This window comes from Chanos chanos, chromosome 13 (assembly GCF_902362185.1).
Source record: "Chanos chanos chromosome 13, fChaCha1.1, whole genome shotgun sequence".
Classification (NCBI taxonomy): domain Eukaryota; kingdom Metazoa; phylum Chordata; class Actinopteri; order Gonorynchiformes; family Chanidae; genus Chanos; species Chanos chanos.
In genome coordinates this window covers 16681194-16821448 of record NC_044507.1, presented here as the reverse complement: position 1 = coordinate 16821448, position 140255 = coordinate 16681194, and the positions used below count along the sequence as shown (strand labels likewise).

General features: G+C 40.1%; 15 protein-coding genes across 20 annotated transcripts; 8 read left to right on the top strand and 7 right to left on the bottom strand.

The window, feature by feature from the left end:
• Positions 1 to 8090: 8090 nt before the first annotated feature.
• LOC115826045 (CD97 antigen-like) lies at positions 8091 to 13096 on the bottom strand. The gene is made up of 12 exons (XM_030789724.1): positions 12974 to 13096; positions 12495 to 12648; positions 11939 to 12055; positions 11627 to 11823; positions 11130 to 11294; positions 10506 to 10700; positions 10156 to 10373; positions 9952 to 10018; positions 9745 to 9836; positions 9203 to 9371; positions 8917 to 9009; positions 8091 to 8154 (listed from the first exon to the last, which is right to left on the bottom strand). The coding sequence occupies exons 1-12, from the start codon at positions 13094 to 13096 to the stop codon at positions 8113 to 8115; spliced, it is 1632 nt and encodes a 543-aa protein (XP_030645584.1). The 3' UTR covers positions 8091 to 8112.
• A 13915-nt stretch (positions 13097 to 27011) lies between these two features.
• Positions 27012 to 32039, bottom strand: LOC115826043 (CD97 antigen-like). The gene is made up of 12 exons (XM_030789723.1): positions 31917 to 32039; positions 31437 to 31590; positions 30888 to 31004; positions 30576 to 30772; positions 30079 to 30243; positions 29455 to 29649; positions 29105 to 29322; positions 28901 to 28967; positions 28694 to 28785; positions 28152 to 28320; positions 27869 to 27961; positions 27012 to 27075 (listed from the first exon to the last, which is right to left on the bottom strand). The coding sequence occupies exons 1-12, from the start codon at positions 32037 to 32039 to the stop codon at positions 27034 to 27036; spliced, it is 1632 nt and encodes a 543-aa protein (XP_030645583.1). The 3' UTR covers positions 27012 to 27033.
• A 13904-nt stretch (positions 32040 to 45943) lies between these two features.
• Positions 45944 to 52605, bottom strand: LOC115826042 (adhesion G protein-coupled receptor E2-like). The gene is made up of 17 exons (XM_030789722.1): positions 52495 to 52605; positions 52225 to 52411; positions 51903 to 52046; positions 51449 to 51601; positions 51037 to 51080; positions 50783 to 50908; positions 50333 to 50486; positions 49789 to 49905; positions 49477 to 49673; positions 48980 to 49144; positions 48356 to 48550; positions 48006 to 48223; positions 47802 to 47868; positions 47595 to 47686; positions 47053 to 47221; positions 46770 to 46862; positions 45944 to 46010 (listed from the first exon to the last, which is right to left on the bottom strand). Exons 1-17 carry the CDS (start codon positions 52603 to 52605, stop codon positions 45969 to 45971), a joined length of 2274 nt encoding a protein of 757 aa, XP_030645582.1. The 3' UTR covers positions 45944 to 45968.
• Positions 52606 to 62139: 9534 nt separating this feature from the next.
• On the bottom strand, positions 62140 to 66103 carry LOC115826207 (alpha-(1,3)-fucosyltransferase 9-like). Of its 2 annotated transcripts, none has more exons than XM_030789940.1 (3): positions 66050 to 66103; positions 63701 to 63769; positions 62140 to 63346 (listed from the first exon to the last, which is right to left on the bottom strand). In XM_030789940.1, the coding sequence occupies exon 3, from the start codon at positions 63339 to 63341 to the stop codon at positions 62232 to 62234; it is 1110 nt and encodes a 369-aa protein (XP_030645800.1). In that variant the 5' UTR covers positions 63342 to 63346; positions 63701 to 63769; positions 66050 to 66103; the 3' UTR covers positions 62140 to 62231. The 2 variants fall into 2 exon arrangements, with proteins under 2 accessions (XP_030645800.1, XP_030645801.1); XM_030789941.1 differs by lacking the exon at positions 66050 to 66103 and adding an exon at positions 63932 to 64012.
• Positions 66104 to 66989: 886 nt separating this feature from the next.
• arl16 (ADP-ribosylation factor-like 16) lies at positions 66990 to 68419 on the top strand. Its single transcript, XM_030789942.1, has 5 exons — positions 66990 to 67050; positions 67264 to 67322; positions 67588 to 67704; positions 67877 to 67992; positions 68151 to 68419. Exons 1-5 carry the CDS (start codon positions 66990 to 66992, stop codon positions 68314 to 68316), a joined length of 519 nt encoding a protein of 172 aa, XP_030645802.1. The 3' UTR covers positions 68317 to 68419.
• Positions 68420 to 69500: 1081 nt separating this feature from the next.
• On the bottom strand, positions 69501 to 79537 carry epn3a (epsin 3a). Of its 2 annotated transcripts, XM_030790194.1 has the most exons (11): positions 79330 to 79537; positions 76096 to 76841; positions 73918 to 74036; positions 72886 to 72963; positions 72314 to 72406; positions 71701 to 71787; positions 71292 to 71430; positions 70894 to 71061; positions 70633 to 70716; positions 70077 to 70313; positions 69501 to 69899 (listed from the first exon to the last, which is right to left on the bottom strand). In XM_030790194.1, exons 2-11 carry the CDS (start codon positions 76688 to 76690, stop codon positions 69607 to 69609), a joined length of 1893 nt encoding a protein of 630 aa, XP_030646054.1. In that variant the 5' UTR covers positions 76691 to 76841; positions 79330 to 79537; the 3' UTR covers positions 69501 to 69606. The 2 variants fall into 2 exon arrangements, with proteins under 2 accessions (XP_030646054.1, XP_030646055.1); XM_030790195.1 differs by lacking the exon at positions 72886 to 72963.
• Positions 79538 to 83367: 3830 nt separating this feature from the next.
• On the top strand, positions 83368 to 84677 carry rasd2a (RASD family member 2a). Its single transcript, XM_030789721.1, has 2 exons — positions 83368 to 84031; positions 84154 to 84677. Exons 1-2 carry the CDS (start codon positions 83368 to 83370, stop codon positions 84675 to 84677), a joined length of 1188 nt encoding a protein of 395 aa, XP_030645581.1.
• A 4029-nt stretch (positions 84678 to 88706) lies between these two features.
• rsad1 (radical S-adenosyl methionine domain containing 1) lies at positions 88707 to 91279 on the bottom strand. The gene is made up of 9 exons (XM_030789720.1): positions 91148 to 91279; positions 90877 to 91010; positions 90567 to 90771; positions 90028 to 90393; positions 89842 to 89905; positions 89596 to 89743; positions 89314 to 89368; positions 89016 to 89119; positions 88707 to 88860 (listed from the first exon to the last, which is right to left on the bottom strand). Exons 1-9 carry the CDS (start codon positions 91277 to 91279, stop codon positions 88707 to 88709), a joined length of 1362 nt encoding a protein of 453 aa, XP_030645580.1.
• A 1444-nt stretch (positions 91280 to 92723) lies between these two features.
• On the top strand, positions 92724 to 94071 carry LOC115826039 (GTPase IMAP family member 9). The gene is made up of 2 exons (XM_030789719.1): positions 92724 to 92763; positions 93041 to 94071. Exons 1-2 carry the CDS (start codon positions 92724 to 92726, stop codon positions 94069 to 94071), a joined length of 1071 nt encoding a protein of 356 aa, XP_030645579.1.
• A 2233-nt stretch (positions 94072 to 96304) lies between these two features.
• On the top strand, positions 96305 to 100117 carry btr02 (bloodthirsty-related gene family, member 2). The gene is made up of 7 exons (XM_030790888.1): positions 96305 to 96473; positions 97527 to 97817; positions 97982 to 98071; positions 98226 to 98456; positions 98571 to 98712; positions 99398 to 99424; positions 99545 to 100117. The coding sequence occupies exons 2-7, from the start codon at positions 97530 to 97532 to the stop codon at positions 100087 to 100089; spliced, it is 1323 nt and encodes a 440-aa protein (XP_030646748.1). The 5' UTR covers positions 96305 to 96473; positions 97527 to 97529; the 3' UTR covers positions 100090 to 100117.
• Positions 100118 to 102003: 1886 nt separating this feature from the next.
• On the top strand, positions 102004 to 102654 carry cldnk (claudin k). Its single transcript, XM_030789973.1, has one exon. It carries the CDS (start codon positions 102004 to 102006, stop codon positions 102652 to 102654), a length of 651 nt encoding a protein of 216 aa, XP_030645833.1.
• A 2028-nt stretch (positions 102655 to 104682) lies between these two features.
• Positions 104683 to 115839, top strand: hgs (hepatocyte growth factor-regulated tyrosine kinase substrate). Of its 3 annotated transcripts, none has more exons than XM_030790257.1 (21): positions 104683 to 104760; positions 106722 to 106806; positions 106940 to 107015; positions 107199 to 107291; positions 108278 to 108398; positions 108486 to 108538; positions 108637 to 108705; positions 108845 to 108969; positions 109433 to 109517; positions 109988 to 110086; positions 110255 to 110350; positions 111054 to 111092; positions 111189 to 111350; positions 111466 to 111679; positions 111819 to 111991; positions 112265 to 112405; positions 112608 to 112791; positions 113065 to 113198; positions 113318 to 113413; positions 113693 to 113779; positions 114230 to 115839. In XM_030790257.1, the coding sequence occupies exons 1-21, from the start codon at positions 104724 to 104726 to the stop codon at positions 114311 to 114313; spliced, it is 2253 nt and encodes a 750-aa protein (XP_030646117.1). In that variant the 5' UTR covers positions 104683 to 104723; the 3' UTR covers positions 114314 to 115839. The 3 variants fall into 3 exon arrangements, with proteins under 3 accessions (XP_030646117.1, XP_030646118.1, XP_030646116.1); XM_030790258.1 differs by having other exon boundaries at positions 108275 to 108398; positions 111469 to 111679; XM_030790256.1 differs by having other exon boundaries at positions 108275 to 108398.
• Positions 115840 to 116100: 261 nt separating this feature from the next.
• zgc:103625 (methyltransferase-like 26 B) lies at positions 116101 to 117822 on the bottom strand. The gene is made up of 6 exons (XM_030790959.1): positions 117623 to 117822; positions 117186 to 117348; positions 116915 to 116974; positions 116614 to 116681; positions 116334 to 116412; positions 116101 to 116148 (listed from the first exon to the last, which is right to left on the bottom strand). The coding sequence occupies exons 1-6, from the start codon at positions 117820 to 117822 to the stop codon at positions 116101 to 116103; spliced, it is 618 nt and encodes a 205-aa protein (XP_030646819.1).
• A 748-nt stretch (positions 117823 to 118570) lies between these two features.
• On the top strand, positions 118571 to 121217 carry mrpl12 (mitochondrial ribosomal protein L12). Of its 2 annotated transcripts, XM_030790387.1 has the most exons (6): positions 118571 to 118750; positions 118904 to 118909; positions 119629 to 119821; positions 119922 to 119999; positions 120128 to 120265; positions 120648 to 121217. In XM_030790387.1, exons 1-6 carry the CDS (start codon positions 118692 to 118694, stop codon positions 120762 to 120764), a joined length of 591 nt encoding a protein of 196 aa, XP_030646247.1. In that variant the 5' UTR covers positions 118571 to 118691; the 3' UTR covers positions 120765 to 121217. The 2 variants fall into 2 exon arrangements, with proteins under 2 accessions (XP_030646247.1, XP_030646246.1); XM_030790386.1 differs by lacking the exon at positions 118904 to 118909.
• A 3317-nt stretch (positions 121218 to 124534) lies between these two features.
• slc25a10a (solute carrier family 25 member 10a) lies at positions 124535 to 127257 on the top strand. Its single transcript, XM_030790793.1, has 11 exons — positions 124535 to 124624; positions 124914 to 125033; positions 125383 to 125497; positions 125624 to 125672; positions 126022 to 126063; positions 126168 to 126211; positions 126342 to 126412; positions 126502 to 126594; positions 126702 to 126779; positions 126985 to 127041; positions 127150 to 127257. Exons 1-11 carry the CDS (start codon positions 124535 to 124537, stop codon positions 127255 to 127257), a joined length of 867 nt encoding a protein of 288 aa, XP_030646653.1.
• The last annotated feature ends 12998 nt before the right edge of the window (positions 127258 to 140255 follow it).

The following is a 140255-nucleotide window of genomic DNA, read 5'->3' as shown; positions in this document are numbered from 1 at the left end:
AACGACCGCAAGTGTTTAAACCAGTGTGAAACACCCCCCTTTGCATGTAAGCTGTGGGCAAGTTTAGGCTACATGCTTGAACTGAAGAGTACAGCTAGAGGCAGATCTATTTGTGGGCCTGGGTGGGCCCAGGCCTGCCCAGATGAGAAGGGTCTGGCTGCAGAGCCGCAGTTTGACGCCAGCAGTTTCAGGCTAGTGGCTAATTGTCTAACCCTAACCCTAACCATAACCATACAGTCGCTAAGATAAGCCAAAAGTGTGAGTGCATGCACTGAATGTCACTGACCTGAAACTGCTGCCGTGAAACTGCGGCTTTGTGGCTCTGCAGACAGATCCTATTGGCCCACCCATTCAGATTCATGAAAATAATTTTTTTATAAGTAATAAAATTTTTTTAAAAGATTAATATTCACTAATTACCTTGAATGTGAATTGTTTTGTCTTGGGAATCATTCCAATTATGTATTAATAATAATACTATTCAGAACTTCCTCACTTTCGTTTGCTGACTGACGTTAGGCTACATTACGTTATGTTAACCTAACTTGCGGCAATAATTCTGTCTGAGTTTCGCGTAGCAGCTGCTTGGCAGTTGTTAAGTGCAACTATGGCTAAACAGCTATCATTGACCCATTTTCTTTAAAAAAACATGTCTGGAGGAAGGTCGGGCCAGTGCGGTTTCCTTTTTAGTTTTTAATCTGCTCCAGCATTGCCAGATAGGACACGTTAAAGTATCGTAACAGAAGCTTATTGTACTGAGGACAATTATCGTACACGAGTCATAACGAAGAGAACAAACAAGTGTTGCTGTGTAATTTCAGAAAACACGTATTTATTGAGACAAATGACTTTTTACAAATACGATCAACATCGTACATCTAGCAATGCTGGTGCTCTTTAGGCAGGACACCGCGACAATGGCTGTGTTATTGTTGCAGCCGTCACACTGTAAATATCTAAGCCTGCTGAAGAGGATGTCTGGTTATGAGCTTCACTCAGGCCCACTCCGATTTTTCCAAGCCCACCCATTTGCCACTTTCTGTACCCACCACTGAAATAGAGGGACACTGATCCTGTCTGCTGTGGTGTGTACTAAAGCTGCTTAACTGACATTGAAAACACATCTAGAACCTTCTTAGGGAAATGTTGAGAAGATTTTGAAGCCTACTCCTTTCATTTAGCCCAAGCCCAATTCTTCCATTTAGAGAGGAAAAGACACTGTCAGACGCTGATTCTACCTTACCTATATCTATGTATGTTGGTGTGGAAATCTGCTGAAAATTACAACTCAAAACAACTGTGTCAGTTCCCTTAAAATCAAAAATTGTGGAATCATATAGAGAAAGACTTTTTGATTTATGAACGGACTTCAAATGCTCATCCCCCTAATTGTGCGTAATAGTAAGCATTCTAATTTGGTCAAATTAGCCCATTCCAAGCATTTTCTCTGACAATGGCGAACATTAAGGCTTAATCCAAATGTTGTTTAGTATTGTTTAGTGGGCAAGTAGTGGTGTAACAAGGAATTAGTCTAATCAAGCAGCAATGCTGGTGATCACTTTGTTTAATCCATTGCTTAACCCCTATCCATGATGAATTCCAGCCCTATTGAAGAACAGAAATTATGTACTAGAAATTACAAGGGAAGAAAACTATTATCCTTTAACCATATAACTTGAACAACAGGACTGAGTTTAGTACATTCTTGCTGTTTTCTTGATAAGTGGAATCCATATGTTCCATTATTCACTGATTGGAGGCTAAAAAGTGCTCAGAGGCCACTGCAATATCTTCACATGAGAGGGCCATTTAGGATACCACTTACTCCTCCTTGTACCAGAGGTTTTATCAAAGTATTTCACTTATTTTCAATATCCAGGACACAATTCCCATCTCAAATGCCCTCTATTCTTGTGAACATACTGAAAACATGTTTATCCTTTATTTCTTACAATTTCTATGACAGAGGAATTCAATATTCATGGAGATACTGAGGCAATAAAATGTAATCCTTAAATGGACGTTTTTCTGCCATAGGTAAAATATCTCTCAAATCTGTGTCTATTTTAGTATGAAGTAAAAACAGAAGGACATTGGCACTTTGTAGCCTTAACAACCATTCATCAAACAATTTCCATGTACATTTTGATGTTTCTTCTAGTCATGCTAATTCATCTGTTCATGAGGACCTGTACCACCCGTACCAATTATTCTTCACAGCCAATAGTCACGGTGTATCAGAATCAAGAATACCTCCATACACTGTGTCACTTTAAGCAAATATTGTTACTTTAAGCAAATATTTTTCACCAGATCACAGTATGAAGTCACATCCTGGGCAGCCAGCTTTTGTGCCAACTCAACTATTCACTGAAATTAAATTACCCGATTGACTTCAAGCACTCACTCAGTGGTGTTCCATCTTTTAATTAGTAGTTGGTTAAAAGTTAACTCAACTGTGGGGGTTCGCGACTACTTTACAAAAATACTGCTGTACAGTGAATTATGCAGTTGAGCACACAACATTTCACAAATTTAGATACAGATGTAGTTTTGTATTCACAGCAGAAGGCAGTAAACTCAAGGACTATTTTGTAGCCCTGTGAATCACATATTCATAGTTTTCTTCAGTTGAGTGTGACTCACCCAAAAGCAGGAGACACATGTGTCTCATGGTAAGGGATGGAGATTGGAAGCCCCACAAAAAGAGTCAAGTTGATCCAAGTTTTCTGGTCTGATCCTGTGTCAGATAATAGAATAAATGAAAAAGAAAAAGACTGACCCTCCTAGTCTTTTAAATCATCCTTGAGCTTAAAAATGTTGTTTGTCTCAGGAAAGTACTCTAGAAATATCTGTGAGTGTATGCTGTTCTCAGTAAAAAGAGTAAGGAAGATTTCATTTGAAGAAAAAATGAACCAACGACAATGGACACTCCCTCACCTTGTTTCTCTGTCGTTCTGTCTGAGAAACACTCAGCCTTTTTCTCTCTGAAGTTCTTTTCCAAGCTCACTGATACACTGAATCGCAGTGACAGAGTTTCATTGGTTGAGTCTGTAGATGAGTCACACCCCTGTGCTGGCAGGGGAAACTGCTATAGGAGGAGGCAAAAATCTCTTTTATGACAGCTACTGTTGTACAGGGGGGAAAAAAAGAGCTAAAAATATCATTTTAATTCCATGATGACAATGACGCCCAGTGTGTGAATATTTGTTACTCTCTCTGCAGTGATAATGAACTTCTGCTCTTCGGTGTCATCAGTAAAAATTGATACTATATGCCTGAGATCACTTTAACTGTCATGTAGAAGGCTTCTGTGGTCCTATGTATTTAGAGACTTTGTGTTTGAGAGGAAGCAAGAGTGCTTTTGCGAGCAAAATGACTTAGGTATGAAATACATATATATTAAACACAGGGGAAAAACATTCCTCAACATGCCCCAAAGACTGCTTCACACTTTCACATTGAACTAGACAGTTATTGTGCGGAGTCATATTCCACTGAGAAAAGACAGTAGGGATGTACCCGAATCCGAATACGGTATTCTGGACAGCACAAATAATGCGATGGAAACAGGTATTTCTTCTACCCCAAGTTGCTCATTATTAGAGCGGGAGTCTGTACTTCATGTACTCCGTGTCGAGAACCTACAGAGACAGATAATTTTGTTGGTTGAACAGATACAGATACATATAATGACATCTCTGTACACCTCTAAAACACAGCACAAGTTCTCTTGTCTGACTGCAGTCCTCAGTGTCTCTTTATGTATATGAGGCCTGTGGTCATTTTTTCCCTCTGATGTGTTGGCATTTGGTATGTGTGGTTTTATACAGTTGGCCATATCTGTTCTCAAGTGTTCTGATGACTTGGCAGTCATAATGTGAACCAAACTTGTTGAGATACAGTTTCTGAGAGTTCAAAAGGTCAGAGTAAGTACTTGTGTGTTTCTTACTGACATTTCCTGTGTTCTCGGGAGAGTTTTAGAAAGAGAGAAGTCTAAAAAGTTCATGCTGAAAAGAGGAAATGTTTTAACCGACTTGTATGTACTATAGCATTTGCAGGCAGCACCTTACACGGTAAGAAGAAAAAAAATTAACGACCGCAAGTGTTTAAACCAGAGTGAAACACCCCCCTTTGCATGTAAGCTGTGGGCCAGTTTAGGCTACATGCTTGAACTGAAGAGTACGGCTAGAGGCAGATCTATTTGTGGGCCTGGGTGGGCCCAGGCCTGCCCAGATGAGAAGGGTCTGGCTGCAGAGCCGCAGTTTCACGCCAGCAGTTTCAGGCTAGTGGCTAATTGTCTAACCCTAACCCTAACCATAACCATACAGTCGCTAAGATAAGCCAAACGTGTGAGTGCATGCACTGAATGTCACTGACCTGAAACTGCTGCCCTGAAACTGCGGCTTTGTGGCTCTGCAGACAGATACTATTGGCCCAGGTTGACATTTGGCCCACCCATTCAGATTCATGAAAATAATTTTTTTATAAGTAATACAATTTTTTTTTAAAGATTAATATTCACTAATTACCTTGAATGTGAATTGTTTTGTCTTGGGAATCATTCCAATTATGTATTAATAATAATACTATTCAGAACTTCCTCACTTTCGTTTGCTGACTGACGTTAGGCTACATTACGTTATGTTAACCTAACTTGCGGCAATAATTCTGTCTGAGTTTCGCGTAACAGCTGCTTGGCAGTTGTTAAGTGCAAATATGGCTAAACAGCTATCATTGACCCATTTTCTTTAAAAAAACATGTCTGGAGGAAGGTCGGGCCAGTGCAGTTTCCTTTTTCATTTTTAATCTGCTCCAGCATTGCCAGATGGGACACGTTAAAGTATCGTACCAGAGGCTTATTGTACTGAGGACAACTATCATACACGAGTCATAACGAGGAGAACACGTATTTATTGAGACAAATGACTTTTTACATCGTACATCTAGCAATGCCGGTGCTCTTTAGGTAGGACACCGCGACAATGACTGTGTTATTGTTGCAGCCATCACATTGTAAATATCTAAGCCTGCTGAAGAGGATGTCCGATTATGAGCTTCACTCAGGCCCACTCCGATTTTCCAAGCCCACCCATTTGCCACTTTCTGTACCCACCACTGAAATAGAGGGACACTGATCCTGTCTGCTGTGGTGTGTACTAAAGCTGCTTAACTGACATTGAAAACACATCTAGAACCTTCTTAGGGAAATGTTGAGAAGATTTTGAAGCCTACTCCTTTCATTTAGCCCAAGCCCAATTCTTCCATTTGGAGAGGAAAAGCTGGTGTCAGACGCTGATTCTACCTTACCTATATCTATGTATGTTGGTGTGGAAATCTGCTGAAAATTACAGCTCAAAACAACTGTGTCAGTTCCCTTAAAATCAAAAATTGTGGAATCATATAGAGAAAGACTTTTTGATTTATGAACAGACTTCAAATGCTCATCCCCCTAATTGTGCGTAATAGTAAGCATTCTAATTTGGTCAAATTAGCCCATTCCAATCATTTTCTCTGACAATGGCGAACATTAAGGCTTAATCCAAATGTTGTTTAGTATTGTTTAGTGGGCAAGTAGTGGTGTAACAAGGAATTAGTCTAATCAAGCAGCAATGCTGGTGATCACTTTGTTTAATCCATTGCTTAACCCCTATCCATGATGAATTGCATCCCTATTGAAGAACAGAAATTATGTACTAGAAATTACATGGGAAAACTATTATCCTTTAACCATATAACTTGAACAACAGGACTGAGTTTAGTACATTCTTGGTGTTTTCTTGATAAGTGGAATCCATATGTTCCATTATTCACTGATTGGAGGCTAAAAAGTGCTCAGAGGCCACTGCAATATCTTCACATGAGAGGGCCATTTAGGATACCACTTACTCCTCCTTGTACTAGAGGTTTTATTAAAGTATTTCACTTATTTTCAATATCCAGGACACAATTCCCATCTCAAATGCCCTCTATTCTTGTGAACATACTGAAAACATGTTTATCCTTTATTTCTTACCATTTCTATGACAGAGGAATTCAATATTCATGGAGATACTGAGGCAATAAAATGTAATCCTTAAATGGACGTTTTTCTGCCATAGGTAAAATATCTCTCAAATCTGTGTCTATTTTAGTATGAAGTAAAAACAGAAGGACATTGGCACTTTGTAGCCTTAACAACCATTCATCAAACAATTTCCATGTACATTTTGATGTTTCTACTAGCTACCCCATGTACCATTTTGACCATTTTGATATGCTACCAGGGCTTGTTTTATTCATAATATCTTCATGTCCATTAGTGGTAGATGCCTCAAATATTGGCACAAAATTAATAAAAGATTGTATTTGCAGAAAAAAATAATGACTGAAAAAAATTTTCTTCTTCTTCTTCTTTTTTTTTATGAAAAACGCTGGGCAGAGCATTTTTCCGGGTAAAAAAGCTGGCAGCGTTTGTTCCAACAAGCAGGTTGCCATAACAACAGCAGCTAACAGTCTAGTTTTGCTAATGACTAGCAGTAGACACAAACTACCAGAAACTCCTAGGATCCGTCCAATTTGACTCCAAACGGCCGTCTTTATGATGAATGTTATGATACAGAATGTTATGTCATACGGTTCACTGTATTCGGAAACTATAACTTCTCCGCTGCTACCTTCTCCATTTTTGGTGGTTGTTATGGGAAACGACGGGTCTCACTACTCCGCTTGTGATTGTACAGCTGTCAAAAAAGCTATCGGAACTATCGGTATGGAAAATTTTTGAACGATACCCAGTGAGTGAGATACTGAATTTTAATTTGCCACAGTACTAAAAATTTCTGGAATACTGTACAAGCTTCCGAAATTACATTCTGTAAGTTGTATCCTTTGAAAAAATTTTTTTCTCTTTGCTGTGAGGCATGAGGCATCTGGTCTCTCCAGCAGATGGCACAGTACAAGCCACACGGGAAGCATTGAGAAAGGGTCATCGAATCAGTCAAATTAAAACAATTCCATAAGATACAGATATATGCAATTAAATTCAAATGCTGTAACATTGAATTTTCAACAAATTCAATCAATTTATTTGAAATATATAGAGTTAAATTATACAAAAAACAAAAAATAGCACACCCAAAAAATACAGCAGAAAATTTTCCTATAGGATAGCATACTGGTCAAACAAAATATACAAAATTGAAAGTGAGGAGAACTCATACTCATGAGGGACTGCCATTCTTTCTGAATTACTACTTGTTCTAATCTCCCACTTTCATGGGGGCAGTTAAATGGTGGGAAGATTATGTTTGTCGTTTGTTTGCAACATTTTTCTGCGCCCCCAAAATTTACATTTCACTCTTCCCAAATTACAACCACTGTTTGGTGCCATGGTTCTGAGAGGGGTGATTGTCCAAATGCTTAACTTTCAATCCCAAGCTCAGAAATGTATCAAAGGCCTGCTTTAAATTTAATTGTACAGTAATATAAATACAACCAAACAAATAAATAGATACGTACGTTGATCATATCTTTTTGTTTTCAATGGATTGCTGTTTTAGAAACGAATGCATCTGAGACTGATATGGTGCTTTAAGACTAATCTTTCATCTTAGGGTTTTGACAGCCATTTACGTTAAACCAATCGGTTTCTTTCTTTTTGTTTCTCATTTTGTCGGATACTCTCCACACGAAAACAATGTACCTTCATCTTGTGCTACCCTTATATGGTAATAAACAAAGAGAATGGCAAGATGTCTGGTGAAGTAAGGACATCCAAAACAAACAGTAACAGTAACATTTCAAACACACAAAGGCAATGGATATTACAGCAGCAGAAATCCTTATTATTTTATCCTTAATATGATCCTTAATCATCCCATATTAACACACCTTAACCTTCTTATTTTACTTGGTCTCCTTATGCAAACCTTAATTAAACACCTTAATTCCAATCCTATAAATGTCACCTACATAGTAAACTAAACAGCTCAGCAGTGATGCATTTCTGTAATATAATGTCATTAGAAAAAAATACTGCTTGGATAGAGAAGCTTATCTGAAATCCTCCTTGTCTTTGCAATGGTAATGTGCAGTAAAGTCAAGCAAGTAGAAAGGTCTTGTTGGGATCTCTCAGATTTCTGATTCCCCGGTGTGCTGAACACTCTTGGATACCTGTTAAACAGACATAGTTTCATATCAGAATTTTAAATGGCTTGAGACAGGTTGACCTCACCCTCATTCATATTTCATCATCACAGTTGAACCTTAATAGAAAGTTTTGTCGCTCTCAGATAAAATGCCCCACTGATCTTCACATCTCCAGTTGCCTCTTGGAGAACACTAACTAACTTGCCTTTCAGACAGCTTCTCACTAAGAATAGTCATTTATTGTCTCTTAGTGTGGCTTGTATACGTCTGTGACATTAACTATGCTGACCATATGTTCCTCAATCTCCTGTTTAAAAATTGGAGTAAGAACTCCGAAATGTACAAAACTAAACCTTACAAAACATTCATTTCCTAATCACAAATAGAAAGTCAATGCATGATAATAGGTTGATCTGACAAATCTACTGCTGACTACAGTATGACTGATTTAATTTACTGGTGTTTTATTAAAATAATATAAAACATATACAGGTTTCTGTTTAGGAAAGTATCAACTGTGTGTGAAGAACAGAAAAATTGAAAACATCAACCACAATCAGGCCTAGGAAAAGCAGTGTGTGTGCATTTCATCAGCAGCTGATGTTAAATAACAGATGCAGAGTGCACTAAAAGACTTTTGTAAAGAAACACACATGTAAGTTTTTGAGAAAAGATAATACTGTCAACCTAATTAAGAAATCACACAAAAAACACTTAAGTATCTGTCTCCTAACTCAAGCATTTGTCTCTGCTTTTGTGTGACTGATGTGATGAGAATACATTTACCTGTGACTTGGACTGATTTGAGCTGAACTCTGAGTATTTCTTCTTTTGTGGGGAGCAAAAGCGTGCCAGGACTTTAGCATACTCCTCTCTCACCTTTGAAAAGGAGGAGATTGTTATTATCATTATTATTATTATTATTATTATTGTTGTTTTTCTTATTATTATTGTTACTTGTAGTAGTAGTAGTGGTAATTATTCAGTATAACAACAAGCCCTTTGACAAAGTTATGCATATATAATAATTGGGTGGCTGCGTTCTGATCTTGGCTCCAGAGGAGTAACCCACTTGTTTGGAAAGAAGACAGTGCATGATGAATATGAGGACCCCTTGCAGGGTGTTGAAGATGGTGAATATGTATGCTATGGCCCGTGTGTCAGAGTCAAACTGGAGGCAGCCAAAGATCCACATGATGCCTAGCACACAAAGCTGAGCGATGGCGGTAATGGTAAAAGTCCTGTAGGGGAAGTCAGAAATTTAAAAGTTGTTAAACTGTTAATAGTCTGTGTTGGAAGTGTTACCATTTCCTTTGTAACATATTCAGATGTACGCATTTGTATTGTAACTTCAAGATTTGTTAAAATACACCAGGCTCTGTGAGAGGCATTGGTGCAAAATGTAAGTCTGTGCTATTTTGTGACATCACCAGAACAATGGGATTCATTTCTCATCTTTCCTTATAATTAGATTGCTGTGTTAAGATCTATCTTTATGTCTTCCTGATGAGTCACAGTAACTGAATCCATACAGTACAACAATCCATAATGTATTACATACATTAGCCTGTTCTTTGAAAATTATTGCATTTTCAGAGTGTTCTTTTCATTCACCTGATTTTTCGCAGTGCGTTCAAATCAGGATTAAGGCTTGAGAATTTCTGTGCTAGCTTCCAAACTGTTACAAGGAAGAAGAATGTATTCGCCTGATAGTGGAGAGGGAGAGAATTTAGAGAAAGTTTTTCAGTCATCAATTTGAATCTGACTTAAAAGCGCAAACTTTTATTTAATTTCATCGTCACTTGATTTAACGGTACTTACAGCAATTATGATGCAGACAGGTCCAAAGAAGCTCCAGATAAAACCAGCCTCCATGCTTAGCCAGCAACTGAAAGCGGGAAAATAATACAGTTTCTCTTGATTGTCTCTCTGTCTCACTCGCACATCTAACAACAGGAATTCAGCCTGTTAAACAAATGCCTGCACTCTATATAGCTGACACGGATTGAACAATCGCTCACTCACTAGTGATCAGTGCCATAACCTTTCGAATTGGAGATGGCAGAGATGATGACTATGATGGCAGGGACTCCGTAGCCGGCCAGCATCATGTAGAGAGGGCGCAGTGTGGTGTGGAAGACGAGGACAACCATTCGGAAAAGCTGCACCCCTTCTAGACACATCCAGCAGAACGCTGCCAGGAAGAAAAAGTGGAGCAGACCAGCCACAACGCTGCAGCCCACCTGAGAGAAGATACAAAAGGGAACGCTGAGAAAGATGTTTGGTTTGCACCATCTTCAAAACACTCCAAGACCTCAAAACCACAGAAGGAAAAAGAAACATCCGCTAGCCCGAAAAGGTCGACAGAAAGTTACCTTATTCCCTGTAGGGGAGATTCCTGCGAGAAAGATGAGGTCAGCGATGAAGAGGCAGATGCAGAGGTGCAGATGAATGGTGGTGCGGGTGCTTTTTATTGATCGAATGGTACTGAAGGTGATGATAGACAAGATCAGGCAAATCAAAGACAAGACCAGCCCCACCCATGTAAAGACCTGCAGCTCAAAAGGGTCCTGGAGATAGAAAATGGAAAAAGAGAGAAAGTCAGTGAGGGATATTCATGTCTCACTGGAAGGACAAATTTTCACAGCAGACATCCGTTTATCATCTAGGGCATGAGTGAAAGCTCGAGGACCCGAGTGACTGTCCCTTCTGTCTTATGCTGGTATTGGTGCCACTGTACATGAGGCCATGAGAAATGAATTTGTGTGGCACTGTCCACAAGTAGCAGTGTTTCAAGTTTTTAAAAAATAAATTTTAGTGCACATAAGGCTGTACTTGGACGTAACAGGTCTACCTCCGTCAACCTTTAAGACAAACTTTACAATTCAGATTGTGACTCCTTTAACGTGAAAACAGGAGAACGGTTCAGTGAGACAAATGGAAAAGCTACTGGTCTCCCGGTCCCTCGTAATTGTCATATGAGCTGTAGTAATCCACACCTTTCCATCAAAGGAAGCCATGAGTACAGCAAAGCTGCTGAGATGAGAACAGGAACAGACAGTGTGATTGACAGTAGATGACACTGTTTCGCAGCCACGGTCAGACCAGGCTCCGCCATCCTTATCTGGATCCCAGTACACACAAATGTGCTTATATTTCTCAGGCTGAGATGAAAAGAAAAATATTGTTATGAAAGTGAACATAGAAGAAAGTCCAGTCCATTTAACTCATGACGACTGAGCTGTAAGTTAAACCATCGCTACAAGCAAAAAGAGAATCTTGACTATCATTGAAGAGTGAAACCAACTGTAAACTGTTTTAAAAGTTCCATTATCTTTTCAACAGAAATGAGAGAGAAATATATGAAACGATACATGGAGTGGAAATTAGGATGTAAGACATGATAACTGTGTCTAAAATATCCATCTGTTATACAGGTACATTTAAGGGAAAAAAATTCATGTCAGTGCAAATTGTCTCAAAGAAAGCTGTGTACTTTCTGCTGAAGATGTTTGAAGGTGAGGATGATGTCCTCCTGTAGAACTGATGTGTCTTGGTTACTGACAGCGACAGTCAGCACTTTTGAGTTCATGTGAAATTTTTTATCTGTCTTCTCCTGTGGTTCATGAAAATATCGGGTGGGTATTGAGTTTTCCAGTCCATGGTAGCATATTAGTGCTGCAGTTGTAAAACCTGATTAAAGACACAAACACATACAGACAGGGCAAATATTACGGTAAGGAATTTTTTTCAAAGGGTTTTTTCACTCTGAAGACACTATGTGCTGGATCTGATTGTAGATGTGTACCAGGGTATATGTCACCAGTAGCAGTCTTCCAGGTTGTGTTTAGTTGTGCGTGGTGGGCAGATGCCATGAGATTTCCCTGTGGTGGTGACATCCCTTTTTCCATCCATACTTTCACCTCTAGAAATACAGACAGTGTCAAATTAACACTCATGAGAGTAAATGGATAATGAGAGCCCTAGAAACACTTCCCTCTCATAAGTAGCTGTAAGTCTGTCTGTAAATGTTCATGGATGTGAATTAATTGACATGTGTAATGTGAGAGTAACTAGTGGTATAAAGCAAATGAGGATGAATGAAATGTGAATAGCAGGGTTCTAATGGCATGCTCCATTAAGTGCCTAAATCTGATGATGGAAGATAAGCATGTGAAGTCTTTCTGTCAGAGTGACAACATCCATTTGGGAGTCACCTAAATAAGAAACCCTCCCTTTTAGGCCTTCACAAGAGTTTCTTCAGAGTTAAAGCACTGCTCGCATTTATAAGCACGGTGAAAAATAGATTCATCAGTCTTGCTTTCAAAAGACTTTCAGCAAGAGGGGTTTCTGCATTTTCTCACCAGTCTGACTGTTTGATATCCTGGTCTGGCTTCCTTTTAAGAATGGTCCAATCATTTTAACACCGTTCTCGACCAAGGTCAAGAAGGCAGTCACTTTCTTCTTATCATCCAGTGGCCCACCCGACAGAAACCTCTCTACTATGGCCATAAGTCTCTAAACAAAAGACAACAGACAGACCAGAGTAGAACTGCAACTCAGGTTACATTCCTACTTTGTGTAATATTCATGACTGTTTACAATGAAAAAAAAGGATGCTTACAGCTATATATCAGAAAAAGAGGCTTGTTTCCCCCTTCAGCTGTAGTGTTTTTTTTTGTTTTTTTTTTTTTAATAATCTCTGTGTGCATGCTTCATTTCAGTATGCAAACCGCACAGCACTGACAGTGAATTTATTTATTTATTTTTTGTTTGATTTGTGTACCTATAACAGCAAAACTGCAATGAGGACTATGTCCTGCGTATAAAAGATTTAAACTACCTCTAACAGACTTTCTCCATCCATGCCTAATCTGTGATCTGCTGTCTCCCTTGCTTCCTCCAGAGATGCAAGACCGGTCAGGTTTGAGCAGCTGTTTCTCAGGAAGGTTTGAATTTCTGTCATGGTCTTAGTTAGGAACCAGTTTGGGAAGACAGAAAACAGTAGTGGGATGAGTGATTAAAAACAAGCAGAGACAGAATTTCACCAGTTAATACTTTAAAAAAGAGTTCTGGGAACACACGTATTTTTACCTGGTCAGAATTTTTCTCATTTCTGAACTGGTCACACGTCACCTCTAGAGAAGTTGGGGAATATGTGATAAATGAATAAGAAACAGAACAGTTGGCTGAAACAGAATAAGTATCTAAAAACCAGAATGCCGAAATAAAAAGAATCAACAAATTACAGAACAGATATTTTTCTTCTTGTTTGAATGGCATTCATAGTCCTCTTGAGAGGCACATACACACAAATTATCACAGCCATATTTATGAAAATGTCTCTTTTATGTACATATATAGCCACTGACATAGTAGATCTTCAACAATGAGGACAGAAGATGTAACCATGATTAAAAACCAAGTATTTTGACTTTGTGAGTCTTGCTTAGATTTAACAAAAAAAGCAAACAAAACAAAAAAGAGCTGTATTTGACCTCTTACCGACACAAAGAAGTCCTTTACTTGGTTTAAATCTCTCATCCGTCATAACGGGGACAAAACCTGCTCTGCATGAGCAATTGTAGGATCCAATTGTATTAATGCATTTAGCATTTGGTCCACAGATATCGCTATTCTGTTGACACTCGTCGACATCTACAGAGACAGAGACAGAGAGAGGAGGATCACTCATCTCATGAGCAGAACACCTTGACACCAACACTTGTCAGTCATACAGATCTTGCTGTTCATAAGAGAAAAACAGGAATGGGTGTATTAATGGTGCCCAGTCTTTCTCCAAAAACAAATGATCAAAAATTTCTTTAATATCATCAGCATGAGATACTTAGAGCTCTGATTGTGTGGCTGAATAGGATTACATTAGGTGAACTATATTTTTATTATTATTTCTCTGATAAGTTTTATTGAAATTGCTCATTTTATGAAACCATACCTTCACAGGGTCCTTCATTTTCATAGAAATGCATTTTTCCTAATGTCTGTCTAAAATCAGCGTCACAGACACAACTATAGTTGCCAGGGAAATTAATGCATTTTGCATGTTCTCCGCACTTTTCATATTCACACTCGTCTCTGTCTGTAGATACAGCACACAGAATAACAGATTGTAAACAACAAAACACTTGATGTAAAATTTTTTTTAAAAAATCAGCATAAAAGGGGCCACTGTTTTAATCACAGAAATGAACATTTACTTACATCAGCAAAGGATTTTAATTTATTACCATGTAAGTTTTACCATGTAACTTCTTACCAGTACAATTAATTCCTTGGTTAGCTTTAAATTTTTCACTTCCATTGCTGCTAACAAAACCGGGTGAACATGTACAATCGAAGGATCCAATTGCATTCAAACATTCACTGTTTGGCCCACAGACATCTCTATCTTCCTGACACTCATTTTTATCTGTTGAGGAAGAAAGAGGAAAAGCATCAGTCATCTTCAGCATGGTGCAAAGAGAGAGGAGAGATGTTCAAAAGAATGACACCAGGAAATTCACGCTTACAATTTGGAGTTGCTTACCTCTGCATGCTTTCTCCAGTTTCTTGTGTAAAGTTGACCCTCTTTTTGTCTGTCTCATAGCCTTCATTGCACAGGCAGTAGTAGTTGCCCTCAGTGTTGAAGCATTTCGCATCATTACCACAGATTGGCGGCTCTTCCTCACACTCATTTGCATCTATCAGAACAATGTTGTTGTTTTTAGGAGAAATTGATATGTGTGTGTATATATATATATATATATATATATATATATATATATATATATATACATATATATATAAAAACACACACACACACACACACACACATATATATACATACACACACAAACACACACACATATGTATAGATATATGTAGTTATTATATTAATTTTTTTGTGAATGCTACAAATAAATCTAGGCACATTTGTGATATGTGATACGAAAGTCACTATGGAAACAGTTAAAAAAGTGGATTAGATCAGAGCATATGTGAATTTCAGTGACTGAATCAACATACCAGTGCAATTGCCATTCATACTGTTAAATCTAGGAGGGCATTTTCCATGGACTCCCTCCAGGGACAGGAGGCCTGCAGAGAAGGAACAAGACTTCAGATGTATTGATACAATTAGTCCTCCTTCTGTTCCCATTTTTCATTTAGGAATGATATTCAGAATAATGAGTTCAAAGAGCAAAGACCAGAGCAAACTTAATCCCGTGTATGTGACGTCTGAGGGAGAACACTAACCACACAGTTCTATCTATGAGCCTCTGGTCGCTTGAGGGGTCAGCTACCAAAACAGTAATCAGGAGTGGAGTGGAAACCCTGTTGTCTCATCCAGACAAGAGAAAGGTAAGGTTTTTGGCCATATGGAGTAAATGTAGAGTATCTGAGATTTGAAACCTTGAATCCTTCATGCAGGACGTAACAATAGTGTCATTTAGGAGGCTCTGATGTTTTTCTCTGTGTTTTCGCTTTTTTCCCCCTTGATTATTGATTTATTCATTATTGATTTATCCATTCATTCATTCATTTTCTAAGCCTCTTATCCTAATTAGGGTAGCAGGGGGTGCTGGAGCCTATCTCAGCATTCACTGGGCGAAAGGTGGGGAAACACCCTGGATAGGTCACCAGTCCATCACAGGGAAGACTTGCATGTCTTTGGACCATGGGAGGAAACCCATGCAGACACGGGGAGAACATGCAAGCTCCAGACAGGGAATTGAACCAAGGACTTTCTTGCTGTGAGACATCAGCACTACCCACTGCTCCACCATGCCACCTTACTGATTTATTAAAATATTAATAGTAAATGCATTCAAAACTACAATAATTTTTTCTTCTATTAAAGGCAGATGTTGTATTGACTGTTAATTTCCCGATAGGTATTTTTTAAGATCCGTCGAAATTGTATAAAACATCATAAAACAAAGGCTGCATTTTTGTCAGAGCAGGATGCTACATATGATACATATGGTCCTGTCAATACTCTCTTTTTTATCTCTCTCAAAGGAGGTGTGAAGAATGTAGGCTTTTCCTATTGGTCTTTTAGACAGCATGTAAAGCTGTATTCATTCAGATAGCCCTTGAAAGTTGCACACTGATGAACCTCCCGCATTTCAAAATGCAAAATAACAGTGGTATATATCGTTTTACTGACAGAAAGCACACAGAAAAATCACACTGAGAGCTTGATTATGCGGAGGCAGTTATCAAAATGAGCCCACTGGTCAACACAGTGAGTCCTTACTCACTGAGATCAGTTTGTGCTCCGTTGTACTTGAATATGTACCTGGGCTAAAATCATTGAAATTTCGGATTTTTAATGTTCTTTCTTTACTGACTACCTCTGGCTTGCCTAAAATCTGAATGGAAACTTAGTTTGCATAAGAACATTTCTATTTAATTTAGTCTTGATTCAACATTTTCTGTTTCTATTTCTGATACTTAATTGGGAAAAAATGAGAAAGTTATGGACAAGAGTTTGATCTACACAATTCAACAATATTTATTACATCTAAAATACAACAAGATAATTCTACTCTCCTGTTGTTGTTTTTTTTAATTAGAAAAAAAGTCCAATATCAAGTGATGGATCATACAGTGGTCCAATAGCCACCCCCTTTTTGACAGTTCTGGTTAAAGTTGGCAGGTTACTCCCCTACTGACTCGGCACCAATGTAAACCGACAACAATCTGGTGATTTGAGGACTGAACTCTGTAACTCCCAAACACCTTGATCACACTGAAAATATAGCTGGATCATTCTTTTGCCATTTATAGACTCTCTTATTCTGTCAGTTTAATAAGTAATTCTGTATGTGCCAGTTACAGTTTAGTCTTCTTTACGCAGCCAATGGCGCACTGCAATGAGCCCATGACGTTTACTATTCACATATCAGACCTACACATACTGCTTTAGTGGAATCCACACTGAACACTGAATTGAACTTTTCTGTCAGAACTACACTGGTTTTTCCAGCTGTTATCTAGCCTGTGCTGTCTTTCATCTGTTTTTTGTTTGTTTGTTTGTTGGTTTGTTTCTGCTGAACCAGCATCCTCTGCTTTGAGGTCAGAGGCACATAGGAAGGTAAAGAGACATCTTTGGTCTCCTGTACAAGGTCTGCGTTTTCTCTCTTGTTTTGCTGTTTTTCACTGCAGAGCTTTGGCTAAAGTGAAACTTAGGGCAAGACAGAATCTACACCGAAAAAGACAGTCATTCAGCAACTACTATAGATCTGCATAAAACATTTAAAAAGTTTTGTGGTATGAAATTGTTTCTAAGGGAAATAAACGTGTTCACATCACTTAGAGAAGCAGAGAAATGAGATTACAAGTAGTGATGTGTTGTTTGTGAGTGATTCGTTCATTTTCCCTGGGACGCACATGCTTGCCACTCATTTCATTCATCTGAATTGTGACAGCTACAGGCTCAGATTCAATTACGAATGGGTCTTCCGGGCCTGAGTCTTTCATTCAGTTGTCACATGACCGCTGCATATTCTCAGTGTAGGAACGACTGATTCGTTCACGAATCATAACTATGGGTCTTCAGGTTTGAGTCTCGTTCACTTGTCACATGACTGCCTCATAGTCTCAGTATAGGAACTATTGATTCATTCATGAATCATAAGTACAGGTCTGTGGCTCTGAGTCTTCTGTTCACTCTTCATGTGACAGGCTGCAGAGGCTCAGTATAGTGATTTGTTCACGTCTCATAACTTGGTCTTCGGGTCTGAGGCTTTCGTCCATTATTCACGTGACAGGCTGCAACACTGTCGTACGGGCAACTGAAGTAATCAGTTATTTCAACTGAATAACTCAATCGGCTATGGTCCAAAAGGTTGCTTAAGAAAAGTAATACTTGTGTGTGTCAGAAAACCAAAACTACAGCAGGACGCAAGTGCGCAACACAGGATTTTATTAACACAAAAGGCAGAGGAAAACAAGGAACTGGGGAATACGACAAGGTCTGTCTCACAAAGTTCATACAAACGGGGTTCGTCTCAAGTTACGTCAAACTGGATTCGTCTCACAAGTTGGTTGAAACTGGGCAAAGGTATGTGGTGCTCAACCAAGAGTAGACTTTGAAAAGAATGTGCACAACAAAGGGGTTTAAATAAGGAGGAAATTTAATGAAATTAGAGAGCAAACAGGTGAAGGTGGTGAGTGGTGATCAGACTGGCGGTCAGTAGACCGGTGACGCTGAACGCTGAGTGGCTGAAGCAGACAAGGGGGGAGGCGAGGTTGTTACAGTGTGTTATACTTTACCAAGAGAAACAAACTATATTGCTCTTAGCGTTTGAGAACCGTGCTCTTTCTGTCATCACTCAGATGACAGCTACATCGCCACACTAGTCCCAATGAACGAAATGAATGAATGATTTGAAAAAAGATGCGTTCATTTTACTAAACGAGATTCAAAGTTCCGAGTGAGTAAAAAGATCTGAACTTCCCATCACAAGTGACAAATGTGATAATGGTGTGGCCTAACTGAGTGTGGATTAATCCATCAGAATAAAAGACAGAATTTGCATAATTTGTTTTGTCTTTTTCTCCAGAATATTAGACCACATGGTACATGAGTACAGACAAAATCCCCTCAGGCTGAACAGAATGACATCAGTTTTTCCTGTGACTTGTCATTTCCATTGAAACAGTGTCACTTTGTCCTCTGATCTTTGAATTGGCCAGTAACTTCACACATGTTGGCAGAGAAACCAGTAGCTCCTCAGTCTTCTGAAAGACACGCAGTGGCTCCATGCAGTAATGTGAAGACACTGTTTTACAACAGATTAGCTCCAGGGCACAAATCTTCATTCAGGCTGTAACTGTACCATCACATCTTAAATGACGTATGTTGTCATGCTAATGGTACTGGGGAATTGTGGTTAATGGTCCTCTATTAATACTAGAGTTGGTACTGATATCACTTAGCTGTGACCACAACCTCACTTCAGAACCTGAACCCAATGAAATTAAAGTTATTTTGAAAAACTCTATTTATAGCTCAATTCAATTCAAAAATCTTTATTTATCCCCAAGGGCCAATCTCTGAGGCAGGCATAGTAAAAGGACACAGAACAGGACATAAGACAATACAAAATAGACAAACAGTGGCCACGTTGTAGAGACAGTACAATACACAGCGGCATTCAAAGGTCAAATGTCCAGCAGTAATAATGATAGTAGGAATGATACTAAGAATAGAAATAATAATATTAATAATAATAATAATAATAATAACATAATAAATAAAATAAAATATAATGATAAAATATAAGAGTCTTAAAGTGTGAGAGAGTGGTGGCTGGCACAATGGGTGTCTGTGTGTGTGTGTGTGTGTGTGTGTGTGTGTGTGTGTGTGTAGGGGGGGGGTGCTGAGACTGTGGCAGACCTGTAGGTGTGGGGGATAGTCCCAGGTGAGAGAGGAGGAGGGGGCTGGGAGCTGACTAGAGTTAAGTAGGTGAACAGTTACATATATGAAGGTTGCCCTCCTCTGGTTAGTCCTAGCTGCAGGGCAGCACGGGCACCTGCCTGGGGGGCAGCCATTCAAAGGTGCCCTGAACACTGAACCTAGAAGGCGTTCTGAACACTGAACCTAGAAATTATTCAAAATAACTCTTCATCAGCCTTAACATATATTAAATAATAGCATTAAAGTAAAAAGCACAATAATACTCTTCAATTCTCCTAGGTAATTAAGTTCCCGGATCACCACATCCAGGGACTAGGAAATAACATGTCAGATAGTCAGGGAAAAGGCTTGCGAAAAGGCATAAACGTTTATTACAACCATCAAACAGACAGAACTTGTGTCAAACAGACAGTTTCAGATGAAACTTTAACACCTTCATTACATGTACACAAGAAACTTTATGTAAACAAACTAATGACTACCAATAGACAACCATTTCTAAACTACGTAAAAGTGGGCAAACTAGACAATAATAAGAAGGATTCAACCTCATCACTTTTAGTCCAATATATATAATTTTACGTAACTTTTTCCGCTAAGGAATAACAACATGTCACAGCCTGCACCTCCATTTCGGACTTTTAGTTTGTCATGTCTTTGTGCGCCTGTTCTGTGTCTGTCTCCGCCCCTCACCTGTTCCTGTTTGTCTCATTATTAACCTCGTTCCCCCCTTGTTAATTTTATCCAATCATGTTTGCCCCGTTTAGTTTTCCTCTTGTACTTAAGCCCTTGTGCTTCCCCTGTCCGTCGTCTATCGTTGTTTGTGTTTTACAGCACACTGTTATGCTGCACGGTTTTGTTATCGGTTTGCACTTGTATTTTAATCTTCATTTTGTCAGTAAAGTCCTCAGTTTTGTCACTTCCATCATCGTGTCTTTGCACTTGGGTCCTGCACCACTCTACCAGCGTGCCACAGCATTATATTAGCTTACTCGTATCTGCGGCATTTTATGTTTCCGAACAAGACCAAATACAATTACAATTCGAGAGGCATAATTATTTAATAATATCGCATGATTAGTTCATTTGTCTTTTGTTCTAGATAGTTTGTGCCCGATTGGGGTAATGCCGATAAGGCCCGTGGCTTGGTCTGAATTCTGTTCTCACAGGAAACTGACCTCACAAGGTGACCTGGTCTCTTTCGAAACTGATCGTAATCACTTTGTGGTTGAGTAATACGGATGTTGCTGCAATAAATGCTGGGTTTGGTGTTTGTTAGATATTAGGTGAGTGACATTTTTGCAATGATGTGCATTGGTATTAAACACAGTGTGGCATGGGCCATAAAAGAGAGAACTAGGATCAAGAAAACAGGGACAGAGAGGGTGAACGAAGGGGATAGAAAGGGTCAAGGAAGGGTGAAAAGTGTCAGAAAGTTTACACAACTGCAACTTTAATTAAAAAGGAACACTAAAGGGTTAGCAAATGTCCTTTTTTTTCTTGAAGACCGCGTAGTGATCGCTCTACCATGTCATGCAAATTCATCTGTTCATGAGGACCTGTACCACCCGTACCAATTATTCTTCACAGCCAATAGTCACGGTGTATCAGAATCAAGAATACCTCCATACACTGTGTCACTTTAAGCAAATATTGTTACTTTAAGCAAATATTTTTCACCAGATCACAGTATGAAGTCACATCCTGGGCAGCCAGCTTTTGTGCCAACTCAACTATTCACTGAAATTAAATTACCTGATTGACTTCAAGCACTCACTCAGTGGTGTTCCATCTTTTAATTAGTAGTTGGTTAAAAGTTAACTCAACTGTGGGGGTTCGCGACTACTTTACAAAAATACTGCTGTACAGTGAATTATGCAGTTGAGCACACAACATTTCACAAATTTAGATACAGATGTAGTTTTGTATTCACAGCAGAAGGCAGTAAACTCAAGGACTATTTTGTAGCCCTGCGAATCACATATTCATAGTTTTCTTCAGTTGAGTGTGACTCACCCAAAAGCAGGAGACACATGTGTCTCATGGTAAGGGATGGAGATTGGAAGCCCCACAAAAAGAGTCAAGTTGATCCAAGTTTTCTGGTCTGATCCTGTGTCAGATAATAGAATAAATGAAAAAGAAAAAGACTGACCCTCCGAGTCTTTTAAATCATCCTTGAGCTTAAAAATGTTGTTTGTCTCAGGAAAATACTCCAGAAATACCTGTGAGTGTATGCTGTTCTCAGTAAAAAGAGTAAGGAAGATTTCATTTGAAGAAAAAATGAACCAACGACAATGGACACTCCCTCACCTTGTTTCTCTGTCGTTCTGTCTGAGAAACACTCAGCCTTTTTCTCTCTGAAGTTCTTTTCCAAGCTCACTGATACACTGAATCGCAGTGACAGAGTTTCATTGGTTGAGTCTGTAGATGAGTCACACCCCTGTGCTGGCAGGGGAAACTGCTATAGGAGGAGGCAAAAATCTCTTTTATGACAGCTACTGTTGTACAGGGGGGAAAAAAAGAGCTAAAAATATCATTTTAATTCCATGATGACAATGACGCCCAGTGTGTGAATATTTGTTACTCTCTCTGCAGTGATAATGAACTTCTGCTCTTCGGTGTCATCAGTAAAAATTGATACTATATGCCTGAGATCACTTTAACTGTCATGTAGAAGGCTTCTGTGGTCCTCTGTATTTAGAGACTTTGTGTTTGAGAGGAAGCAAGAGTGCTTTTGCGAGCAAAATGACTTAGGTATGAAATACATATATATTAAACACAGGGGAAAAACATTCCTCAACATGCCCCAAAGACTACTTCACACTTTCACATTGAACTAGACAGTTATTGTGCGGAGTCATATTCCACTGAGAAAAGACAGTAGGGATGTACCCGAATCCGAATACGGTATTCTGGACAGCACAAATAATGCGATGGAAACAGGTATTTCTTCTACCCCAAGTTGCTCATTATTAGAGCGGGAGTCTGTACTTCATGTACTCCGTGTCGAGAACCTACAGAGACAGATAATTTTGTTGGTTGAACAGATACAGATACAGATAATGACATCTCTGTACACCTCTAAAACACAGCACAAGTTCTCTTGTCTGACTGCAGTCCTCAGTGTCTCTTTATGTATATGAGGCCTGTGGTCATTTTTTCCCTCTGATGTGTTGGCATTTGGTATGTGTGGTTTTATACAGTTGGCCATATCTGTTCTCAAGTGTTCTGATGACTTGGCAGTCATAATGTGAACCAAACTTGTTGAGATACAGTTTCTGAGAGTTCAAAAGGTCAGAGTAAGTACTTGTGTGTTTCTTACTGACATTTCCTGTGTTCTCGGGGGAGTTTTAGAAAGAGAGAAGTCTAAAAAGTTCATGCTGAAAAGAGGAAATGTTTTAACCGACTTGTATGTACTATAGCATTTGCAGGCAGCACCTTACACGGTAAGAAGAAAAAAAATTAACGACCGCAAGTGTTTAAACCAGTGTGAAACACCCCCCTTTGCATGTAAGCTGTGGGCCAGTTTAGGCTACATGCTTGAACTGAAGAGTACGGCTAGAGGCAGATCTATTTGTGGGCCTGGGTGGGCCCAGGCCTGCCCAGATGAGAAGGGTCTGGCTGCAGAGCCGCAGTTTCACGCCAGCAGTTTCAGGCTAGTGGCCGATTGTCTAACCCTAACCCTAACCATAACCATACAGTTGCTAAGATAAGCCAAACGTGTGAGTGCATGCACTGAATGTCACTGACCTGAAACTGCTGCCGTGAAACTGTGGCTTTGTGGCTCTGCAGACAGATACTATTGGCCCAGGTTGACATTTGGCCCACCCATTCAGATTCATGAAAATAATTTTTTTTTAAAAGTAATACAATTTTTTTTTAAAGATTAATATTCACTAATTACCTTGAATGTGAATTGTTTTGTCTTGGGAATCATTCCAATTATGTATTAAAAATAATACTATTCAGAACTTCCTCACTTTCATTTGCTGACTGACGTTAGGCTACATTACGTTATGTTAACCTAACTTGCGCCAATAATTCTGTCTGAGTTTCGCGTAGCAGCTGCTTGGCAGTTGTTAAGTGCAAATATGGCTAAACAGCTATCATTGACCCATTTTCTTTAAAAAAACATGTCTGGAGGAAGGTCGGGCCAGTGCAGTTTCCTTTTTAATTTTTAATCTGCTCCAGCATTGCCAGATGGGACACGTTAAAGTATCGTACCAGAGGCTTATTGTACTGAGGACAACTATCATACACGAGTCATAACGAAGAGAACACGTATTTATTGAGACAAATGACTTTTTACATCGTACATCTAGCAATGCCGGTGCTCTTTAGGTAGGACACCGCGACAATGACTGTGTTATTGTTGCAGCCATCACATTGTAAATATCTAAGCCTGCTGAAGAGGATGTCCGATTATGAGCTTCACTCAGGCCCACTCCGATTTTCCAAGCCCACCCATTTGCCACTTTCTGTACCCACCACTGAAATAGAGGGACACTGATCCTGTCTGCTGTGGTGTGTACTAAAGCTGCTTAACTGACATTGAAAACACATCTAGAACCTTCTTAGGGAAATGTTGAGAAGATTTTGAAGCCTACTCCTTTCATTTAGCCCAAGCCCAATTCTTCCATTTAGAGAGGAAAAGACACTGTCAGACGCTGATTCTACCTTACCTATATCTATGTATGTTGGTGTGGAAATCTGCTGAAAATTACAACTCAAAACAACTGTGTCAGTTCCCTTAAAATCAAAAATTGTGGAATCATATAGAGAAAGACTTTTTGATTTATGAACGGACTTCAAATGCTCATCCCCCTAATTGTGCGTAATAGTAAGCATTCTAATTTGGTCAAATTAGCCTATTCCAATCATTTTCTCTGACAATGGCGAACATTAAGGCTTAATCCAAATGTTGTTTAGTATTGTTTAGTGGGCAAGTAGTGGTGTAACAAGGAATTAGTCTAATCAAGCAGCAATGCTGGTGATCACTTTGTTTAATCCATTGCTTAACCCCTATCCATGATGAATTGCATCCCTATTGCAGAACAGAAATTATGTACTAGAAATTACAAGGGAAGAAAACTATTATCCTTTAACCATATAACTTGAACAACAGGACTGAGTTTAGTACATTCTTGGTGTTTTCTTGATAAGTGGAATCCATATGTTCCATTATTCACTGATTGGAGGCTAAAAAGTGCTCAGAGGCCACTGCAATATCTTCACATGAGAGGGCCATTTAGGATACCACTTACTCCTCCTTGTACTAGAGGTTTTATTAAAGTATTTCACTTATTTTCAATATCCAGGACACAATTCCCATCTCAAATGCCCTCTATTCTTGTGAACATACTGAAAACATGTTTATCCTTTATTTCTTACAATTTCTATGACAGAGGAATTCAATATTCATGGAGATACTGAGGCAATAAAATGTAATCCTTAAATGGACGTTTTTCTGCCATAGGTAAAATATCTCTCAAATCTGTGTCTATTTTAGTATGAAGTAAAAACAGAAGGACATTGGCACTTTGTACCCTTAACAACCATTCATCAAACAATTTCCATGTACATTTTGATGTTTCTACTAGCTACCCCATGTACCATTTTGACCATTTTGATATGCTACCAGGGCTTGTTTTATTCATAATATCTTCATGTCCATTAGTGGTAGATGACTCAAATATTGGCACAAAATTAATAAAAGATTGTATTTGCAGAAAAAAATAATGACTGAAAAAAATCTTTTTTTTTTTTTTTTTTATTAAAAACGCTGGGCAGAGCATTTTTCCGGGTAAAAAAGCTGGCAGCGTTTGTTCCAAAAAGCAGGTTGCCATAACAACAGCAGCTAACAGTCTAGTTTTGCTAATGACGAGCAGTAGACACAAACACCAGAAACTCCTAGGATCCGTCCAATTTGACTCCAAACGGCGTCTTTATGATGAATGTTATGATACAGAATGTTATGTCATACGGTTCACTGTATTCGGAAACTATAACTTCTCCGCTGCTACTTCTCCATTTTTGGTGGTTGTTATGGGAAACGACGGGTCTCACTACTCCGCTTGTGATTGTACAGCTGTCAAAAAAGCTATCGGAACTATCGGTATGGAAAATTTTTGAACAATACCCAGTGAGTGAGATACTGAATTTTAATTTGCCACAGTACTAAAAATTTCTGGAATACTGTACAAGCTTCCGAAATTACATTCTGTAAGTTGTATCCTTTGAAAAAAAAAATTTTCTCTTTGCTGTGAGGCATGAGGCATCTGGTCTCTCCAGCAGATGGCACAGTACAAGCCACACGGGAAGCATTGAGAAAGGGTCATCGAATCAGTCAAATTAAAACAATTCCATAAGATACAGATATATGCAATTAAATTCAAATGCTGTAACATTGAATTTTCAACAAATTCAATCAATTTATTTGAAATATATAGAGTTAAATTATACAAAAAACAAAAAATAGCACACCCAAAAAATACAGCAGAAAATTTTCCTATAGGATAGCATACTGGTCAAACAAAATATACACAATTGAAAGTGAGGAGAACTCATACTCATGAGGGACTGCCATTCTTTCTGAATTACTACTTGTTCTAATCTCCCACTTTCATGGGGGCAGTTAAATGGTGGGAAGATTATGTTTGTCGTTTGTTTGCAACATTTTTCTGCGCCCCCAAAATTTACATTTGCTCTTCCCAAATTACAACCACTGTTTGGTGCCATGGTTCTGAGAGGGGTGATTGTCCAAATGCTTAACTTTCAATCCCAAGCTCAGAAATGTATCAAAGGCCTGCTTTAAATTTAATTGTACAGTAATATAAATACAACCAAACAAATAAATAGATACGTACGTTGATCATATCTTTTGTTTTCAATGGATTGCTGTTTTAGAAACGAATGCATCTGAGACTGATATGGTGCTTTAAGACTAATCTTTCATCTTAGGGTTTTGACAGCCATTTACGTTAAAACAATCGTTTTCTTTCTTTTTGTTTCTCATTTTGTCGGATACTCTCCACGCAAAAACAATGTACCTTCATCTTGTGCTACCCTTATATGGTAATAAACAAAGAGAATGGCAAGATGTCTGGTGAAGTAAGGACATCCAAAACAAACATAACAGTAACATTCCAAACACACAAAGGCAATGGATATTACAGCAGCAGAAATCCTTATTATTTTATCCTTAAATATGATCCTTAATCATCCCATATTAACACACCTTAACCTTCTTATTTTACTTGGTCTCCTTATGCAAACCTTAATTAAACATCTTATTCCAATCTGTAAATGTCACCTACATAGTAAACTAAACAGCTCAGCAGAGATGCATTTCTGTAATATAATGTCATTAGAAAAAAATACTGCTTGGATAGAGAAGCTTATCTGAAATCCTCCTTGTCTTTGCAATGGTAATGTGCAGTAAAGTCAAGCAAGTAGAAAGGTCTTGTTGGGATCTCTCAGATTTCTGATTCCCCGGTGTGCTGAACACTCTTGGATACCTGTTAAACAGACATAGTTTCATATCAGAATTTTAAATGGCTTGAGACGGTTGACCTCACCCTCATTCATATTCATCATCACAGTCGAACCTTAATAGAAAGTTTTGTCGCTCTCAGATAAAATGCCCCACTGATCTTCACATCTCCAGTTGCCTCTTGCAGAACACTAACTAACTTGCCTTTCAGACAGCTTCTCACTAAGAATAGTAATTTATTTTCTCTTAGTGTGGCTTGTATATGTCTGTGACATTAACTATGCTGACCATATGTTCCTCAGTCTCCTGTTTAAAAATTGGAGCAATTTTTTTTATAAAAAAAAAAAAAAATTTGAGCAAGAACTCCGAAGTGTACAAAACTAAACCTTACAAAACATTCATTTCCTAATCACAAATAGAAAGTCAATGCATGATAATAGGTTGATCTGACATGTCTACTGCTGACTACAGTATGACTGATTTAATTTACTGGTGTTTTATTAAAATAATATAAAACATATACAGGTTTCTGTTTAGGAAAGTATCAACAGTGTGTGAAGAACAGAAAAATTGAAAACATCAACCACAATCAGGCCTAGGAAAAGCAGTGTGTGTGCATTTCATCAGCAGCTGATGTTAAATAACAGATGCAGAGTGCACTAAAAGACTTTTGTAAAGAAACACACATGTAAGTTTTTGAGAAAAGATAATACTGTCAACCTAATTAAGAAATCACACAAAAAACACTTAAAAATCTGTCTCCAACTCAAGTATTTATCTCTGCTTTTGTGTGACTGATGTGATGAGAATACATTTACCTGTGACTTGGACTGATTTGAGCTGAACTCTGAGTATTTCTTCTTTTGTGGGGAGCAAAAGCGTGCCAGGACTTTAGCATACTCCTCTCTCACCTTTGAAAAGGAGGAGATTATTATTATTATCATTATTATTATTATTATTGTTGTTTTTCTTATTATTATTGTTACTTGTAGTAGTAGTAGTGGTAATTATTCAGTATAACAACAAGCTCTTTGATAAAGTTATGCATATATAATAATTGGGTGGCTACGTTCTGATCTTGGCTCCAGAGGAGTAACCCACTTGTTTGGAAAGAAGACAGTGCATGATGAATATGAGGACCCCTTGCAGGGTGTTGAAGATGGTGAATATGTATGCTATGGCCCGTGTGTCAGAGTCAAACTGGAGGCAGCCAAAGATCCACATGATGCCCAGCACACAAAGCTGAGCGATGGCGGTAATGGTAAAAGTCCTGTAGGGGAAGTCAGAAATTTAAAAGTTGTTAAACTGTTAATAGTCTGTGTTGGAAGTGTTACCATTTCCTTTGTAACATATTCAGATGTACGCATTTGTATTGTAACTTCAAGATTTGTTAAAATACACCAGGCTCTGTGAGAGGCATTGGTGCAAAATGTAAGTCTGTGCTATTTTGTGACATCACAAGAACAATGGGATTCATTTCTCATCTTTCCTTATAATTAGATTGCTGTGTTAAGATCTATCTTTATGTCTTCCTGATGAGTCACAGTAACTGAATCCATACAGTATAACAATCCATAATGTATTACATACATTAGCCTGTTCTTTGAAAATTATTGCATTTTCAGAGTGTTCTTTTCATTCACCTGATTTTTCGCAGTGCGTTCAAATCAGGATTAAGGCTTGAGAATTTCTGTGCTAGCTTCCAAACTGTTACAAGGAAGAAGAATGTATTCGCCTGATAGTGGAGAGGGAGAGAATTTAGAGAAAGTTTTTCAGTCATCAATTTGAATCTGACTTAAAAGCGCAAAATTTTATTTAATTTCATCGTCACTTGATTTAACGGTACTTACAGCAATTATGATGCAGACAGGTCCAAAGAAGCTCCAGATAAAACCAGCCTCCATGCTTAGCCAGCAACTGAAAGCGAGAAAATAATACAGTTTCTCTTGATTGTCTCTCTGTCTCACTCGCACATCTAACAACAGGAATTCAGCCTGTTAAACAAATGCCTAAACTCTATATAGCTGACACGGATTGAACAATTGCTCACTCACTGGTGATCAGTGCCATAACCTTTCGAATTGGAGATGGCAGAGATGATGACTATGATGGCAGGGACTCCGTAGCCGGCCAGCATCATGTAGAGAGGGCGCATTGTGGTGTGGAAGACGAGGACAACCATTCGGAAAAGCTGCACCCCTTCTAGACACATCCAGCAGAACGCTGCCAGGAAGAAAAAGTGGAGCAGACCAGCCACAACGCTGCAGCCCACCTGAGAGAAGATACAAAAGGGAACGCTGAGAAAGATGTTTGGTTTGCACCATCTTCAAAACGCTCCAAGACCTCAAAACCACAGAAGGAAAAAGAAACATCCGCTAGCCCGAAAAGGTCGACAGAAAGTTACCTTATTCCCTGTAGGGGAGATTCCTGCGAGAAAGATGAGGTCAGCGATGAAGAGGCAGATGCAGAGGTGCAGATGAATGGTGGTGCGGGTGCTTTTTATTGATCGAATGGTACTGAAGGTGATGATAGACAAGATCAGGCAAATCAAAGACAAGACCAGCCCCACCCATGTAAAGACCTGCAGCTCAAAAGGGTCCTGGAGATGGAGAATGGAAAAAGAGAGAAAGTCAGTGAGGGATATTCATGTCTCACTGGAAGGACAGATTTTCACAGCAGACATCCGTTTATCATCTAGGGCATGAGTGAAAGCTCGAGGACCCGAGTGACTGTCCCTTCTGTCTTATGCTGGTATTGGTGCCACTGTACATGAGGCCATGAGAAATGAATTTGTGTGGCACTGTCCACAAGTAGCAGTGTTTCAAGTTTTTAAAAAATAAATTTTAGTGCACATAAGGCTGTACTTGGACGTAACAGGTCTACCTCCGTCAACCTTTAAGACAAACTTTACAATTCAGATTGTGACTCTTTTAACGTGAAAACAGGAGAACGGTTCAGTGAGACAAATGGAAAAGCTACTGGTCTCCTGGTCCCTCGTAATTGTCATATGAGCTGTAGTAATCCACACCTTTCCATCAAAGGAAGCCATGAGTACAGCAAAGCTGCTGAGATGAGAACAGGAACAGACAGTGTGATTGACAGTAGATGACACTGTTTCGCAGCCACGGTCAGACCAGGCTCCGCCATCCTTATCTGGATCCCAGTACACACAAATGTGCTTATATTTCTCAGGCTGAGATGAAAAGAAAAATATTGTTATGAAAGTGAACATAGAAGAAAGTCCAGTCCATTTAACTCATGACGACTGAGCTGTAAGTTAAACCATCGCTACAAGCAAAAAGAGAATCTTGACTATCATTGAAGAGTGAAACCAACTGTAAACTGTTTTAAAAGTTCCATTATCTTTTCAACAGAAATGAGAGAGAAATATATGAAACGATACATGGAGTGGAAATTAGGATGTAAGACATGATAACTGTGTCTAAAATATCCATCTGTTATACAGGTACATTTAAGGGAAAAAAATTCATGTCAGTGCAAATTGTCTCAAAGAAAGCTGTGTACTTTCTGCTGAAGATGTTTGAAGGTGAGGATGATGTCCTCCTGTAGAACTGATGTGTCTTGGTTACTGACAGCGACAGTCAGCACTTTTGAGTTCATGTGAAATTTTTTATCTGTCTTCTCCTGTGGTTCATGAAAATATCGGGTGGGTATTGAGTTTTCCAGTCCATGGTAGCATATTAGTGCTGCAGTTGTAAAACCTGATTAAAGACACAAACACATACAGACAGGGCAAATATTACGGTAAGGAATTTTTTTCAAAGGGTTTTTTCACTCTGAAGACACTATGTGCTGGATCTGATTGTAGATGTGTACCAGGGTATATGTCACCAGTGGCAGTCTTCCAGGTTGTGTTTAGTTGTGCGTGGTGGGCAGATGCCACGAGATTTCCCTGTGGTGGTGACATCCCTTTTTCCATCCATACTTTCACCTCTAGAAATACAGACAGGGTCAAATTAACACTCATGAGAGTAAATGGATAATGAGAGCCCTAGAAACACTTCCCTCTCATAAGTAGCTGTAAGTCTGTCTGTAAATGTTCATGGATGTGAATTAATTGACATGTGTAATGTGAGAGTGGTATAAAGCAAATGAGGATGAATGAAATGTGAATAGCAGGGTTCTAATGGCATGCTCCATTAAGTGCCTAAATCTGATGATGGAAGACAAGCATGTAAAGTCTTTCTGTCAGAGTGACAACATCCATTTGGGAGTCACCTAAATAAGAAACCCTCCCTTTTAGGCCTTCACAAGAGTTTCTTTAGAGTTAAAGCACAGCTCGCATTTATAAGCACGGTGAAAAATAGATTCATCAGTCTTGCTTTCAAAAGACTTTCAGCAAGAGGGGTTTCTGCATTTTCTCACCAGTCTGACTGTTTGATATCCTGGTCTGGCTTCCTTTTAAGAATGGTCCAATCATTTTAACACCGTTCTCGACCAAGGTCAAGAAGGCAGTCACTTTCTTCTTATCATCCAGTGGCCCACCCGACAGAAACCTCTCTACTATGGCCATAAGTCTCTAAACAAAAGACAACAGACAGACCAGAGTAGAACTGCAACTCAGATTACATTCCTACTTTGTGTATTATTCATGACTGTTTACAATGAAAAAAAAGGATGCTTACAGCTATATATCAGAAAAAGAGGCTTGTTTCCCCCTTCAGCTGTAGTGTTTTTTTTTTGTTTTTTTTTTTTTAATAATCTCTGTGTGCATGCTTCATTTCAGTATGCAAACCGCACAGCACTGACAGTGAATTTATTTATTTATTTTTTGTTTGATTTGTGTACCTATAACAGCAAAACTGCAATGAGGACTATGTCCTGCGTATAAAAGATTTAAACTACCTCTAACAGACTTTCTCCATCCATGCCTAATCTGTGATCTGCTGTCTCCCTTGCTTCCTCCAGAGATGCAAGACCGGTCAGGTTTGAGCAGCTGTTTCTCAGGAAGGTTTGAATTTCTGTCATGGTCTTAGTTAGGAACCAGTTTGGGAAGACAGAAAACAGTAGTGGGATGAGTGATTAAAAACAAGCAGAGACAGAATTTCACCAGTTAATACTTTAAAAAAGAGTTCTGGGAACACACGCATTTTTACCTGGTCAGAATTTTTCTCATTTCTGAACTGGTCACACTTCACCTCTAGAGAAGTTGGGGAATATGTGATAAATGAATAAGAAACAGAACAGTTGGCTGAAACAGAATAAGTATCTAAAAACCAGAATGCCGAAATAAAAAGAATCAACAAATTACAGAACAGATATTTTTCTTCTTGTTTGAATGGCATTCATAGTCCTCTTGAGAGGCACATACACACAAATTATCACAGCCATATTTATGAAAATGTCTCTTTTATGTACATATATAGCCACTGACATAGTAGATCTTCAACTATGAGGACAGAAGATGTAACCATGATTAAAAACCGAGTATTTTGACTTTGTGAGTCTTGCTTAGATTTAACAAAAAAGCAAACAAAACAAAAAAGAGCTGTATTTGACCTCTTACCGACACAAAGAAGTCCTTTACTTGGTTTAAATCTCTCATCCGTCATAACGGGGACAAAACCTGCTCTGCATGAGCAATTGTAGGATCCAATTGTATTAATGCATTCAGCATTTGGTCCACAGATATCGCTATTCTGTTGACACTCGTCGACATCTACAGAGACAGAGACAGAGAGAGGAAGATCACTCATCTCATTAGCAGAATACCTTGACACCAACACTTGTCAGTCATACAGATCTTGCTGTTCATAAGAGAAAAACAGGAATGGGTGTATTAATGGTGCCCAGTCTTTCTCCAAAAACAAATGATCAAAAATTTCTTTAATATCATCAGCATGAGATACTTAGAGCTCTGATTGTGTGGCTGAATAGGATTACATTAGGTGAACTATATTTTTATTATTATTTCTCTGATAAGTTTTATTGAAATTGCTCATTTTATGAAACCATACCTTCACAGGGTCCTTCATTTTCATAGAAATGCATTTTTCCTAATGTCTGTCTAAAATCAGCGTCACAGACACAACTATAGTTGCCAGGGAAATTAATGCATTTTGCATGTTCTCCGCACTTTTCATATTCACACTCGTCTCTGTCTGTAGATACAGCACACAGAATAACAGATTGTAAACAACAAAACACTTGATGTAAAAAATTTTTTAAAAAAATCAGCATAAAAGGGGCCACTGTTTTAATCACAGAAATGAACATTTACTTACATCAGCAAAGGGTTTTAATTTATTACAATGTAAGTTTTACCATGTGACTTCTTACCAGTACAATTAATTCCTTGGTTAGCTTTAAATTTTTCACTTCCATTGCTGCTAACAAAACCGGGTGAACATGTACAATCGAAGGATCCAATTGCATTCAAACATTCACTGTTTGGCCCACAGACATCTCTATCTTCCTGACACTCATTTTTATCTGTTGAGGAAGAAAGAGGAGAAGCATCAGTCATCTTCAGCATGGTGCAAAGAGAGAGGAGAGATGTTCAAAAGAATGACACCAGGAAATTCACGCTTGCAATTTGGAGTTGCTTACCTCTGCATGTTTCTCCAGTTTCTTGTGTAAAGTTGACCCTCTTTTTGTCTGTCTCATAGCCTTCATTGCACAGGCAGTAGTGAGCGCCCTCAGTGTTGAAGCATTTCGCATTATCACCACAGATTGACGGCTCTTCCTCACACTCATTTGCATCTATCAGAACAATGTTGTTGTTTTTAGGAGAAATTGATATGTGTGTTTATATATATATATATATATATATATATATATATAAATACACACACACACACACACACACACACACATATATATACATACACACACAAACACACACACATATGTATAGATATATGTAGTTATTATATTAATTTTTTTGTGAATGCTACAAATAAATCTAGGCACATTTGTGATATGTGATACGAAAGTCACTATGGAAACAGTTAAAAAATGGATTAGATCAGAGCATATGTGAATTTAAGTGACTGAATCAACATACCAGTGCAATTGCCATTCATACTGTTAAATCTAGGAGGGCATTTTCCATGGACTCCCTCCAGGGACAGGAGGCCTGCAGAGAAGGAACAAGACTTCAGATGTATTGATACAATTAGTCCTCCTTCTGTTCCCATTTTTCATTTAGGAATGATATTCAGAATAATGAGTTCAAAGAGCAAAGACCAGAGCAAACTTAATCCCATGTATGTGACGCCTGAGGGAGAACACTAACCACACAGTTCTATCTATGAGCCTCTGGTCGCTTGAGGGGTCAGCTACCAAAACAGTAATCAGGAGCGGAGTGGAAACCCTGTTGTCTCATCCAGACAAGAGAAAGGTAAGGTTTTTGGCCATATGGAGTAAATGTAGAGTATCTGAGATTTGAAACCTTGAATCCTTCATGCAGGACGTAACAATAGTGTCATTTAGGAGGCTCTGATGTTTTTCTCTGTGTTTTCGCTTTTTTCCCCCTTGATTATTGATTTATTCATTATTGATTTATCCATTCATTCATTCATTTTCTAAGCCTCTTATCCTAATTAGGGTAGCAGGGGGTGCTGGAGCCTAGCTCAGCATTCACTGGGCGAAAGGTGGGGAAACACCCTGGATAGGTCACCAGTCCATCACAGGGAAGACTTGCATGTCTTTGGACCATGGGAGGAAACCCATGCAGACACGGGGAGAACATGCAAGCTCCAGACAGGGAATTGAACCAAGGACCTTCTTGCTGTGAGGCAACAGCGCAAACCACTGCTCCACCATGCCACCTTACTGATTTATTTAAAAAAATTCATAGTAAATGCCTTCAAAACTACAATAATTTTTTCTTCTATTAAAGGCAGATGTTGTATTGACTGTTAATTTCCCAATAGGTATTTTTTAAGATCCGTCGAAATTGTATAAAACATCATAAAACAAAGGCTGTATTTTTGTCAGAGCAGGATGCTACATATGATACATATGGTCCTGTCAATACTCTCTTTTTTATCTCTCTCAAAGGAGGTGTGAAGAATGTAGGCTTTTCCTATTGGTCTTTTAGACAGCATGTAAAGCTGTATTCATTCAGATAGCCCTTGAAAGTTGCACACTGATGAACCTCCCGCATTTCAAAATGCAAAATAACAGTGGTATATATCGTTTTACTGACAGAAGGCACAGAAAAATCACACTGAGAGTTTGATTATGCGGAGGCAGTTATCAAAATGAGCCCACTGGTCAACACAGTGGGTCCTTACTCACTGAGATCAGTTTGTGCTCCGTTGTACTTGTATATGTACCTGGGCTAAAATCATTGAAATTTCGGATTTTTAATGTTCTTTCTTTACTGACTACCTCTGGCTTGCCTAAAATCTGAATGGAAACTTAGTTTGCACAGGAACATTTCTATTTAATGTAGTCTTGATTCAACATTTTCTGTTTCTATTTCTGATACTTAATTGAGAAAAAATGAGAAAGTTATGGACAAGAGTTTGATCTACACAATTCAACAATATTTATTACATCTAAAATACAACAAGATAATTCTACTCTCCTGTTGTTGTTTTTTTTAATTAGAAAAAAAGTCCAATATCAAGTGATGGATCATACAGTGGTCCAAGAGCCACCCCCTTTTTGACAGTTCTGGTTAAAGTTGGCAGGTTACTCCCCTACTGACTCGGCACCAATGTAAACCGACAACAATCTGGTGATTTGAGGACTGAACTCTGTAACTCCCAAACACCTTGATCACACTGAAAATATAGCTGGATCATTCTTTTGCCATTTATAGACTCTCTTATTCTGTCAGTTTAACAAGTAATTCTGTATGTGCCAGTTACAGTTTAGTCTTCTTTACGCAGCCAATGGCGCACTGCAATGAGCCCATGACGTTTACTATTCACATATCAGACCTACACATACTGCTTTAGTGGGATCCACACTGAACACTGAATTGAACTTTTCTGTCAGAACTACACTGGTTTTTCCAGCTGTTATCTAGCCTGTGCTGTCTTTCATCTGTTTTTTGTTTGTTTGTTTGTTGGTTTGTTTCTGCTGAACCAGCATCCTCTGCTTTGAGGTCAGAGGCACATAGGAAGGTAAAGAGACATCTTTGGTCTCCTGTACAAGGTCTGCATTTTCTCTCTTGTTTTGCTGTTTTTCACTGCAGAGCTTTGGCTAAAGTGAAACTTAGGGCAAGACAGAATCTACACCGAAAAAGACAGTCATTCAGCAACTACTATAGATCTGCATAAAACATTTAAAAAGTTTTGTGGTATGAAATTGTTTCTAAGGGAAATAAACGTGTTCACATCACTTAGAGAAGCAGAGAAATGAGATTACAAGTAGTGATGTGTTGTTTGTGAGTGATTCGTTCATTTTCCCTGGGACGCACATGCTTGCCACTCATTTCATTCATCTGAATTGTGACAGCTACAGGCTCAGATTCAATTACGAATGGGTCTTCCGGGCCAGAGTCTTTCATTCAGTTGTCACATGACCACTGCATATTCTCAGTGTAGGAACGACTGATTCGTTCACGAATCATAACTATGGGTCTTCAGGTTTGAGTCTCGTTCACTTGTCACATGACTGCCTCATAGTCTCAGTATAGGAACTATTGATTCATTCATGAATCATAAGTACAGGTCTGTGGCTCTGAGTCTTCTGTTCACTCTTCATGTGACAGGCTGCAGAGGCTCAGTATAGTGATTTGTTCACGTCTCATAACTTGGTCTTCGGGTCTGAGGCTTTCGTCCATTATTCACGTGACAGGCTGCAACACTGTCGTACGGGCAACTGAAGTAATCAGTTATTTCAACTGAATAACTCAATCGGCTATGGTCCAAAAGGTTGCTTAAGAAAAGTAATGCTTGTGTGTGTCAGAAAACCAAAACTATAGCAGGACGCAAGTGCGCAACACAGGATTTTATTAACACAAAAGGCAGAGGAAAACAAGGAACTGGGGAATACGACAAGGTCTGTCTCACAAAGTTCATACAAACGGGGTTCGTCTCAAGTTACGTCAAACTGGATTCGTCTCACAAGTTGGTTGAAACTGGGCAAAGGTATGTGGTGCTCAACCAAGAGTAGACTTTGCAAAGAATGTGCACAACAAAGGGGTTTAAATAAGGAGGAAATTTAATGAAATTAAAGAGCAAACAGGTGAAGGTGGTGAGTGGTGATCAGACCGGCGATCAGTAGACCGGTGACGCTGAACGCTGAGTGGCTGAAGCAGACAAGGGGGGAGGCGAGGTTGTTACAGTGTGTTATACTTTACCAAGAGAAACAAACTATATTGCTCTTAGCGTTTGAGAACCGTGCTCTTTCTGTCACTCAGATGACAGCTACATCGCCACACTAGTCCCAATGAACGAAATGAATGAATGATTTGAAAAAAGATGCGTTCATTTTACTAAACGAGATTCAAAGTTCCGAGTGAGTAAAAAGATCTGAACTTCCCATCACAAGTGACAAATGTGATAATGGTGTGGCCTAACTGAGTGTGGATTAATCCATCAGAATAAAAGACAGAATTTGCATAATTTGTTTTGTCTTTTTCTCCAGAATATTAGACCACATGGTACATGAGTACAGACAAAATCCCCTCAGGCTGAACAGAACGACATCAGTTTTTCCTGTGACTTGTCATTTCCATTGAAACAGTGTCACTTTGTCCTCTGATCTTTGAATTGGCCAGTAACTTCACACATGTTGGCAGAGAAACCAATAGCTCCTCAGTTTTCTGAAAGACACGCAGTGGCTCCATGCAGTAATGTGAAGACACTGTTTTACAACAGATTAGCTCCAGGGCACAAATCTTCATTCAGGCTGTAACTGTACCATCACATCTTAAATGACGTATGTTGTCATGCTAATGGTACTGGGGAATTGTGGTTAATGGTCCTCTATTAATACTAGAGTTGGTACTGATATCACTTAGCTGTGACCACAACCTCACTTCAGAACCTGAACCCAATGAAATTAAAGTTATTTTGAAAAACTCTATTTATAGCTCAATTCAATTCAAAAATCTTTATTTATCCCCAAGGGCCAATCTCTGAGGCAGGCATAGTAAAAGGACACAGAACAGGACATAAGACAATACAAAATAGACAAACAGTGGCCACGTTGTAGAGACAGTGCAATACACAGCGGCATTCAAAGGTCAAATGTCCAGCAGTAATAATGATAGTAGGAATGATACTAAGAATAGAAATAATAATATTAATAATAATAATAATAATAATAACATAATAAATAAAATAAAATATAATGATAAAATATAAGAGTCTTAAAGTGTGAGAGAGTGGTGGCTGGCACAATGGGTGTCTGTGTGTGTGTGTGTGTCTGTGTGTGTGTGTGTGTGTAGGGGGGGGGTGCTGAGACTGTGGCAGACCTGTAGGTGTGAGGGATAGTCCCAGGTGAGAGAGGAGGAGGGGGCTGGGAGCTGACTAGAGTTAAGTAGGTGAACAGTTACATATATGAAAGTTGCTCTCCTCTGGTTAGTCCTAGCTGCAGGGCAGCACGGGCACCTGCCTGGGGGCAGCCATTCAAAGGTGCCCTGAACACTGAACCTAGAAGGCGTTCTGAACACTGAACCTAGAAATTATTCAAAATAACTCTTCATCAGCCTTAACATATATTAAATAATAGCATTAAAGTAAAAAGCACAATAATACTCTTCAATTCTCCTAGGTAATTAAGTTCCCGGATCACCACATCCAGGGACTAGGAAATAACATGTCAGATAGTCAGGGAAAAGGCTTGCGAAAAGGCATAAACGTTTATTACAACCATCAAACAGACAGAACTTGTGTCAAACAGACAGTTTCAGATGGAACTTTAACACCTTCATTACATGTACACAAGAAACTTTATGTAAACAAACTAATGACTACCAATAGACAACCATTTCTAAACTACGTAAAAGTGGGCAAACTAGACAATAATGATTCAACCTCATCACTTTTAGTCCAATATATATAATTTTACGTAACTTTTTCCGCTAAGGAATAACAACATGTCACAGCCTGCACCTCCATTTCGGACTTTTAGTTTGTCATGTCTTTGTGCGCCTGTTCTGTGTCTGTCTCCGCCCCTCACCTGTTCCTGTTTGTCTCATTATTAACCTCGTTCCCCCCTTGTTAGTTTTATCCAATCATGTTTGCCCTGTTTAGTTTTCCTCTTGTACTTAAGCCCTTGTGCTTCCCCTGTCCGTTGTCTATCGTTGTTTGTGTTTTAGAGCACACTGTTATGCCGCATGGTTTTGTTATCGGTTTGCACTTGTATTTTAATCTTCATTTTGTCAGTACAGTCCTCAGTTTTGTCACTTCCATCATCGTGTCTTTGCACTTGGGTCCTGCACCACTCTACCAGCGTGCCACAGCATTATATTAGCTTACTCGTATCTGCGGCATTTTATGTTTCCGAACAAGACCAATTACAATTCGAGAGGCATAATTATTTAATAATATCGCATGATTAGTTCATTTGTCTTTTGTTCTAGATAGTTTGTGCCCGATTGGGGTAATGCCGATAAGGCCCGTGGCTTGGTCTGAAGTCTGTTCTCACAGGAAACTGACCTCACAAGGTGACCTAGTCTCTTTCGAAACTGATCGTAATCACTTTGTGGTTGAGTAATACGGATGTTGCTGCAATAAATGCTGGGTTTGGTGTTTGTTAGATATTAGGTGAGTGACATTTTTGCAATGATGTGCATTGGTATTAAACACAGTGTGGCATGGGCCATAAAAGAGAGAACTAGGATCAAGAAAACAGGGACAGAGAGGGTGAACGAAGGGGACAGAAAGGGTCAAGGAAGGGTGAAAAGTGTCAGAAAGTTTACACAACTGCAACTTTAATTAAAAAGGAACACTAAAGGGTTAGCAAATGTCCTTTTTTTCTTGAAGACCGCGTAGTGATCGCTCTACCATGTCATGCAAATTCATCTGTTCATGAGGACCTGTACCACCCGTACCAATTATTCTTCACAGCCAATAGTCACGGTGTATCAGAATCAAGAATACCTCCATACACTGTGTCACTTTAAGCAAATATTGTTACTTTAAGCAAATATTTTTCACCAGATCACAGTATGAAGTCACATCCTGGCCAGCCAGCTTTTGTGCCAACTCAACTATTCACTGAAATTAAATTACCTGATTGACTTCAAGCACTCACTCAGTGGTGTTCCATCTTTTAATTAGTAGTTGGTTAAAAGTTAACTCAACTGTGGGGGTTCGCGACTACTTTACAAAAATACTGCTGTACAGTGAATTATGCAGTTGAGCACACAACATTTCACAAATTTAGATACAGATGTAGTTTTGTATTCACAGCAGAAGGCAGTAAACTCAAGGACTATTTTGTAGCCCTGTGAATCACATATTCATAGTTTTCTTCAGTTGAGTGTGACTCACCCAAAAGCAGGAGACACATGTGTCTCATGGTAAGGGATGGAGATTGGAAGCCCCACAAAAAGAGTCAAGTTGATCCAAGTTTTCTGGTCTGATCCTGTGTCAGATAATAGAATAAATGAAAAAGAAAAAGACTGACCCTCCGAGTCTTTTAAATCATCCTTGAGCTTAAAAATGTTGTTTGTCTCAGGAAAGTACTCTAGAAATATCTGTGAGTGTATGCTGTTCTCAGTAAAAAGAGTAAGGAAGATTTCATTTGAAGAAAAAATGAACCAACGACAATGGACACTCCCTCACCTTGTTTCTCTGTCGTTCTGTCTGAGAAACACTCAGCCTTTTTCTCTCTGAAGTTCTTTTCCAAGCTCACTGATACACTGAATCGCAGTGACAGAGTTTCATTGGTTGAGTCTGTAGATGAGTCACACCCCTGTGCTGGCAGGGGAAACTGCTATAGGAGGAGGCAAAAATCTCTTTTATGACAGCTACTGTTGTACAGGGGGGAAAAAAAGAGCTAAAAATATCATTTTAATTCCATGATGACAATGACGCCCAGTGTGTGAATATTTGTTACTCTCTCTGCAGTGATAATGAACTTCTGCTCTTCGGTGTCTTGAAGACATCAGTAAAAATTGATACTATATGCCTGAGATCACTTTAACTGTCATGTAGAAGGCTTCTGTGGTCCTATGTATTTAGAGACTTTGTGTTTGAGAGGAAGCAAGAGTGCTTTTGCGAGCAAAATGACTTAGGTATGAAATACATATATATTAAACACAGGGGAAAAACATTCCTCAACATGCCCCAAAGACTGCTTCACACTTTCACATTGAACTAGACAGTTATTGTGCGGAGTCATATTCCACTGAGAAAAGACAGTAGGGATGTACCCGAATCCGAATACGGTATTCTGGACAGCACAAATAATGCGATGGAAACAGGTATTTCTTCTACCCCAAGTTGCTCATTATTAGAGCGGGAGTCTGTACTTCATGTACTCCGTGTCGAGAACCTACAGAGACAGATAATTTTGTTGGTTGAACAGATACAGATACATATAATGACATCTCTGTACACCTCTAAAACACAGCACAAGTTCTCTTGTCTGACTGCAGTCCTCAGTGTCTCTTTATGTATATGAGGCCTGTGGTCATTTTTTCCCTCTGATGTGTTGGCATTTGGTATGTGTGGTTTTATACAGTTGGCCATATCTGTTCTCAAGTGTTCTGATGACTTGGCAGTCATAATGTGAACCAAACTTGTTGAGATACAGTTTCTGAGAGTTCAAAAGGTCAGAGTAAGTACTTGTGTGTTTCTTACTGACATTTCCTGTGTTCTCGGGAGAGTTTTAGAAAGAGAGAAGTCTAAAAAGTTCATGCTGAAAAGAGGAAATGTTTTAACCGACTTGTATGTACTATAGCATTTGCAGACAGCACCTTACACGGTAAGAAGAAAAAAAATTAACGACCGCAAGTGTTTAAACCAGAGTGAAACACCCCCCTTTGCATGTAAGCTGTGGGCCAGTTTAGGCTACATGCTTGAACTGAAGAGTACGGCTAGAGGCAGATCTATTTGTGGGCCTGGGTGGGCCCAGGCCTGCCCAGATGAGAAGGGTCTGGCTGCAGAGCCGCAGTTTCACGCCAGCAGTTTCAGGCTAGTGGCTAATTGTCTAACCCTAACCCTAACCATAACCATACAGTCGCTAAGATAAGCCAAACGTGTGAGTGCATGCACTGAATGTCACTGACCTGAAACTGCTGCCCTGAAACTGCGGCTTTGTGGCTCTGCAGACAGATACTATTGGCCCAGGTTGACATTTGGCCCACCCATTCAGATTCATGAAAATAATTTTTTTATAAGTAATACAATTTTTTTTTAAAGATTAATATTCACTAATTACCTTGAATGTGAATTGTTTTGTCTTGGGAATCATTCCAATTATGTATTAATAATAATACTATTCAGAACTTCCTCACTTTCGTTTGCTGACTGACGTTAGGCTACATTACATTATGTTAACCTAACTTGCGCCAATAATTCTGTCTGAGTTTCGCGTAGCAGCTGCTTGGCAGTTGTTAAGTGCAAATATGGCTAAACAGCTATCATTGACCCATTTTCTTTAAAAAAACATGTCTGGAGGAAGGTCGGGCCAGTGCAGTTTCCTTTTTCATTTTTAATCTGCTCCAGCATTGCCAGATGGGACACGTTAAAGTATCGTACCAGAGGCTTATTGTACTGAGGACAACTATCATACACGAGTCATAGCGAAGAGAACACGTATTTATTGAGACAAATGACTTTTTACATCGTACATCTAGCAATGCCGGTGCTCTTTAGGTAGGACACCGCGACAATGACTGTGTTATTGTTGCAGCCATCACATTGTAAATATCTAAGCCTGCTGAAGAGGATGTCCGATTATGAGCTTCACTCAGGCCCACTCCGATTTTCCAAGCCCACCCATTTGCCACTTTCTGTACCCACCACTGAAATAGAGGGACACTGATCCTGTCTGCTGTGGTGTGTACTAAAGCTGCTTAACTGACATTGAAAACACATCTAGAACCTTCTTAGGGAAATGTTGAGAAGATTTTGAAGCCTACTCCTTTCATTTAGCCCAAGCCCAATTCTTCCATTTAGAGAGGAAAGGCTGGTGTCAGACGCTGATTCTACCTTACCTATATCTATATATGTTGGTGTGGAAATCTGCTGAAAATTACAACTCAAAACAACTGTGTCAGTTCCCTTAAAATCAAAAATTGTGGAATCATATAGAGAAAGACTTTTTGATTTATGAACAGACTTCAAATGCTCATCCCCCTAATTGTGCGTAATAGTAAGCATTCTAATTTGGTCAAATTAGCCTATTCCAATCATTTTCTCTGACAATGGCGAACATTAAGGCTTAATCCAAATGTTGTTTAGTATTGTTTAGTGGGCAAGTAGTGGTGTAACAAGGAATTAGTCTAATCAAGCAGCAATGCTGGTGATCACTTTGTTTAATCCATTGCTTAACCCCTATCCATGATGAATTCCAGCCCTATTGCAGAACAGAAATTATGTACTAGAAATTACATGGGAAGAAAACTATTATCCTTTAACCATATAACTTGAACAACAGGACTGAGTTTAGTACATTCTTGGTGTTTTCTTGATAAGTGGAATCCATATGTTCCATTATTCACTGATTGGAGGCTAAAAAGTGCTCAGAGGCCACTGCAATATCTTCACATGAGAGGGCCATTTAGGATACCACTTACTCCTCCTTGTACTAGAGGTTTTATTAAAGTATTTCACTTATTTTCAATATCCAGGACACAATTCCCATCTCAAATGCCCTCTATTCTTGTGAACATACTGAAAACATGTTTATCCTTTATTTCTTACCATTTCTATGACAGAGGAATTCAATATTCATGGAGATACTGAGGCAATAATATGTAATCCTTAAATGGACGTTTTTCTGCCATAGGTAAAATATCTCTCAAATCTGTGTCTATTTTAGTATGAAGTAAAAACAGAAGGACATTGGCACTTTGTACCCTTAACAACCATTCATCAAACAATTTCCATGTACATTTTGATGTTTCTACTAGCTACCCCATGTACCATTTTGACCATTTTGATATGCTACCAGGGCTTGTTTTATTCATAATATCTTCATGTCCATTAGTGGTAGATGCCTCAAATATTGGCACAAAATTAATAAAAGATTGTATTTGCAGAAAAAAATAATGACTGAAAAAAATTTTCTTCTTCTTCTTCTTCTTTTTTTTTTTTTTTTTATTAAAAACGCTGGGCAGAGCATTTTTCCGGGTAAAAAAGCTGGCAGCGTTTGTTCCAACAAGCAGGTTGCCATAACAACAGCAGCTAACAGTCTAGTTTTGCTAATGACGAGCAGTAGACACAAACACCAGAAACTCCTAGGATCCGTCCAATTTGACTTCAAACGGCGTCTTTATGATGAATGTTATGATACAGAATGTTATGTCATACGGTTCACTGTATTCGGAAACTATAACTTCTCCGCTGCTACCTTCTCCATTTTTGGTGGTTGTTATGGGAAACGACGGGTCTCACTACTCCGCTTGTGATTGTACAGCTGTCAAAAAAGCTATCGGAACTAGCGGTATGGAAAATTTTTGAACGATACCCAGTGAGTGAGATACTGAATTTTAATTTGCCACAGTACTAAAAATTTCTGGAATACTGTACAAGCTTCCGAAATTACATTCTGTAAGTTGTATCCTTTGAAAAAAAAATTTTTTCTCTTTGCTGTGAGGCATGAGGCATCTGGTCTCTCCAGCAGATGGCACAGTACAAGCCACACGGGAAGCATTGAGAAAGGGTCATCGAATCAGTCAAATTAAAACAATTCCATAAGATACAGATATATGCATTTAAATTCAAATGCTGTAACATTGAATTTTCAACAAATTCAATCAATTTATTTGAAATATATAGAGTTAAATTATACAAAAAAAAACAAAAACAAAAAATAGCACACCCAAAAAATACAGCAGAAAATTTTCCTATAGGATAGCATACTGGTCAAACAAAATATACAAAATTGAAAGTGAGGAGAACTCATACTCATGAGGGACTGCCATTCTTTCTGAATTACTACTTGTTCTAATCTCCCACTTTCATGGGGGCAGTTAAATGGTGGGAAGATTATGTTTGTCGTTTGTTTGCAACATTTTTCTGCGCCCCCAAAATTTACATTTGCTCTTCCCAAATTACAACCACTGTTTGGTGCCATGGTTCTGAGAGGGGTGATTGTCCAAATGGTTAACTTTCAATCCCAAGCTCAGAAATGTATAAAAGGCCTGCTTTAAATTTAATTGTACAGTAATATAAATACAACCAAACAAATAAATAGATACGTACGTTGATCATATCTTTTGTTTTCAATGGATTGCTGTTTTAGAAACGAATGCATCTGAGACTGATATGGTGCTTTTAGACTAATCTTTCATCTTAGGGTTTTGACAGCCATTTACGTTAAACCAATCGGTTTCTTTCTTTTTGTTTCTCATTTTGTCGGCTACTCTCCAAACGAAAACAATGTACCTTCATCTTGTGCTACCCTTATATGGTAATAAACAAAGAGAATGGCAAGATGTCTGGTGAAGTAAGGACATCCAAAACAAACAGTAACAGTAACATTTCAAACACATAAAGGCAATGGATATTACAGCAGCAGAAATCCTTATTATTTTATCCTTAAATATGATCCTTAATCATCCCATAATAACACACCTTAACCTTCTTATTTTACTTGGTCTCCTTATGCAAACCTTAATTAAACACCTTATTCCAATCCGTAAATGTCACCTACATAGTAAACTAAACAGCTCAGCAGTGATGCATTTCTGTAATATAATGTCATTAGAAAAAAATACTGCTTGGATAGAGAAGCTTATCTGAAATCCTCCTTGTCTTTGCAATGGTAATGTGCAGTAAAGTCAAGCAAGTAGAAAGGTCTCGTTGGGATCTCTCAGATTTCTGATTCCCCGGTGTGCTGAACACTCTTGGATACCTGTTAAACAGACATAGTTTCATATCAGAATTTTAAATGGCTTGAGACAGTTGACCTCACCCTCATTCATATTCATCATCACAGTTGAACCTTAATAGAAAGTTTTGTCGCTCTCAGATAAAATGCCCCACTGATCTTCACATCTCCAGTTGCCTCTTGGAGAACACTAACTAACTTGCCTTTCAGACAGCTTCTCACTAAGAATAGTCATTTGTTTTCTCTTAGTGTGGCTTGTATACGTCTGTGACATTAACTATGCTGACCATATGTTCCTCAATCTCCTGTTTAAAAATTGGAGTAAGAACTCCGAAGTGTACAAAACTAAACCTTACAAAACATTCATTTCCCAATCACAAATAGAAAGTCAATGCATGATAATAGGTTGATCTGACATGTCTACTGCTGACTACAGTATGACTGATTTAATTTATTGGTGTTTTATTAAAATAATATAAAACATATACAGGTTTCTGTTTAGGAAAGTATCAACTGTGTGTGAAGAACAGAAAAATTGAAAACATCAACCACAATCATGCCTAGGAAAAGCAGTGTGTGTGCATTTCATCAGCAGCTGATGTTAAATAACAGATGCAGAGTGCACTAAAAGACTTTTGTAAAGAAACACACATGTAAGTTTTTGAGAAAAGATAATACTGTCAACCTAATTAAGAAATCACACAAAAAACACTTAAAAATCTGTCTCCAACTCAAGTATTTATCTCTGCTTTTGTGTGACTGATGTGATGAGAATACATTTACCTGTGACTTGGACTGATTTGAGCTGAACTCTGAGTATTTCTTCTTTTGTGGGGAGCAAAAGCGTGCCAGGACTTTAGCATACTCCTCTCTCACCTTTGAAAAGGAGGAGATTATTATTATTATCATTATTATTATTATTATTGTTGTTTTTCTTATTATTATTGTTACTTGTAGTAGTAGTAGTGGTAATTATTCAGTATAACAACAAGCCCTTTGACAAAGTTATGCATATATAATAATTAGGTGGCTACGTTCTGATCTTGGCTCCAGAGGAGTAACCCACTTGTTTGGAAAGAAGACAGTGCATGATGAATATGAGGACCCCTTGCAGGGTGTTGAAGATGGTGAATATGTATGCTATGGCCCGTGTGTCAGAGTCAAACTGGAGGCAGCCAAAGATCCACATGATGCCCAGCACACAAAGCTGAGCGATGGCGGTAATGGTAAAAGTCCTGTAGGGGAAGTCAGAAATTTAAAAGTTATTAAACTGTTAATAGTCTGTGTTGGAAGTGTTACCATTTCCTTTGTAACATATTCAGATGTACGCATTTGTATTGTAACTTCAAGATTTGTTAAAATACACCAGGCTCTGTGAGAGGCATTGGTGCAAAATGTAAGTCTGTGCTATTTTGTGACATCACAAGAACAATGGGATTCATTTCTCATCTTTCCTTATAATTAGATTGCTGTGTTAAGATCTATCTTTATGTCTTCCTGATGAGTCACAGTAACTGAATCCATACAGTATAACAATCCATAATGTATTACATACATTAGCCTGTTCTTTGAAAATTATTGCATTTTCAGAGTGTTCTTTTCATTCACCTGATTTTTCGCAGTGCGTTCAAATCAGGATTAAGGCTTGAGAATTTCTGTGCTAGCTTCCAAACTGTTACAAGGAAGAAGAATGTATTCGCCTGATAGTGGAGAGGGAGAGAATTTAGAGAAAGTTTTTCAGTCATCAATTTGAATCTGACTTAAAAGCGCAAAATTTTATTTAATTTCATCGTCACTTGATTTAACTGTACTTACAGCAATTATGATGCAGACAGGTCCAAAGAAGCTCCAGATAAAACCAGCCTCCATGCTTAGCCAGCAACTGAAAGCGAGAAAATAATACAGTTTCTCTTGATTGTCTCTCTGTCTCACTCGCACATCTAACAACAGGAATTCAGCCTGTTAAACAAATGCCTAAACTCTATATAGCTGACACGGATTGAACAATTGCTCACTCACTGGTGATCAGTGCCATAACCTTTCGAATTGGAGATGGCAGAGATGATGACTATGATGGCAGGGACTCCGTAGCCGGCCAGCATCATGTAGAGAGGGCGCAGTGTGGTGTGGAAGACGAGGACAACCATTCGGAAAAGCTGCACCCCTTCTAGACACATCCAGCAGAACGCTGCCAGGAAGAAAAAGTGGAGCAGACCAGCCACAACGCTGCAGCCCACCTGAGAGAAGATACAAAAGGGAACGCTGAGAAAGATGTTTGGTTTGCACCGTCTTCAAAACGCTCCAAGACCGCAAAACCACAGAAGGAAAAAGAAACATCCGCTAGCCCGAAAAGGTCGACAGAAAGTTACCTTATTCCCTGTAGGGGAGATTCCTGCGAGAAAGATGAGGTCAGCGATGAAGAGGCAGATGCAGAGGTGCAGATGAATGGTGGTGCGGGTGCTTTTTATTGATCGAATGGTACTGAAGGTGATGATAGACAAGATCAGGCAAATCAAAGACAAGACCAGCCCCACCCATGTAAAGACCTGCAGCTCAAAAGGGTCCTGGAGATGGAAAATGGTAAAAGAGAGAAAGTCAGTGAGGGATATTCATGTCTCACTGGAAGGACAAATTTTCACAGCAGACATCCGTTTATCATCTAGGGCATGAGTGAAAGCTCGAGGACCCGAGTGACTGTCCCTTCTGTCTTATGCTGGTATTGGTGCCACTGTACATGAGGCCATGAGAAATGAATTTGTGTGGCACTGTCCACAAGTAGCAGCGTTTCAAGTTTTTAAAATATAAATTTTAATGCACATAAGGCTGTACTTGGACGTAACAGGTCTACCTCCGTCAACCTTTAAGACAAACTTTACAATTCAGATTGTGACTCCTTTAACGTGATAACAGGAGAACGGTTCAGTGAGACAAATGGAAAAGCTACTGGTCTCCCGGTCCCTCTTAATTGTCACATGAGCTGTAGTAATCCACACCTTTCCATCAAAGGAAGCCATGAGTACAGCAAAGCTGCTGAGATGAGAACAGGAACAGACAGTGTGATTGACAGTAGATGACACTGTTTCGCAGCCACGGTCAGACCAGGCTCCGCCATCCTTATCTGGATCCCAGTACACACAAATGTGCTCATATTTCTCAGGCTGAGATGAAAAGAAAAATATTGTTATGAAAGTGAACATAGAAGAAAGTCCAGTCCATTTAACTCATGACGACTGAGCTGTAAGTTAAACCATCGCTACAAGCAAAAAGAGAATCTTGACTATCATTTAAGAGTGAAACCAACTGTAAACTGTTTTAAAAGTTCAATTATCTTTTCAACAGAAATGAGAGAGAAATATATGAAATGATACATGGAGTGGAAATTAGGATGTAAGACATGATAACTGTGTCTAAAATACCCGTCTGTTATACAGGTATATTTAAGGGAAAAAAATTCATGTCAGTGCAAATTGTCTCAAAGAAAGCTGTGTACTTTCTGCTGAAGATGTTTGAAGGTCAGGATGATGTCCTCCTGTAGATGTGATGTGTCTTGGTTACTGACAGCGACAGTCACCACTTTTGAGTTCATGTGAAATTTTTTATCTGTCTTCTCCTGTAGTTCATGAAAATATCTGGTGGGTATTGAGTTTTCCAGTCCATGGTAGCATATTAGTGCTGCAGTTGTAAAACCTGATTAAAGACACAAACACATACAGACAGGGCAAATATTACGGTAAGGAATTTTTTTCAAAGAGTTTTTTCACTCTGAAGACACTATGTGCTGGATCTGATTGTAGATGTGTACCAGGGTATATGTCACCAGTGGCAGTCTTCCAGGTTGTGTTTAGTTGTGCGTGGTGAGCAGATGCCACGAGATTTCCCTGTGGTGGTGACATCCCTTTTTCCATCCATACTTTCACCTCTAGAAATACAGACAGTGTCAAATTAACACTCATGAGAGTAAATGGATAATGAGAGCCCTAGAAACACTTCCCTCTCATGAGTGGCTGTAAATGTTCATGGATGTGAATTAATTGACATGTGTAATGTGAGAGTAACTAGTGGTATAAAGCAAATGAGGATGAATGAAATGTGAATAGCAGGGTTCTAATGGCATGCTCCATTAAGTGACTAAATCTGATGATGGAAGACAAGCATGTGAAGTCTTTCTGTCAGAGTGACAACATCCATTTGGGAGTCACCTAAATAAGAAACCCTCCCTTTTAGGCCTTCACAAGAGTTTCTTCAGAGTTAAAGCACAGCTCGCATTTATAAGCACGGTGAAAAATAGATTCATCAGTCTTGCTTTCAAAAGACTTTCAGCAAGAGGGGTTTTTGCATTTTCTCACCAGTCTGACTGTTTGATATCCTGGTCTGGCGTCCTTTCAAGAATGGTCCAATCATTTTAACACTGTTCTCGACCAAGGTCAAGAAGGCAGTCACTTTCTTCTTATCATCCAGTGGCCCACCCGACAGAAACCTCTCTACTATGGCCATAAGTCTCTAAACAAAAGACAACAGACAGACCAGAGTAGAACTGCAACTCAGATTACATTCCTACTTTGTGTATTATTCATGACTGTTTACAATGAAAAAAAAGGATGTTTACAGCTATATATCAGCTGTAGTGTTTTTTTTTTTGTTTTTTTTAATAATCTCTGTGTGCATGCTTCATTTCAGTATGTAAACCGCACAGTACTGACAGTGAAGTTATTTATTTATTTTTTGTTTGATTTGTGTACCTATAACAGCAAAACTGCAATGAGGACTATGTCCTGCGTATAAAAGATTTAAACTACCTCTAACAGACTTTCTCCATCCATGCCTAATCTGTGATCTGCTGTCTCCCTTGCTTCCTCCAGAGATGCAAGACCGGTCAGGTTTGAGCAGCTGTTTCTCAGGAAGGTTTGAATTTCTGTCATGGTCTTAGTTAGGAACCAGTTTGGGAAGACAGAAAACAGTAGTGGAATGAGTGATTAAAAACAAGCAGAGACCAGTTAATTTCACCAGTTAATACTTTAAAAAAGAGTTCTGGGAACACACGCATTTTTACCTGGTCAGAATTTTTCTCATTTCTGAACTGGTCACACGTCACCTCTAGAGAAGTTGGGGAATATGTGATAAATGAATAAGAAACAGAACAGTTTGCTGAAACAGAATAAGTATCTAAAAACCAGCATGCCAAAATAAAAAGAATCAACAAATTACAGAACAGATATTTTTCTTCTTGTCTGAATGGCATTCATAGTCATCTTGAGAGGCACATACACACAAATTATCACAGCCATATTTATGAAAATGTCTCTTTTATGTACATGTATAGCCACTGACATAGTAGATCTTCAACAATGAGGACAGAAGATGTAACCATGATTAAAAACCGAGTATTTTGACTTTGTGAGTCTTGCTTAGATCTAAAAAAAGCAAACAAACCAAACAAAAAAGAGCTGTATTTGACCTCTTACCGACACAAAGAAGTCCTTTACTTGGTTTAAATCTCTCATCTGTCATAATGGGGACAAAACCTGCTCTGCATGAGCAATTGTAGGATCCAATTGTATTAATGCATTTAGCATTTGGTCCACAGATATCGCTATTCCGTTGACACTCGTCGACATCTACAGAGACAGAGAGAGAGAGAGGAGGAGGATCACTCATCTCATTAGCAGAATACCTTGACACCAACACTTGTCAGTCATACAGATCTTGCTGTTCATAAGAGAAAAACAGGAATGGGTGTATTAATGCTGCCCAGTCTTTCTCCAAAAACAAATGATCAAAAATTTCTTTAATATCGTCAGCATGAGATACTTAGAGCTCTGATTGTGTGGCTGAATAGGATTACATTAGGTGAACTATATTTTTATTATTATTTCTCTGATAAGTTTTATTGAAATTGCTCATTTTATGAAACCATACCTTCACAGGGTCCTTCATTTTCATAGAAATGCATTTTTCCTAATGTCTGTCTAAAACCAGGGTCACAGACACAACTGTAGTTGCCAGGGAAATTAATGCATTTTGCATGTTCTCCACACTTTTCATATTCACACTCGTCTCTGTCTATAGATACAGCACACAGAATAACAGATTGTAAACAACAAAACACTTGATGTAAAAAAAAAAAAAAAAAATTCAGCATAAAAGGGGCCACTGTTTTAATCACAGAAATGAACATTTACTTACATCAGCAAAGGATTTTAATTTATTACCATGTAAGTTTTACCATGTAACTTCTTACCAGTACAATTAATTCCTTGGTTAGCTTTAAACATTTCACTTCCACTGCTGCTAACAAAACCGGGTGAACATGTACAGTCGAAAGATCCAATTGTATTTCTGCATTCAGTGTTTGGCCCACAGACACCTCTGTCTTCCTTACACTCATTTTTATCTGTTGAGGAAGAAAGAGGAAAAGCATCAGTCATCTTCAGCATGGTGCAAAGAGAGAGGAGAGATGTTCAAAAGAATGACACCAGGAAATTCATGCTTACAATTTGGAGTTGCTTACCTCTGCATGCTTCTCCAGTTTCTTGTGTAAAGTTGACCCTCTTTTCGTCTGTCTCATATCCTTCATTGCACAGGCAGTAGTAATTGCCCTCAGTGTTGAAGCATTTCGCATTATCACCACAGAGTGATGGCTCTTCCTCACACTCATTTGCATCTATCAGAACAATATACACACACACACACACACACACACACACACACATATATATATACATACACACACAAACACACACATATATAGATATATATAGTTATTATATTAATTTTTTTGTGAATGCTACAAATAAATCTAGGCACATTTGTGATATGTGATACGAAAGTCACTATGGAAACAGTTAAAAAAGTGGATTAGATCAGAGCATATGTGAATTTAAGTGACTGAATCAACATACCAATGCAAGTGCCCCTCCTACTTTCAAATCCAACAGGGCATTTTCCATGGACTCCCTCCAGGGACAGGAGGCCTGCAGAGAAGGAACAAGACTTCAGATGCATTGATACAATTAGTCCTCTTTCTGTTCCCATTTTTTCATTTTGGAATGATATTCAGAATAATGAGTTCAAAGAGCAAAGACCAGAGCAAACTTAATCCCGTGTATGTGACGTCTGAGGGAGAACACTAACCACACAGTTCTATCTATGAGCCTCTGGTCGTTTGAGGGGTCAGCTACCAAAACAGTAATCAGGAGTGGAGTGGAAACCCTGTTGTCTCATCCAGACAAGAGAAAGGTAAGATTTTTGGCCATGTGGAGTAAATGCAGAGTATCTGAGATTTGAAACCTTGAATCCTTCATGCAGGACATAACAATAGTGTCATTTAAGAAGCTCTGATGTTCATCACTTAATCTTTAGGCATATACAAAGAGAATACTGATCATAGAATTATGCTGCTTGAAATGCAATGTGAATGTGGACATTTCTATGTGCTTTTGCTTTTGTTCCCCTTGATTATTGATTTATTCATTATTGATTTATCCATTCATTCATTCATTTTCTAAGCCTCTTATCCTAATTAGCCTATCTCAGCATTCACTGGGCGAAAGGTGGGGAAACACCCTGGATAGGTCACCAGTCCATCACAGGGCAGACACACTGACATTCACATTCCTAGGGGCAATTTAGTGTCTCCAATTCGTCTGACTCGCATGTCTTTGGACCATGGGAGAAACCCATGCAGACACGGGGAGAACATGCAAGCTCCAGACAGGGAATTGAACCAAGGACCTTAAGCTGTGAGGCAACAGCGCAAACCACTGCTCCACCATGCCACCTTACTGATTTATTAAAAAAAATTCACAATAAATGCATCCAAAACTACAATAATTTTTTCTTCTATGAAAGGCAGATGTTGTATTGACTGTTAATTTCCCAGTAAGTATTTTTTAAGATCCATCAAAATGGCATAAAACATCATAAAACAAAGGCTGTATTTTTGTCAGAGCAGGATGCTACATATGACACATACAGTCCTGTCAACACTCTCTTTTTTTTCTCTCTCAAAGGAGGTGTGAAGAATGTAGGCTTTTCCTATTGGTCTTTTAGACAGCATGTAAAGCTGTATTCATTCAGATAGCCCTTGAAAGTTGCACACTGATGAACCTCCCGCATTTCAAAATGCAAAATAACTGTGGTATATATCGTTTTACTGACAGAAAGCACACAGAAAAATCACACTGAGAGCTTGATTATGCGGAGGCAGTTGTCAAAATGAGCCCACTGGTCAACACAGTGAGTCCTTACTCACTGAGATCAGTTTGTGCTCCGTTGTACTTGAATATGTACCTGGGCTAAAATCATTGAAATTTCGGATTTTTAATGTTCTTTCTTTACTGACTACCTCTGGCTTGCCCAAAATCTGAATGGAAACTTAGTTTGCATAAGAACATATCTATTTAATTTAGTCTTGATTCAACATTTTCTGTTTCTATTTCTGATACTTAACTGGGAAAAAATGAGAAAGTTATGGACAAGAGTTTGATCTACACAATTCAACAATATTTATTACATCTAAAATACAACAAGACAATTCTACTCTCCTGTTGTTGTTTTTTTTTAATTAGAAAAAAGTCCAATATCAAGTGATGGATCATACAGTGGTCCAATAGCCACCCCCTTTTTGACAGTTCTGGTTAAAGTTGGCAGGTTACTCCCCTACTGACTCGGCACCAATGTAAACCGACAACAATCTGGTGATTTGAGGACTGAACTCTGTAACTCCCAAACACCTTGATCACACTGAAAATATAGCTGGATCATTCTTTTGCCATTTATAGACTCTCTTATTCTGTCAGTTTAATAAGTAATTCTGTATGTGCCAGTTACAGTTTAGTCTTCTTTACCCAGCCAATGGCGCACTGCAATGAGCCCATGACGTTTACTATTCACATATCAGACCTACACATACTGCTTTAGTGGAATCCACACTGAACACTGAATTGAACTTTTCTGTCAGAACTACACTGGTTTTTTCCAGCTGTTATCTAGCCTGTACTGTCTTTCATCTGTTTTTTGTTTGTTTGTTTGTTTGTTTGTTGGTTTTTTTGTTTCTGCTGAACCAGCATCCTCTGCTTTGAGGTCAGAGGCACATAGGAAGGTAAGCACATCTTTGGTTTCCTGTACAAGGTCTGCGTTTTCTCTCTTGCTTTGCTGTTTTTCACTGCAGAGCTTTGGCTAAAGTGAAACTCAGGGCAAGACAGAATCTAAACCGAAAAAGACAGTCATTCAGCAACTACTGTAGATCTCGCCATTCTCACTTACAGCAGTCCTTTTATTTTCGGATTGCTACGTGTAGTTATAACCAACCATAAAGGAGCACTTGAGGCTTTTGGTAAGTAATTTCAAGAAGTTTTGTGGTGTGAAATTCTCTCTAAGGAAATAAATCTGCATGCACCACTTGGAGAAGCAGAGCAATGAGGTTACAAGTGTGATAATCGTGTTGCCTCACAGAGTATCAATTAATCCTCCAGAATACAAATCAGAGTCTGCATACTTCATTTTCTTTTTCTCCAGATTGAACTAAACAGACTTAACACAACGACGCCAGTTTTTCCTGTGACTTTCCATTGAAACAGTGTCACTTTGTCCTCTGATCTTTGAATTGGCCAGTAACTTCACACATTAGTAGAGAAACCAATAGCTCCTCAGTCTTCTGAAAGACACGCAGTGGCTCCATGCAGTAATGTGAAGACACTGTTTTACAACAGATTAGCTCCAGGGCACAAATTTTCATTCAGGCTATAACTGTACCATCACATCTGAAAGACGTGCGTTGTGCTAATTCATCTGTTTATGAGGACCAGTACCATGACCAGTTATTCTTCACAGCCAATAGCCACGGTGTATCAGAATCAAGAATAACTCCATACACTGTGTCACTTTAAGCAAATATTGTTACTTTAAGCAAATATTTTTCACCACATCACAGTATGAAGTCACATCCTGGGCAGCCAGCTTTTGTGCCAACTCAACAGTTCACTGAAATTAAATTACCTGATTGACTTGAAGCACTCACTCAGTGGTGTTCCATCGTTTAATTAGTAGTTAGAAGTTTAAAGTTAACTCAACTGTGGAGGTTCGCAACTACTTTACAAAAACACTGCTGTACAGTGAATTATGCAGTTGAGCACACAACATTTCACAATTTAGATACAGATGTAGTTTTGTATTCACAGCAGAGGGCAGTAAACTCGAGGCCTATTTCATAGCCCTGTGAATCATATATTCATAGTTTTCTTCAGTTGAGTGTGACTCACCCAAAAGCAGGAGACACATGTGTCTCATGGTAAGGGATGGAGATTGGAAGCCCCACAAAAAGAGCCAAGTTGATCCAAGTTTTCTGGTCTGATCCTGTATCAGATAACAGAATAAATGAAAAAGAAAAAGACTGACCCTCCGTGTCTTTTAAATCATCCTTGAGCTTAAAAATGTTGTTTGTCTCAGGAAAGTACTCCAGAAATATCTGTGAGTGTATGCTGTTCTCAGTAAAAAGAGTAGGGAAGATTTCATTTGAAGAAAAAATGAACCAACGACAATGGACACTCCCTCACCTTGTTTCTCTGTCGTTCTGTCTGAGAAACACTCAGCCTTTTTCTCTCTGAAGTTCTTTTCCAAGCTCACTGATACACTGAATCGCAGTGACAGAGTTTCATTGGTTGAGTCTGTAGATGAGTCACGCCCCTGTGCTGGCAGGGGAAACTGCTATAGGAGGAGGCGAAAAATCTCTTTCATAACAGCTACTGTTGTAAAGGGGGGAAAAAAGAGCTAAAAATATCATTTTAATTCCATGATGACAATGACGCCCAGTGTGTGAATATTTGTTCCTCTCTCTCTTTCTCACTCTCTTTCTCTTTCTCTTTCTCCCTTTTTTCGCTCCTTTCGCTGAGATATCCTACATCTCTTTGGCTCCACACTTTTCCTGCCACACAAACTGCTTCAAATGAGGCTTGGAAGAGATGACGTTTCAGCCCATTGTATCCTTCCTCACAGCTGTGCTGAAGGGTCATTATTGACTTGATGAGAAATATATGAGTCCCTGGACCTGTATTTCAACTGAATTTTCTTTTTTATGGGTGGTTACCCATTTTCATTATCCCTAAGGATACCCTAACAGAAACAAAAGAAAAGCCTCAAATGACAACACAACAATTGCATGTATATTTATCATTTTTGTGTGTGTGTGTGTGTGTGTGTGTGTGTGTGTGTGTGCCAAGAACACAGTGAAATTTTGTGAGGCGTCTCCTTTTTAAGTATACTGTGTTTTTAAGTCAGAGGTATAACTGAAACACGTGTTCAGATGCTAGGCCATGTTGGAAAAACACAGTGTGAAAATTAGAGTACGGGCCTACGAGAAAAGGAGAAGATCACACAATCAGTTTTGGTACTTTCTGAAGATCTTCTTTAAGGTTTTAGAAAACATGTGATTACACATGTTGTGTAGGATGTCGGGTAGAAAAGTAACCAGTGTAGTGTTTCCTGATCTCTCTTTCTTAGAGGCCTATCGCACTGCATATCTCTCCCTACGTTAACACACCCTGTCAGTTGAATCATGCATTTTACTTTCTGACCCCCACTGTCAGTGAATTCCAGATATTGTGTGATAGCAGTGATAATGAACATCTGTTCTTCAGCGTCTTTAACCTCAGTATGACTCAGGTTTGGTAGTCGATGAAATTAGGAGACTCTCTTATTTAAGTCATCAGTGAAAAACCATACCATACGCCCGAGATCACTTTTGGTATTATGTGAAAGGCTTCTGTGGTCCTCTATATTTAAAGACTTTGTGTTTGAGAGGAAGCAAGGGCGCTTTTGCGAGCAAAATGACTTAGATGTGAAATACACATATTAAAAACATGGGCACATCGTTCTTCAACATGCCCCCAAAGACTACTGCCCACTTTCACGCTGAAATAAACAGTTATTGTGTGGAGTCGTACTCCACTGAGAGAAGACAGCAGTTCTCTTGTCTGACTGCAGTCCTCGGTGTCTTTTAATGTGTGGTCAGTTATTTCCCTCTGATTTGTTGGCATTTGGTATGTGTGGTTTGATATAGTTGGCCACATCTGTTCTCAAGTGTTCTCACTACTCAGTGAACAGTTATAATACAGTCTCCCTCAAACAAAGATGTTGAGATACAGTTTCTGAGAGTTCAGAATGTCAGGGTAAGTACTTGTGTGTTTCATACTGACATTTCCTGTGTTCAGGGGAAAGTTTTAGAAAGAGAGAAGTCATGTTGAAAAGGGGAAATGTTTTGACTGAGCTGTACGTGCCATACCATGCACACAGCACCTTGCATGGTAAGAAAAAAAATAAAGAATAACAACAGCAAGTGCTCAAACCAGTGTGAAAAACTCCCTTTTGGACTTTGTGAGTAAACTGTGGGCAATTTTAGGCTACGTGCTTGAACTGAAGAGTAAGGCTGAGACATATAGATGGAGGGACACTGATCCTGTCTGCTGTGGTGTGTACTAAAGCTGCTTAGCTGACATTGAAAACACATCTAGAACCTTCTTAGGGAAATGTCGAGAAGGTTTTGAAGCCTACTCCTTTCATTTAGCCCAAGCCCAATTCTTCCATTTAGAGAGGAAAAGACACTGTCAGACGCTGATTCTATCTTATGTATATATGTTGATGTGGAAATTTGCTGTAAATTTCAATTTCAAACAGTTGTGTCAGTTCCCCTAAAATCCAAAATTGTGGAATCATACATTGTAGAATGTTTGATTTTGATGCTCTGTTGCAAAGGAACATTTTTCGTGGTCTGCGTTCAGCTGTCACATTTCACCTGGATGGCTGCCAAATCAACCCTATTCTCCTCTTTCCCCTCCTCTATACACAGTCTTGTACATGTGGTGTTTGGTAAACTCTATGTAGTTCATTTTATTTAGTCTCTTTCCGAGGACCAGAACAATAGAGAAAAGCTTCACTGACATCCAAAAGAACAGAGGTCAACCCGTCAATTCCCTGAACTCACAGAAATGCAACTCTTCTGTCCGCCTTTTTTCCTTTTTTTTAAGTAATTACATGTGAATTAAAATGTCAAATTTAAAATAATAATAAATGAATATAATCTAGCTATTAATTATTGGAGTGAGTTTGCTTCCACGTGTTCACCAACACTCTTTGCCGTCTCTGTCGTTTGAACATCACTCCTTATATACGGTTTAATTTTAACCAAACTGAGGCCACAACCACTTCCTCCTCACAGCTACCGCAGCGACCTACAGCTCAGTGTTTCGTAGAGGCCAACAAAACTGTTGTCATAGCACCATTGCAATGTTTTTCCCCCACAAGGAAGATCTTTGGATGCCATCATAACATAGTATCAGTTCTTTTCAAAATTAGAGTATGTATCACATTCTAACAAAGGGTAAAGAGTTTTAAAAATACTGATTGGAGCAGTTTGGAGAAGGAACCACCAATGATAAATGTCCTTTTTTGGGATGTAGGTGAAGCCACTTAGAGCTTGGCCAAGCCAAATGTGATGGCATTCTACCTTCTAACTGAAGCAGCGGTCCCTAATTTTAATTTTTTGTGTTTACCTTTCTTTTGAAAATAATATCATCTACTAGGTACGGTAATGGTTTGTGTCTCTCTGGTTCACTTGGCTAGCTTGTGTAAAGTTTTGAGGGTCATGAGAGACTGAAATGCAGAGCACAAAACTGAGAAGGGCCTCACATGCATGATTACATACATACATAACTTTATCAGTTTTTCTTATCTTGATTGACATGTTGTTGGAAAAGAGGTGAGAAATCACATCGTACTTAGTGTTGTGTAAGTGTTGAGCTCAGTATTTTATTACTCCATTTCCACTAAATTTAGACAGCTCATCAGGACTAAAAGAGGAAGGAACATGTTGTTCAGATTAAAATCTCTTCAGTTTACATGGCAGAGTCTGTCATGCTTTTAGTGACTATGCATGTGCACTGAAAAACCATAGGACATGCAATAACACAGAAGTGCGCACACACACACACACACACACATATATACACACACACACACACATTCAGAGCCACAAACACTTGAAAAAAATTGTTATGTCTTCATTTTACCCTCTTTACAATGGTCTCGTGTTTACTTCTTTCCTGTTGGCGCCCATTATTTACATTCACTAACTTGTAGGCCTCTAGTCGAACCTTCAATACCACATTGAAGGACCATCAAAAGACAGAGATACACATTTGCTGTTGACCAAACCCAGTCACCATATTAAGCCTTTTTTTTTTTAAGTGTTTACAGTTTCCGCGATAAAGAAGATATAACTTTGATGCTATATTTTGAAGTATATTATTGAGAATGTCTTTCTGTTTTGTTTTGTTTTTTTTCTTAGCGCATAAACACAGCTACATACCGAAGCAGAAGCAAGAGAGGCATACTGATAAATGGTGAACCACATTAATACAGCAACAGTCCTATTGTTTAATATGTCTTTCATTTATGCAGGTCACATTGTCTTGGGTGTGGAACACTCACACGGTTTAGCAGAATAAGTGTGAAGAAATACTTCCGACTCTTTCCCTGTGAAAATATCGTAATTACACGATTTCACAATGACTTCACAGAAAGAGTTAATTCTGGCTCTGTAGTCTTTAGAGCAGAGAACAACTCCACAAGAATAACTGTTGATTGGGAGGGAGGAGAAATATGTGAAAACATGCAAGTGATTGTAGAGGTGTATAGCAAGCTTGAAGTGTCCAGCTGAACTGGTGAGAACTCGCCGGAAAACTATTTACAATGTGCTGACAGTGAAATGAAATGGTCATGCCCCAGAGAATAAGAAGAATGATCAACATTTCTGAATGGCTTGGTAAAGAACTTTTTTTTTTGTTGTTGCTGTTAGTGCGATTTGTGTATTGTGGTTAGCGTGATTGAGGTTAGTGTGATACATCTAATTAGAGTTTACCAGCTCATAGAAGAAATACAAGTGCAAATTCAACTTCGTAACAAAGATTCTCACTGAGTACAGTCATTTCAGCTGTGGTTTGTCTACCTCTTATGTTCTTTTCTGGTACTGCAACCTTGAGAGCATACAAAACAACTAAATGGATTTGAGAAAAAATAGTCAAATGAAAGTTATCAAATGCAATTTAAATGTGATTCCATCTCTTACCATGATAAATCTTACAAAACTGTAACAATGTTTCCAGAACTAAAACAAACATGTAAAACAACAGAAACAAATCATTACTTTTTAAATTTAAAAATTAATTGAGCAGCTAAACTGTTTTAACAACACAAATAATTTGTTCATTATCAGTGTTTAAGAGAGGGCACAATTTACAAAATGAACTTTGGCTCATGTGCAAATGGGATCTTTCAAACTGAAAAACTATATGAGTATGCAAATGAGGTCACACAACGATCATCAGGTTATTTCCCCCCAAATAACATTTCACATCTGTTGTTTCTTTTCTTTTTATTTAACAAAATCATATCAAATTTTACAAAGTTATGCACTATAGAGTCCACTGGTTTAGTTTCAAACAGAGATTTAAAACATGGTGTTTATGAAATGGCAATCAGTCACATAGTGGAAAGGCAAACGACTCTATGGCAGAGAGAGAACAAAACAGAATGAGAGAGAGCTGTATTTTGAGTTACTAACAGTTAAGTGCTAGTTTAGGAGAAAAGAGAAGAATTACTTCAACCTGCTCTTTGTTTGTCATGACTCTGTAATTGCTTCCACCCTGCTTGGTGACATTCACCATGGCCTGGGCATCCAATTTCTTTACATGTTTCTGTCTCTGTGTTCTGTTGCTTTGCTGTCATCAGGAGTTAGGAATTGCTTGTGGCCTTTTTCAGGTTAACATTTTTGAAGTTTGATTTTAGTTGTTTCAGCCCCACAAGAGTTTTCTCAATAAAACCTTCACTTGAGCACTGAGGTATGCAATAGCTGTTTTTTTGAAAACCATGGACATAAGCAACTATGTTACTTATGGATCTCTGCGGAAATGGTTAATATTTGTGACACCTGATGGTTTTGGTTGCATTTTCAGTGTGTAAACAGCAGTGGAAGAAAATGCAAATTCTGAACACTCACAACTAACATTTAAACTGACACATTCACAGTAGTTTCTTCTCCAAGCAGATCAACAGAGAAATGCAAAATGTTGTCATATTAGAACAAAAACAAACAGAGGTAAAACAAACAAACAAACAAACAAAAGTCCATCTGAATAATGGATGAAAATTGAAATTGTTTTCAGATGTTAATTAACACAACTACATTTTCCAGTTTTAGACTTCCTCCCAGTACCATTTGTTGAGATTTTTAAAAACCTGATAATTGTTTCTCTCTCTAATATACTTGCAAGCTAAGCATGCATGTTCTTTAGGAAAATCAACATGTTTAACCTCGTACGTTTGTTGCCACCGAAAAAATTCCTTATATTTTTCCTCATTCTTGCCCAGCAGCAGTAGATACTCAGCCAGCGCTTTAGGGGATTCAAAATCGTCAACATGAATGAAGGAGAACCCTGGGACAAACTGCTCATACGTGTATCTTGGTGGCCCAAGAACCACCGGAACTGTACCCAGAGTGAGAGGATTAAATAGCTTTTCAGTGATGTAGTCTGGATAATTTTTCGTATTTTCAAAGGACAAATAAAACTTACATTCACGAATGATTTTGTTGTATTCAGTTTGATTGATTACTTTGTGAAATGCACGTCCATAAGTATCAACTTTGATAAACTTTTTAAATTCCTCATAATATTTTACTCGATCATGATTACTGTTCCAGTTGCTCACAATCCAGCAAACCAGTTTATCCTTTTCCTTCAGAGGAACACTGAAGAAACTCTCCGTGGAGGGGGAGTTTCCGAAATCGCCTCGGGGTCTCAAAACCATCTGCTCGCGCACTGTAATGTCCGCATCCCGTCTGTAATTCATTGTCACGTTGAACAAGTTCTCTAATCCTGGAATTTTCTTTGTATTACGTGGGGACTCAAAGTGCATCCATATCCATTTCTGGAAGACGGGGCGAGGCTGTTTTGGTAAATTGGACATATTTGACGCAATATCTCTGTGATGAATAAGGACAGCATGTGCCTTACTGTAGAGTTTTCTGTCACCAGTTAAGGAACAGCCCTGTATGTTGAACACAGTGCTGCAGGACGTCAGGTCAAATTGTCTTCCAAACGGCCAGAACCACAGAAGAATGATAGTGTCCTTTTCCTCAAGTGGAGAGGTTGGTTTGACAGGGTCATCTATAACTTTCTGTTCTCTGCAATTTAGTTTCCATGAGTACATGCTATACAGCAAAAATAGATTTACTGTCACAGAAATGAAAAGGAGAACAAGATTTCTGGATCTCGTTGGTTTGTCCTGATCTGCTGATGACAACATTTGACCTGTTGTGATATAACCATGCACGGAATGAGGGACAACTTATGTTGGTATTGATGTTACAATGATATAAACGCTAGTAATTTAATAACATCACCACATTATCATTATTATATCATTATTGCTGTTGTTATTATTATTGTTATTGTTATTATTATCATTGACAACAACAGCAACAAAAACAGAATATTACCAAAATCAGTTACTACTGGATAAGGAACAGAAAACTGTTTCTTCTTCTTTGTATTACAAACACTGGTACGTTAAAACAACTTAAAACACATTAAAATGACTATATGTTTCTTGTGTTGGTGTTTTCCAGTTTTAGGTTTAAGTCGTGCCTTGTAGGACTGTACCACCTGTATAGGGGAGTCAACGGAAGTCCAACGTAGTAAACTTGGTGAACGGAGGAACTGTGCAACCTGTTTCTGCAAATGAAAACCTCAGTCAGTTGAGTTAAAAAAAAGCAGAATCATGCTGAGCTCAGTTAATGATCATTTGGTCTTTTCTACAGTTCAACGGCAGAGGACTTCACGTCACGTGTTTTTTTTTTTGTTATTACAGTTGGACTGGACGTCATGATAACGTACCGTGGTAACGTTGATTTCACATTCGCATATCCGCTAGTTAGTCTGCTGCCTTGTAAGGGACCGTCTGCGAGTTACACATTTCATGGATGTTTGCTTTTTCACATGCTCGTTGGTATTAAAAGAATATGCACTGAAAATGAATAAAATCAGCTTTACACCTCTTCAACGATGATTCTTCAGTGACTCCAAATTGAAGTAACTGACTTCCGACGACGCATATTTAGAAGAAAGTCCCTGTTTCAGGAGCTTTCTTAGAGAAATATTCACTAAAAATACATAAAATGACCTTTCTCATTCTAATGGGTGTAGTAGTACGACATTAGAGCCTATCACTTACCACAGGTAAGAATTTGTCGAAAAGTGAAATTACATGGAACTACAGAGGCTTTATTTCTGAAAAATATTCACTAAAAATCAATGACATGACATTTTCTCATTCTGATTGCTGTAGTAGTTCCCAGTTACAATGCATAACTAACTACACCTGAAATTTTTGTGAAAGGTCAACTTACATGGAAACAGGAGTCAATTATTTCTGAAAATTATTCACTAAAAAACAAATAAATTACCTTTTCTCATTGTGATTGCTATAGTAGATCCACTTTAGAGTGTCTTGCTTACTGCATGTGAGGTTTTTGTGAAATGAGAGATGAGCAGGGAGATGAAGTCAAGGACTTGAGTTTTTTTTTGCACAGGCAGCCACCTCAAGCATAGGATCGAGAAGTGATTGTCTATTTCCTAGAATACGGCAAAGCACTTCTATTTCACAGGTGGCCTAGACAGGAAAACAGCAGTACTTCAGTTCCATCAGTGGGAACAGGAGTGAATTATTTCTTTTAAACACATTCAAAAAATCAAGCAAATGACATTATTGCATTCTAAAGGCCGTAGTAGTCCCTAGTTAGAGTGTGTTCCTTACTGCAGGTGAGTTCAATTATACGTAAAACAGGAGTGAATTTATTCTGTTTTTTATGTTTTATATACAAATATATGTGTGTGTGTGTGTTTGTTTTTTAAATCCCACCTGTAAGTTCTGCATTGTAACTGGGAACTACTACTGCCATCAGAATGAGAAAATGTTGACCTTTCTCAGAAAGCTCACCTTTAGTAGGTTACACACTGTCATTGGGAAGTACTACAGCCATCAGAATGAGAAAAAGTCATGTTGTTGATTTTTAGTGAATATTTTTCAGAAATAAATGACTCCTGCTTCCATATAAATTGACCTTTCTCAAAAGCCTCACCTGTAGTAAGTTACGCACTGTAAGTGGGAACTAGTACAGCCATCAGAATGAGAAAAAGTCATGTTGTCGATTTTTAGTGAATATTTTTCATAAATAAATGAATCCTGCTTCCACATTAGTTGACCTTTCTCAAAAATTTCTCAAAAATTACTACTACTACAGCCATCAGAATGAGAAAAAGTCTATTAGTCATTTAGTTGATTTTAGTGAATATTTTTCTAGGAGGAAAAGAATCCCTCTGAGTTCCATGTGATTTGACTTTTCAGGAAATTCTCACCTAAGTGACATACTCTAATGCTACTACACCCATCATATTGACATATTTATCATTTCAGGTCATTTTATGAATTTTTTGGTGAATATTTCTCTAAGAAAGCTTCTAAAACTGGGAGTTTCTTCTAAGTATGCGTTGTGGGAAGTAAGTTATTTCGTTTTTGAAGTAGAACGCTGGAGGTGCAAAGGTGATTTTATTCACTTGTAGTGAATATTTTAAATATCGACTGTCATGTCAGAAGGCGAACATCCATGAAATGTGTAACTTGCAGACGGTTCCTTAAACTGACTTAGCGACTGAAGGTATAATGAAAGTGTCGTGAAGCTGTTAAAAATTTGGATGAAAATCGACAGCGGCAACAAATATCGTTATTTTCTTCTGACATACCATATTATAGTGTACTTTCCATGCCCTCGAACATGTAATTAAGCAGAAGTGCTTTGTCGTGTCGGAGTTTAGGAAAGTCTAAAACCGAATATCCAGCGAATATCCCAATCTAAAACCAACTTCGCCACACTTGAAAACGCGGAACTATACCGTATACTTGACTCTACATAGATTCCTTTTAGATATTTGGTGCAGAAGTGCAAGTAGACCTACCTGTTATCCTGGCTGCCTTTAATATACACAAATAAAAAACGAGAAATTCAGTAATCATTCACATTAAGGTCATTTCTGAGCACTAACACCGCTGGAGTACTTAAGTAAAATTGCCTTGGTGTAGACTGTCAGAAAACGGGCGTGCCTTCTTCGCTTTCCGTTACTTTACGTCTGTTACGCAGTCCAGGAACGCACCGGAGAAACACCCTTTAGTGAAACGTCATTTATACGAGAAACAGCAGATTTACTGTCGTTTTCAAATTATTAACTACAGGGACACAATTATATTTACTATCCCAGTAAAACGCCGCAGTTAAAACGCCGAGCAGTCTAGCCCCTGTATGCTCTGATAAAGACTTATGTTTATATCAACGCAACAACAGCAACAATGGTAGTGGTGGTAGTAGTAGTAGTAGTAATAATAATAATAACAATAACAATATCATCATCGTCACCGTCATCATCATCATCATCAAGACTAATCATTATTACAGTCACGATCATATTCATACCAACAGAAGACCACCCAAAATTTCTTAAAATCCGTTACTTCTGCCTCAGGTAAAACCAGTCTAACCAGTCTATTTCTAGTATTCTAATTCTCGAAGGCTTGAGTCCGTCGCTTTATATATATATCTGTGTGTGTGTGTGTGTGTGTGTGTGTGTGTGTGTGTGTGTCTTTCGATAATATTTCTACTTCTGACACGTGTGTACATTCAGTTGAGTTTTCCATCTGTGGTCCAGGTATCAAATGTAGAGAGACAGGGCAAGCGATAGCGAGCTAGTAGAGACTTTTACTTTGACAAATGAATCAGATTGTCGCCGAAGCAACAGGGGATGTTGCTATCCGCAAAGCTAATTAAATGGCAGCGGGTGATGGTCGAAATAGCTGTCTACCTTCTTGAATGTACTTTTCTGTTACCTCAAGTTGACATCAGTTATGTGTTTATTACTGGGTACAACCGGTGTTGGAAAGACGCTGTTACTGAAACGCTTACAGAATATCCTTTAACTACGACGTTAAATCCGACAAAGGCTAACGTTTAACTACTAACTTTTCAAACTGGAAGAAAATCCTTCTGTCCTTAATTCACCTTAATATTTTGCGTTGTTAATGAACCAGACCGTGCCAAAATATTCTACCTATATTTGATCATGATAACTGGGACAGACAGAAGATGTGAATTCAGTGTATCTGCTTTAACAGCCATTACAGCTCTGTCAGAGAGATGTGCCGACGGAGTTGGGTGAACCGCCAGTCACATTGCCCACAGTAAGGACGCGCGGAGGTTTGAGTTCGCATGACTAATTTAACATTAAGTTTTTATTTCAGCTCGGCAATATATATGACTGTAGAAACAAGAGTATAATGGTGTTTAAATGCTAGTATATTTTGGGAAAGTATCTTGAAAAGTAATCATGTAACTCAAGCCCCAAGCTTATATAACCTGACGCAAGGTTAACTGTGTATGGACTCTAAATACGCATCTTTCTCTACTGAAAATTGATATAAATGATTGTGTACAATGCCTCTTTAGGTTGGCACCAACCTCACAGACCTTACTCTGAAGAAGAAGAAGATGACAGTTAGAGAGTTGGGAGGTTGTATGGGCCCCATATGGCACAGTTACTACAAAGACTGTTCCTCTGTCATTGTGAGTCTTAAATCTCCTCTGTAAAAATGTATCCTTCTAGAGACAGAGTACCAGGAAAACCATACAGTGTAATTAAGATAGTGAGAAACAGACATTAAATTCAGCGTCAACTAAGGGAATTATATGCTGTATTGATACAGATTTTGGAAATGTGCTATGGTTATGTTCTCAGTTCGTGGTGGATTCTGCAAACATCATGCAAATATCATCTTCCTGTATTCAACTTTTATCTGTTCTTTCTGCTGAGCCTCTTCAAAATGCTTCTGTCCTTGTGCTCTTCAATAAAAGGTGAGATATTTTATTTAAATTTATCTCAGAACAGTTTCAGAAGTTGTCATATAAATAATTACAGTCACCCTGTAAAATGCAAATCTATGAAAAGCGTTAGTGGTAAACTCTTTTCCTTTATTAATTGATGCTGTTACCGTTATCTGTTCTGTCTTTAGGGATCTTCCTTGCACTATGTCTCTTGTGGAGATGAAAGCAGTGTTCAGGATTGATGACATAATAGCATCTGCCCCTCAAAAGATTACCACATTTGAGGTTAGTGCACGCTCTGGACATGGACTCCAGCATGTGTTAAACTGGCTTGATTCAATTCAAACGGACTGACATGACTTTGCCTATCATGATATAACAGATGTGTGCGTCAAGTGCACCACCCAAAGGAACCAGCTTGTAGTCACTGAAAGGAAGGGTGGGGGCATTGTCCGTATCACTGAGATCAGGTTTATGATTTACTACACTGGAACATGTTTATTATAATTTCCTGTTATCTTTCCTCTCGTACTACAAATGTTCTTTAATGAAAAAGGTTCAAGAAGTGGCTATGACATTAACTTGTGATTTTCGGTGGAAGTCACATACTCTACATCTTACCTTGTTTGTTCTACTTTTACATGGCGATATAAAATGTGTGTTGTTTTACACCAATAAATAAATGGAAAAAAAGCAGTAAAGAAATGCAGAAACTCAAGAGAATGACCAGAAATAACGAAGTTCACATCACCGTGGGGAAAATCAAGGGAAAAAAAAATCAATCACATGCTGTTAATTTTTCCCTTTCAACTGACCATAAATGTTTAATGTGTAATATACAGTCTGTTATAGTGTTGATTTGATCATAATGAAAGCCACTGCAGTTCCATTCCTTGGATGTTGGTTTATTCAATAATCTGTCACACCCAGTTCCTACAATAATAAAAACCAATGAAGAGTTCCCCTTTAAATGGTCCATCTTCAATCATGCTACCCTGGTCTCACAGAACTGGTGAAAACAAGTTGTGGGTCTCAAGTGCATGAGTTTGCGAGCTGGTCTCCTTAAGTGCTGTACATAGTCAGTCAGTCAGTCAATCAGTCAGTCCCTGGGGCATAAGGGGAGAGTGGTCCAGGTGATCCAGGATATTATACAGTAATGGAGGAATGTTCAAGCAGAAATAAAGCACAATCAATACTGCACTGGATCAAAAGAACATAGCGGTCTTTCAAGTAGATCCCTTATACTGGATTTCAGCTGGATTTATATGTTATCTGCCATTTGTCATGTATTTCAGCAGTCTTGCAAGGATAATTGTATGAGATTTGCTTGCATGCGTGATGTGGTAAATTAACACTTAATAATAAGCATTTAAATCTCTTATTTCCACTCAGAAACTCTTACTGAACAAGTGTGTCCTCCACTAGAACATTGTAATACACTGAGACTGGTAGATCAGTACTGACAGCAGTAAGAGCAAGAGCAAAACCAATAATCTGGAAAAAAAAAAACAATCATAATAGTATGAAGCAGAGTTTAATTAAATGTACAATTCCAGTTTTGAATTTGAACCTAAGGTTAAATTGTCCCTTCAAAAGCATGATCCTTGAGCATCACGCAAACTTTAGGTATGGACTGGCCAGCCCTCAGAGGAATGGGTTCTGACTGTGTTGGTCTGCTGCCTGCTGACCAAGTGAAGATGTGGATGAGAGGGGCAGCAGTGGTTGGGGGAGATTTCCAGGAATGTCTAGAGGGCCCTGGGCAGGCTGGGTGAAGGAGTTAGGCAGAGATGATGGCTGGTTGCTAGCAGGCAGGGGAAGAGAGGCGCTGTATGGGAGTGAGGTCGGCACAGGAGACGTAGAACTGGGACGCATCTGGTTAAGAGTGGGGCGGGGCGGTTCACTTTGGAATGGATTAGTGGTTGATGGTGCACTCATCTCTGTAAAATCAATCCATTGGAAACCAGAGTGAATGGTAAGAGTGAGCGAGAGAGAGAGAGAGAGAACTATTATGTGCAAACAATTTATATAATGTAACATTACTGAATGTTAACATTATTAAATCACAACAATATCAGCAGAAGTCCTGCTGATTCACAGGACTTGTGTGTTCTAACCTGATAAAAATGGGTTCAGGGTCTTGGAAGTTGGGTTAGAAGGAATCAGAGAGTCCAAATTAACTAGTGAGGCTGCTTCAGGACCTAGGAAGGTCTCTGGAGTTCGACAGGTTCTAGGTTTTGGGTCAGGAAGATGTTCTCCAAGACGTGACAGATCAAAGGGCTCCATATTGCCTTCCCCATGACCATTCACATTCACCTGACCTCCATCCATTGCCTCATCAAAAAGGTCCCCATCTAGTACAGAGAGAAAGCATGCAATATGAAAAAACAAATGACTGGACCCCAGCAGGCATCAAGAAAGGTTAAAATTTAGGAAGTTATAAGAAAGAACGTACATATTGGATAAGAATTGATCAGGCTTTTATCAATATAAACAAGCAAATAACACAAAAAAACTGCATGACAACCAAACAGTTCTGAGGTGGTCTTACCAAACCATATTTAATTAAATCCAAATTAAATAACCTTGTGTTTGTGCATGCATTTACTGAATAGCATATACATGCTGCAAATCAAAATTCCATTTAGAGAATGAAATTTATTGTAGTGGTACCTGATGGACTCCCAGCTCGTGGTGACGGGACCTTGGTCAGGCCTGCTGCCCCTTTTTTGTCCAGTCCCGAAGACAAGAAAGGATCTACTCCAGAGGTGGCAACAAAACCAAATGAGATTTCAACAGAATATACTGAGTTTCGCATTTGTGCTCTTAGAACAAATACTACGCCACAAGACACTCTCCACCCACTGCGGATTCAGGTTCCCAATCTAAACGCACTTAGATACTAGAGATGTTTAGGACCAGGAACGCTGGTACCTGTACGTGTGGAAGAGGTCCAGACTTGATCTGTAGGGACTGGGCTAGTTGAAATCTGGGAGGATTCCCAAGGGTCTGAAGAGGGCAGCCTGCTATCCCAGGGTTGGGATTGAGCGCCCAATCCTGAGGGTGCCATCCAAGAGCTTCCAACACCTCTACTGCCTCCATCTGCATGAAGGGTTTAGACAGACATGCAGCAATAATATAAATAACTAAATAATAGTTAATTTAGTGCTCAGAACTTATTTTTTTTAATTTAGTACATCCTAGGTCTCAAACTAAAAGGAAAAGCACCATGTATACGGTCCTGTAATTTTAAATATCTCCTGGCACATTCATAGTTACTGAATGACACTGTGTTATGGAATGCTGTTAGCGGACAAGAAATGTGATATTACCCAGAGAATCCCATGGGTCAGATCTTAAAGGGCCTGCTGATTGGGGCTGGTTGTTACTACTGGATAGTTCCCATGGGCTAGCACTAGGGGGCACTGCAGAGGCTGGAGCAAAAATGTCCACAAGGTCCATCATGGCAGACTGCAAAAAGGAGAGCAGAGAATTGCACATTCAGAGATTTTTGTAAGACAGCACCTAACCCTGTGGATACTTCAGGACAGTTACATAAAAACCCTCCAACAGGGTCACTTGGTCTCTGCAATACACCATATAGATACACTTTCCTTGAACTCACAGGTTAAATATTAGTCAGTAGTGTGTCTGCAAGGCACTTTTAAAATTACAATGAGTAGGACATTTACAAGAGCTATTAAATATGCAAAGTGAGTTGTTTAAGGGGTTGCTTCATACCCCTCCTCCCCTGGATTCCATCTCTCGTTTGCTCTCTTCAAGAGCTTTCTGGAGCATCGACTCATCTCCCTGGCGACTTTGTTGCTCCTGGCAACAAGAAAAGGACACATGGACTCAGAGGGTATGTCAAGGCTGAGGAAAGGCCTACATGTACTGTCACTGTGACACACTGTATGCAAACACCAACAAATATGCAGCATCATCCTACCACACACCTCTAAGATCTAGATTCTTTCAAGATGAGAGGACATCAAGGAAGCAGAGTAATTCCTCGATTCAAGGGGGAAAGGCAAGTGCAATCAAGCATAAGTCATTTAGTGTGAGGATCCATTGTACAAATCTGGCAGAAAAATAGATGGGAGGCAGGGGCAGAGAGGACGACAAGCAGCAGTATTCAGTAAAGCACAGGAGATATGTTAGAAAAGGAAGAAGGAAGAAAAAAAAAAAAAGAAAGAAAATTTGAAATTTGGGGAAGAGGTTAGCAATTAAAAGATGGAAGTTTCAGGCAGCTCTGTGAGGTGAAGGAAAGGGTTTAAAAATTAGGATAGAGTTGGGAAAGCAAGGAAGAGTATAGGTGAATGCCATACCCATCCCATGTTCCCTGAGACACTACCTGCTGGTGCTCCTCTTTGCTGAGGCTGAGGGCTAACTGGAGCTGCGTGTCTTCATCCATGTCCAGGGCTGCAGCAGGAGGAGGAGGAGCCGGCTTAAGGGATTTAAAAGAACAAGAAATGTCAAAGTTTGAGACACACAAAATTTAAATATTCTATGGCATGCCGATCAGAGGTGAGGAATGTTCCAGCAAATTTTCGAGGCAAGGTTAACTTTTTCTTTGCCATGCCCAATTGAAGGATACAGCCCTTAGACAAGAGGTTATAGAGATTAAATGAAGGGTCTCGTCCCTCTGACAGAGAGAGGGAGAGGGCTGCAATCCAGCAGGTTAGTGAAACTGACGGAATATGTTTCATCCATCACGTGGGAGAGAGGATGCATGCTATGCTACTAGCCAAAGATGAGAATGGCCAGAGCTGAGGGGTGGGGGGGTAGAGGTTTCTGCATGCATTGTTACTTAAAGCAACAAAATAAGCATCTAACAGAGACACCTCACTGATCAGGGAACAGGACAACAGAAGGCATGGTTAGGATGGAGAAGGGAAGTGGGCACTCCTAGAGCTGCAGCAGTACCTTCTGGGCCTCCTCTTTGCTCAGACTCATAGCAATCTGGAGTTGTGTCTGCTCATCAATATCCAAAGCAGGAGGAGGCTAGAGGCAAGTGGGTAAGGGTTAGGTGGAACTGGTGCAAACCATCTGATGAGACTCATTCTCAAGTCTTACAACAAATTATATGTTTCTTCAGTGTATCAAGTCATGGACTGAGGGAGAAACTAAAAGCAGTTTTGAGGGAGAGAAAAAAATACAAGGAATGACTGTTCCTATCAGCTCAACACACTGGTGCTAAAAATTAGAGCTTGGAGAAAAGACCAGTGTGCTGTCAAATGCATCCCTGCATCACATGCACAAAAAATCATTTATTCCCAAGTCATCAATATCATGAACCGACTGGTTCAGTGGCCTCTCTGCTGAAGAGTGGATCAATACGTCAGTTCAGTAAAGCACTAGCAGCTATTATGTGTTTCACTATGACATCTGACAGACCATTATTATCAACTTAAATCACACAAACTGAGCACTTCTAATGTTCTCACTTCATGGAGGAAGAGGGGAGACAAACAAAACAGGTCGACTTTGAGGGTCTGGTATGGCATGAACTGTGAGAAACTGTCTTTGGGGCCAGGGTACACAGTCATGTGCAATACACTATCAACATATCTCTTATCAATAGTAAGACCCAAACACCAATTGGATATACTTTGCTGATCAGAGGCACTTAAGATGTACTGACCAAATCTTACTACACAAGCCACTGCCAAATCAAACGGACTGATATGAACATAATGAGGTCGTAATGAGAAAAACAGAAAAGACAATAATGAAAACACATTTCACTCATCAAACCATTAACAACAATTTACAAATTACACATAGCTAATTTGCCTGGAGGATGGATCTTGAGAAAAAGATAATCTAATTGAAATGTACATAATTACTAAGAGTTTGGCTGGTTGGTGCTTTTGTACACTGTGTTCTCTGTGTCAGTGTGTATCTGTGATTTACTGTGAGATTTTGAGGGTGTTTCGGGCCTTACATAACACTTACCTTCTCGCTCTCCTCTCGGCTCATGGCCAGAGCCAGCTGCAGCTGCAGCTCTTCCTCCCCGCTGGTCTGTGGCCGAGCCTGCTCCAGATCTGGGGCCAGTTGAGGGGAGGAAGAGGAGGCTGTGAGGAAGAAGAAAAAGGACAGTTCAATTCAACCTTTGAGCCTCGATTTTGTAGGGCAGTGTTTCAGAGCACGCTGGCACTTCTTCTGCATATTAAGTCTGGAGTAAGCACCCAAATCTCTGTTGTTCTAGCGCCGTCCCGGGACTGCTTCCCCTTCGCCTCTTTGACTCGGCACTGGGAACAATGATGTCCCTGTGTGGGACTGCCAAGGAGGGGTGGGGTGATGGGGTGGATGGACGTTATGTGTGTGCCCTCCCACCATCCCCCAAATCCCCTGGGTAGGTTCCAGGACACAGGTCCAGGTTTGAGAGGAGGGTGGCTGGCAGTGTATCTGTCTGGATGCCAGGCTATGAAAGCATAGTGGGTCAAAATCTTGCACAGTGCAGATTCAGAGCTCTGGTCAATTCCACTGCAATGCCTCTGAACATCTTTGACTGGTCTGGAATGCACACTGGCAGATTATTATGGCTAATTCTAGTCACCCTTAGATCCTGTTGTTGAAAAATCTGCGGTCAATCCATTTCTCTTTTCTAGGTCCCTCAGCGAGGAGGTCCCTCTGTAAGATGACTACGGTCTAGTTCTTAATTCCCTGGCATTCTCAAAATAATATGTGCCAGAGACAAGTGACAAAAAGACATCAGCTGCCTCACATATCCACACCCAAACTCCCACAAACACACAAACTATGGCCCATAAAAACTGGCACTTAACTGCTGTTGAGTACACAGCAGCTGAGAACCAGGAAAATAAGTACTTCCCCTGATTAAATGACATCATGGTGATTTGAAAGGGGCTCTAATAACACCACGTTATATTATTTCTGTCATTATATTATTTCATAAAAAACTACTTCTGGGTTGTGAAAAAATGATGGCCATACTCTATATTCCCACCAATAAAAATCTCAACAATTCCAGGTCTTACTATTCATCAAGCTCAATATAATTCCTGTGTTTGCTCTCTACATACCAACACATTATCATGTTTCTATTTTGAGGTTGACACGTCATGGGCGGAAGCACTAGGTGCTTTTCAAAATCCACTGAGACGTTTCCAGTTCCAGTGGTAATAAACATAAAACATTTCCTTTGGGAATCCAGTCTGGTGTTCTGCTTCATAAAGTATGAAAGGAATGAAACTGGCCAGAAATTCCAGTGAAGAAGAAAAGAAATTTTAACAGGGAATGGCTCTTACGTTAGAATTCGTGCCTCTGGCTCTCTGCTACGTATTGGGGTGTGGGAAAATCAAACAAACACCACCAAAAATGATAAGGACCTGCATAAACACACTCTTTACACTACTGAGAGGCCATTTACATGCAACACACCTAGATCTTGTCAAATTTCTGATTCCTGCCGCTAGTGAGTAAGTCACTATGCATACAGATAACAAACTATCCGTGAGCACATGAAATCACATGAGAAATGACACTGAAGGATTCGTTGTGCACTGTTTTTCTCTCCTTGTTTAAACTAAACGTGTGTTTGCAGATGAACGACAAGAATGTAAAAGTATCTCCAATGCCACACTGTGACTGAAAGTTACATGAGCACGTAGACAGGAAATGAAAGAGAGCCATTCATAACCTGATCTTAATTACAGCATGGCATGCGAGCACAAGACATAATATACCCACATAAAGGTAGGTGTAGGAAACACGAGTGTGGCTATGGTTTCATAACCGTGCTTGTATACCTTTCTATTGAAAAGGGAAGAGACAATATTCCTCGGTAACAAGTTCACACATGTGGTAAGCCATGGGCAGGTGGTGGCGATTGTGGTGTGAACAAAATAACCAGTTGGTTTCACAGTGGAGACACAGGAAATTGCCTTTAGAGTGTTCTCTATTCAATGAAAAAATGCTCCTGAGATTTAAGACTCTCACAGATACTACCAACTATTGAACATTGTGAAGAGAAATTCTTACAAAATCTTCACTGTGCGCACCGAAGGAGCTGAGAGAGCAGAGTATACAATACTGTGAACAGAGTACTGTATTACATATATGAATACTGGGTGTATTTCATAATACACTTGTGTTGATGGGGATACTCACAATAATGAGAGGAAGGCGAACCCCGAGACCGACTGTACTGTTCCCCGTATATAGCTGACATGCTGGGCTGGCTGGTACGGCGTCCTGGGTAGGGAGGTGGTAATGCTCCATAGCCCATAGCACCAGCACCTGTCATGCGTTCCCTGGTTTTGTGCGCCTGGGCACGTTCCTGTTTAAGACGTTCTTCGTCCCTGACCAGAGCCACGAGCTGCTTGGACTTCTCTCGTACGTTCATCCCTTGGTCCTGCCCGTCGCGGTCAATGTACTGGAAGTCACGCAGTGTCTGGATGGCGTAGATGTTCTCCTTGCAGTGTTGCACGACCCGCTCCGAGCCTGCTTTTAACAGGTAGTCCAGAAGCGTCAAAGCCTTGTAGACATGCCTCCAGTTCTTGCCGTGGTCGTTTAGCCGCTTCCAGATAATTCCCATGATCTCAGTGAACGCCACCACGTTAAAGGTCAAATCAGCTATCTCTAACATGAGGGAGCTGGGAGGCCCCCATGGATCGTTAGAGGTGGCCTCTCGAACCTTGATCTCTGCATCAGTGTAATTATTCACAATGTTCTTTACCGAACGCCTTAAGGATGAGGTTGTCATGGTGACGTTTAGTACGTTGTGGATGGATGTGGTTTCAAGGAGGAAAGAGAGCTGAGTTGTTTTAAAGGCTGGAAATGAACAGGTCTCAGTTCACAGGTGGATTTAGGATGAGTTGGTGTTCCCTTAACTGACTTCAACAAAGCCAACAGATCTGCAAACATGGAATAGGCATGAATCAAAGGCAAAGTAAAAAGACCCCCCCAAAACAAACAAACAAACAAAAGCAAAAAACACACACACTTTCTGTTAGCCTAAAGGGTTTGCCTGTGATAATTTATAAAGTGTAATCATTTATAAAGTATTGTATAAAGAACTCCCAATATAACCAAAGAATTTTCTTGAATCTCATTGTGCAGAAATTCCCCAACACATCCTAAACATGTGCAGTTTCCAATTCAGATAAGCATTTGTCTTTGTTCTAGAATTCCTCATGATACCACAAGATCAAACTCAGCACCTCTTTGTAATTTGAAACACAACACCGGCAGAATTTTTTTCAAGACAGCACTTACCAGCAGCACAGGAATTTAGGTATGAGGGTGTAAAGTAAAATAACTTTATTCACAGACAGAAATGTTGTTTATTTGGCAAAAGTGAGTTTGTTTATTTAAAATAGGATGGAATGAGAATTTTGACCAACGTTTAACACCATCACCTTAACAATACACATGCCAACAAAATGCAAGATGTGTGAGACACTTAACTTTCAGAGCTTCAGTTTCGAGCCATATTACCATGCCAACAGGTCACCATGGCAGCAGAGTCATTCCGAGAAGGTAGTAAGATATGCCAGCGTTTACTGGAGTGACCAGTTTTAAAACACACAAATACTATGGGACAAGTATTCTCATACATTATCATCCTAGTGTCCAAATCAGTGGGCACATTAAACACAGTCATGTGTGAAATAACTGTAACTATGTAGAAACTATAGTTAAGCAATGAGAAGCTCTTCAGTGAGGGAAGTAATGGAAGAAACTTAACTGCATAGGGTAATAAGTGAAGGTACTGAGCCGTGGAGCCTGTGAACCGCCAGACTTAACTCAAACTGAGCAGTAAAACAGACCATTTAGATTCCAGGTCTAAGATTAAGAGGATTTACAAACATGTCTAGGGGTACAAGAAGCATTCAAGTAAGTCAGTCTGGAGGAATGTGTGTCTAGGTTTAGACCTAGACACAAATTTATAGCTTCATAAAATTCCGTTTAATATCTAAATGTCACATTACTAACAATATTATAAGGTGGTACAGTTCGCAGTATTAATTAATCCCAAAATAAAGAAAAGTAATTGCTAACTAAGTGAATTCTGGCCAGGCCAAACAAAGACAAAAGTAGGTCTGAGTTTGTCATATTACAGCACTTCTGGCGTAATGACCATGGTTATGTGTAAAAATAATATAAAGCCTCATCATAAAGAGCTATAAACAACATGAAAATTTGAACTCATGTTTTGTTTGTCACAAAGCTAACTTTCCTCTAGGCAATAGGTTCAACACCCAGAGGAAACTGACACTATAGACAAAGCTATGACCTTGACATAACAATACATTCCTCTGACAGAATTAGGCATGAGCCACAATCGATATTTTGCGCATGCCCAATGATCAATATCTCAGGTGAAAAAGTAAGTAGCAGAACGGTAATGGAGTTGCTACAGAATGTCTTCAACATCAGTCACAAAAAATTAATGCAAACTAACAGGTAGAGCGTAAAATCCAAAACAAGCTATATTAACTATTGATCTCAGCTTTTCTTAATACACTTTATTTGTTGGCAAAAGAGCATTTAAGGCTTATTAAAGCCTTGGATATAATCTTTGATAGCAAACTGGGGTGCCCTTACAAAATACTAAAGTCCCCAGTAAAATGAAATACAATACAAACTTTTTCACTGCCTGTAAATGGCACTGTTCAGGCCCTTACCCACATCAAACTGAATTAAATATTAATCAAAATATACTACTATAACAGCAGTCAAATGCATAACATATTCTGAATCAGTATGCAATGACTGAATACTAAAAATACAACTAAAGAATAACTATATAAATGGACGGAATTTGAAAATAGCCTGTATTAAACCAGATGACGGCTACTTCGAGCTGATGTGTCTGTTCGTTCATTAACCTCACAAAAACAACAAAAGCTGTACTGTGTTTAGAATAAACGAAAAGTTTTGAATTGGATTCCTTAACAAGATGATGCGATAGGTAACCTTGAGGGTAAAGGCTACCTATGGGAACAGTGATAAGACTGTTTGAAAAACTGTTAAAAGAAGTCATCGGCCTACAGCACACAAGTCTGTGTACATGGTTTGTGAGTAGCCTCCACTAGCAGGATACTTTAGTTAGTCTTTACTATGATGAAGAACATTCCGATATCAGCAGGCTGTCCTGAATCCGAATCTGACCACTAGTGCAACAGCAAAGAGTGTGTATTACCTATAACTACAAATATACGACCCCATTATGCGGTATTGCGTCAAAAGACAGGAACAAGGGCAGGAGCTGAGGACCGGATTCACCACCGTGACTCAGCTGAGCGCAGAGATTTGCCCCATAAACTGTATGTATACGTCGTAATCGTTAGCCATAATAAGAAATACAGTCAGCCAGAGACTTTACCCTTTTTTACTTACCTCTAACAATTCGTCAGACGAATCCCAACTTTGGGATTCTTTCGGTAGTTGCGCACCCTCTTGGCATCTCTCGGGTTGTTACACGATTACAATATCGCTTCAAACACAGTTAAAAAAAAAAGACTTGATGAGAAGACGAATTCAGCTAGCAAAGTTTTGCCAGTATGTAAGGATTTTGCATGTTAACGCCGACCCAACGTTAACTAATGTCCCGTGCTCAAGAAGTTATCCGTTCGGACACACCGAAACGCTTGTAGGCGCCAAGCTCTCTGATAACATTCTCACCCCCCTCCCCAACCAGACATGCACAGTAAACTGAAACGAGGGAAAGGGGTGGTAAAAAGGGAGGGGTGCGCGTTGCCTGCAGAGTCAGCCTTTAACCCATTCCATTCCAGAAAGAAAATTTATTTGGGCCACAGAGACCGAAATGCAGATGGCGAGTTGTAATCTAGGCTTCGTACAAGTAGGCAAACCAACAAACTTCTATTACAATGCGAGACGACACTGATTTATTTTGAAAGAGAGTCAACATTATATTAGTTTGATGCACTGATACGTTCAAAAATGCACAACTGGTCAAAGATGGTTTCAAAACAATAAAAATTAACAATAAAAATCAAATCTTTTCAGTCAAAAAGACAACATAGGTCATTTCCTTTCAAGTCATTTATTCAATGAACCCTCATTCATTTCCTGTAATGGCGTGTTTTTGTGAAGTAATGCTCTTACACATTGCAAGAGGCAAAAGATCCTCTCCTGGGAGAGAGAGAGAGCGAGAGAGAGAGATTCATGTTGTCTCATGTGACAAGTTGAACAAGCAAGAATTTCAGGAACGACCAGCTTAACAGAGTGAACATGTCTCAAGAACCATTGCCATTCAAATTCTCCAGAGCTTGTGTAAGTCACAAACAGTATTGGATGAACAGTGGGAGTGTCCTGTCGACAAAGCCTACTCTCCCCTCTGAAGTGTCACTGTGATATGAGTGCAGCATTGCTCACCATTCTTTGAATCTAACACTAATCTGAGCAAAAGTTATTTTTCTCCCCAAATGTTAACAAATGCTCCCTATTATTTATAGTGGAAGGTAAATTAGAGCAGTTAAATTTTAAAAGTTAATCTTTAAAAAAGACCTTTCTTGCACTTGACTGTATCTAAATGTTAACATGTGACTATAAAATTGCTTAACACATACGGGGGTGTGGTGCGCGCGTGCGTGTCTGTGTGTTCAAAATAGCTAACTATTTCGAACCTGTAATTTTTCATGCACTTTCAAAATTATTTAAATCTTACGAAAAATTTCATGATTCTTGCTTAAACACAGTTGGTTCATTTGCCTTTGTTTGTTTCATGTGGCCTCTCTCTCTCTTTCTCTCTCTCTCGCTCTCTCTCTTTTTCTCTCTCTCCCTCTCTCTCTCTCTCTCCCTGTCTCCCTCTCTCTCTCTCTCTGCTCTGCCCGCCTCATTCCTTTATTTTTCCTGAAAACAGACTCCTGACCAAATTCTTTGTTACCCAACAAAGGCCTGGTGATGTCATAGCAGCCAGACATGGAGGCAGAATGGGGGAGGCTGAAGGCCTGGAACAGGCAAGAGAATGAGGCATAGCGGTGACATCACACGGCTAATCAGCTTTATCCTGCAATATTGTGAAAAACTGAGAAAAATAGCACCTGACTTTTATGTCGTCATCTTGTCCAATTTACTGAGGCTGTATAGTGTAGGTTCATATAGACTGGAAATCGTGTTTTTGTGAGTTGAAATCATGGATAATGTTTTAAACTACCCAAAAGAACTGTATTGTCATGAAGACACATGAGTTTTAAATGTCATTTTAATGATCAGAATTTTCAGCATGGAGATGTTATTTTGCTCTCTTCTGCCCCCTACTGGTTAAATATATCATTGTCGCTGCTCTTACATCTCCTTGAAGGGCACCTTTCTCCACGCACTGATAAAAAACAGTGGTTTATAGAGGTGTATATGCACAGCTATAAATATGAGATGACACTCTCATGCAGGCTCACAAAAAATGTAGAATTACGTTATCAAATGTATAAAAATAGAAAGTTACTTAGTTTTTGAGGGATTGGATAAAATTGTATAGGCCTACTTTAATTCACATGAATTGCCCAACAGTACTGCTCCACATAAAACAGACCCATTGGCTTAGGTCTATGAAAGTTCCATCAACTGAGCTATGAGATTATTCTGTCTAGAGCTCACGAGCGTACCTACAAAATGTTTGGTTTCCATGGCAATGAGCTCGTGTCTCACTATGAGTCTTAGAGAACATTCAGTGCTGTGCATTATACAGCAAGCTTTGTAGATGGAAGGCCAAAGACTGTAGCACGCTGCCTAGCTGATTCAGAGTGGCCTTGATCTGGGTGAAGAAGAGAAGGTAGAGCACAGCAAGGAGAGAGCAGGCCTGTGAGTTCTGTTAAGCAGTACTGTTGTCATACTTTGTTGTAAGGATACTGCAGTGGCAATAATGGGCATAATTCAACTAATCTCCTAAGTTTCTTACGCCCATAAGGAGCAATCAACCAAACAAACCTTTGTAAATTCAACCTCCCTTCTGTGGTCGGGGATTGCACTGGTCACATGCAAATGAAAAGAAGTGTTCGAAAAATTGGCATATTATAGGTATGAACAATTAAGTCATCCATCGTCCTCCAGGCGGCCTCTTCTAGTTAATGCCTTTCCAATGGCATGTAAATATGACTATCAGAATGTTTGCGCGAAATAGACTGCGCGCGTGAGGGAGACAAACCATATCACGTTTGTGCGCCATTCTGCTCCATCTCCATACACCCATTAACCTTTAACACGAAAAGTTAACGACTGTGAGTTTTTAAATGTAGCTTATGTGAATTTTACTGGATTCACGCACTTAAGGCAGATCGAAATTTCTCACCATGTTCAAACTAGAGGAAAAACACCGTGATCGTGATCGCGGTGCGTCCGGGGTACATGTTTATTGACGCGGTAGAGAACATTTAAAGCTTTAATTAGAAACAAGCTACGTGAGACAGATGTAATCAGGGACATAAATTAACAAAAGGTCACATAAGCAGGCGGTTAAAAGGGGTAATAATGCACACTGGGGCAATAATGCGTAACATCTATCCATATCTATGTCACTTACTCTGAAATTGTTTGAACCCAGGAAACCCATGCTTTCATGCACCCACGTAATTGATCGAACAGTCTTTTGAAAATTCACATAATTTTTGTACATTAAGCTAATGTTCCCGATCACTGAGTGCGTCCACTAAATAACGTCGTTGTTTAACAGCCAGTCGATTCCTAGCAATTCCATTCACAGGAAAACACCTTTAGCACAATGACTAATGTGTGTAACTCCTACATGTACGGTTTTGAGTCGTGGACTTGGACGCAAAATTCACATAGGAAACACCACTGGTTCACAACCCACATGCCGAGTATCTAAAAGTAACTCGCAGTCTAAATATAACATACGCATAATTCATCAGCTGAGCTCTTCGTTTACTTTATGGCGTATAGAGGTACGTACAGTTAACAAGACTTGTATTTGTGATATCACTTATCTTTTGACAGTATCATCACCGTATATAAATGCCTACAATAGAATAGAGAAAGACATATTGGTATATTGGCACATATAAAAAACGGCAGCGTAAAGCTTCCTACATTACAAATACATATAAAAGGAAAATGTTCTGTGTAATGGCAACAGTCTTCTCTGGTGAGAAAACGCATAGTTATTCAAATTATTGAGAACGATTCATACTTTACTTCTTTGATCTCCATAGATTACTTTTGCATGATGCCCAGCTCTCCCTCAACGAGTTTTATTCTCTTTCTCTTTATTTATAACCACAGTTAACGGGCGGCAACCGAAGGAGCGATGACGTGCGCATGAGGCTCCGTAGAGCAGTACAAATACCCTGGACAGAGGACGCACATCTCACTGTCCACAGCGCACGCAAGGAGTTGGGCAGACGTTTTCGGCAATCTGCTGAATAGAGCGGCAGATTCTAGATGATACAAGTAAGGAGCATGGAGGTGAACACAGCTGAGAAAATTTCACTCTCGGTTGATGGCACCAAGACGCTCTGCTCTTGCACAAATCATCCAGAAGGCAATTCGTCCAGTAGATCTCATTCGCCTTTCCCTAATAGCAAAGTTTTAAACTGTGAGTCGTCTAATGTGTTCTTGCAGTACAAAAACGCAGCCCAGTACCTGACTTCCACCGGGCACAAATTTTCCACAGTTTCAAAGCCGAGAATGGGAATTATAAAAACCGTTACATCACGCTGGCGACACCAAGAGAAGACAAGAGTAGTGAGGTCCTCGAGCGCTGGCCATCGACACTCATCGTCAGACCGGCTCCCGAGAAGATCCCTTGATCCACTTGTCGCACTCCTGCTCCACAGGCAGACGGGCTCCAGTGATACGCATTACGAAGGAAAAGACATCGATTTACCCCTCACTAAGCCTAGGCATTACCGGCGCATAGTCGTGCTTGGTGCACCAAAAGTGGGGAAAACGGCCATTCTCCGACGCTTTTTTGGTGATGGTTTCGAGGACCATTACGAACCAACAAGTGAGGACTTCCACAGCAAGCTGTATCACATTCGTGGAGAAACGTACCAGATAGACATCCTTGACGCATCGAAAGAGAGAGACTTTCCTGCGAAAAGGAGGCTGTCTATTTTGACGGGTAAGTTCAAATATTTACATTGTTCACTAAATGAAGTTTAATTCGTCTTCTTTCATAGTTTTTTTTTTAATGTAACCCACACGAAGTAAACATACTGATCAAGTTTCGTTTTCTTTGAACAGGTGACATATTTCTCCTTGTGTTCAGCGTTGAAGACAGAGGCTCGTTCAACGAGGTCTGCTCTTTGCGCAAAGAAATTGTGAGTGCAAAGACTAGGCTGGCAAAATCGAAAGAGAACGCACAAGTACCCATTATAATATGCGGTAACAAGATTGACTTAGATTCCCAGATGGCTGTCAGTCAGTCAGAGATGTACCAGATGTTAGGGGAAGAGAGTGTCATCTTCGAAGTATCTGCCAAAAACAATACAAATCTAGAAGAAATGTTCGGAGCACTTGCAGAGTTAGGTGGACTGCCCACAGAGACCCGGCCATCTCTGCACCGTGACATCTCCATCCGGTCGTATCACGCGCTGAGCAGCAGGAGACGAAGCAAGAAGGAGACCAGAGCGTTAGCTCTGGATGAACCTTGTGGAGCAGTGTGCCCCTTGGCTCGCCGCCCAAGTTTCAATAGTGATCTCCGTCGCGTTCTCGGATCATCCGCAACGAAAAAAAGTACACCTATTGAAAGGTGCCAGATTCAATAAAAGAGTAACATGTGTGACTCTGATGTTAACCCTATGAATAATAGTTATTCACATTGTAAGAATAATTTTATTCTGTGGTTTCTGGCTGGACCAGTGAACCAACTGTACAGTAACCTAATAATGTTTTTTCCAGTGTCTTCGTACACGGAGTATGTAAATGGTTATTGAATATAATATTTGTTTCATTGTAATAAAAGATACAATTCGTTGTAATAAAAGATACACCAAAATGAACAAGTTTGCTCTCTTGTGTGTGTTTCACTATTAACCCGAAGTGCCACAATACCAAATACGATCTATGACCAATTAATTGTATGAATATTTCTCGAACTATCCATCTTGATGACGGATATATGTCCTTGAGGAGCTTTTGTTGCGAAAGCGGCAATAATGTTTCCATTTTTGGTCAATCGTAAACCAAGCTGTGGGCGGCTGATGAATTGTATAATACCCCTGCTCGAGATGTTCATCATCGCAGCACATCACAGGACAATTCATACAGCTGAAAGCCACCTACGCAGATAGTCTCCTCTCTTTTGGAGAATCAGTTGTGAGCTTTCAAAGCATTGAAACCATAAAACTCATGATACAATGATCATAACCGAGAGAAAAAGTATCCACAATTATGAGAGCTCTCCTAGTTTTTGATCATATGAGTATCCACAACTGTAATCATATTACAACCAAAAATGCCACCTCACTTTACTGTGCCCCTCCATATAATCTTAGTCCCAAATGAAGGTAGTCGTATGTCTGACAACAGACAACAACTTAAAATCAGTGTAGCCTATGCTAAAGAGGAAGTAATCAGGAGATAATCATGTAAAATCTGATAAATCATCAACTCAGTTACCACTCGTCCATATAAAAACGCCACTTTAGTGTTGAGGGAGCTTCTTGTAGCCTATAACTCAAATAGGTAACACCACTACAATGCGCAAAAAAAATAGTCAGTACCATGGACAGCGATAGGTAACTATTTCTCCATGTTAAGTTAGATCATATATTTACGTAAATAGCGAGCCCTTTTTGGAAAGACAACGGACTGAGATTATTTCTCTTACTCTCACCAATATTAACCAATATTTTAGGGGTATGGCTCATGCGAACTGATATTTTACTTAAATTTTACTTAAGAGTTAGCGTAATCGTCACTGACACAATAACAAGTGCTGGATGTTGAAAGGGACCATCTGAAAACATTGGAGACTATTACTGGCGTTTACCCACACGGAGCCATAATTAAAGATCACAAGCGGCAGGTCTTTGTTACTCTCCTCCAAAAACAAGGTTGAGCCAGCCGTTCCTGTAAAACACTTGGCCAATGGTAAGGGTTTTAAGGCAACGGAGAAGAACTTTTGAAAAGTTTACTCTTTTCTCTTACTATTTATTTCAGCTAACGAGTCCTTTGATAAGTTGTCTGTTGCCTCCCCACAATGCGGGTGTTATCACTTCTTAAATCAGTACTCGTGCAGATGCTGCACACGGTTTGCGCACACGCACACACACACACACCAGTGCAATCTAGAGCGGCAATTCACAAAGAAAATTCTGTGCTGTCATTTTTTCTTAAAGACAACATTCATTTGCAGTGGGAGTACATAGCAAATATTCAAACTGTGACACTGACATAGCAAGGCTGAAGAGCTGCAGATGATATAGCCTTAAACGAGGACACGAGGGGGAAAAAAGCCAGCACTCTGAAAGCTACACAAAGACATCTTTTTAATGACGACCTTCTGTTCTGCAGTGCAGATCATCAGACAAAACACAGAATGGCTAGAGTGAAGAAAACTCATTTTGTGAGTGCAAATGCAAAAGCACGGCTCCTTCCACCCCCTCAACCATATTATTCGAGTCCTGAGCCCAACAAGGCTTTGACTGAATTATCACTTTTTCAACATGCCCAGTGAACAATGTATTTTTATGTATTTTTTTTTTATAAAATCCTCCACAAAAGGAGAACCAGTTCACAACTCACTGAGACTGAGTTATTCACCTCCCTCATGAAAAGCAAACTCTCTCTCTCTCTCTCTCCCACTCCCTATATATAATGTAGGTAGGTATGTATACATATATGTACCCCTCGACACACGGGGGCCAGGTTACTGCAGCTGTGTTGCAATCTAAAATAACAACACATTTTGATTGGATTTTTTTCTATGGCTAACACAACTCTCAAATGACCTCAGGGATTTAATATTTGGGTAGCTGCATGTATAGTTACAACCTCAAATTGTTTCTTTTATGTTGTAACCAGCTTTTTGCCATTTACCAGTTTAATATTTGCCCACTCATACTTGCAAAATTGCTCCAACTATTGAAGGTTATTCGGACATTCAAGGCGCTCCACCTTCTTCTTTCAAAGGCATCAAAGAGCAGCTTTGGCTTTGTGTTTGGGGTCAGTGTCTTGCTGACATATGAATTGCTGTCTCGGTTGCAGATTTTGTGAAGACTATACAAGGATTTGCTCCAGTATCTCTCTACATTTTTCTCCATCTGTTTTAACTTGTATTTTTTAACAATCCTACCAGCCTCTGCTGATGAAAAGCCTCCCAACAACCTAATACATCCACTACCATAATTCATACTGGGAACCGTGTTTTGTGAGTGATGAGCTATGCTCTTTTCTCAGCACACACAGTGATTGGCCAAATAACTCAATTTTAGTTTCATCAGACTACAGGACTCTTTCCCACATTCGTTCCTAGACTCTTGCTTTTCTGCAAATTGAAAATGGGATTTCGTCTGAGCTTATTTTAAATATGGCTTCGTCCTAACCACTCCATAATAGGGCAGATTGGCTGAGTGCCTGAGAAATTGTTAACTGACTCAAATTTTCTCCCATCTCACTGCAAATCCTTAAGAGCCATTTGTGGCCTCTTGCCTGTGGAACTGACCAACTTTAGGGAGGATGATCTGGTCTTTGAAGATTATGGGTAGTTTTGTGCGTCCTGATAATTGATTTAACAGTGTTCCCTGGGATTCTCAGTGCCTTTGAAATCTTTTAACATCTCTCTTCTGATCTGTGTCTGTCAACAACATTATTCCTCAGTTCTTCCAGAAGCTCTTGTGTCTTCATTGCTTTTTATGTAACAATCACCAGAGTAATCTAACACAGCCTGCTCTAATTAGCCTAACAAAGACAGGCGAATTCAGTTCAAATGCTTAAGCACACAAGGGTGTATCTACCTGTATAAGCTGTTCAAATTCTAGCAAGTTTTGAGTGTAATTGCTACAAAAGGGGTCAGATACCAAATATTTAACGTCTGAGGACTAAAGAGGTGAAAACTTCTCAAAAAAATATTTTTCCCCAGTTTTCCATTTTTTTTTTAAATGAAAGCGATCCCGGTCCATCAAAATGGTTTGTTAACCATACAATAAAAGATCTAATTCAAATGTGATGTAACTATGGTTGCAACACAACAAATTGTGGTAAGAGAGTGTGTGTGTGTTGGTGGGTGGGTAGGTGTGTGTTGGTGGGTGAATACTTGAGGGTTTATGATAGGTGAATACATGAAGGAGGTTAACCTTTGACATAAAGAATGTTAACCTATGATCAAGTTCACCTCTGGCATAGGAATAAAAATATCTATTTTTCTGTAAGAAGTACATCTGTCAGATAATGTTCTATAATTTACATACTCATTTGAAATACTCAGTAGTACAGAAAGCATCAGTGTTAGTGGAGCATCTGGGTTGAACTGTGTCATGGCCTTCATCTATGACAGATAGCAAAAAAGTCACTCATTGACAGGTGGTCTGGCTGGCCTGGATGATGCATAGAGCAAAAGTTCCCAAATGGACAACCGCCCACCCACAGAACATTCTGTGTTGCCACATTTAGCGCTGCTTGTACAACACCTTTCAACCCAGAAGAAATTACTCTAATGGAAAAGTCTCACAGTGACTCAAAGTGACATTTCAAATGTCAAAATCAACAGCAAGTTTTTGTCCACTGTTGTGTCAGGGAAACGGTGCTGAGGTAGCTTTTTCTTTATTTCTTTTGTGAAAGTAGGCAACAGTTTGTCATCTCTCCATCTGCCCATCTCTGTGCTGTGGCAGAACAGACTGCCTGCCCTCCTGGAGTCTTTGGCTGTGGAAATATGCGTCCAACTCTACTAGCAGGGTAGGTAAAATACTGTCCAATAAGGCCAAGCCACCCCAGGAGCACTGCAGTCCTCTAAAAGGAATAAGATACCACATACACAGTATTACATCTATAAATCACTGCTGAGAATGAATGCCAATGAAGTACAATACAAAGCAAAGACCACGGCAAGAAACAAAACATTTATGATCACAGCTTCAGTACTTGCATTTAAAGATCCTGCTCACCTCTCATCCAGGATTAGAGTCCCCGTCTGCTGCAGTTTCTGAACCTCTGCAGACACACCCAGTATTCTGTGGAGGTCTGCGTTGGGGCTGAATAGTTTCCAGTGCTGCAACGTGTCAAAGTCAATAAAGATGAAGAAGAAGAAGAAAAAAAACAGCCTCATAGCTTATACTTTTGTATACCGTTAAAGAGATTGCCTCAACATGTAGGTAAAAAAAAAAAAAATGATAATGATAAAATGTTTCATCTGTGTGAGCATGCAGTGTAGAGGATCAGATAAAGGTGTCAGCGATGGTGTACCTCATGAGTGATTCCCTCAGTCAAGCGCAGTCCCATCACCAAAACTTCTTCCAATCTACACACACACACACACACACACACACACACACATTTCATTATGACAGTTAACAGTCAGGTATATGTCAGTAGTGGATCAACCTAAATTAAGCATTTACCTGCACACACACAACAACACATTCACACATACACTGTTTTGCCATTTAGGAAAATCACCGCAAGGTATTTTTGTACTATTTATATATGTGTCTGTCATGCACCAGGTAACAGATACAGAGCACTCACAGGTCTACGTGGTTAAGCTTGATACACCGTCGCGTTCCATGACCCCGCTGCTGGACCTCTCTTATCCATACATCAGGTTCTAGGGTCTGGGTTCGAGCCTCCCTCTGAACCCCTCCTGCTGCAATGGGTATAAAGCGCCCATGTGCCCCTGAGGAAGACAAATTAAAAAAAATAAAAATAAAAACCAACCATAACTGTTAAAAGACAATGGTGTTTTTTGGTTCTAAAAAGGTACTATTGACCTACCTGGGCCTATACCTATATACTGCTGTGCCTTCCAATAACCCAAATTATGGCCACTGACAGCACCCTGTTAAAAAAATAATCCATTTGTACATCACAGTGTGATTTCAGACTTGAGTCATAGATATGTACAGGCACTTGAAAGCAATATGCTGCAAAATTGGAGACACTACTGCAACATAAACTTACATGTCTGGCAAAGTTTGACACCTCATACTGAACAAAGCCTTCCTTTTCGAGCATTCTCCGGGCAGTGCTGTACATGGCGGCTGTGACATCATCCCCGGGCATGCTAAGTTCATCTCTGTGGACCTGCTTAAACAGGTGAGTGCCTCTTTCCAAAGTCAGTTGATATAGAGACACATGATCGTCACAGACTGACAGCAACTTCTCCAACTCCCTCTCCCACGATTCCACACTTTGGCTCGGTCGACCAAACATAACATCCACAGACACACGTCCTGGGCAAAGTCTCTTAGCTTCTGAGAGTGTTCTGAGAGCATGCTGGGAATTGTGGTCTCTTCCCAGTACCTTCAGGTCATCATCATTTAGAGTCTATGAGTAATGCATTAGACCACACATACAACAGAAACTCCATTAGGATCACAGTACATTCTATGAATCTGTGATTGAGTCAAACAGACAACCAAATAAGGTCATAACAAATAATAATGTCAAAGACACAGACGATGTGTTAGAGTAAGTGACTGTGCTGGTCTGGCATTCACCTGAACCCCAATGGAGAATCGATTGACTCCAGCAATCACGAAATCTTTCAGTTTAGCCAGTCCAACAGGCGTGGGGTTCACCTCCAGAGTGACTTCAGCATCGCCTGACAGATGAGCATGTCTGGATATAGTCTGAAGAACAGCAGCAATAGTCGAAGGCTGAGCCAGACTGGGAGTTCCACCGCCAAAAAATACAGATGTAATGCTGGGAGGGATAAAGAAATGTAGCTGATAAACTAATGACCTCAAAAAGTTTGTCAAACATTGTCAAAAGTTGAGGTGATTTGAGAAATTCGAATAGCATTCATACCGTGACACCTGACTGAGCCGCACCAGGGTTTCTGCCTCCCTCTGTAAACACTCTGTCATGACACTATGATCCACTGAACGGGGGATGTATTTGTTGAAGTTACAGTAGGTACATCGCTTTAAACAATAGGGCCACTGTGAAGAGAGAGGAGAGACTGAACCATCACATTAAAAGGGAGATGAAAAAATAGTGAGAAATGCACTCATCTCTCTCCACTGCTGATTTATAACGGGTTGTCAAACCAGTCCGGAAGGTTAGTAAAGGTACTCACGTGGACATAGAGCGTAGCTTCGTCAGAAAAGGGGGGTAAAGAGGTGCTAGTGGTCCTACGCACCTCTCTAACGACCTTTGTAGTCGTGCACAGAGACAATTGTCGTCTGATGACTAGACACGCGCGTGTCATCTCGCGTCACTGCATGAATATATTTGCTTATCTATATATATTTTCACAAGCTAATTTATCCCTCTTAACCAGCGACTACGAGGCAGCCAATCGAAAGTTAATGCATAAACTGCGGTTAGGTTAGTTATTTAGTGTTACGGTAGTTTGAGAAAACAAGGAAGAAAACACGTCAAAAGAACCCTATATTACATATAATTGTTTAAAAGACGTAGAACGTAACTAACTGTTACAACTGCACGGCTGGAGTTAACTGAAACACAGGTAGATACGTCAGTTCTACGCAATCACACAGGAAATAGCAAAGCCACGGTTTTCAATACCAGAAATAACCACATGATGGCACTCTTAAGCAGCACAGGTTCATGTCTTTGTTTAGATCTGGCCCTGTGTACACATTTTTTCCTGAGAGAAAGAACTGCACCGTAATCTATCTCTGGATTTCCTTTAGATTTTTTGGAGGAAAACCTGCAGTATTACACATAATACTGCACCTATTTCTGGGATTACAGTGTCTTAAGGGTGGGGAGATAAATGGGGGGGGGGGGGGGGGGGGGGGGGGGTGTTAAGTTTACTGACAGAAACAATAAAATAGCTAACTGCTAGACTCATATCACTAACAAAGGTACTCTCTCTGTGACCTTGACTGAAGTGATGATGAGGAGTGTGACCTTGACTGAAGTGTAGGAGTGGAATTGATCATGTTCCTACTCACTGAACCCTTCAGCATGAGTGTGTGTGTGTGTGCGCGCGCGCGTGTGTGTGTGTGTGTGTGTGTGTGTGTGTGTGTGTGTGCGTGTGCATGTGTGGGTATGTGCGCGCGCGTGTGTGTGAGATTATTGGAAGACTCTCAACACAATGTTGTATGTTCCTTAAAAAGAATGAAACATACTCTTTCTTATATTCATTTTACTGTGGCTCTATGTTTGAGACTGGGTCTGGGGACAATACAAGGAAATTCAAAAGTGTCAGAGGACAATGCTAAAATAAGTTATAGACAGAATGCTTTATGATGGGAATTTGTGGCATTTAGTTTCATTTCAGTCCCTCAGCAAAATCAGGCTGCATTAGTTTCATTTGTGTATTTAACGCATTTACTTATATTTATAAACAAAATTTCTGACATTACTGATTTTAATTGTTGTGATTATAACTGCGGTACAGTCATGTCTTTATTCAGATGTAGAGGTCAAAGAGAAATTCAATACTGTAATTATGCAGAACTGTGTGTGTTGGCACAGGAGTGGAAGTGCATGTGTACGAGAACGTGCTCCAAATTCAATGGTCCCCTGCCTACAGGACATTTTCCGTCCAGTATTAAAGCTTGTGTATAATCACAAGGGAATGAAAGTTATCATGAGACGTGATATGAGATCAGCTGTAGTCTAAGAGCAGGTTTACACAAAGTCATCTGTTTGATACGTGGAATCAGGTTTTGCTGGTGGCGATGGCAGCATGCAGACAGACAGTAAAAGCGAGGAAAGGGGGTGAGTTTAAATTTCCAGTGCGACCCTTTTTTTAATCACATATATAGTGACAGTGTACTGATACATCCTGTAGGAATTGTTTGCATTGTTCCTTTAAGAGTGGAATTTTTCATAGTAGAGGCCAGTTAGGATCTAACATTTTTATAATATTTGACCTGGTAAATATGATGAAAATATTCACAAAGTTGTTTATTACATCTGCTGAAATGGGGACGACTAAACCAGTCAACAGAGCATCGTTCAAGTAATTCATTTTGGGGTTTTTTGTGCTCCATAGTGTTTGGCGATGAGGAGCTGAGACTAGTGATCATTGGTTGTGCAGGCCCCTCTCAGTTTCTTCTCACCAATTCTATCCTGGGGAGAGAAGAATTCTCCAAAGATGTCTGCAGTATAGCAAGGAGCAGGAAGAGCCTGGGAGAAGTAGCGGGTAGAAGAGTTGCTGTCATCAACGCTCCAAACCTATACAACGAAGACCTGTCTCGGACAAAAATGACAGAAGAACTGAGAAGGTCCAAGTGTTTGTCATCCCCTGGCCCACATGCCTTTCTCATCGCATTTGATTTTGACAAAATCTCACCCAACGACATTGAAACCCCCAAACTGGTGATGAAATGGTTTGGCGAGAACTCCCTGAACTATGCCATGGTTCTTCTAGCCTACGAGGGGAAGCTGAGGGGCACAGCTCTTGATAACAGGGTTATGAGGACAGACTGGCACCTGAGGGAACTCGTGGAACAATGTGGATGCCGGTATCATGTCTTCAGTAAGAACTGGAGAGACCAAAGCCGGAACAGGGAGCTGCTTCAAAAGATTCAGAAGATGCTGGGAACCATGGGGGGATGTTACTACATCAGCAGGTCCTATCGGAGGGCAGAGGAAAGCATTAGAAAGGAGGAGAAGAAGCTGCTGAGGAAGAGGGTGTCTGAGACTGAGGGGGTATGGCAGGAGCTTAAGGAGCACTACAGAGGGGAGGAGCTACACTGGCAGATGGAAGCCTACAATGCTAGGGTGAGGGCAGAGATCAGGGCCAAAGCCGAACTGGACAACGGCTGGCTCAGAACTTCATTGACTGTTGGGTTGGGGCTTGGATTTGCAGCTGGGTTGACACTGGGAATGATCATTGGATCTGTGGAGGGTCCTGTAGGTATGGCAGTGGCAGGGGCTGTAGGAGGTGCTGTGGGAGGAACGGCAGGAGGAGCAGTTCAAGTTGCTATTGAGCACCTGGAGGATAGAGTGGGACCTCACGCCAGCCTGTTCAACTTCAACTCTGCTTTCATCGGGCGATTTTTCCGTTCTCCACGAGTTTGACTTTTGCGAATTAAATATTTTATCTTATGTAAGCTAAATACAATCTCTTCTTTCTAAACAAAGGACAGCATTTGATCTCAGACTATTATAACATGCATGATACTGACAACAAAATGAATTGTCATTTTATCAGTTGCTTTAACCCTGTTGTGACTTTTTTATGTTGGTCTGTCTGTTTTAGAATCCTGAGTGAATATATTGCTCTGTGTATACATGTGTAGTTCACTGTTAGCAGTGTTGGGGGTAACAAGTTACGTAGTAAAGTGTTACTGCAATTATATTACTTTCCTCCATAACAAAGTAAAGTAAAGCATCACTTTTTAAATCTCAGTAATCACATTACAGTTACTGGTTTATTAAAATGTCCTTTCCTGCGTTACGCACACCTTTTCAAAAGAATGTTTTTTGTGCTGAATATTTAAATTTAGCTTATAAGACGGATAGCTCCAGTCCTGGGTGCTAAGTGATCAATAAAGCATTCCAGCCATTTTAAAATACATGACTGTAGAAGCAGCTATGATGCGACATACACCTGTTCACCATAATTGTACCTCAGAAATCACCGGTAGTTAACTACTGTATCTGATGTACCATTTTTACTGAGTAGGCTATTCCAACCAGTATTGGCTACACTGTTTTCGAATTAAAGGCTGATAAGTTATGCCCTTAACTGTGTTCATACTTTGCACTAGGCTGTTGCATTGAAAATAAAGTAATGGAAGGACTATGATGTATGTCCTTGTATTTTTATGTGGTAAACTGGGGAATTTGTAGTTTTAGAGAGTAACTCAAAAGTAAAGTAATGAGTAGTGTAATTACTTTTCAAAAGGGGTAGTGAGTAAAGTAATCCCATTACAATTTAAAGAAGTGACTGGCAATTTATAACTGATTACTTTTTTTGAGTAACTACGCCAACACTGACTGTTAGTTGTTCTTAGTGAAAAATCCCTACTGTAGTATATGCCTACTGTAGTTATGTAAGGACATATGAAGCTTGAATTTTTGTGACGCATGATTTCACAAGGTTACAACGGTTGGAATAAATAATTGGCAAAATATAGTGCTAACTGTCTCAAATCCTGTTCTGGCACTTCCAAGTAAATCTAAGTTTGAATGTCACTGCATCGTATCACACACTACTTTTTTGTGGGATGCATTTCTGACAGTAACGTCAATTACACAATTACACTCACTTATATACTTTCTACAATGGCCAAAAGAAGGGGGAGGGGGAACGTGAGACAGCGAAGCTGCTAGAAAAGATAGACCAGGTAGTCGACGAGCATGGAATGTATTCCAACCTCGAGTTTGAAGATGTTGAAAAAAGAATTGAGCAAGAGGAACGATTCATTCAGAAACAAAGGCAAAAAGAAATGAGGATCATGGTACAGAACCTGAAGGAGACGCACAGCGGTGAAGATCTTAATAAAACGCTACAGGAGCATGAAGAGAAGATAAGACTTGAGAACAGAGGAAGGGCAGAAGTGGCAGTTGCTGAGAAACTTGGTTTTGCTCTAAAGCTGGTTGATTATGCCGCGGCGGTGGCTAAAGGAGCAGCCGTCGGTGCCGTCTGTGGAGCGCCATTAGGGACGGGCGGTGTGGCAGGGGGAGCAGTTATTGGTGCAGCAATGGGGTTTGTCATTGGGGGTGCAGCAGGAGCAGCTTGGGACTTTGCGGCAAATTCCATTAGACACACTAACACTTGACAAGTCACAAATTTGGAGTAAGATGTGCTGTCCAAATTTTCTCATAAACTGCTAAGCAGAAACAGGAATTGTAAAATTTTTGAACTTTTGAATTAAATGTTAAGGTATATTTGAAGCAATATCAATTTGTTCGTGGACTGTTCAGGAACAAGGAATTTCTCATGATTTTGATGTGTCTTAAGGAGAATGGAGCAACTTTTGTATGCCTCTGGACTTTCACTAAAAAATAAATGCGAATTTTTGCTTCTTTTGTGAACACTGACCTGGGATTTTATAACTCTGTAGTCTTAACATGTGAGTCAAACAAACTGTTGGGTGTAAAAGTCTTAAGCAAACATAAAAGCCAATACACAGCAAGTGACTGGTTGACTATTTGAAACAGCGAACTGAACTGATTGTTATTGCATTGCTATCACTTAGTTTTTCATTATGTTAAAGGCTCTTGACAGTATGACTGCTGGAGACTAATCGCTGAATGTCTTAATCATTCACGTTTGATTATGATATGGAATGCTGTTGAGAAAAGGGCAAAGTCTCACACAGTGACAACCTGTGTACACAGGCCCCTCCCACAGGCACGGAACATTCCCAGGTTTACCTGTGTATTTAAAGTTCCAGCTCACTGTTAAGGAATTCATTGTAAGAAACAAAGGCAGACAGAGGACAAACCACAGCATCACGCAGACAGACATTTGGGTAAGTTCAGAACCATTAAAACAATGCTGTTACCCTAGACAAAATGCTGATTATCTAGGCCTACTGTTTAACCTTTGTAATTTTAAGTAATACACTGGATACTATAAATACAATTTCCATTTTTTTCAGTGTTTTAACACTTTCCTTAATACTGTCACCTGCGTATGGAATGTTTTTAATCTCATATTTCTTAAAATGAGAGTTTCTGACGCCTAAAAATGAGATATGACTCTTTACCCGAAATGTAAGAGGTGAAACTTTTATAAGGACATGGATTGTCACTAGAGTGTAGACATTCTGATCTTCTAAAACTTAGCTACACAGGTAATTGTTTTCCTTTTGACAAAATAGGTTCCTGGTATAACCTGTTCAGTGGCATACCCAAGGCTCAGGCATACGTAGATTGCATATTTTCCTAAGTCTCCACAGATCCTCAAGCATACAAAAGACATTTTCCAATTTAACTAGCCAAAGCCACAGTGCACCAAAAATAAGAGGTTCTCATTGTACGATGATTTCAGACTTTGGTCATTGTAAACGCATCATTTAAACCTGGTCCTACAAAATTGTGAGCCGTTGCTGAATCATGAGCAAAAAAAAAAAAAATCATACCTAAAAATGAACCTTGAAACAATGCTAGCTTTGCATGGCCTCAGTACAGGCTGTTATACTGCACGAATCGCTCTCTCCCACTCAGCATATTGTACCGAGGCTTTCAGCTGTGAATTTCTGTTTCATAACTTCCCTTGTGGGTTTCATACAAAGCAGGCACAATGCAGCTCCAAGGTTACTCCTTTCTTTGACAGATCCTTGCAAGCATTTAAAAAATGAAGTCCGGTCAGAAAGCGCTCAGCCTCATTGTAATTTCACTTTTGAATGTTTTAGTCAACCGGACACAATACACATAGGCAAAAATTTGCACAGGAGTAAATCTTTTGTCTCAGTGGAAAACCAAAAAACTTTATAAAACAATTAAGATGTGGGATTTAAAAACTATGTGATTTAGCCTATGAATAACATTTTTGTATCTCGTTTCATAAAATGTTCTCTTAGGGAATGGCATCTACCATCAGTCTTCTCTCCGAGAAGCACTTCCTGTGCTCCTTGTGTGAGGACATCTTCAGCAGTCCTGTGACCACGCCTTGTGGGCACAGTTTTTGCAAAGTGTGTCTGAGAAAGTACTGGAGCCACAGGGAAACAGAATGCTGTCCACTCTGCAAAAAGACCCTCAGCCCCCGACCTCACCTCAGTGTCAACCGCATACTGGCAGATGTTACGGAGAACTACAGGAAGACACGAGAATTCTCCAAGTCCAAGGCCCATAGTGAGGATATCAGGGCACCTGTATGAAGTATCCCAACCATATTTTTCCAAGTGACATTGCAAGTTATAGATAACTGCATTGTTTGTGCTGAATCAAGATACTATATTTGTTCCATTTCCTCTGTTTGTAAGATCTTGTTAAGTTTTTTGTGTCTTTTAAGACTACCTCTCTCTCACCTCTTCAGGCAAAGCGGACTGAAGAGATGGTACAACAAATGATCCAGGAGAGACTTCAGAAGATGGAAAAGCTTCAAAATTCCTTGAAGCTCCTCAAGGTAAGTCTGTAAAAGCACCAGCCTACCAGCTTTTAGAGCTCTCCGGAACAGCAGGTTCAGGACAATGTCTGGCATTTACTATTCCGCCTTATCTTCAGATGCAGTTTTAAAAAAATGTGACATTGCGTAACAAAGGTGCCCTCTGTCCGATCAGAGCTCGTGTCTGAGAGAGGTGCGGGAAAGTCATCAAATATTCTCTGCCCTTGTGGTCTCTTTGGAGAAGAGCCACAAAGCTGTGGTGGCAGCCGTAGAGGAGAGGCAAAGAGAGGCAGAGAGACGGGTAGAAAGGTTGGTTAAGGAGCTGGAGAAAGAGATTGTGGACCTGAAAAGAGAGCAAAGTGAACTAAAGGACCAGCAGCTCAATCACATCCAGGATATCAAACGGGTACGCTTGCATCATTTGAAGTTAAAAATGAAAAGGTTTTTTAGCAATTACTAGTAACAATTTTCGAACAACGTTTTTTAACCAAGTTTGCACCGTTCATACTCAACACCCCAGAGTTTACAACACATACCAATGGAGATGAGAGATTGGTCGACAGTTACTATGGAGACAGAGCCTTGTGTTGGGTTCACTAGGAGGGCAGTGGAGGAGCTCCTGGATACACTCCAAGCGGAGGTCAATAAACTATCCAAATCTGGTGAGCCATAAACCGTTTTAAATCTGACTGACATGAACATTGAATAAATTAGCTGACCAACATGATTATACAGCAGCTGTACATTGGTTGTTTAGCAGAGGTTTATGTCCAAACAGTTTTAGGTAACTGCCAAAATAAAGGAACCACTGAGATGAAATGCCTTAACAGGGTGTTATGAACTGCCAAAACTGCTTCAGTATGCTTTGGCTGAGATTTTCATGGTATCTTTCAGAATTTCATAATAATCTTGTTGTTTGTGGGAGGTGTAAAAAGGAATTTAGGCACTGTAAACCAACCGTAGGGTTCCTCCTTGTGAAATTCTGGATCAGCTGGAGACTTTTGGTACTAGAGGCAGGCAGGCCAGAGTGCAGAACATTGTGGTAATCAAGGTGAGATGTGGCAAATGCATGAACAATGGTTTCTGCATCAGCCATACTTAGAAAGGGCCTAATTTTAGTGATATTACAGATATTACTTTTGAAGTGAAGATCTTCTCCTCTTGCCATGATATCCAAAGTAATGGCCAGCTTGACATTAACATGAAAGCCACAGCTGAGTGGAAATTTGTATCCCTGGTACACTCAAGCATTTCCTTTATTTTGGCAGGTTTCTGATATGTTTAATATATTTTTTTTATGGTTTTATTACCTGGAAATGTCCTTAAAAAGTTGTGTATTCTTTGCAGAGTTGAAGAGGCTGCAGAGATACTCAGGTATGCATGCTATCTAACTGTCTGCCCTTTACTCGCGTTCAGTTTTGAAGAGGAAAAGTTCTGTTTAGTTTTTTTTTTTTATTGTCGGAACCCTAATCATTTGCTTTTCCTCTCTCTTAGCTGACATCACGCTGAACCCCCGGACAGCTCACGCTTGCCTCTATCTTTCTGAGGACAGGAAACAGGTCAGACACTGTGACAAAAAGCAAGAAGTACCGGAGAACCCTAAAAGGTTCGATCGCGTGGCTAACGTTCTGGGCAAGGAAAGTTTCAACACTGGGAGACATTACTGGGAGGTGGAGGTTGAGCAAAAATCTGAGTGGGATTTAGGTATCGCCAGACAATCCGTTAACAGGAAAGGGAAGTTCACCCTCAGCCCAATTAATGGCTATTGGACCGTGAGCCTCAGAAATGGGTGTGAATATATCGCTAACACATCTCCCCCTACCAGTCTGCGTCCGTGTTGCAAGCCCCGGAGGGTGGCGATATATTTGGACTACGAGGAAGGCAAAGTGTCTTTTTATTGCGTGGAGACTGGTGTTCATATTTACACATTCACTGACACCTTCACAGACAGACTGCATCCCATCCTCAGCCCTGGCCGTCCACATGGCTCCAGAAACATTGCTCCTCTAGTTATCACTAGCAACTGCTGCAGCATTTAAACCAATGAGCTTTTTGGGCAACATATATGTTCAATGCTCTAATACTGTGCATTAGAATAAAACAGAACTTGCAGTTACAGTCATTGAACCATCACAGTATTCTGTAATCACTGTTTTGTTTTGTTTCGTTTTTTTTTTTCTTTTTGAAAAATTCATGTCAAACCTCATATGTAATTTATGAATCAAAATTTGCACTGAAACAAAGAAATAAAGTAAATAAAGTGATTTTCTGACTGAATATTTCATATTTAGAAACTCATGGGACAGCTGATGAGAACTAAGCAGTGGGGACAGGCAGAGGGACATGGTGGGGTTGTTGGTCTGGAGAACATACACAGGCCAACAAGAGGAGAGGCTCAAAAATGACATTACATGAACAGGAGATTAAAGAGGAACTCTTACTACCCATACTTACAAAAAACTTCAGTTGTGGTCGTAAAATACAAGCAGAATGGAGCAGAGAGGGGGATGAAACAAACGGGTTCACATTAAGGAACAAGGAGGCAAGAGATGAAAAAGAAAACAGAACGGATTGATGGATGTGGGATGGGGTGGGGGGGTGGGGGGTTGAACCGAGTTAGGGCGAGTGAACAGCAACTCATTGTATTAGAACACCAGGCACTGAGAGACACATTCACGTATTCACAGACTGACACGAACGCGCACAGAAGTTTGTGCCTCTGCCCACTGTTACACAGACCCATGCTGGCATCTAAGAGGACAGTTTCTTCCTCTCCACTCCTGTCTTTACACACCAAACCGCAAGACCAGCTGTAGCTGAGCCAGTCTGAAGCGCTCCTCTGCTCCATAGTTTGCCTATGAACTCTCCATAAGCTACACCAGAGCACCCTGTGTCGCCTCTTGATCTTCACTTCCTAATCCAAAGACTCTTGGAGGTAACAAACAGAAACTGGAAGGGGAGCTGACCTCCATCACTACCTGTTAGGTAACATGGTCTTTTTATTGACTCATTTAGAAGGAGACATATACAATAGAAATATATTGATATATTGAGAAGTAATCTTGTTATACATGAAATACTCCATGCAAATGGGTTACCGCATAATTATTTATCTCAGGCTTTCCTATTTTATGCTATGTATGTTTCCATGTTTTCCTCGGTCCTTTACCTGCTGTCAAACTCACAGTTAGACACCTATCTGTTTTGACCCGTTTTTTGTTTTATGTCTTTATAATGCGTAGCCTCTCTAATGAAATAACGAGAGAGGTGCAGTAGCGTGTAGTGGATGCTTGGAGAGGGCATAAACAGGCCGTCGACTGCCTGGCCCACTCTGCTCAGCTTCCATGAAAGCTCTTTCTGTTCAGGAGCTCCTCATGTTTTTCTGAGATAATCCACTCACCCTGCCAGGCTGAGCTCGACACCCACAGCGGTCAAAAAAGGACCCTTTCTCTGGTGTTCCTACTGGAATCCAGTCACACTTTACCATTCATTCCAGTACCTAAATATTTATTACAAACATGTCAACAAATGTGATGATTTACAACATTTTCATGGTTTGAGTTTGAATTATGAAGAGTTAGTCAAACTGAGGTTCATGTGATTTACCTGTGGATGTCTATGTGTGTGTTTGTGTGCGTGGGATGACCTAAAAGTCTGTTTAATTCACCTGCCTCTGTTTCATCTGATTTTTAGGCTCCATTATTTGCCTACGTTTTATCTGACTCTTGCTTTTGTGAGATCAAAGTGGACAAGGAAAAAGAGGAGCTTTTTTGAGGTTTTTAGCATCTGCTGACGTTGAAGGTGTGGTCCAGTCCCTGGTTTGACAGGACAACGTTTTTCTTTCTGGACTATTCCTTGGCCCACAGTGACAGAGTAAAACCCTCTTTTCTTTTGAAGACTGCTTAAAGAATAACATCAAAGAAACCTACAAAAGAGAATTCAATTGTTCTACCATGGCAACCACAGGCATGCAACTGCTAGGACTAGTCCTGGCCATTATCGGCTGGGTAGGCGGATTCCTGGTGTGTGCCCTGCCCATGTGGCGTGTCACCGCCTTCATCGGGAACAACATAGTAACAGCCCAGATCACATGGGAAGGCCTGTGGATGAACTGTGTGGTGCAGACTACAGGAGAGATCCAGTGTAAGGTGTATGACAGCTTGCTGGCGTTACCCAGTGATATGCAGGCCGCACGCGGCCTCACTGTCCTCGCGGCTCTTCTGTGCAGCCTGGCGCTCACCCTGGGCGTGCTGGGCGTTAAATGCACCAAATGCGTCGGGCACCAGAGCCTCGAGGCCCGTCTTGCCCGCATATCCGGCGTCCTCTTCGTCATCGCAGGGTTCCTCATCCTCGTACCTGTCTGCTGGACTGCCCATTCCATCATTAGGGATTTCTATGACCCATACGTGGCTGCCCCACACAAGCGTGAACTGGGTCCTGCCCTCTACTTGGGATGGTTGGCTTCGGCTCTGCTGCTGATTGGAGGGTCACTGCTTTATGCTGGGTCAAGTCCACCTGGCATCCCCTCTTCACCCACCTACAGCAGTGGAGAAAGTAGCCCCCGTAGAGCAGGGGGACCTTCACAGGTCAAAGGCTATGTTTAGTGATCAACAGGAGCAGTCCATCCCTTTAGAATCCCCTCTGTTAGTATTCCCAATTGTGATAGAATGAATTTTAATATTAATTTGTGGTATTTTTTATCATTCATATTTTTTTTTCCTTGGCTGTAGTCTGTGTGAAGAGAAATGTGAAATTGTCTTGTTAGTCCACCTGTCTTATAACCTCGCTGTCGTGTTTTGACTATGTATAAAACAATAAATCACTGGCTCCTTCAAAAGCGTCTGGTGCAAGCTCTGTTTCAGAATAAAGGACATGTCTGAGGAGGCACAGCAAACTGTCCGTATTACTACTCTGAAAGCACTGTACTACAGAAAGTCATGGCTGGTGGATGGGATAGATAACGACCACCATTTGATGATGGTTACTTGGAGGCAAGAGGTATTATATTGTAAAATCACATGACCAAAAAACCTTGCATTCATTGCGACTGGTAGAACTGACTAGGAGGAGAAAAACAGAACAATCTTGATTGGTCTGTGTGTTTGAGTGTGTGTGTGGTGGTGGTAGTGATGGGGGGTGTCTTTCTTTGTCTCCTTCCCAATGTCTCCCATTCAGTGAGAGTTGAAAAACCATTGTGATGTGAGGTAGACTTGACCCCAGATATCTGAGGGTCATGCCCATCTCTCCTGCTAAAGGACAGGGCAGCCTCAGCGCCTCAGGGCGCGGACGCCAGGCTCCCGTCTCCACTCTCCCTGATCATGACATCATCTGGTATAGAAACCAGCTCCTCCCCCCACTACTTACACATCCGATGACAATGGTCACCAATGTAAAGTTTCACTGCTGTACCCACAATGAGTTTCAATATGGCTGACTATGTTCAAATATTTACATTGTAAGATAAGGCGTGCGTTTGTGTGTGTATCCGGGAGATACTTTGGGTTTATTCAGGTTACTTACTATTTATAGTCTTATGATTTAGTCATGGATATTTAAAAAAGGTTCATTTGTTTTTGGTTTTTTTTTATCAGATGACAGATTATGGTCATTAAAGAAAAGTTACAGTTGCTAGCAATTTTGCCTGGAAAAAGTTGCGGTTGTTTCTTCTACTGAACTACTCTGTTGAATGTCTAGTTGGTAAAGACAAAGTGGCCTTTGCCATCCTGTATCCATCCTCATGCCTGAATGTAAAGATAGAAGCGGGATTTACAGACAGCACAACACAACAGTAACTGTGTGGAGTACCACCATCATAGCAAGAACAATGGCCTACAGTGTTCCCTGTGCCAGGTAATGACTCATGTATGACCTAATGGCAGTTGTGAGCAGAGAGGAAGATGTAAAATACAGCAGCACAGAACTCTGACTATCACCCTCACTGTCAGAGTAGGAGTTCAAGAAACAAAGGAACCCTGAATGCTCTGTGTGATAAGCCATATATTCTGATATTTCACACACTCTGGTATTTCTTTATGCAGACTAAGACGATTTGTGGATGAAGTGAAATTTGTTGTGCTAAAACCAGTCTTTGAATAAATAAAGAAGCTTATAAATGTATCACACTTTTCACCCACATAAACAAACAAACAAAAACAGTCAGATGTTATGTCATTTCAGTTGTTATTTATGTAATGCAAACAGCTTTGTGAACCTCTGCATGTAAATCAGATAATCAGATGCAGTCCTGGTTTTAAGTGGGGAGTCCTCCATGAGGCTTGATTAATTTGTCAGTTGACTAAATAACTAGGGCCAAAAGTCAGAACTGTCCAACTGGTGAACGAATGGGGAAGATTCCTATGTTCTACGCTCTATGTTCTATGTAGCATTGACTTTTACGTTATCTAGCCGACCAAACACACTAATTATTGGAATACACCCTTGTTTTCAATAAAGTGTGACAGAATTTGATGCGGCAAAACTTTTGAACTGGAACACCAAAATTATATTTCTACATCTATTCACGGTTTTCAAAGAGACTTTTATTTGACGATACATTGTCACCCGGAAGTAAACAGCCATCTTCTGATGTCGCTTTTCACACAGCCGAAAAAACAAGTGTTTGGTTGACCAAAATAGAGTGTCCAGTCTTCTAGTCTGAAACCGGAGAACAGTCATGGGAAAAGGTGGTGGTACTTTTGAGAGGCTACTGGGTAAGATTAACATTTGCTGTTCTATCTATCTGATGTTGACGATGCCTCAAAATGTTGTGTTAATGTTGTGCTGACGCTACGAATTGCTCTCTTGATTATACGTGGTTTTGGGGCTGTGGCCCCACCAGCTGGCTAAGTTAGCTCGCCGTCCTTCCATTGTCTGTGGAGTTCGGCAGTCGAGGCCTGATTTTCCTTTTATGTAGCTGCTGTAAAAGTCGATGACAGTCTTTGGTCTACAAGCATTAATTAATTGGGTAACTCTCTCTGGCCAGCCATGTTGGAAAATCGTCACAATTAGACTAACTAGCCACGAACTCGGCGTTAGCCGACACTAGCTAGCTAACTGTAGATTAGCGTTCTGTTCTTGAGAGAACTGGCCCACTTTATATACGCAGTGAAAGTCAGGCGTCATTAGCACAATTCATGAGCTAAGACAGACTATGTTTGTAAGATGTCTAAATAATTGACCATTTGATAACTACGTAAGTGTATTGTTATCAGTATACTTAAGTCAAAGAAGAATACGGTTCCTATCCGTTGGTAGCGTCCTAATTAGCAGGGGTACTATTCCACATAGCTAGCTAGAGAGATTTTCTTCTATCGTCATCTTGACAGTAAACTAATTCCTTGCTGCGTCGAATAAAATTATTTACTCAACAGATCATTGTAATGGATGGTCAGTAGCATGTACGTAAACCCGCCACCCATGCCCTTGTGTTTTATCGTAATTACATGCAAAATTTAATATTTATTTACGGGTGCGTTTAGACCTGTCTTGGTGTAGTCACACCACATTATGCCTTGCTGTAAATCCACAAAAATATTTTAAAAGTCTTTTGTGGCCAGAATGTGTCGGACTTTCGCGGAAAGAAACGTCAGGTCCAGCTGGGATAAAGCAGGAAAATAAATAACTCGTGTCTCAGCAAGGATAGAAAGAAAAGGACTTCCTTGTGTACTACTGTGACGAAGTTTGCATATGTAGTATCTGTCTCATCTAACTTTACCGTAAACAGAAACAAAATGTATGATCTGTGGTGCTATACATCTTCTACATAGTCCTGGCAAGATCCAGCAGTAATAGGCCATTAGTCCACCCCCTTTTGTCATTTCCTGTGGCTTTGCATTCAAATATGATGAATTTCCAGTGAATGGCTGTATTGTCCTCTCTGCCACACTCGTATTGTGGTCGTAATCTCACTGCACAGTAAACACCATGGTCAGCCATACAGGCTAGACTACATCTCAAACAAGCAAATTCAGAGATTGGGAAATATACGCTTTCATATTTGTTAATTGCAGACAAGTGGATAATATTAAACTTATAATCATAATCCTGTCTGTAGTTGATATTGTCTACTGTACTTTAGATACAATCAGATCTCTTTTAAAATACTTCCTGGTATTATAAACATTATGAACGTGAATGTGTCAAGCTCTTTTGAAGTCCTTTATTAGAAATATCAGTACATGAACCCACTATAATAATATTTTCTCATCACATGGTTTGATAGATGAAGAGGCAAACCAGTGTTGCCTTGGTCATTGACTTGGACAGTCAAAATTTCAGCTGTTTTTTTTTTCTTTTCTTTTTCTTTCTTTTTTTATTAAATAGTTGGTGCTGGGATGGATTATTTGAATCTGAGAAAGTGACCTCTTGTTGCTCGCCACAGAATCTTTAAGAATCTTTCGCCATTTAAGACAGATCCTGTAACATTTAGCACAACTAACCTATTTTCTTCCTCTGGTTAAAAAAAAAAAAAGAGAGAGAAAAAAGAAAACAATAGACTTTGTCCTCTGTCGTCACTTACTAAGCTAGCACAAGGAAATCAAACTATGAAATTTCAACTCTTGACCTTAACAGTTACAGTCCCTCCAAGGCTTTTGCTTTATTTTTATTCAGTACTTTATTTAAATTTTGCCTGATTGCATTAAAGCTCATAGACTTCTCTGACTTCTCACAGACAAAGCCACCAGTCAGCTGCTCTTGGAAACGGACTGGGAGTCCATTTTGCAAATCTGTGACCTTATTCGCCAAGGTGACACGCAGTAAGTGGACGACATAAAGCCTTATCACAGTCAACATTTGCACAACTAGGGTTTGGCTTTTTTCCCCCCACATTATAGAAGATGATTTGTCACACATTAAGATGATGTGTTAATATTGCTTGTGTCCTCCTAGGGCAAAATATGCAATTGGTGCAATCAAGAAGAAGCTTAATGACAAAAACCCACATGTGGCCCTCTACGCCCTTGAGGTAGGTTCAAACATGCTGACATACACTAAATGATTTTGGGTCTAACAAAAATTTTTGGCTCTTATGCCAGTGTCTTTAAGCTACCTTTTTTTTTTTTTTTTTGGGGAAGAATGGTAGAAATCTGATGATCTTCTGTACAATCAAGGTTCTTGAATGTCAAACATTCTGTTCTACTCTGGACAGGTTCTAGAATCTGTTGTGAAGAACTGCGGTCAGACTGTCCATGATGAAGTGGCCAGTAAGCAGACTATGGAAGAGCTGAAAGACCTGCTGAAGGTAACCCGGTGGTTGCACACTTAAAATATGATATCTAATAGGCTAGTCCTCTCATATCTTGCCTCTACCTGAAAAATATTACAAATTATCCTCAGCAAAAAAGGGCTGGCACCTCATAGAAAGCACCTCTTTATATTTTTGCTTAAAAATCTCAGGAATTTATGAAGATTTGGAGCAGCAAAAGAATTGTTGCTGTCAACATCTTAAAACCTTAGAAATCAGCAGTTTTCCAGAAGGCTTGCCTTCTTCAGAGAATCATTGTTTTCCATGTAGTTAATGTTCTAGAAAGTGGGTTGTCCTGGAGACACAGGTTAGGTTTGAAGAGGTTGGTCGTGCTGCTTTTGTTTTGATCTTGCTCTGTTTTCCAACTGGGTCAGAGTCTGGTGACTCATGCTGCAGCTGACTTCCTGGTTTTGTCATCATGTCACATGATCTCACTGTTAGGTTTGTCTAGGGGACTTCCTACTAGTTTCAGAAAAAGAATCAGAACATGGACACTGCTAGTGAAGTGAATGACTTAATGTAGAGTATATCAAGGTAATTTTCTGTCGTTGTTGTTGTTGTTTCTTGATGATGTCTCTTATGCTGAAGTTCATGGCTAAGGATGTAGATAAACAGAGTCAAAGTCAAAACCTGTTTTACCGGGAGGGAGATCTGTTGATAAATACGCTATGTAATAGTGAAGTAACATGAGTTTCTAAGGTTAGTATTGTGTGTAGGACTCTGGCTTCTTCAGTTTGTGTAGTGTGTATGTGGGTTAGGATTTGGGTTGTTGTTTGGGAACATGTGGCACGGCAGTTTTTGTTGTTTATGAAAAGTGTCTGTGGACAGGACATTTGTTGTGATTATTTTCCTGAATGGGTAAACATGAGATCTTGACACTAATTCTTTGGACTGAGAGGCCACCATTAAAATGTCATTACTTGTGAGTTGCTGTGGTAACCACAGAGCTTACCAAATTACTAACGCTCCAATGCCCGCAGAAGCAGACAGAACCGAACGTCCGAAACAAGATCCTGTATCTGATCCAGGCTTGGGCCCACGCCTTCCGCAACGAGCCCAAGTACAAGGTGGTCCAAGACACCTACCAGATCATGAAGGTGGAAGGTGAGTTCACACACTAAAGCTGTTTTAACCTTTGTGTTTGTGTGTCTGTGATGCAGCTGATTTAACCAGTGCTCTCTCTTCCGTCAGGCCATGTTTTCCCTGAGTTTAAGGAGAGCGATGCCATGTTTGCAGCTGAGAGAGTAAGTCTCAGAAAGATAAACTCATTATAATTCTAATAGATGGATCCTTTGGTGTGACATTCTGTGTGACCTTTTTGTTTTCTCGTGTGATCACGCAGGCTCCAGACTGGGTCGACGCAGAAGAATGCCACAGATGTAGGGTTCAGTTTGGTGTTATGACCCGAAAGGTAAAAAAAAAAAAAAAAAGAAAAACCGAAACACCACTAGCGGTGGACCAGTCAGCCCTAAACTTAATGCTTTTTGTGTTTGTTTGTTTGTTTGCTTTTAATCTGTGAGCTGACATCTGTTTTCTCTTCCCCGTTTCAGCACCATTGCAGAGCATGTGGACAAATATTCTGTGGGAAATGCTCATCTAAGTACTCCACCATCCCCAAGTTTGGCATCGAAAAGGAAGTCCGCGTCTGTGAGCCTTGCTTTGAGCTCCTCAACAAGTGAGTAGACAGAGGAGACAGATAGTCATGCTTCTTAAAGTAGTCTCACTCATGCTCACCCACATAAGTTGCCTGCGCTGAATATGGAAGAATAGCAGCTGAAACATGTCTGCTTTTTAAACTGTTTGTTTTTTTTGTTTTTTTTCTTCTTCGATGTTTTGACTTGCTGACAAATCCGTATGTGTTTGTTACCATGGAAAGAGATCGTTTTTCAAAAGGCTGGCTATTTTCTGTACCACAATTTCAATTTCTTGTGCATGTTAAGGCTGTTCTTCTAAAGCTCTCTCTCTCTTTGCCCTGGTTCTGGTTCTGATCTTAGAAGGTTGTTAAATCTTTGCGTTTGAGTTTTCTTTTGGGTTTCACCCTGTTTGCGGCCCTGACACTCTGCTGAGATTTACCAGGTTGTGTGTGTCCTCCTACCCCCTCTCCTCACCAGCAACCCCTCCCTCTCTCCCCCTCCTAGGAAAGCGGAAGGGAAAGCAGCCAGCTCCGGACAGGCCGAGCTCCCCCCAGAATACCTGACGAGCCCTCTTTCCCAGCAGTCTCAGGTAGTGCCTACAGAAACAGTAAGTACAAGCATCTCAAAACGGGTCACGCTCATGCCCTTCACAATTATGACACATCTGCAGAGATCCGTCAGAATCACCAACCAACGCCTCAGTGAAATCAGCTGTGTCTGATTGAATTTCGTCCATCCAGGTCTACGGATCCCAGCAAATGCTAAATAATTTTGAAGCTCATGAATGTGACAGTAGGTGGCTTTCACCCTAATCCATAATGAACTAACCCAGCCACGAGCCGTGCCGGGGTTAACCCCTTAACGAAATCATGAAGTGTGTCCAGTGGTCACCTGTCAAGCCATGGTGCTGTGATTTAAAAGCTGGTTTTAGGGGAACATCCATATGCTCTGTTTGATGGTCAAGCTTTGCTCTGCTCCTTGTGATCTGCTCTGCTCTCCCCCGTGTCCTCCTTTACCCTGCCCTGTTTGGGACTGTCTCTCACCGCTCTGTCTCCTTAGATGCCACCAAAGAGGGATGAGGCAGCGTTGCAGGAGGAAGAAGAGCTGCAACTGGCCATCGCCCTGTCTCAGAGTGAGGCAGAGGAAAAGGAGAGAATGGTGAGATCTCTCTCTCTCTCTCTCTCACTTACTCACACACCCCAGGGGTCTTATCAAGGACTGAAATAGACATGACAACATTCTACTTTAGGACATAGTGATTTGATTCTGAATTACCGTAGTGCTAGACTGATGAGGTCACTTGTTCGCACTAATATTGCTCCACAGAGGCAGAAGAACTCATATGCAGTTTACCCCAAAACGGACCCCACCCCTGTGACGTCTTCTGCTCCTCCTGTCAGCACGCTTTACTCTTCCCCTGTGGTAAGGCTAACACCATCATTTGAAATGTCATGCGTTCTAATCTGTTTGTGATAAAGGCCTTAACTAAGGGTTAACTGGTCTGTATGACTAGTCTATGTGCAGCACATTATGTTTACCCTGATTGGAGCTAGCTAGCTATTTCCAACATGTCTAAGACCAATATTTTATAAGGCGCGTAGCAGAATATTTACCTCTTGCAAATGGGGAGACCACACCACATTTCAGTTTTGTATCAACGCCTACCGCCGGTAAATTTATGTCCGCTATGTGTAGACATGAGTGACGTTAAGAGGAAGACAGGAAGTAAACTCGGCACCAAAGTTATTGCAAGCAGAAAATATTTTAATTTGTTGTAATAAATAAAAGAACGAAAAAAATAACGTTATTAACCGGTTACCATTATTTCAAATAAATGTTAAAAATGAAAAAAACATAAAATTTCTGGTTTCGTTTTTATTCCCAGCGAAATATTGATTGATTGTTTCTGGTTTTCATTTTTGTTCCTTGAACCAGTTCAAAGCCTTGGAACGGAACTTAGTGGTGGCACTTATGCAGCAGAGAGTTCCCTAATGGCTGTTTTCTTGGTTTATACTCTGCCTGTCTTTGACGTCACTTTGGACTAAAGCATCTGCTGAATGAACAGATGTCAATGTAAATGCGTAGAGACCGACAGTAACTGTTAATTTATCTCTTTTCCTCTCAGAACTCATCTGCTCCTTCAGCTGAAGATGTTGACCCAGAGGTGAGCATTTTATGTTTCTATAGTGATTTTTGGAAAGACTGTCTCATGGATACAGAGCCCTTGATGTACACCCCTAACACCCTGTCCCCTTTTTAGCTGGCACGCTACCTGAACAGAACTTACTGGGAGAAGAAACAGGAAGAAGCACGCAAAAGTCCCACCCCCTCTGCCCCAGCTCCTGTGCCATTGGCTGAGCCTTTGCCAGTCAGCCAGCCTGTGGAAAGCCATGCCCCAGTTCAGCCTGTGAACATAGTGGAGGTAAATTGAATCTTCTATAATGAAAGTTAGAGAGAACAGAACAGTCTCCCTGTCTGAAAGCATGTCTTCTTTTTCATTCCTCTGAGTGAAACTCTTTCCTTTCTTGGCCTCTCAGCAGCAATATCAGAATGGCGAGTCTGAGGAAAACCATGAGCAGTTTTTGAAGGCGCTGCAGAACGCTGTTACCACCTTCCTGAACCGCATGAAGAGTAACCACATGCGCGGGCGCAGCATCACCAATGACAGCGCCGTGCTGTCGCTCTTCCAGTCCATCAATAACATGCACCCACAGCTGCTGGACATGCTCAACCAACTGGATGAGAAGAGACGTGAGTTACTCTGGCAGACAGAACTCCTTGTACAGGCACCCCTCTGTTTTAAAACACTCTTTTGGAACTTTGTTTTGTGTGTGTGTGTGAGAGATACTGTTTTGTAATGAGCGTTTTTTTTTTTTTTCCCTCCTGGCAGTGTACTATGAGGGTCTCCAGGATAAGCTGGCACAGGTTCGAGATGCCCGGGCGGCACTGAACGCTCTGAGGGACGAACACAGAGAGAAGCTGCGACGTGCGGCAGAGGAGGCCGAGAGACAGAGGCAGATCCAGCTGGCCCAGAAACTAGAGATCATGAGACAGAAGAAACAAGTAAGAGAACCCTGAGCGTCACTGACATTAATCGTCAACCACTTGAGTCTGCGAAGTCTCTTACGGTTGATGCTGAGAGAACATGAGAGAATGTTGTTTTATCTTGATTGGTCTGTTTTATCATCATCTCATCGGAGATGCTTTGTCACGTTATGCCCTGAGAGTAAAGAAGCACTTGGCTCGAGTCACTTTTGGATGGCCTGACTTGATTTGGGACGACGTGATTGGATGGTTTAACAGAGTGCTGACTTGTGATTGGTTGCTATGGTGCAGGAGTACCTGGAGATGCAGCGACAGCTGGCCATTCAGCGTTTGCAGGAGCAGGAGAAGGAGAGACAGATGCGTCTGGAGCAGCAGAAACACACCATTCAAATGAGGGCCCAGATGCCTGCTTTCTCCCTGCCTTACGCGCAGGTACGTCATGCCAAAACACTTCTACTTTCAGCATTCACTGTCTCCTTTACATTAAATGAATGGAAAACGGACAAACAGATTGTTCAGACTATCTCTTACTGAATTCTGTGACACCTATATGAATCTGGGAGCTTACTCCTAACATGCCCCCCCCCCCCCCACCTTGTTTTTCTGCCCCTCCCTCTGTCTGTTTGTGGTGTAGATGCAGTCACTGCCCCCTAATGTGGCTGGAGGAGTGGTCTACCAACCTGCTGGTCCCCCCAGTTACCCAGGCACCTTCAGCCCGGCTGGTTCAGTGGAGGGTTCTCCAATGCATTCAGTGTACATGAACCAGACTGGGCAAACCGGCGCCGGTCCGTACCAGGCCATGCCCGTCTCAGCCACAGGTAAGACGTGAATTACCATGGCAGGGCAGAAAAAATGAGCTCTGCCACATCACTGTATCATGTCATTAAATCGTTACTGACAGCGTATCCAGTATTTTTAGTCTTACTTATTTCCTTAGATATATTTGCCAAGTTTGTGGTTCTTGTTACTCAGAAATGTATTTTAGAAGTAGTGAAATTGTGTAGAAAGTGCCTAAAGATGCTATCTAAAGTATATTTTGGGGGGATGCCAACATACCTGATTTGATCTTGATTTTAATCGCTCTCCTTTAGATCCCAATATGGTGAATGCCTACATGTACCAGACAGCAGGTACCAGTGGGCAGCCGGCCCCTCCTGGTCAGGCCCCACCCACCACAAGCCCCGCCTACTCCAATTACCAGCCCACCCCTACACAGGGCTATCAGGTCAGCTCAGAGACGCATACTTAGTCTTAATCCTCTTTTAAAAAAATGAAATGTGTGGTATGTTTTAGAAAATCACTCTGAATCTTGTTAAATTTGCTTTCTCCCCCCTCTTTCTTTAGAACGTGGCATCTCAAGCCCAGAGCATGCCTCCAATGTCACAGGCTCCTCCCACCAATGGCATGGCCTATATGGGCTATCAGCCATACAACATGCAGGTTTGTGTTTTAGCATCAGTCCCGAACTGTGTTCACCTCTTTCATGTGGTGTGCTATTAAGACTCATCTTGAAATGGTCACGTAGCGAATATGTACAATTTTTTGCTTTTATTGTCTGCACAAATTCAGATCAAATCCCTCATCTTTTGCTTGACGCTGACTACGAATATTCCATGTCTGGTGTTATCTCAAGTCAAAATGAGAGTCCATTCTGTATCATGTTGACAGAAGCATTGTTTTAAATATTTTATGGCTCTGCTCCCCAATTATCTCTCTCAGAACATGATGACAGCGCTTCCAGGACAGGACCCAAACATGCCCCCCCAGCAGCCTTACATGCCTGGACAGCAGTCTATGTATCAGCAGGTGAAGCCTCCATCTCTCATGTACAGTAGATTCAGTGCTGGGTAGAGGAGGCCCAATAAATGAAGACTTCATACCAGAAGCCTGAAATCTGGTTCAGGGCTGGCTTGGATTTGTATTGTATACTTAGTATCAGAGGACTGCACTGGTGTCCCATAACACTTAAAAAAGCTAGCATGCTCAGTTTCCCTGCTATGGTTGAGTAAAGGAAATTTTTAAAATGAAATACATGATTGTAAGCCGTCATTGTTAACCTTTTAACAGTTTAGGGCATAAGTGTGTTTGTTTTACTCTTGCTTCTGGGGTAATGTGAGTGCCATCTTATGTGGCTGAAGGATAAGCTATGATTTTGTACAGATTTAAGTCAATCAATCAAACAGTGATTTTAGACAGAGATTAATCTTGTATCTGTTAACTTGTGTTCCTGACGTGATTCGGTGTTGTTTTGTGTAGATGGCTCCCCCTGGTGGTCCTCAACAGCAAGCGCAACAAGGTCCCCCTGGCAGTGCAGAGGCCCAGCTCATCTCCTTTGACTGACAGGCATGCCCTGTGCCCCTGTCCCACAGGGTCCAGCACACTACAATATCCTCACCCTTCCCTTTTTCTCAATTAGGCCTCACCCAGTGAGCACACACTACTCTCATAACATTCCTGTGACTTCAGATGTGTCTGTAAGATCTAAACATTGCAGAAACGTTACAGAAGTGTTTTGAGAGTGTTGTGCTGCTACGGCCCACTCCCCTCTTCCTTACACACTCTTGATAACTGAGGGAGGGGGTGAGACAGGCTGCAAGCGGAGGGTGTTACCCTACTATCTACCACCCCCCGACCCCACCCCCCACCCCACTTCAATCTTGGTCTACTCTCCTGTATGTGGTGTTTCCTTATGAAAAATAATTGCTAAAGCTCAGTTATTCAGTGGTAATTCTAGAAGTAAATGAGTAAGCAAACGTGATATGAATCAACAAGACAAGACGTAAACCATCCTTTTGTCTCATATTTTTCTAAAGTCAAGTTGCATGTCTTGAAAGCTTTTTGTTTGTTTGTTTGTTTTTGTTTGTTTTATTATGTTTTTTGTTTTTTTTCCTCCCTGAGGCGGTGTGCTGGTTGACTGATAATGTTTTATCTAGTTTGAAAGAGTGTTTAGACACAGAGAGAGAGAGAGAGGGCTCCAATATACGACTGAGGAAGTGCTAGCAATGGCATTATTCATAAACTTATATTCACCAGCCTGTCAGACTTCTCAACACTCGCAGGTTTTGACATTCCAGTACAGTTTCTCATCCCCACTGACTAAAAATCACTGTACATAAACTCTAATAATACCTGAAATGAACTTAACAGCCCATTGTGGTAGGATGCTCGTGTTGCACTCTTGAACTTACATTTGGTTTCAGTGAAGGAGTCAGACCTTTTTGGCTTTTTTGGTATAGCAAGTCCTTAGAGATACACCAGGCAGCACCTGCAGTCTAGCCGTCTTGCATACTTCGGCGATCTATTAAAAATCAAACACGTGTGTGTGTGTGTGTGTGTGTGCGCGCGCGTGTGTCTAAATGCTGCATGGATGTTGTTTTTGCACAATCCTCCTGCTCTGAGGCATCACGGCTGTTTGTTTGTTTTTTTCCCATCACCACGTGATTCTTTACATAAGCGTGGCCTGACCTCACATTCCTGGAACCAGTATCTGATTAGTGCTTAAAAAAATGGATCTCAGACTACAATACCAATTAATTGCAGTTGTTTGCGAGTCACAAGATCAATACCGGCCGACAAACAGAAAACCTCATCTGTCTGGGCTTGTTTTGTGTGGTGACTGTGCTGTGGCTTGGAGGGAGGAGGGGGGGGGATTTGGAAGGTGATGAATAAGGATGGGGTCTTCACTCTGTAGTTCCTAGTTCTCTGTATCGGTGAGTCCGTCGTGGCCGGAGAGATAGAGGTGACATTTCTTCAGGACGGAAATGAATTCTCTGCATGTGTGTAACGTACACCAACAGGTGACTTCTGTAACCCCTTTAATGCCATCAGTGAACATCTACGTTCCATCATTCTGATCTGTCTGACTTAAAACAAAAGTAATTTTAAGATTATATTTAATAAAATATCTTGTTCTTTTATTGTCCATGCTTTGGTGATAATGTTTCTTTTATTGTTTCATTGTAGAATAAATGACATGCATAAATCTAAACCTAAAATATATACGAAGAGTGATGATGACTTGGTTTAAAAATATGTAACTTATGCAAATTGTCCCTGAAGATTGCGGAATGTTAATTCGGAGGCAAACAGCATTTTCTTAACGCTCTCTCCATGATAGGGCTGGCTTGTCACATTTTTCTAAAGACGAGGCATTTGTTGCTTTCTGGCATTTCAATCTGACAGGAGAAAAAGACAAACAGTTATTGTTTTCATGGTGCAAAAAAAAAAGGGAAAAAATTGGGCCTCATTTTGACATAAGACAAACACGTATCAGAATTTCATCCCACTGTAGAGCTTGTGTGATATATATACTGGCCAGTTAAGATAAAGCTCAGGATTATGAAGCAAAAATGATTCTTACCATTCGCTCCAGACGCATGCCATTGCCAAATGCTAGCTGTCTAAGCACGTCAATGTCTGGAAGACCCCAGTCTGGGTTCCTGTGTAACAAAATTTTGTATATCTGTTAAATATACAATGGTCAATTGAATGTCCTGGTTTGGATTGCTAGCCTTTTGAGTAAGATTGACTGTAAAGGTCATCTAGCATTGTTGTTAGAAAATCCTCTGTGTTGGTCACTAGAGAGGAGCATTTGGATAAAAACCTGGAGGAAAACCGTGGACTTCAATGTAATTGCTTACATTTCACGCAGTGTCTGGTCAAGCACCTCATTGCAGCTTGGGGTGATGGTGCCGTTAATGGCATATGGCTAGAAGGGCAAACATTTCATGCAGCATTGTATTAAACATCGTGCTACATAAAGCATTATTAAAAACATACAAACTGAGTCAATCTGGCTTCACTGAATTGTTGTTGTTAAGAATTCTAAGCAGTTCTTTGGAATGGTCCAGAACTTTCAGAGGCTCCTCAGTCTGCATTATAGAATATTCCGGAAAAACACAAAAGCCTCCAAACAATGGTGACATGAACAGATGCACTCACCCCGTACGTCATCAAGAGGCCGTCTTGCTTCAGTATCTGTCCAGATCCTTTGAAAACGCCCTGGAGGCAAAGTCAAATAATTTAACACAACTTGTCTAGCATAAACAACCAGCACAGACACACAGGCTTATGCAACACAGTTACACAATACTTCAACCCACTTCTCATTCACTGCATTTCATCCCAAGGTTGCTTACACAAGTTCATCATTGCTCTGCATTCATCGAAGTGATATAAAAAAAACAACAACAACAAAAAAACTGCAGCCCACCTCATTGGTACTGAAGGAGCTATACTGAAGCAAATTGATAGCTATGATGACATCACAGGAGCTGCGTGGGAGTCCTGCCCATTTTTCCCATGGTTCACTTGCGTCAAGATGCACTGGCTCTAATACTGTCTTTACCTTGGTGGCTCCAATGTAAGCCTGAATACTAAAGCAGAAATTGTCAAATTGTAAAACTAGATTTTTTTCCTTTTCTAATTTTCTTCAGTTTAAAGTAGGCCAAAATCATAAACCAAAAATTCAGTTACTGCATGGTATGTACTGTCAAAAGGACCAGTGCTTTTCATAAATAGAAAAACAAAGAGTATGAACAGAAAGAGGACTGGAAAATTAATTTTCAATCTGGGTCTTAATGACATTATGGTGAGGAGCTAAACAGATATGCCGTAACAGGATGACGTCATGGAAGAGGGCCAGGGTACCTATTCCGTGACTCCTCTTTGATGTCTGACGGCTGCCAGGTGACAAAGGGCATCTCTTGGGCAAAATGTACCACATGCTGTCCTGTGCCAGATCCGAGTTCCAGGCCAAACAATTCCCGATGAGACTGGGCCTCTAATATATCCAGCAATACTGATGCTAAGTCAACCTGGTTCCGCTCGGCTGCAGGAGAGAGCAGCATGATCTGTAAAAGGCTGTTAGAAAAATCATCACTGTATTTAGATATCGTCTCCATTACTGTTAGTCATATCACATGACAGTAGCTGTACATTTCTCTTACACCTTAGTGAGCGCCTCCTCAGACGACGCATTACTATCCCAAAAACACCACGTTCATTTCATCAGTTCAAAATTAATTCACTCACCGTTTCTTAATATCCCTTACTGCTGACCTCAGACACCGGTGATGCTTATAAAGTGTGTGTGCCGTGAGTACAAAACGAAGAGGGAAAATCGCATATTGGAAACTGATGGCTTGACAGATGGTGTAAGAGATTACCTGGTTAAGAGGCTTCTAGGTGCTCCTCCTCTAAAACTCTGGACAACCATGTACTGAACTCATAAAGACAGTCACAGCAAGCAATTGTATAATGTAAATATTCATAAATAATTCATATTTCTAAGATTTTTAACCATGTATGTCATGTATGGTTGACCTTATCACCTAAAAAAATTAAAGAGAGATTCCCTCTTCCCGATCAGGCGACGTACTACAAATATATTGTGTGTAATACATAAATGTCCCCTGTCCAAATCTGGTTTGCTCTCCGTTCACAAATGCGATTTGTGACACGGGTGTGCGTTGTGCCAAAAACATGTAATACAGTACATGTCTTGTGCTGTTCAAGTGTGCACTCTTTGATCTATTGATAAAGTTTGATTTGAAGAATGCGCCAACAGGGGATTCTGGGTAGGTCAGGAACAGAGAGTGTAGGACGCCATGTGCTTTTGAGGGGAGAAGGACCGACAGCTTGAGGCAGAGGTTTTGGAGTTATCCGGGTGTTTGCCGGACGAAATTACCTAAACGGGTAGATTTTGGGAATCGCTAACATGTACTGCACCAGGCATTGTATTCGGGCGGCTCTGCGGGTTGCGGCAAAGGCACATCGGTAAGCAGAAGCATTGGTTAAAGAATTGATGACATAACGAGCAGAGAACCAGGGGACCGGTGGTTGTGTAAATAGACTTTTGGGTGTCTCAAGGACAATAAATTTCTCATCAGGTGATCATGCATTAACACTAGCCAATCATGTCCACGTCAGAAAACAGTGTAACCTTCGTAGATTTTTGTAATTTGTCGGCTGATAATGCTCATCTCTCTCTGTCCTGCTGGCTAGTTAGCTCGCTAATTGCTTAGCCTCCAGTCGCTAGCTGATAGCTGTTTTAAAGGCATAACCCATCTTTTTATTCACCGGTTCAACAGTACAGTTGCATTGGTTTTCCTCATTTGTACTGATTTTTTTTTTTTTACGGCGAATGCTTCGTCAAACACGTGCATAGACGTTTTAGTGAGTATCGGTGCTCTTTTCCATGTTAGTTAACCAATTGTCGCTTCTCCGCGTTAACATGACGTGAAGGTCAACTTTAGTAATGTAATTATTGATAACCGACTTAATTTTGATTGTGGCCTTAAGTAGCGAAGTGTGGACCACGACGATTTTAATAATACTGTCTTAATTCGTGCATGAAAGATTAATTTCGTAATTATAATTTCACATTTAACAATCGGTAAGAGCTCGCTGAGGTGTAAGAACGTGAATTCCATATGTGCAGTTCGTATATTACGTCTTCTGACTGGGTCTCTTGTCTCTTAAGTGTATTGAAACCACAGTTTTATATAATTTGAACAAATAAATGCGTTTAATGTACTTCTAAAGGCATTTTTTTTGTTTGTTTGTTTGTCACTGCTAGAAAATGTAAAAAAACAATCTCAGGTGTAAACTGGTGTGTGAGTAATTACTGATGTATTATTGAATGAACTTCACAGACATGACTTCAAAATACCAGCACTATGCAGTCTCAGAATGCTCAAGACCAGTCCAACCAGTGCATCTGATGCTATTGCCACTCCCCCTCTGGATGGAGGACCCAAACAGTACTCTCCTAAAATCCAACAGCTTGTCAATGACATTGCCAGTCTCACCCTCCTAGAAGTGTCTGACCTCAATGAATTACTCAAGGTATAGAATGAAATACAGTAATGCTCATAAACATTAGTGACTTCCTACCAGTCTCCAAGACTAAGTCACTGACATGTGAACATTTTTTTTTTCCCCCTAGAAAACTCTAAACATTCAGGATGTTGGAATGATGCCTATGGGTGCTATGGCTGCTGCACCGGCTGTACCTGCAGCTCAGGTAATGGAATCACCGCCTTTATTTATTTATTTATTTTTGCACAAAAAATTAATACCCTATGCATCAGTTATGTTTGTATGATTTTGTCTCTCCATACTTGAATGCCTTTTTCAAATCTGTGTCTACAGGCTGTAGAAGAGGAAGCAGCCCCAGCAAAGAAAGAAAAAACCCATTTCACAGTTAAACTTACAGAGCTGAATGCAACAGAGAAGGTCAAATTGATCAAAGAAGTAAAGAACTGCATGCAGGGCTTGAACCTTGTACAGGTATATAATCTTTTTCTGATCAAATATCCATGATTTTGGAATCGTGTCATTGCTGTGTCCACATTAGCATAATTGATAACTGTGTATTGTCCAAAAACAAGGGCTATTCTCGTTACATCAATTTAAGATGGATTTCTTCAGTTTTCTGTGTTTGTGACAACAGATACAGTTCTGTAGCACACAGGTTCTCTGTTTGGGTTTAAAAATGTAACTTGACAACATAAAGCCCGTTTCTGTTAATGATTTAAATTGTAATTCATGTATAAAATGCAAGTTGCGCACAACAGAATCTAATGTTGAAGCTCAGTGGTTCTAAAGCATAGACAGTTTATAATATGCTTTACATTGTATCAGCTTTGTTTCAACACTGTCTCTTTTACAGGCCAAGAAGCTTGTGGAGTCACTGCCTCAGGAGATCAAGGCCAATGTGTCCAAAGAGGAAGCGGAGAAAATTAAGGCAGCACTTGAAGCAGCAGGGGGCACTGTGGTGCTGGAATAGACACGCACACTACTTCCCTCCGTCCTGTTTTAAGAGTGATTATTATCTCTGTCTGTCTTTAAAAAATTCTTTTTTTTTGTACAAGAGATAGATGAAGGGAGTCTGGAAAACAAAAGAAACAAATGCCTTCAGCGTTGCCATTTTGTTTACCAGTGATATCCTGGGTGGCAAAAACTCACAGACTGAACTCACAGACTGAGCCTTGAGAATCCTCACCACCCAGTCAAATGCTTGTCCTTTTGTCTGTCTGATACTTTCAGCCTTTGGGCTATGGGTGTGCAGGTAGAGCAGACAGTTTGTGCCTGTCGCTTTGTCTGCCCAAAACTGAGACATACCCTAAGCATAGGGATGTTACTATGGATGCCTGTGGTATAATAAACACCTTACATAGTACTGTAATGAACTATGTGTCATGATATGACTTGATGATAATAAATCGGTTGATTCATTTCACTTTTAATGTAGCTCTTAAGTCTTGAAGTCTTGCTTTGGTGGTTTACTGATGAAGACCATGAACATGGAGCCCAGTGTATCATTAGTCCATATATATATATATATATATACACACACACTTTTTTTCTGTCAGGAGAATTTTGTAATTTGAGAAACTTGACACCAGAGTAATTACCTTAAGACAAAGAGATCTGTCATTGCACTGGAATTTGGCAGTGAATTATTTCAAGAATGTTTGTGATAGTAATGTAAATTTACAAATCTCTAGCAATTATGTTAAATGAGGGGAATTTTAATTGTTAAAGATAATTAAACATCTGCTGCTTGCCTGAATGTAAAGACATGGAGGTTCCAGTGATAATGACAATGCACATTGTGGTAGATATTGTGCAGTATTGTAATATAGTTCCTGTCCCCAGATTCCTGGACTAGATGCATAAGTTCCGCTCTAAGTGGCTCAGTCATTTTACATTTTTGACAAACTGTTACGGTTGAATTTAAAGGCTTTCGGCAGAAGTGAGATATTTAACCCTTTATTGCTGTAGCTGAGGGTGGAAACCATGAGTTATCTGTCATATCTGTTTATTAAGATCAGGAGTGAGAACCATAAGAAAAAGACCTTGTATTTTTGAAAGACACCCACATTTTTATGGTGTATGGATCAAAATTGGACTGAGAATACCTAGTCAAAAGAATTACAATGAGATGAATGATTCCAGTTGCACCTTGTGATTTTTATGGGACACTAGGTACCATTAAATGTTGTACTCCAGATTATTTCAGAGTATTTCCACTCTTCAAAATCTTATCTGAAAGATGCAAGGAAAATATAATCAGTACAAGTGTACAAGTTCAATAGCTGGATAGTGTGCTACCTAATCACATGTTTTGATCATTCCAGCACCAAGGATACGCAGTAACTATAGTTTCCTCTTTTATGGACCTCAGCTTTAGACTCGAAAGTGAACAAAAATAGAATATGATTTCAGCTATTCAGATTATTAGTTAAAAACATTTTTCTATTAACGTACATCAATTCCTGCATCCCTGATTTTACAGCCATTGCCAAGAAGGTTTCACTGACATTGCTGGTTCTTGCTTTGGTGAAATATCCCTTTTCAGTTGAAACGTGTTACATTTATAGTTTTGTCTCTGCAGTGTTGTATATTCATCATATTCATCTCTTTTATGTAGAACAAGCTTAATTTTGAATAACAAACTCAGTTTTATACTTCTTCAATACATATTGGACTTTTTGTACGTCTTGCATTACAAAATGAAATAATACAGTGTCATTTTCGTACGATAATGAAGAGACTCTCATTATCTGTGGGCATAGAAGAGTGCCGCTTAATAGCACACTGCCTGCTTAATAGGTCACTTCAAGTTATGTCTGAACAGCTGAGTGATTAAATTTCTCGGTCCCTTTGACTTGGTGCCAGCAGTGACACCAAAACAATGACTCAAGCTGAAATAGTAAGCCTCCACAAATCGACGTTTTGAATAAAAGAAAACGTATCAGGTCAAGTTACTGCAAGCTACAAATTCCAAGTTAAACTTCTGTATCTAAAAATGGGTGATAGGATGCGCTCCAGCTACCAGTTAGTAAACGTCTTACCACTTACTTGTGTTGAATTAAATAAACGGATGTTAACGAATAACGTTTGTTGTAAGTATCATTTTTAAAACGCTTATTTAATGTATTTATATAAACAATTCCAAATTCGGAGAATCTCATAGCACACTAAAATCAAGCGCGGATGTCCCACAGGACGGCGCGCTAAACCCAGCAACAGACTGAACAGTAAAAAAGGTGACATTGCAAAAGAACAGCACGCAAACTGCAACGGTAAAAAGTGGAAAAGGATGCATACACAGTCACCCGAAATTAAAGCATTCTTGTGCCAGATATATCACATTTACACCCAATAATCTCTTATCTCTTTGCCTCATGTTCTTTCCAACGTTTGTAAATTCTCTCCGCTGAATATATATGGAACTTTCTGTCGACTGACATAACGACACTTTTTATGTTTTGTTTGAGACACACATATGCGCAGAAATTTCGACGTCTTTAAGCAGGCTACACAATTATAACAAAAATCATGTAACTCCTTTGACTTTTAATGTTAAACAGTATAAGAGGCAGGGGACATATTGCTGCACTTCAGAGACCTCAGAATGTTTGGATCCAAGTAGGCTACTAAGCGTAACCTTGACATTCTGTGTATCAACTTTAGCGGATTGAGTAGGGTCATATGATCACCCTGATGCACCTAACGGCGCAACATTAAATTCTACATTAAAGTAGTGTATTACACGTTATTTGCCATGCAGTCAGTGACCGTAGTACAACTCTGCTGTATTCCTTTGTTGTGTTTACTGACAGACCTACCAGCATTTTTGCCTCAACAACCTTGGTCTCTCGACAACTCAGCAGGCGATCTCAAGTAGAGCTTGCTACTATTTATGTTGGTCACGTACACTTCCACCCAGAAACCAGCTGCGCACATTCTTGGCAAGGAGAATGCCAACATGTCTCTTCAAGAAACGTCGTAATACATAAAACACATAAGACTAAGCTAAAATAAACGAACAGGTCCCACGTTCAGACTTAAATTCAATGCGGACTTTAATAGCCTATGCTGAAAAGTCACCGGACAGAATCAATCGTTCCGTTGTTTTAGATGCTTTACCTTGTTTCCGCTTAAAAATACCTCACTGGGTTTTCCGCACTAACAAATACTCTCAGAGAATTTAAAAAAATTACTGAGAGCGGTACATGCAATCAACAATCTGCAAGGTGTCGGATCATGCGAATAGGGCGGGTAAAAACAATTGAGCGTGGCGTGCCAGTCTTAAAGCGACACTGGATCAGTTACACTTGGCAGTCTTTCAAAAGATGTCCCCGCCACTTTAAGAGCTTGAGGCGATGCAGAGTTCCCCTAAGTCCATGTGGGGCAACTTGGGCAGGACGTTGAAGCAGTCACGCTATCTCATGTTGGACTTTCTGAGTGTATGACCGTAAGAATTTATTCATGGTTTTTTTTTAAAATCGAGAAACCGAGCTGTGGCCTGAACTGAATGAACTTCTTCCTTTTCACTTCACAGCTCGTGATGCGGTTTTGATAAAATGCCAGTGGAACTAATATTGTCGGAAAGTTTAGTCCGCCGGGCAACGTCATTTACAAGTCACCTACATTTGCGAGGATTAACCAAGCGACTTTATTAAGCAATCCTGCCGGGTCTACTCTGTCGTGCCGGAGGTGCCCCATCTGTCTAAACGCCCCACTCATAATAGAACACAATTTACAATTATGGCAGAGAAGCGGATTTCGCGCTGGTACTTCGGAGGAATTGCGTCTTCTGGAGCTGCCTGTTGTACACACCCACTGGACCTGTTAAAGGTACATTTAGTAAACATAACAACTAGGTAGGTTACGACCTCAGCGTTTGTCAATGGTAGTGAAGTCAGGAGGGCCTCGAGCCAGAGGAGCGCGCGACGCACGTAGGGTCGAATTCGCCCACACGCATGCTCTAGAAACAGTGCTTTGCCAGTTTGTCTGAGCCAGAGACACAACCTTCCAGTTTTTCCTTTGCATGATTTTTCCAAAACAGATCTTAGTAAAACTAGTTTCTGACAACAGTAAATGTTACTTCTGTTTGTTGGGTATTTCTTTAACTCCTGCCCTCTAGGTACTTTTGCAGACTCAGCAGGAGGTGAAGATGAAGATGACAGGCATGGCTGTGCATGTGGTGCGCAGTGATGGTGTGCTGGCACTCTATAGTGGGCTCAGTGCCTCCCTCTGCAGGCAGGTAAGCACACACACACACACACACACACACACACACACACCAGACACTACATTACTCAAGCACCTCACAGTTGACATTTTCTGTTTTCAGGATCACCCAGATGTATAGCCTAAATTTTATTTAACAAGGTCATCCAAACTGGAATCTAGTATTGCTCAAGTTTTCATTTAATTTAATGGAAATGTGATATCTAATATAGTAATTGAAAAGATTGGTCTCACTTTGGTCTTTTGTCCATGTCTGATACATGCACATTCAAAGTAACGCACAGTCTGTTTTTGTTGTATTCATCAATACATCTGTGACAAACTGATCTTCTAGACCAGCCTATGTTATCTCTGCCTTCTAGATGTCTTACTCTATGACTCGTTTTGCCATTTACGAGACAGTACGAGATATGATGGCCAGTGGAAACCAAGGTCCAATGCCCTTCTATCAGAAAGTCTTACTGGGTGCCTTTGGAGGTGTGCAAAACCATAATAGATTTGTCTCAGTTCTTTTCTTTCCCTGTGTCAAATAGTGCTATTAGTTTGCTTAGCGACCACTGAGAGTGGACCTTCTCTCATCTCATTTTCTTCCCTTGCCTGTAGGACTCACTGGTGGCTTCATTGGGACACCTGCAGACATGGTCAATGTTAGGTGAGTTTATACTATAAGTAGTGATTTTCTGTCCGATAAAGAGAGAGAGAATATTGCAAGAAGGCAGAAATCTGCCAATGTGCAAATCAGGTCTTGGGAGCAAATCTTATTTCTTCATGGACTGTGGTCTTAACTTTAATGGTATTTTGTACTAAACAGACACTAAAGCACTGAGAGTACATATGATTACACAGATACAAAGGCAAAAGAGTCACTTCACTACAGTTATTTGAAGAATTGCCTCCCTGTTATGGTACTGTGAAAAATTTAATCACTTCACTACAGTTATTTGAAGAATTGCCTCCCTGTTATGGTACTCCTGGAAAATTTAATCGTATCTCTTAAACAGGATGCAAAATGATGTGAAATTGCCGCCGGAGCTCAGGAGAAAGTGAGTTTGTGTCATTGTGTTAAAGAGGTTAAATGTTTACGGCAATAATGAGACCAAATAAACCAATACTGCTGTGTCATCTCACTATCTTGTCCGTTTTGCAGCTATGCTCACGCCCTTGATGGTCTCTTCCGGGTCTGGAAGGAAGGTAGGAACAGTAGAATGAATGGATGGATCGATTGCTACTGAAAAAAAAAATCAAGAAAATGGTTATATGATCAATCAAAGATATTCTCTGTCGCTTAGTCTTTTGGCCTCCTTATTCTGTATCTTCACAGAGGGTCTGAAGAAGCTGTTCTCTGGAGCTACCATGGCATCCAGCAGAGGGGCTCTAGTGACTGTAGGACAGGTGGGAATGTAAAAGATTTTTGGGGTGTGTTCTGTGGTATCATATACAGGACAGTTTGGTTCTTCATTCATTCTCTCTGTTTTGTCCAGCTGTCCTGTTATGACCAGGCCAAACAGCTGGTTTTGGGCACAGGTGTCATGAAGGACAACATTCTCACTCATTTTTTGGCCAGTCTCATTGCGGTGAGTAACCTGTCTCTGATTACAGCCTGATGGATTTTGAATGGTTATGGCATTTTACCTTCACATACAGAGGTTACAGTTTAATTGCTCGCATGCCTTCTGCGCAGGGTGGTTGTGCCACTGTTCTCTGCCAGCCTTTGGATGTGTTAAAGACCAGACTGATGAACTCCAAAGGGGAGTACGTGGTAAGAGAAGAGAGTCCTAAGTAACGACCTCTCTGCTTTACGCTTTTGTTACAATGTCCCAGCTTAAGCCTTTTACTGATATTCAGTTGGACAGCCCTGTAAAAACATGGTGTAGAAGGAGACATACCTTACCGTGTTCTTATTTCCCTTTTTATATGTGTTCTTTTGTTTCCTCTTCGGTCACCGCACTGTTTTTCTGTGTCAGGGCCTGATTCACTGCCTGACAGATACTGCGAGATTAGGACCTATGGCTTTTTACAAGGTGAAATGAGTTTTTCCCATCTAGCTTTTTTTTTTTTATGAACTCAAAGCTGCTGAAACAGAAGACAGTTTTCCGTGGTTTGTAACCGAATGCGCTCTCTCGCCGCAGGGTCTCGTACCAGCCGGAATACGCTTGATCCCACAAACAGTGCTGACTTTCATCTTCCTGGAGCAGCTTCGCTTGAACTTCGGAATCAGGGTCATCGCCTCAACATGAATTTCTCGACCCTCTCCCAAATTGTTTTTATCTCCTCTGCTTCCCACAGTACAGTACAGTACAGATGAGACAGCAGAGAGCATGCCAACATCCTCCATCACCTCAAACTGGCTTGGAAATGCTGTTCAGTCAAAGGGCCATAGACAGAAATAACACATGATGTGCCACAAACTTTCTTCTCTAAACTGCAACTTTAAAACAGTTACAGTTGGTGACAGCGATGGTACTGTTTAGTTCAATGCCAATTTGCATTCTTTATGTGAAGTTTTTGAAAGTGCAGTTCAGACACATATTCATGCATTGTAGATGACGAAGTTTATATATTTGTGAAGTCAAATATATATATCAAGATGTGTTACACCATGTGTTTGTTTTGTTTATTTCATTTTGATTTTTTTTAAAATAATTTTTTATGTTGTTTGATGGTGTCTGATGAACAGTAAAATATTGCATCCATTTGCTTTGCCTAACAAATAACTGAGTTCTAGATTTTTCCATTTTTATTCTGGCCTCCTTGCTCCAAAATGTAATACTCATCTCCCCAACACTTATTTTCTTTGTTTAGATGTCAAATGAATCAAAAAACCCTTCAAATTTTTGTGACAGCTATATAATAGAGTTTTGAAGTTTTGTAAACTCAAAGACCATAACTGTCATTTTCATTTGTTTGTCAATGACTCTTGAGGAAAATGATTTCATAAAAGGGAGAAATATCATCTTAAAAGAATGAAAAAATATTAAAAAGAAAACAGGACCCTTTTTTGCAACCAAAGTGATATTCAATATGATGTACACTGGTAATTAAATTCTTTTGCATGTTTTGTTAGTGGTTATGGCGTATAAATATGTATTACTATTTTATTGCTTTTTCGCCATTAACCGTATTTACATCCAATGCAAAGGTAACATTGTTTATTTCTGTAATGCCTCCAGGAGGCGCTCTTGCATTATGAAGGCCCTTGATGGTGCATCAGAACAGAATCTGCGCCTTTGCCTCGGCCAGATGCTTTTTTTTTCCCTCCTCTGTGTCTTGGCCCTTCCATCCCCTTTTCTTAAATAGGGGTAGCTACTTGCTGGCTGCCGTCCTGTGGGCCTGTGGAACAAAAACAAGAGGTTCTTCTGTTCTCTTCATACCTCCAAAACATAAACTCCACTTTAACAGATGACTGGCTTTTTTCATTCTCTGATGGACTGCCAAACAGTTGCATAATAATAACTCAAACGTATTATACTACAAGCAGGGCCAGAGAACAGATCTGATATCTGTACGGTTTTCAAATCATGTTGCTTCACCAAGCCTAAGTTTGTACTACAGGGAGATCAAGCCAAAGAGAACAAAAAAAATAAAGAAGGAAACCAGATTCCAAAGTATCCAATTGTCAGATCTTCAAAATGATGACAATAGTGCACGGCAGAAACGGCTCTGGAAAGAAAACTCTGGTTCTTGCAGAATCAGCGATTAAACTGAAATTTGCCATCCTGAGCTGACTAAGATGAGCGAAGAAACAGAACACTGGAGAACTGCATGTCTTTTCTTTACTTTACATGTATTTTACTCCTTGGCAGAGAGAATAGCACACTGTTATTTATTAAATATTAACATAAATATGTATGCGTTTCTTTGGTTTTTTTAAGGATTCGTGAGGACACATTAAGTTGTTCAGTTGTTAGTGAGATTTGGGAGTTCAATTTCGGTTCAAAGTGTTAATTATTTCAAAATCTTTCCAGCAGTTTACCTTTTATTTATAGCTATTTGTTTTATTCGCAGTCAATTTATTTCAGTTCTAATTAATAATGAATTAATTTGCCATCATTAATTACATTTCATATATTCAGTTTCTGACATAGTGTTAAACATACCACTCTGAAGTAATTATACCTTTCTTCCCCACAGAGTTTATTCCCAGTTCTTAAACCGCTTTCCGACACTACCTACTCAGCACGCTTGTATTAGAATGTGTACAGGAGACAAAATGCAGAGCAAATATTTGTTTATGTTAAAACAAGTATTCTCTCTCTGAGTCTCAGATGTCTTGCACTGAATGTCTTTAGCGTGCTCCTGGCCTCCTGGTGGGCTGACCGCTAGACAGTCAGATCTGGCAGCTGTGTGTGTTTTTGCCTCCTTATCGCTGAGACCGGAGCCTGACAATAGTTTAGCTCATTCAAACAAGACAGACTATGTAAACATTTTTAAGAGCAATTAACTCTATGTTTTTTTTTCCCCCCATCAGCATGACCTCAGTGAAATCTCCCACTGAGATGCTCCCCATTTCACCCTCCTTTTTATCCCATGCCTCGCGTTCTATGACCAGTACTGGGAATCCTGCTGTGTAAATGTGTTATTTTCACAGTGCTGTTTAAGGGGCAGTTACAGAGGGATTCCCTTGTCTTTGGAGAAGAGAGTAGCGGGGTATTCGTATGCCATGCTGCGCTGAGTGACAGGTTCGGTAGGAGAGGGTTGCATCCAGCTTTAGAGAAATAAATATGTCAGATGAATGCGTGGACTTAACACAGATAGAGCTATCACTGAGTAATCTCTCAGAGCGTAGAGCGTGCTCTCTTCATCAGACCACAGGCAAAGACACAGAGTACCTTATTTGCATGTGTTTTACATGTTAAGCCTGTTGTAATCATTGGATAACTGCAATGAGAAAAAGCAAACTTGGGGGGGGGGGGGGGGGGGGGGGGGGGTGGAAACACCCTGTCAGTGCTTGTTTGCCATTAAAAACAAACAAACAACCCTACCCCCCCCCCCCCCCCCCCCCCCCCCCCCTCCCCAGTAATTTCATTCAGTATTGCTCGCTCTGTGTTTTTTCTCCAGTCTTACCTCTCACTTCAATATCATGCAATGTTCTGTATGTAATGACAAATAATGACCCACAGAAACAAAAGACATCTATATCTAGGCTTGTGTGTTACCTCATATCCGGACAGTTTTTTTTCCACATAATAAATGATAATGTGCCCAACAACATAAAAGGCAGGTCATCCTACCATATTTTTTTTGTTTTTTTGAACCACTCATATTTTAGGTTAGGTGCAAATATTGTTAATGTTTGTCCATAATTTCAATAACCTTCACAAAGAGCGAGTCTCTTGCACAACCAACACAAGTTGCTTATCTGTTGTGTAGACATGATTTAAATGGGAATGTGTCATGTAATTCAGATTTGTATCCTATGTTTGTGAAGCTACCTCATCATAGTTCTCTAACCCCTTATGATCTTTAACAGACAAAGCTTTCTTCCCAGGCCACATCAAAGTAGCTACATAGCCAAGAACTACTAGAACCGACATTGCTGACACACGGTTACATTAACTGCTCCTTTAGGTATCAGCTGGCACCTAAAGACTGAGAACTCATTTTGATAAAAGACAAGATCTGAACTCAGGACTGACCTTTAAAACATGACATAAATAAATGTACCTCCCAAATTGAAAGGCAAATCAGGTTATATTCATTATATTTTATCATTTTTTTTGTTCTCAAATAAAAGAAAAAACACTTTGAATGCTCATATCTCAACATTAGATATTGCTATGAGAAAAGCACAGGGGCAGTTGATCTCAGTTTTAGTTTCTTAAGCGTGTTTGAGTGGTTTTAAGCTTTGATTCACTTCAAATGTCCAAACAAAGACAACACAAAAGGTACACTGTACTACTCACTGTAATATTTCTTCCAAAATGAACATATTGTGCCTCTCTCCCTTGTCTTTGTCTGAGGTTGTTTTGGCCCTTGCTAAGCCTCAACATTTTGTGAAATGTGCGTGCACAGCCAAATGCCACCCTAGAGAAACCCCTGTTCAACCTTAAAAGACCCCCGTCATGTCACGATATGGTAACAGTCAATGTTAATTTATGCAGCGTGTGAGTTAATAGGGAAAAATGCATTAATTACATCTTTATCCTGTTCCCCTGTTCCATTTTGCTCTCTTAGCGATTTGTTGCAGAGTTGTAAATGTAGTTTCTGTGGCCTGGCAGCACATCAGAGCTGAGTTAATGGATGGTCCTATGATAGAATGGAAAAGCTCAGGGACAGATGGGGAGAATCAAGCCAGAATACTGTTTTTTTCCCTTTATGTGTGGGTGTGTGTGTGTGCGCGCGTGTGTGTCTGTGCCTGTGTATGTGTGTGTGTGTGTGTCTGTGCATGTGTATGTGTGTATGTGCGTGCATGCGTGTGTGTGCGTGCATGTCTGTGTGTGTGTGTGTCTTTAGAGTAGAAATCCCCTTTTGGGCACTCCAATCTGTTTGGACTGAGCAAAAGTACATGTTCTGAAGGGTACTACAAAAGAACAAGAGACATCATGAAAAGGCTAATTTTTTTTTTTCTCACTGTGTGCCTTTAACCAACACGCACAGTTTCTAGATCAGTAAAAGTGCATTAGATTCCTGTACATTAGACAGACACAGATGTACCTATATGTTGAATGCTTCAGTTTTGGCTTGACATCTATTGATGTCTTCTACCTCCTGAGTGTGAAGTTGCAACACTGCTTAAGTTTTGTGAACTGTGGACTTTTGTTGTACGGTTTGTTACTTTTTTATTCAGTTCCCCTGTTGCTCTGCAGAGAAAAGCTATATCTGCGTTTATCTCATCAGCAAAAGCAGTATCTGTTAATGCAGAATGAACAGGGTTGTGCAAGTTACTGAAAACTGTAATTCGTTACAGTTAGTAGTTACTTCTTTCAAAAGTAATTGAGTTACTTTACCAGTTACTGCATATAAACGTATCTAGTTACTAGCCAAAGTAACCTTTGCGTTACTTCTAAATGTTTGGATGGAGTGGCTTCTTGGTCAGCAGCGCTAGCACTGGGAGCTTTCGCGATTAGCTTTGTGTAAGTATATTGTTTTACCAGGTGCTTCAGAAGATTAGGATTACTATTCTTTGATGTGGATAAAGTTCACATAGACTAAAACTCACTAGTATATTTTTGTCCTTGTTCTCGAGGAGGGAAAATAATGTCCGTATTTCCAGGACAACATTGCCCAATCATTCCCTGAACTTTAAGCCATTGTGTGGGCTAACGCTGATTGATTGATTCATTCATTCACTACGCCACCGTAAGGTCGGGTGACGTTATATCATAAACAGGAAATTGGGGGAATAGGCTGCATTTGTCTGCTATAGTCTGCAGTTGTCCATTAATATTTTCATGCAGGACAAAACGAGCCAATTTAAATTTCACGAATTGTAATTGTGTTCTGCGATGGACTGGCGATCTGCCCAGGGTGTTTCCCTGCCTTTCGCCCTATGAGCGCTGGGATAGGCTCCAGCACCGCCTGCGACCCTGATTAGGATAAGCGGCTTAGATAATGAGTGAGTGAGGGAGTAATTGCGTAATTTAATTTGAAAAGGTAATTAGTTATATTACTCGTTACTGCCAAAAGTAATTGCAGAATTGCAGTAACGCGTTACGTCCAACAATGAGAATGAATGGCTCAAATTTAAGGATAGTCAGACTGCATTGTTTTTCAAACTTGAAAATACGTACTGCATAGATTTGTAAAATGGATGAACTAAAAAAAATGTCAGAATGTATTTGGAGTCTCACTTGTCACAACAAAACCATTTCATTCAAATCAAATAGCATCAGTGGCATTTTTTTGAATTGGAGACTCTAAACTGTGGCTGGTCAGGCTACATCTCTCTAATAAATTGTTTGCTTCTTCCACCAAGAGCCAGCGGCTAAGACAAAACCTCTCGTGGTTTGACTGAGCTCACAGTCAGACGTTTTATGAATGATCACAACTGAACAGCCTATGGATACAAAAACAGATGATGAGAAACTGAATAGCCTTCCAGTGGCAGTTTCAGTACTTTTGATCCTGTTGATTATAAAGGTGAGCTATTAGGTGAGAGGTCACTAATTTAACCTTCAGCTTGAACCCATCTACTCTGGTCTTTAAACGTGAGAACGCCAAAGAGCATGACCAAACAGCACAGTTCCAGACACGCTTACTGAATGGTATAATGTTACACTTTCATTTATGAAATTCTGCATTCATTTCACATGAGTGCAACTTCCTGAATTCGCTGTCTAATATCACTCTCCTAAACTCTTCCACAAGGCATACTTAGCAGCAGTCTGATCTCTCAGCAGTGTTTGCTGATTTAAAAACTTAATAACTATAGATGGTGGTTGTGCTTTTGTTTTAGGACCTGTCTTAAGTGTTCTTTAATAACTTCTCTTCCCATCCTTGCTCAACATGTTTTTCCGTAAGGCGAAATGCGGTGAACTCTTAGGGTGGCACACTCTGTGTCGCCCCGTTGTGTATAAAGACCTCTCGGCTCTCCTCTTGTGACTACTTTGGTGACATGGCAGTCTTTTTTAAAATGAGACGTTAGGCATTTACCCTGTCTGACACTAAAATAATTTCCCCTAATAAAACCAACACTAAATCACCTATAAAAATATAAATCTGTTTTATTGGTAGGACAATAGGGCCGTGCGATGAAAAATGAATCACTGATAGGTTTGTGTGAATTTTGTTTTGAACTGAATTTTTAAGTGATGAGAATGATAAGAACTTAACAGGGACAAGAATAAAAAAGAGTCCTCTGTGGTTTTTGAACAAAAGTGGTTATCTGAATATTCAAAATATATTATACTAACAAGAAAGGCTGTGCACCAAAAACATCTTAGAGGAGGAAGAAGGATCCACATGATTAGCTCTTCACCTTAGCGGCAATGCTAACTCATCCCATTGAAAGACTGTTCATTTTCATTATTCTCCGACAGCTCTTAAAGAGCAGGGCAGCTCATTAATGTGTCTACCTCCTAACCAAGAATAACCGGAGGTTTGGACATTAGCACACCGCACAACATATGACCTTTCAACAACCTGAAGCAAGTTGTAAATTCAGAGATTAAACTGTAATACAGCCGTTACGGCTTTAGCGTTCGGGAAAAAGGCCAGGGCTCTTTTGCGGAGGTCCAGATCAAGTTTCTGTTTAGTATTGTATTATAACAGCTAATTGACTCTTAAATCTAGCTCACTAATGTTTGTGTGACATCCCCTCAGAGTAACCGGGAATGTTGCAAAGAAAGGGTTACGGCTAAGACGCGTGTGATGGTATTGACCGATGGCTGACCTGCTGTACGCTGTGACTGGAGACAGTTTAGAGTACCTGAGGGAGAGATGAAGCAGCACACCGAGTTACAACTGGCCAGGCACTGCAGTCATAAAACAAGAGTTAGGATGAGACAGGGAGGGGTCGGGGGTGGCGGGGGGGGGGGGGGGGGGGGGTGCAAGCGGAGGAATATGATGGGGAGAAAACAGTGCTTCCCCAATGCCCATTTCGTGCTGCTCTGATTTTACTTCCAAGTCACACTGAAGGCATCTCGTCTCTGCGGGACCCGATACTTTCAAAGTCAGACCCTTACTTTGAGTCTCGGACAAGAAAAGTACAAAGCAGGTTTTAAATATCAGGAGTCAAGGGAATCTAACCAAGGGCAGTGCTGAAAACAGCATGTATCGCACTGGACTGCTAATGAACAAGAAATTAATGGTGACACCTTCGTCTCTCGGAGTTTGAGTGTCTCTCTCCTGTTTTGGAGAGCCTCTGCTTATCTCCTAGAGGCAAGCTGTTTAACAGGAGCGAGGCAAACTGACAATACACATATTTTCTCAGAGGGGGCAGTATTCAGAGTGACATCTGATGTCATTCACTAATTCAAAAGTTTAAACCAGGTTAGGGATGTGTGAAGGCAAGCCAATTGCTTATCTTATATGCAGTTTCATGCAAACACATCACACCCAATAAGAACTTGAGCCAGAATCTGAGTAGGATCATTAAATGATACCTGTGTGACAGTAGAATTGTTTGACCTATTTTTAGTAGGTAGATCTAACTCCTGGTTCCAGTCCATTCAGTATTTATTAAGTGGACAACTTCCCCAACTTGGGGTCTTTTTGAGTATTTCTAAAGAACAACTTCCAATGTTTCTTTTCTCCGGGTTGACCTCACGGGGCTCGTGGCTGTATTGCACATGTGAAGAGTTGTGTTTGAACAGGTGTATCAAAAACTGTAGAAATGTAATTTTCCAGACCAAGAATCAAAATGCCAAAGGAAAGGAGCCAGTCTTGAAACGATTAGAGAACACCACACACCCTCAGGGCGGCTGACATAATGCCTTACTGTTATGTAATTCCTCAGAGGCCTGAAGGCAAGGGCTAACCTGCCCAGGGCAATCCAATGTCAGAGCCATCCAATGTCAGAGAGGAGCAAGTTGGCAGCCGCTGGCTTGATCAAAAAAACTCTGTATGGGGGAAACCAGAGCGTAATACAAAACTGACTCAACCCGGCTTTGAGGAGCCAAGCAAGGCAGATGTACCCACCAGCTGAAGTCCTTATCTGTGGAGGCAGCAGGATGCGTGTCTGAAGGCTGACCTCAACCTATTAACACTGACATAGTTTGTGTGATGTTTGTATTCGGACTCGTTATGAGGCAATTTTCTTTCATTCTGTTTGTTTCCTGATTTTGGCTCGGGGGCCAATTCTTGGTAACATGTACGCTGCGGAAATTTAACAAGATATACAAAGAAGAGAACAGCACATCCGCATATGAATGCATATTTCTGTCGTCAGTAATGACTGGAAGGAACAAGCCATCTTTAATAGAAGTCTGCCTCGAACCCAAATGGCCCTCCTCCTGACATTTTGCTTGAGCTAGAGCAGAGCGGCGCTAATGTCCGAGACCCTATAATTATCACCCCGATGCGCTCTCTCATAAACTAACGGAAGATGATTGTTAGATGTAAATTGTTTTCCACGCCCTGTGGCCTTTGGGAATATAAGTAATCACTGACATGGGTAGAACTGGGTGTTAGGCTCTGCTCATTGGTTCTCTGCCTGTGTGAATGTCTGCCTGACATTCTCGGTCACAGTGAAAGCAGGTCAGGACTTCCCTTCTCTTCTCATGTGCATGAAATCACAGGCTCTTAGATGACTGAGTGTCATTGCAATTACACCATTAACTCGCTGATCCAACATAGAGTGTAATCACTAGTTTGTCTGGTTTTCGTTGCATCTGGTGCTTTTTCAAACCTTCCATTTAGAACATCAAGTAAGTAAATAGTGTAATGAAACAAAACATTATAAGGTGAAAGGAGAGTCTTATTTTGTTTTAGTAAAATGTAATGACAGTTGTTCTCCAGCTTAGTCATGCTCATTGATGGATGTTCAAGGTAATGTCTATATTCTTATATTCTTCAATTTTTGCACTTGGACAAATTGCCCCGGTAATTACGATAAAAGTGGAATGCATTTGTGTTCACTAAATGCATAGTGATGTACATGGTTTATATACAGTACTTTATTAAAAGTCATTAGCCTCTTAAACATGCACAGAATGCTTTCTTCTGCCGTGTTGTGGTTACAATGTGTTCTGGGTAGTTACAACAGCTGAATGTACAGTTTTGTACACTCAACCCAATGGCCCGCTGAGGACCGTTCTTAATGAACTTCGCTTGAGCTGCTGGGGGACTGTACCTGTACTTCAGTGATAGTGAAACCCCTACAGCTCTCAAGGGATCTCTGGGAGAGGTGGCTAGAGGAAGTGTGCAGGGATATGTGTGTACAGGGATATGTGTGTACATGGAGATGTGTGTACAGGGGTATGTGTGTACAGGGATATGTGTGTACATGGAGATGTGTGTACAGGGGTATGTGTGTACAGGGATATGTGTGTACATGGAGATATGTGTATAGGGGTATGTGTGTACAGGGATATGTGTGTACTGGGACATGTGTGTGTAGGGGTATGTGTGTGATCTTTGCAACACACCAGTCCTCAACCCCTTTCCATCTTGTTCTATAATGTCCCCCTCATGGTCAAACTGGATACGGGACACAACATGTTTCCCCCTTGGGAGACGAAAACCAATGTAGGAAACTATTCCCAGTGTTAAGCATAAATATTTAAACCTTGTCTGTTAGGTTTCTTAAGGACATAGTTACGCATCAGAATGAAACAGAGTCTCTTTGATGCTCACTTAACCCCACATTAACCAAACACAGCAGTATAATCTCGGCAGTCTGTTAACTTTCTTACACTTGTTTACTCATTTTCAGTCCAAACTGTGCACCTTTCAGCACATACTGTCTCTTGGCTTCACTGTGGCCGTGTAAACTAGAATTCGTGGAAAGTGAGGGCTCATCACTGTGTCATTTAATGTTTTAAGGAGCTTAGCTGCTAAGCCATAGCCACTCCTGTCTCTTCAGTCATTACACCCTGCTTCACATCTACAAATACCATATTGTGCAAAAACTCATACATCACAATTTCATTTCCATACATGGTGCTCATTACTGTTGTATGCACTACCACACACACTTTATGTACATTTTTCTGCCTTGTATACAATCTGTGTATTGCTTGTACATTGTGTTATTGTCTGTAAATAATACATACATTGTCTGTATATTGTCTGCATTGCTAGAGAGACACCAAAGGCCAGAACCAAATTCCTTGTGTGTGTTAACATACTTGGCCAATAAATCTTATTCTGATCTTGATACTGCTTAAACTGGACTCTGTACTGGACACAAGGACAGGTACATGGCATTGAGGGTTTATTGTTCATCAAGGTGGAAACTCACAGGAGTTCTAATGCATTTTTCAGGTCAGGGAGAGGAACTTTTACATGTACACGAACTCTTTCTTCATAAGGGAAGCCCTGGAACTATAGCATGTTTTAAGTGTCGGCTTGAGACTTCTCTTGTGCAGTGTGCAGTCTGCTACACACAACTTCATCTTTGGCTGATGGTTTCAGTGGTGTTGAGATGTTTAGGGTTTTTTTTTTTTTCATGCATGTTGCAGCTGTTCAGAAGAACACAGGGTTCAATGCCAACAGCTGTATGCTTACTAAATTAATTATGCATGGTACTTTTGTACATACAGTTTCCGTGGCTTACTCTCTTGGCCATTAGGACAACACGATTTAGAAGAGTATCAGGAAAACATGCTTGAGCTCATGGCACAATCAAACCGGGTAATAAATGGACATCTTGCAACTCTCAGTGTCTCTATTCTGACAGGAAGAGCGTTACTGAGAGGACAGACACGGTGAGGATCATGCACGTTTTGCTCTTGCCATTCTTTGACACAGCAGGTTAGTTTTCACACAGTCGTGTCCAGCAATAGGTCGCTCCTGGGGACATTATTTATTTATTTTTTTTAATATTTTGTTTTTATTTTAAAATTTTAAAACAAGAGATTGTTCTTAGATCATACAGTAGATTCAACAACAACGGATAACGAAAACACGTGACACGGACATCTCCAGTATCAGACGACAGTCCCTCATTGGAGACATTGCGAACGAAAAAAGCAAAACCTGGTTTGCTAAAAGAAAATAAAAAAAAATCACATAACTCAGCTATTCCCCGTGAAGAAGGAGCTGCTGTTAAGCACAGTGTGGGAGAGCACTATTAAAACTCTTAGCTCAGCAAACAAAAGGGCTTCACACGAGGAAGTGGCTTAGCTGTCCATCACTATTGCTTAATAAGATTCATGTGTGTTGACACATGTGCGAGGGTTTACATTTGTTTTTTTGAGTCACTGCTTCCCGGCGATACCCACAGGGACACATCAGCCTTCGTGATCACTACTCCTTTCAGATGAAACCACTCAGCAGGGACTGTGCTCCAGCAAAGATGTATGAGGTGATTTAATTTGTGCTGTACTGGTTGAACATAGTCTTTTCACACACACACACACACACACACACACACACACACACACACCAGTTTCAGCATACTGATAATGATTTATTGGTTCACAGATGTAAAATGGGCCATGGCACGTCACCAGTCTTGGCCTTAAAAAAAGGGCCTGGCCACATTCAGCCCTAACAGTAGACTGGCTTTCTCTGGCTCATCAAATGTGGACTCAAGGGAGGTTTCGTCATACCAAACAGCAGTTAAATTCTTCCTTGAAACTGGCAAGCATGTGGTTGAGAACAATATCAGTTTAAGTCGTGACAAGGAGAAAATTTTGTTACATTCATACTTATGTTGTGGTTGGATAGTAGTTAAGAATCCTATACACTCCGACAGTTCAGTGGGATGCAGAAATGACTGGTGTACCAGTTGAAACGGGATAGACGATTTTCTCATTATGTACAGACTGAGGCAGGAACAAGGCAGTCAATTCATACTCAGCTCTTGTACAGCACTTGTCTGGGTGGACCGGCAAATGTGTGCAAAATGTTCTACTTTGTCATAGTTCTTGATTTTTCAGCTTTGCTGTAGGGCTCTGGCTTCAGTTAAATATGCATTTGAACCACAGTTGTAACAGCAGTGATCACAGTTTTTAGCACCCAATTTCTGGGTTCAGTGAGAGGACAGGAATTCTTTCTGCATCTCTCCTCTCTTTAAGATACAGACTAGACTCTACTGTAGACTCTACTTTTCTTTACAGACACAGAGCGGGTAATGAATTGAGCACACACTACGGCCGACTCCATCTGGGTTGCGATGATGACCGCAGGTGAGGTTCGTTGAAAGTAGCAGCCTCTCTCAGAGGTAAGGACAAAATGAGAGCAAATGGTCTTTTCACAATTCATTTGCTCTGCCATCGAAGTTTCAGTCTGCCATTACTCGTACTCAAGGCACGGCGTAAGCCACGGCTAACTGCTCTCCTCTCCTCTGCTCTCTAAACCCCGAAATTACACTGATCAAAGACCACAGTGGTAATTGATCTGCAGAATGTTTATGGCTGTGTGGAAGCTTGTACCCATGCTTGGAAACATCTAGCCAGCTGCCCGGCCCACTGTTCATCTTTTAGCTGGTTCTTTTCCTGTAGCATTAATGTAGCTACCTTGTAGTTATTTAATATTTTCAGACACAAGTGTAATTGTATGCTGGCCAGGGCAAGGCAGATATAATGGAGTCTGAGATGCAGGTGCATGTGCCACCATTCATGTTGTTATTTGTATTGGCTTGGCAACTCTGAGCAACTCAGTTCCCATTCAGCCCCATCGAAAGCATTGC

Bases quoted from the DNA above. Each gene is read 5' to 3' on its own strand.
- LOC115826042 (XM_030789722.1), bottom strand. From the start codon at position 52,605: ATGCGAAATGCTTCAACACTGAGGGCAATTACTACTGCCTGTGCAATG. The intron at 52,412-52,494 runs GTAAGCAACTCC...ACCATGCTGAAG, and splicing joins AACTGGAGAAGCATGCAGAG to ATGACTGATGCTTTTCCTCT. The intron at 48,224-48,355 runs GTAACTTTCTGT...ATCTTCTCTCAG, and splicing joins TCTCCCCTACAGGGAATAAG to GTGGGCTGCAGCGTTGTGGC.
- cldnk (XM_030789973.1), top strand. From the start codon at position 102,004: ATGGCAACCACAGGCATGCAACTGCTAGGACTAGTCCTGGCCATTATC.
- hgs (XM_030790256.1), top strand. From the start codon at position 104,724: ATGGGAAAAGGTGGTGGTACTTTTGAGAGGCTACTGG. The intron at 111,093-111,188 runs GTGAGCATTTTA...TCCCCTTTTTAG, and splicing joins CTGAAGATGTTGACCCAGAG to CTGGCACGCTACCTGAACAG. The intron at 112,792-113,064 runs GTAAGACGTGAA...GCTCTCCTTTAG, and splicing joins CATGCCCGTCTCAGCCACAG to ATCCCAATATGGTGAATGCC.
- rasd2a (XM_030789721.1), top strand. From the start codon at position 83,368: ATGGAGGTGAACACAGCTGAGAAAATTTCACTCTCGGTTGATGGCACC. The intron at 84,032-84,153 runs GTAAGTTCAAAT...TTCTTTGAACAG, and splicing joins GAGGCTGTCTATTTTGACGG to GTGACATATTTCTCCTTGTG.
- btr02 (XM_030790888.1), top strand. From the start codon at position 97,530: ATGGCATCTACCATCAGTCTTCTCTCCGAGAAGCACTTCCTGTGCTCC. The intron at 97,818-97,981 runs GTATGAAGTATC...TCACCTCTTCAG, and splicing joins GTGAGGATATCAGGGCACCT to GCAAAGCGGACTGAAGAGAT. The intron at 98,713-99,397 runs GTGAGCCATAAA...TATTCTTTGCAG, and splicing joins CAATAAACTATCCAAATCTG to AGTTGAAGAGGCTGCAGAGA.
- arl16 (XM_030789942.1), top strand. From the start codon at position 66,990: ATGTGTTTATTACTGGGTACAACCGGTGTTGGAAAGACGCTGTTACTG. The intron at 67,051-67,263 runs ATATCCTTTAAC...AACAGCCATTAC, and splicing joins GTTACTGAAACGCTTACAGA to AGCTCTGTCAGAGAGATGTG. The intron at 67,705-67,876 runs GTGAGTCTTAAA...TTATGTTCTCAG, and splicing joins AAGACTGTTCCTCTGTCATT to TTCGTGGTGGATTCTGCAAA.
- LOC115826039 (XM_030789719.1), top strand. From the start codon at position 92,724: ATGGCAGCATGCAGACAGACAGTAAAAGCGAGGAAAGGGG. The intron at 92,764-93,040 runs GTGAGTTTAAAT...TGTGCTCCATAG, and splicing joins AGTAAAAGCGAGGAAAGGGG to TGTTTGGCGATGAGGAGCTG.
- slc25a10a (XM_030790793.1), top strand. From the start codon at position 124,535: ATGGCAGAGAAGCGGATTTCGCGCTGGTACTTCGGAGGAATTGCGTCT. The intron at 125,673-126,021 runs GTGAGTTTATAC...TCTCTTAAACAG, and splicing joins GCAGACATGGTCAATGTTAG to GATGCAAAATGATGTGAAAT. The intron at 126,413-126,501 runs GTGGGAATGTAA...TGTTTTGTCCAG, and splicing joins CTCTAGTGACTGTAGGACAG to CTGTCCTGTTATGACCAGGC.
- mrpl12 (XM_030790387.1), top strand. From the start codon at position 118,692: ATGTACTGCACCAGGCATTGTATTCGGGCGGCTCTGCGGGTTGCGGCA. The intron at 119,822-119,921 runs GTATAGAATGAA...TTTTCCCCCTAG, and splicing joins ACCTCAATGAATTACTCAAG to AAAACTCTAAACATTCAGGA. The intron at 120,266-120,647 runs GTATATAATCTT...TCTCTTTTACAG, and splicing joins AGGGCTTGAACCTTGTACAG to GCCAAGAAGCTTGTGGAGTC.
- LOC115826207 (XM_030789940.1), bottom strand. From the start codon at position 63,341: ATGTTGTCATCAGCAGATCAGGACAAACCAACGAGATCCAGAAATCTT.
- LOC115826045 (XM_030789724.1), bottom strand. From the start codon at position 13,096: ATGACAGAAATTCAAACCTTCCTGAGAAACAGCTGCTCAAACCTGACC. The intron at 10,374-10,505 runs GTAACTTTCTGT...ATCTTCTCTCAG, and splicing joins TCTCCCCTACAGGGAATAAG to GTGGGCTGCAGCGTTGTGGC. The intron at 9,010-9,202 runs GTGGGTTACTCC...TCCTTTTCAAAG, and splicing joins ACTGTCTTCTTTCCAAACAA to GTGAGAGAGGAGTATGCTAA.
- zgc:103625 (XM_030790959.1), bottom strand. From the start codon at position 117,822: ATGCTGCTCTCTCCTGCAGCCGAGCGGAACCAGGTTGACTTAGCATCA. The intron at 116,975-117,185 runs GTGGGCTGCAGT...CTTTGCCTCCAG, and splicing joins GCTCCTTCAGTACCAATGAG to GGCGTTTTCAAAGGATCTGG. The intron at 116,682-116,914 runs GTGAGTGCATCT...TTGCCCTTCTAG, and splicing joins GCCTCTTGATGACGTACGGG to CCATATGCCATTAACGGCAC.
- LOC115826043 (XM_030789723.1), bottom strand. From the start codon at position 32,039: ATGACAGAAATTCAAACCTTCCTGAGAAACAGCTGCTCAAACCTGACC. The intron at 30,773-30,887 runs GTACACATCTAC...GTCTTTAATCAG, and splicing joins CACTGGTGACATATACCCTG to GTTTTACAACTGCAGCACTA. The intron at 28,968-29,104 runs GTGAGTGAGCAA...TCTCGCTTTCAG, and splicing joins GGTTATGGCACTGATCACCA to TTGCTGGCTAAGCATGGAGG.
- epn3a (XM_030790194.1), bottom strand. From the start codon at position 76,690: ATGACAACCTCATCCTTAAGGCGTTCGGTAAAGAACATTGTGAATAAT. The intron at 71,788-72,313 runs GTAGTGTCTCAG...TCTTGTTGCCAG, and splicing joins GCAAAGAGGAGCACCAGCAG to GAGCAACAAAGTCGCCAGGG. The intron at 69,900-70,076 runs GTTAGAACACAC...TTGATTTTACAG, and splicing joins CCTGAACCCATTTTTATCAG to AGATGAGTGCACCATCAACC.
- rsad1 (XM_030789720.1), bottom strand. From the start codon at position 91,279: ATGACACGCGCGTGTCTAGTCATCAGACGACAATTGTCTCTGTGCACG. The intron at 90,772-90,876 runs GTATGAATGCTA...TATCCCTCCCAG, and splicing joins CGGCTCAGTCAGGTGTCACG to CATTACATCTGTATTTTTTG. The intron at 89,369-89,595 runs GTGAGTGCTCTG...GTGTGTGTGTAG, and splicing joins AAGCTTAACCACGTAGACCT to ATTGGAAGAAGTTTTGGTGA.